At 33.7% G+C, this 144,179-nt stretch overlaps 1 protein-coding gene and 1 long non-coding RNA gene across 3 annotated transcripts; both read right to left on the reverse strand.

Annotated features, from left to right (window-relative positions):
* Nucleotides 1-25,562: 25,562 nt before the first annotated feature.
* On the reverse strand, nucleotides 25,563-100,754 carry LOC111415189 (GATA-binding factor C-like). Of its 2 annotated transcripts, XM_023046743.2 has the most exons (7): nucleotides 100,335-100,754; nucleotides 94,516-94,923; nucleotides 77,120-77,716; nucleotides 65,138-65,283; nucleotides 37,485-37,619; nucleotides 30,338-30,715; nucleotides 25,563-26,873 (listed from the first exon to the last, which is right to left on the reverse strand). In XM_023046743.2, the coding sequence occupies exons 2-7, from the start codon at nucleotides 94,742-94,744 to the stop codon at nucleotides 26,847-26,849; spliced, it is 1,512 nt and encodes a 503-aa protein (XP_022902511.1). In that variant the 5' UTR covers nucleotides 94,745-94,923; nucleotides 100,335-100,754; the 3' UTR covers nucleotides 25,563-26,846. The 2 variants fall into 2 exon arrangements, with proteins under 2 accessions (XP_022902511.1, XP_022902512.1); XM_023046744.2 differs by lacking the exons at nucleotides 94,516-94,923; nucleotides 100,335-100,754 and adding an exon at nucleotides 77,791-77,894.
* On the reverse strand, nucleotides 32,512-33,963 carry LOC139429047 (uncharacterized). Its single transcript, XR_011639751.1, has 2 exons — nucleotides 32,960-33,963; nucleotides 32,512-32,859 (listed from the first exon to the last, which is right to left on the reverse strand). It is a non-coding gene; the product is annotated as an uncharacterized lncRNA (long non-coding RNA).
* Nucleotides 100,755-144,179: the final 43,425 nt, after the last annotated feature.

Raw genomic sequence — 144,179 nt, forward strand, 5'->3', positions numbered from 1 at the left:
CAAGTTTTTCAACAAAAGCGTACTGGAATACAGAACAAAGCACCAGAATAAACTAGTTTGCTGCTCAAAATGACTTCATAAGTTTATGCTACCATATATCACTACTCATAGTACCTACCTTGACACAGAATAAAAATATGGGAGCAATTGAACTAATATTTGCACTTTGCAGATAATTTTCAATTGTTTTTGGATACTCCAGACCATTTCATCCAGACTGTCTGGTTGTCTTCTTGCATCACAATATACTTCAAAATCGTGTTTGATATGACCTACTTGACAAAACTTCTCGTTGTAATGTAGTTATTCGCTTAGCTCAGCGCATTCTCAAAAGTCAACAATTTCAAAAAATTGGGTGGAAATGTTAAACTTTGACTAATAACATAAGACAGTGACTTTACTAAGTACGTTCTCCAGTACTCTTATCCAGAAAACAGTATCATCAGACTTAATCGCTAATGGAAAGAAAATATTATTGTTAAGTGTCGAAGAAAACACGCTTTTAATAACATTCGTACGTTACAGTAATCAGAGGCTGCCAACAAGTCAAGAATATTTATACATATTAAAATAAATGTGTATAAAATAAATAGATATCACGATATCGTGTATCTCACATACATAAAAAACGCATAGTTTTTGTATGTTCTAATTACAATTCAGTTATCAAGGAAATAACCTTTAAATCAGCACATATTTGCATACATTTCACCTGTATCTATACCAATCGCAACGGGAACACCTTTCTTTGAGTTGTCCACCTATAATAATACTGCTTTTAATGCTGTTTTATAGGAGTCAATTAATAAACGTCACCGTTGTGTGAATATATTGTATGTCCATAATAGCCATTAGCTGAGTAATATCGTTACCCTACGTAAATGTGTTATAATATATTCATTTCACTTAGTTTGTTCGTTATGGGATGATAACTTTAATAAATGAACTATGTTCCCATTACTTGGATTGAGTAGTTGGAATGTTCCTGTTTCACAGTACACTAAATTTTAAAGGATCATGTGGAAACGACAGAAACTGTAGTTATAAATGGGTCAATACAGTTTCAAATTGATTCTTATTGGCGATTAGCTAATGTTTAATCTAAGACTCTAATGTGTTAAACGTAAAGCTTTACATTTAATATAAAACAAAGTTTTAATACTTGTAACATATGAACAGGAACAAATCGGTTGGATAAAATATAAATATAAAAAAATACTTTAAGAAATCAAGTTCTTGAAAAACTGTGGATTTTAAAGAAAGCAAGGTCGTTATTTCACCATTCAAAAAATTTTAAATATGCACGAGTGTGCCAAAAGACATGTCGGAACTGGATGGCTCAAAGAACCGAGTGTTACGAGCAGTAAGTTTTAAATCTGTACTGGAAGAGATGCGAGACAGACACTTTCAGATAGACATTTTCACTACGAGACAGGTGGAAGACAACAAAAGGAAAGCGCATTTAAACAATGATATTTTGTAAACCTTATGATTTCGGTCTTCATGGAAAAGATTTTCAGTTAGAAATTCTGTGGATTTATTAAAATTTGTGAACATTGAATACCGACCCGGAAGTGTAAAGTACATTTCAGTTCATGTCCAACAGGAACTTACTGACATCTGTAGTCAGGTTCCAAGAAAATAAATCGTTGATGAGGTATTGAAAAGTCATAACATGTGATAAACATGTGCTCTTGTAATGATTTCAACCATTACAAGAGCTTAGCGCCGAAACAATAAGCACCATGATCCTAAAGGTAGTATCAAATTTTTGATTGGTCATGAACAAACTTGTAGGTCTTGAGTTTGATGGATATACAACAATGGTTTGTAACCAGAATCGGGTGAGCAACCAACAAATAAAATGAAGCAACCCAAAGCAAATCTCTGCCATTGTTCATTGTACAAACTGAATTTTTGTAACTTCTGACCAGTTTGGAAAAGTCATTAAAAAAGAAAAAATTCTTTAACAGGCAAGGAAATCGTTACATTTTACCGGGAAAAAATTTAGGTAAAAGATTAGTAGCAAATTTGCTTCTTTTATGCGAAATAACATGTTCCTCTTTCTCTTCCCAGCATGCCTTATGATTTGTGATGATAGCCATAGTAAAACAAGAATAAAAGCAGACAGAATCAACCAAAGAAATCAAGGTTAGCCCATGTTTACTTAAGCTTATAATGGACCAAAAAATTGAAAGCGTAAACGTGTTCATCGCCGGATACAAAATGTGTAACCGTCTTCTACAAATCGTTTGTTATGTAGACGATGTCATACTAACAGCAGAAACGAGGACACATTTTGTACAGGTTTAGAAGGATAGCCAATATATTTAATATGGAAATAGCATGCGAAAAAACCAAATTGACGGTAATTACTAAAGACCCCCTCAAATGCAAATTAGTTGTGAATCAACGTATCATGGAAATGAGGTGGAAACATCGAGTAAGAGACAGCTGATATACAAAGCAAGGAATCAGGTAATTAAGGCAGCGAGAATATCAGGTTGTCTAAAAGCAATAACATGGTAGAACAAATCTATAGATGTACAAAGCAAAATCCAAATATATAAGACCGGCGTCTGACAGAAAATCCATAATGTCATAAAGCCTTAACAAGTATAAAAGGCATTATAATCCAAGACAGAGTATGAAATGTGGACATAATGAGTGGTCTGGGAATGCAGGACATGGTGAAATGGACGTTAACGCGATATCAATGGAGGTATAACGTAAATTGGATGAGCCTTTTACTAATCGCTAAATGGGCAAAAACACAAAAACCAGGAACCAAACCCTAGCGGGAAAACCGGACTTTCTTATCACAAGAGGGAATGAGACAGAACAGACAAGACTAGGTCCTATGGTAACAAAATTAAAATTTTATGCTACATTTACGAACAATATATATTTACCAGAAACTAGCAATACATATTGCTATCGTACCCAAATTATTTTTGATTTTTCACGTAAAGATTTATTGTCGTGTATATGTTACCGGCAATCTGTATAATCCGGTATTCTATACAATACCTAGACAATTTATAGAATACCTAAAACGTTTAGGTAATATTATATGAAATATTATTAATTTTATACTTTGCCTGGTGATCTATAAAATACCGAATGCAAAGCCGGGAAAAGGCGAGAACAGGGAAGGAGAAAGATATGACAGAAGGCTATGTTCTAAAGTTGTTTGCCCATTATGCCTAAAAAACGCTTTAGCTGTAGAGAACCGCATCAGTTCCAAAGATAATTTAACAGAGTAAGCTCAGAAAATGGTTAACACTTCTGAAATCAAATTTCACCATGTGCCATTGTGTACCACTGTAAGAATCCCTGTTCCGAAAGTCGACAGGGGTAGTGGTGATGTTTGAATCCTAGCTGTAGTCTTACAAAAAACGGATGACGAACTTTATAAAATAGGAACAAAGGCGTTGTAAAGAATTTGTATTTAAGACAGCAGTTTACAGTTTGTCGTCAAGAACTACTTAAAAAAGAACATGTCCCTAATCAAGAAAAGACGCTCCATACAGTTGCGAATCTGCAACCTACGGTGACATGTCAGGGATTTATTAAATGTACTTGCAAAAAAACACTGTGATACTAAAAAGTGTTCATGTCTTAAAAGTAAGATTTTATGCACTTCACAATGTCACAATACTCCCTCATGTAAGAATAAATAAATATATTTTTTTGCTTACTCAATTCTGAGAGGCCAGTAGATCTACGCCTTGTTTTTACAGAATTATTTTGTTTCCTAAGTTTTTATTACTTGATGACTTTATTACTTTGTATAATAACTTATAGATTATAAAAAAGTTTATTATGAGTAAAAATTAATAAATACAGACCAAAATCTATTTATTTTACACATTGCCGGTCGACCAAGAATTGTATACATTACCTAGGTAAAGTATCTAAGGGACAATAATCTTCATAATATTTCATACATTGCCTGGACACACCAGGTATTTTATACATTGCCTAGGCATTGTGTAGAGTACCTGAATTATACAGATTGGCGGTAATATATACATACATTCTTCTATGGAAGGTACATCTTTTGAGAAATGTTAATCAAAATATTATTAATTCTGAAGAGTTGTTCCTTGTAGTTCTAGCGTGATGATGATGTAGGTCGAAACAACATAACATAGATTTTGAATAAAATAAAAATACAAATCTCTTTATTTTTTTATTATTTTAGCATCTTTAGGTTGCATTGTTTTTTCACAGGATTATTCAAAAGTAATTTAACTCTAGTTATACATGAACTGAAATTTAATCAAAACCATTCCCATAAAGACTTTCTCATTCCATTTTAAAATATCTATATCAAATCCATTAGAACCAATATCACCCACTCAAAAAGACATCCAAACTAAACCCACAATGAAACGAATCTTTAATAAGCCTAATATATACAACTCACTTTATCTGACGTCAAATTGATATTTGTAAAAAGGAAACACGTCACTTTAGAAAGACACCATCATCTCAAAAATATCCTAATCCCTTTCCATTACAGCCTTACTTTTATTTTTATTTATTAATTTTTTCCTCTTTCATTTTCATTTTCGGTGCGGCGACGCTACTAATAACATTGTAACGACGATCGACGAGAAGAAAAGTTTTGGGCCGGGGGGGCTTCGTCGTCGGTCCTTCGGATCGTCCCTGTGACGGCATTGTGTCGAACCGGTCGGTCGGTCGCATTCCGTGACAGCCGTGAAATTACAATGTTCGGACTCGGAATCGATTGAACGGGCGTTACACGCCGCGTTAGGGGCACACGACGTTGGGCCCCAAAGCGATGGAACCACAACATGAAGAAAGCTTTTCTCTCACTCTATACCCACTATAGATACGGCACGGCAACTGAATGCGCTTGTGTTTTGGGGGGCGCTAATCAAACGATCAAGAGAGAAGCTTGCGCGTTACCTCACCACTGACAAAGCGAAAATTGAACCGAACGCCATAGTAAATTAATATACAATGATGCGGGAGAAAAAAAGGGATTGTTTCTTATTAGGATTTGATTGGACTGGTGTCAAGGTGTCGTTATCATATGATTTATAAGGTGTATTATTTGATTTTTAATTTTAAATTATTAAAATTAATTAGTTTTTAATGTATTTTCACCCTCTAATTCCTAAAACAAAAAATTAAACTTTTTACACAATCTTATAACACTGGTCTACAGTGGTTTTGATTTTGGATATATTTATGCTCACAATTCATGAATCTATCAATAATTTTATAAGATTTGCTCGATTTTTTTCCAGACCGAACGATGTTTCCAGATCGATGGTAGTCACAAAACTTGAGAAACATGTGATGAAAATGAAAAAGTTGGGAACTATGTGACTTAATGAATTTTCTTTATGATTTCTTATGTTACCTTAGCAAAATCGACTTTGTGCGCTAATGGTCAAGTGGCACTCAATGTGTTAAAAGGCATAAAAGTAACATAACACAGACCCTAAACGATACTTGTTTAGTCCGAAATGTGAAGCAGGCCATATTTGTTTATACTAGGTTGAAGAAGTTATACTCAATATGCATAGGAGAAATAGGTGTGATCTAAGAAAAACTAGATCAGTTTGAAATCGTTTTTGGGCGTTAATACATATACAGATAACTCCTTCTGATTTTATTGTTTATTATTATGGACTGAAAAAGTTGGACATAAACCTAATCATGACTGGGAAAATAAATTTTATTACTAACAAGTCGATAATTGTTCAAAATATAAGATATGTCAAAATCATAAAAAACAAGAGAACATTCAGTACTTTCATGAATATATTCCTAATCTGGGCACTAAAAACCTAAAAATTTGCAAACATATGTGTAATTATGAGCTGTGTAATTAAAGCAAAAATAATTAAAATGTATTACTTTTAAAATGTGTTAATAAAAAGATGAAGTGTAAGAAAAATAAAAAACTAAATATTTTTTTTAACCAGTTAAGTTATGTTTAATTATTATTATCTTTTTTATTTACTACAAAAACACCGCTCTCCATTAATTATCATAAAACCGAAGCGAATTTGAATTGCACATAAAGAATGTACTTTTTTTTCACGTTTTATTCACCGACATAATTCGTGCAAAGCGGCTGGGCGACCGACGATTTAAATTTCAATAAATTACACATTAATCGCCTACGCGAACTATATCTACGCGTTTTACTCCACTCGGCGAATGTTAGACAAAGAGTTTATGTAAATTATAATCGTGTGTTCCTATGTTGTTATTACTAAATTAAAAAAAATATGTATAAAAAAGTAAAGAAAAATAATTTATACGCAATTTCAAAGTTGTTTATAAGATTAGCATGAGAAATCAATAAATTGATTTTGTGTTCAAATTAACTCGCTGGGAGAGCTAAATCACTTCGAGTTGATTTAATAAGAAAAAATCGCCGGGGACATCGTTACCAATAAAATTTTAACGATTTCCCGCACAATCAATGTGCTAAATTAGCACGATTAGCTACTATAACCAGTAAGAGCCCACGCAGAGATAACCATCTCTCGTTGAAACTGAATAAATAAATTCTTAATTTCACTTGATCGATTGTAATTTATAATTCGCTATGTCCACAAACTTGCCGATCGTTTGATAGAGCTTCAACAAATTTCCATTAAAAAGATGTTTATTGGTTCAACGGACTTCGGGTATAACGGACAAATATATCTATTTGATATATCAGTATATTTATATTTATTTTACCGGCAATCTCCGTTACAATGTGCGAATTGACTAGGCAATTCGCACATTGCCCGAGCATTTTTACCCAAGTCCGAAATAACTTTTAATTTCGGGGTTTGGCTGGTATGCAAGTAGGTAAACTTAGGTGTGCCAAATAAGGCTCAGGCAAAGTCCGAAAAGTGTAAATTAACATCGGACTTTGCCTAAGTGGGTTAGGCAAATTAAGGGTGCGCACATTTAAAACACTGTTTACTGCTATCAGCGTTATCAACAAGCTGTCTATGTATGCGCACTCTTTGGCTTCTTAACTAACAATAAAAATAACGGAATTGGAATTTTCCCTATACAACTCTATTTTTGTAAATAAAAAAAACGAACAACATACATACAAAAAATAACAATACATAAGATTATATGGGAAACTGTGTAAACCATTACTTGTTTGAACACGAGTTTGAATGGTGACATTTCGAGTTGCAAAACACTTTAACCCTCTTACATTTCCATAAATTTGTTTGACATTTTTTATTGCAGTTACACTTCAAAAAACCTAAGCCTCCGAAGGAAGAGTTTTGGCTACTAATCCGACGCAGAGACAATTGAATCTCTGGGACGTCTTGAATTTTCAAAAGTGTGTCTTTACACGCTTGAATTTCATTTCTCGAATACAGCGAGGCAATAATTGGTTCCAATTTTATAGAGTCCATCATTTGTTGTCTCCAAAACTACGCCAATTAAGTTTCGCGCATCTCCTTTGCTCCTATCAAGGCTTAGAACAGGCACAGTAACTAATGTTCCAACCTCAATTGGGGGAAATTTTTTATTAGATGTAAACTTCATTTTCTCTGCCTGCTCTTTCAATCCTTCGACAGCTTTCTCTTGATTTGAAGTCATGGTTTTTCTTGTTGCACACCGAAGACATAAAACTGATGCTCCGTAACCCTCGTTGGTATTACTTGTACTCTGGCACAAATGACATGAACATTTTGCGCACAGCTATAACACTTGTGGACTTCTGAAGTTTCTTTTTGGCATATGCAACAAACAGGTTCCAATTTTGCCATATCAACATCAAGGGCAGGAGTTGTTCCTTTAGTATTTTCTGCATCAGGAAATGGAGTTGATCCTTTACTATTTTCTGCATCAGGAAACGGAGTTGATCCTCCAAGACTTTCTGCATTAGGACCACAAGTGGAATTCTCCTGCTCCACAGTCGTTGCAAGTGCCTTTTCAAGATCTTCTTCAGTTATAAGAACTTTTTTGATAGAATCAGGAAATATGAGCGTTTCTTCCTTTAATGAAATAGAAACTGTTATTTTTTTGTACTGAACTGAAATTATTGCTTACCAAACATCGCTTCTAAAGGTGTTTGTCGTATTCCAAAAACATCCAATATTGTGTGAGCCACTGCTGTCTTCATCTTCAATGGACATAAAATTATAAACTTAGTTAGATGATCCTGGTAGTTAAAAATATATCGGAAATCACCATCACGACAAGTCAACATATCTATGAGATCGACCTGACCTCGGGAATTCACTTCTTTAATTAACAGGGGTTTAACTGTTAATCCTTTTTTAGGTTGGTTCCTTTTTACGTGGCATACTTGACAGAGCTCTAAATAGCAAATTATTGTTCGCATATTCATTGCCAGCGCTTTTATCATTCTATCTCTTCCACCGTGCCCACATTCACGATGAGTGTTTTGAATTACGTCAAAAAGATCGTCATTTGTAACAAAATATTTTACGGCAGTAATTTGATCAGAAACCGGAAGTATTAACTTTTTTTATCACCTAAACGTAGCACATCGTAACGTTTAAGGCGACAATATTGTAACGTAGATTTCTTACTTGCTTTCTTTGCAGCTTCTACTTTTTCAATCATTTCCTAGTAGCGTTGCTTGCTTTCAATTAGAAATGAATTTGTTGACTTGTTCATGTTCATCAATTTTTCCATAAATTTAGATCTCAATTCTGTTTCGGAGTTTTGGTTTTTAAAAGGTACACAATCGGTTGCATTTGTTGCACTTCTCATTTTGAAACTTTTAGCTCGAAGTACACTCAACCGCAATAACAGAATGACTGATCGTCGACAAGTTGAAACTTGCAGAGTGCGTCGTGTGCATCACTGACAAAGAAAGCACGTGAAACCCAAGTTTGCCTGACCCACTTTAGGCAATGTCCGAAATTCATTTACACTTTTTGGACTTTGCCTGAGCCTCATTTGGCACACCTACGTTTGCCTAGTTGCATACTAGGCAAACCCCGAAATTAAAAGTTATATCGGACTTGGTCAAAAATGCTCGGGCAATGTGCGAATTGCCTAGTCAATCTTAGGTGTGCCGGCGTAACGGAGATTGCCGGCAACATTTATACTAAGTACATAGTTCTAAATATCTGTACTGTTCCTCTGTTCCTAGTGATTATAGCATAAATCCCCAAAATGTCAAAATAGGATGGTTTTTCTTATGTATGTATGTACTAGGCAATTCATGTGAGGGTGAATTCAGGGGTCAGAAAACCAGCCCAAGGTTTGAATTAATATAGAACAAAAGGGTATGCTCTTTATGTCCGAAATTTGGGGTCATGGTATGCCAAAAATGGATTCTCTTAATCCTAGAAAGCTAAACTGTTCAAAAGTGACGTTAAAGCTAAACCATCGTTACGACTGGAAAAAAAATTTAATAGAAAACACCTTTACATACAAACTTTGACATTAATGAATACAATTAGTCAAAATATATCATTGAAAACATGTTAACATTCAAGATATCCTCAATACATAACCGCTTGAAGCCATGGCTCGATAAGGTTGTTGCGTATTTGCATGGAAAATTTCCTTCTTGAAACCGGTTTCTGACCCCTTTTCTCAACATTAGTGACGTAAATGACATATGCATTCACAAGCACAATGTTCAGAATGCCATAAAATACGCACAAAGGTCACCGTTTAGTCTTGCGACTGCACGACATTTGATGACACATTTGGTCCAAAGTATCAACTGCCCCTTTTTTGGCATTGTAGGATTATCTAAGGTTACTTGGATACTTGATCGATGACAGAATTTTCGTGGCAAGTGGATAGCAGCAAAACCACTGTTGACCTTTTTTCCTTATAAGAAACCATAGTTTTTGGCCCATCAAAACAAAACATGCTTGTTCCTATGGCTCTTTTCTTGGGATTTATCATATCGGGAGGGATTTCTCGTTTTTCAGAGAATCTACAATGTTATATTGCAATTGGATCCATGACAAGTTATGAAAAAACTCAGCTTGAAGCAAACCTGTGTCTAACGTTTTACCTGTGTAAGGAATAGCATCAACCATTTATTTAGTGGCACTGTCACACATTAAAACTAACTTTAGCCAGTATTCATCCGGCTTGTTAGGGATATAGAGTTTGTAACAACTTTGGCACGCAGCAATAAATAAATACCAAATTTTCCTTATAGGTGCAAAGTTGTCTATTACCACTAATTTCTGGGTTAAACAGCTCGTTTGATGGTAAAAGATTTTACTTTTGGACAGCTGAAACAATTAATAACCCTAATAGAGCATCAAATTCGGTTTCACCCATCAAACTAACAGTTTTAGTTTGTGCCTTATAGTTAGTACACTCTTCTTGAATTTTCAAGTTTGTGTTACCAAAAATTTTATTTTTGATTTCGCATTATTTCGTTTTTTGCAATATCAGTACATCCTGTAGTTATATGAATAATATTTCTGGCTATCGATGATCTATTTCTAGCACCCGTTAGCCTGTTTCTCCAACGATACCTGAGACTCATTTTATCACAAACCACTACGTGTGGATGAGAAACAACAGGATTACCGTTACCAGTTTTCTTCTTCTTCCTAACTGGTGGTAAAGTTCTTCTTCATCCATACTTGAAACGTCTGACAGATCTAAGTCTGCATCAGGGACGTAGTGTGGGTCTTCATCGGTGCCATCACTGTTTATAATACCATCATATCGTAGACCACATGATCTACTTCATCATCCTATCCAGAATCGTTGTCAGATTTATCATTTTCACTTTGTAGTAAGTATTTTTCAATTTTACTTTCAGTACACTTCCGAGAAGTACTTTATACTTCTAGTGATATAGCATAAATCATAAAATGTCAAAATTGGACGATTTTTTTAAGTAGAACTAACACTAGAACTAGAAACATTCGGGATTAGCCGTCTTAAGAGACGTAGGGCTAAACCCGAATGTTTCTTGTTCTAGGTCTAGCGTTAGTTCTAGTGCTAGTGTTAGCTCTAGTTTTAGTAGTTATTCAGCGCTAGATTTTTGTATTAATCCTTCCCTGTATTAATTCGTTATATCGAGGTTTAACTATTACGATTTTTAGTAATAATTGCATATTAGTTTAACGAATTCTTTTAATCAACAAGTAAAAAAAGAAATTGATGGCGTAATTTTTTCTTTCACGACAGTTCATACAGCTACCGTAGAGTTTTATCGTCGACTTGGTACACATGTTAGAGATAAAAAACAACCACTCCAACGTAATAATCCATAATAAAACTTACGCAGTCGAGGCAACGCACAAGAAAACCCGGAGGAGATCCGTCCTCTTGATAAGAAACGAGACGTATTCATAGCCGCGCTTCTTTGCATATAATTAAGGATTTTAATAGTGCGCTTACGCGAAACGTTAATTTATTAAAATTAAATATTATTAAGTAGGGGCCGGATATGGAAAGAACGCCCGATTTAACATTAAATAATCCTTCTTGTTGATAAAGCGTAATATAAAAGAAAATGCATTTTTTCAGAATTACCAATAAAGATTGCATAAATAATATTTTAACACAAAAAACAATTAAAATTCATAAAGAGTTTTAGATTATAACGAGAATACATTGCATTTTACAGTTTACACCATAACATGTAATTAAAACTAGCGAAGTGAGTTGAGATAGCAGCTTACGCAGACGGAAGAACCGATGAGATATGTACCCTTACTGATTACAGACTGGGAAATGGGTTGTTATTAGTAATATCTTAACTCGGTTTTGTGTAGCTTATTTGTATGCTAATAAAGTGGTAGTAATTGTTTTGTTACACGAGAGGGTGTGGAAATTACTTAGTCATCACTTTACAAATCTTGACATTTCTAAAATATGCATAAGACTTGTACCTGTGTATCAAGAGATTTACAAAGCTTTTTTAAATTAATTACTAAATTGATTTATTTGTGTTTCTAGAAACGTTTAATATTAACAAATACAATAAAGTAAAACTAAAATATTTTAAATTTACGTTTGAATAACATTAAATGTTAAATTTGACAACAAATTTGGTGAACGACGTAATAGGAAACACGATATGTCTAACAGTTTAAATTATATTCACACCGTTGTGTCTGAGCTTGAAGTACACCAGAATTTATAACACACAGAAGTATCAGCAGTAGAGTCCATTAACACAAATCCATAACCTTCTGGCTTTATTAATTCAGCAGAACCACTAGAGATATGTCGAGAAGATCACATTCCTATTATTCCTGAATCATTAATTAGTATAGAAACTACCAGCACACTACCAATTCCTTCATTGCTATCAACTAAAAACCTTAAAGAGATTTATCAAGTGCATCCATGCCATCTACTAAGGTTCAAGTTGAATTTTTACCAGAAAATATGAGAAGAATACTCGCATGAGTAAAGCAACAATAAATATACTGAATAAACCCGAGAGAGAAGCAAAAAGTCATGAATATAAAAATAAATTGAAAAGAAAAGAAATATATAGATGTTTCTAGACAAGAAGAATTCTTCCCAACATGGCGTCTGTTGGATATTAATAAGGGGCTGTGTATGGTACATGGAGTATACACAGTGCCTGGAGGATATCTACTAGAAGACCTGCTAGAAGTAATAATATCCCTATATATAGCTAGCTACAGCCTTACCTATATACCCACACTATGGAGGAAAGTAAAGTAAAAAACGCTGACCCTAAGGCATACAGACCAATTAGCCTAACTTCATTTCTCCTCAAAGGGATGGAAAAGGTAATCGATCAATACCTTAAGAATGGAGTGCGTGTCACTAATTCACTCCACCCTAACCAACATGCTTACCAGAAAGCAAAATCTACAATTACTGCTTTTGATGCTTTGACTAGCAGTTTAGAGGGGGCAATTGCAACCAAAGAGATAGCCCTATATGCTTTAATAGACATAGAGGGTGCGTAAAAGATATACATCCGTCGATAATCAAATGGTGTATAGCCATGTTGAAAAATCGGCAGATCACAGCCAGTCTGGGAGGCGAGTCGCTGACTATAAAGGCGCTAAGAGAATGTCCCCAAAGGGGAGTGCTATCACCTCTATTATGGTGCTTGGAAGTTGATGACTTGATGAACACCCTAACAAAAAACGGACATAACAATTTTCCAAGCAGAAGTTCTTGCTATAAACTTCTGCACTGCTCTGAACCTACAGAAGGGACAGAAAGGTGCATCCATAAACATTTTCACAGACAGTCGATCCGCCTTAAAAGCAATTCAGACCTACACGTGTGAATCCGCACTAATCAGAGAGTGTACCAGCAACCTGAGAGAACTCGCTAGGGACAATGATGTTACCCTATGGTGGGTTCTAGGTCACAGCAACATTGAGAGCAATGAGTAGGCGGACAAGCTTGCCAAAGAGGCAGCGAACACGCCCTTCATTGAACCCCAACCTGGCTGTGGACTACAAAAAAAGCCACCTAAAACAAATAATCAACAATTAGGAGGTCTCAAAGGCTAAGGCTAACGCTGGAAAGAACTTCCAGGTCACAGACAAGCTAAGAGTATGATAACTCCGCCGCAAAACAAAACCAAAGAGGTTTTATGCCTCAGCATAGGGGATCTAAGGACGCTCTCAGGTTACCTGACTGGCCATGCGCCCTTAAAATACCACCTCTTCCACATTGGACAAGCTGAGGATCAAACTTGTCGACTTTGCACGAAGAGTCAGAAACAGCTGAATATATAGTGTGCAATTGCGTCGCCAGATGCCGTCTAAACACAAAATCTTCGGTAAAACTCTCTTGACATCTACCGACATAAAGGTTCAATATCTTAGGACAGTACTAAGGTTCATCAAGGACCCACATTTACCCTAAACCTTTGGAAGGCTAAAGTTACAATACATCTTATAGTTTGTGGTAACGAGACGGGCCGCTCTCCTCAGCCCGGCAGCAATAATAATAATAATAGTACAAGTGCAAATAAAAATAATACATTATTGAAGACTAAACAGATTTGATATTCTTACCATTGGTGGTGAGGACAAACTTATTGCTTCATTTCCTGAAGATTACCTACTACATGTGTTATGGGGAATTGTTAAAATCATACATGAAGCTCATCTTGCAACTGGTCGTGAATACTGAAAGTGATTATTCTAAATTTTTCAAAAAAATCACAACTTGCCCAAAAAAGGACTTTTAGTTAAACCAATTTTACATAGTGAAATTGTGTTTATTACGGTATATTAAGACCATCTTACCAAATTTGTAACTCTACGTCGTTTTTATATCAAATGAACTATGGTTATCAATTTGTATTTGGAGCACCTAGTATACTACATTCTCATAATGGAAAGAAATTTACAATTTAGTTATGGTACAACTTTGTTCATATGGGGTGATAACAAAATTGCCCATGGCAATCGTGGTTTTCCATAGCCACTCACAAGGGTCAGTGGAACAACTTGGATAGAAACCAATAAATACAGTTACTGGTGCGAATCCGTAAAATGTATCCAAGTACTCGAAAATAGAGCTTACCATGAAGGCATTAAACGTTTACCATACTAGGCAATATTTGGACGTCCAATGAAAATACGCCTACCTATCCGAATCTTCTGTATATTCCCAGATTTATCCAGAACTATAAACTTCTACATTTAATTCTAATATAAAAGTTATTTCTGTTTTTCAGCTCTCAAAAACTTGATCTGAAAAACTAACTAAACTTAATATAGCAAACGATTGGAACATATTTTGCTGTAACAATGCTGCAAGGATTTCGTCTTCTCTAGGAAATTTCAACGATTTTAATGTTGCAATCGCTAGATTAATATCAGAATGGTTGAAACCTATTTGGTTATACTTTAATCTTTTTGGTGATTTGTCTTGTAAGAATTTCTGACCATTCAACTGCGTCTTCATCAATACTTTTGACACCTCTGTCTAAATTAAGTCATTACAGCAAAGCTGATTTTTTGAAAATAAAAATTAAATCAGGAAATTTTTTTTAATTTAGATTTCAGATTTTTTGAAACCCACAAAGAAGACATTCAAGCAAACATAAAACCTTTTCCTGCTTGATTTCTTTTTTTTACATCCTATTAGAAAACACCTGAAGGGGTGGTTGGCCAGCACGCGCCCTCCGACAGATTACGTAATTGTCTTTATAAGAAAAAGCGGAAGGACGTGCGAACGGACTATAGTGTTGGCCAGAGAGGCCGATGTCATACGAGACAGGTGACCGTGGATCACTAATTGGGCTCAGGTGTAGTAGTAGAGAGGCACGTGCGAGCAGCTGTACCAATTCACCTGCCAACCGAAGAAGACGCGCGTCCGCGATATTAACGTGTATGTGTGCCGTTGTTGTTGATGCCCTACCTTAATTTTTTTTATTTCTTCGTCTTCTAGAGAGGGTTACTGTTTCAAACTTCAAATTACTATGTACGTTGTGTAGAACCGGCCATCGAATCATTTTCTTTTACCGCATATTTTTTTCATTAAAACGAAACAAGTTGGTTCGTTTTTGGTCGTTTTTGATTGTAGATATTAAGCACTATAAGAGGTTTATTAAAAGGACGGAAGGAAAAAAAAAGATGAATCAATCGAAGGTTGGTTATTAAGAATGTAATTAATGGATAAATGGATGTTTTTTTGAAAAAGTATACGAATACGAATCAAAATCGAATTGAGAATGGGTATCGGAAGAGATCCAATTATTTTCGGAATGTAGAAACCGAATTTAACGTGAGGTTAATTAAGTTAATAACGGCGCCGGGAACATCGTTTCTTTCCCGTTCGACAATGCAATGGTTGAAAATGTGCGGGGCGCGTTCTTCATCTTTTATGGATTAAAAAAGAGCGCGACGTCCGAAGGAGAACGGGATAAAGGCCGTTTTCCCTTCGTATTTCCTTAATTGCCTTAATAAGACTTCGAGGCGGCAGGTGCCGTGTGTGCGAATTCGCAGGGGGTTATAATTAATGTACATGTTATTTTTGTTTCTCTCAAACATTCAACAAAACTTTTATAAAAAAAAATATTAAAAAAATTATTTATGATCAAAAATAATAAATGGTAATTTTTATGTTTAAAAAATCATTTATAAATACAGTATAACAAAGGATTAATACGAGGAATGAGTGTCCGTTATAGCCAAAGTCCGTTATATGAATAATTTTAATGCACACCAATTATGGCAGCTATCCATAACGTTGCGTTTAGTTGATATGGCTTTATATTTATACCAAGGACCGTAGAATCTAAGAAGACTGCTACATTCCGGGAACAGGTCCATAGCTTGAAGGCCCATTCGTGACATCAGTGCTAAATAACAATTAAAACTAGAATTAACACAAACATTCGGATTTAGCCATGAGTCCTTAACCCATTAACGAACAAATAACTTTTTTTTTAAACAAGTATGCTGGGTACATTTTTTTATTTAACAACTGATATAGTAGAAACCACGAGAGCTGGCAGTGAGTCATCGCTTAAAAATGGTATGAATCAAGATATGGACGTACGACTTAGATTATTTCACCACATACATTTAAATGTATTTTATGTTAGTAATGGAGGTTATGTGTCAAACATTATACGCACATTATTCGCCATAAGATGGAACATTTATTTATATAATGAAACAAACAAGAAAGATATAATTATGTTTGGTTGTTTAAAGATGGTTATTTAAAAAGACAATTATGGACAAAGAAAACATTTTCGGCTTTTGAAAACACGACAACACAGATTCACAACAACGCTCACAAGACGTTTCGATTTGAGATTAGGATTACGGTAGGTACATCCGTTAGAAGAACAGACGTACTTTTTCAACGTGGCTATTTGAATTGTACAGCAGACGTATTAAGCTAATGCTATCTCATTCTAACACACATTACTTTCTAGCGGTTTGTGAATTTTAATTTACTACGTATGGCATTTGTAAGAGCGGAAAGCGATGATTCACTGCCACCTCTCGTGGTTTCTACTATACCTAAAAATATTGTTCGATGAAATATCAACAAGTGTTTTAACATTTAGATCGACCACTAAACTAGTTTGAATGAAAATTAGTTAAAATTTGTCTTTTTGGATTTGCATCTGTCTTAAAAAATCAGAAATCTTTTTTGTGCATTTATTTTGTGGTGTATTTTTGAACCAAAAAAATTGAAATAAATTGAATATCCTTCCTTATCGAACCTTACACTGTGCAAAACTGTGGATTTTCAGGGAGATGAAACACTTGTTCCGTGACCAATTTTTAAATATGTCACTGCGATTTGTCTCCTAATATCTTTGTTGGAAATTGACTTCTTTTCATGAATTCTTCTATATGGCAGAAGGAATTTACAACACCCATATCAACACCAGTACCATTTCTTTCCTTTTATCGCTACAGAATGTTTTTCTAGGAACCAATCATGATGGTCAATTCCATCATGTATCGATTATAATGGGGAATCAGTCTTGGCTGATCAACTTGCACTTTTGAGTTTTGTTCTGTACTCTATCTTGCAACTGCTGCTACTGGTTCTATGAATTTGACTGGATCATTCAATTTAGCAACACTGTTTTGTTTTCGCTATCAAATCTATGATCATGGGATCCTTGAGGTAACTTTTCTAGGGCTTTGGTTGGTCACAATGAACATTTTGTAGTAGTCCTGTTTTCTCTGATAGTACCTGTTGCACATACTTACATTTCTTTTAATTGACGAAACAAGGCATGATTGCTAAAGAAATTATCAAAATATAAGCAACAACTTTTTGGACATTTTACAGCAGTTAGCAATTTCTCAATTTCTTTCAAAATAACTCTAGTGCCAAGAGGTTCTGATTGTGATCCGATTTCCTTGCCAGTATTAAAAAAAAAGAAATGGCAATATACCATATTCGCCACAAAGTACCCAGAGTTTGTAGCCAAATCATATTGGCTTACCCTTTAAGAACTGTTTTAGTGAGTGGTGACCGTAATACCTTACAACCATTTCATCTATGGACAGATTTTTTTGAAAAATATATGAAAAATATAAAAATTTTGAAAATTTGCATTTACCATATCTAACAACGTTCTAATTTTAAAAGATTTATTGCCTTTACTTTCAATATTATTCTGAAAATGTATCAAAGACATTATTTCAAGATAGACTTCTGCTCATAGCATTTTTCACAATAGGCTGTCCCAAATCGTCGTCATCTGACCAACAATCGAGCTCAGATGGTAATGTGTGGATTAGGAAACTCAGTATTTTCTTCATCAAGGATTTCCTCGTCTGTCAGCTCATATACTTCTCGTGGAAAAGTTAATATATCCGCTTCTATATGCTCAGAATACAAGTCCATCGCATCTCAGAGATTTTAAAAAATTTCTCCTCCACTCATACTAAAAAGTAAAAAAAAAATGTTAATAATAGAGATAGAAATAATTAGATCACTGGGCATAATAATGGTACACATGGAATAAATCTCAAAAAAACTTATTGACCAAAATAACATTACATTTTAAAGTTTTTGTTATGAAACATGCTAAAACAAGCATTTTTTGCAAAAAGTAAGGCGTCGACTTTTGTACATTGGAAATTGATATCGAAGTTGATTTGTTCTCCTTTCGATGAAAGGTGCTTTCTTATCGAGTCTTACACTGTTCAAAACTTTTGATTTTGAGAAAGATGGAACACTTGTTCCGTGGCCAATTTTTAAATATGTCACTGCGATCTGTCTCCTAAAATCTTTGATGGGAATTGACTTCTTTCCATGAATTCTTCTATATGGCAAGAAGAAGTTTACAACAGTCACATAAATTATCCTTGTGAATAGACACCAGTACCATTTCTTTCCACTAGTCTACTGCACCCATGTATCGATTATAATGGTGAATCAGTCTTGGCTGAGCAACTTGCACTTTAGATTTTTGTTCTCTGCTCCAAGTTGCAACTGATGCTACAGGTTCTATGTATCAATGACTTTATTTAAAGATAGACATTTCTGCTCATAGTTGTCGTCTAACCAATAATCACAGTCAGATGGTAATGTGTGGTGCCACTAAATACAAGAAAGCCAATAAAAATTTTAACCTCATCCCTTTTTTGTGATTACAAATCCATGTTTATTTTTCTGACCAGCATATTTCATAGTTTCTTCTACAAGCTTGTCTTCCAGTTCAAATAGCTTTAGGTTTCTCCAATTTCCGTCTTTAGAATTGCTAATTGTACATTATCTTCTTCATCACTGTCGTTCAAATCACTTTCACATCACTTTCTTCCAAATCGTGGGATTCAATCTTAACAAATCCGGCAATATCTCGTACATTAGGAAACTCAGTATTTTCCTCATCAAGGATTTCCTCGTCTGCCAGCATCTGGTGGCAAAGCTAATTTGCTCAAAATACAAGTCCATCGCAATTTGGAGATTTTTAAAAACTTTTTTTCTACTCATATTAAAAAGTAGAAAAGAAATTACTGTAAGTGTTCAGTGATCTATTTAGTAACATTCTAGTACTGAATAACATCTGAAGACGCACAGCTAAACCCGAAACTTTCTACTTCTAGGTCTAGTGCTAGTTGTAGTTTTAGTTTAATAAAAATATACAACATAGCGATATCAGTAGAACCAACATTAGACGTAGAACTAGAAACATTCAGGTTCTCGTTTCTTAACGAAGTGTGTTATATCGAAGTTTTATTGTACATTTATTTTTAAGATTTAATAAGCTGAAATGATTTTTTTATTAGATTTAAAATAGATTTTTATAGCTCAATATAAGAAAATAATTTCCAATTTCTTTTCACCAGCACGATCCCCTCATAACATTTTTACCCCCAAAAAAAAATTAAAGATCCCTTAAACTTTATCCCCTTTTCAAAGTTTTCTTACAGTTTTACCTGGCGTACTTCTCCCCTTCCAATTTTAAACCAATCTAAATTCATAAGCACACATCCTCAAAATTGTTTGCTTTTTCTTTACCAACTCTTACCTTTATATTACACCCTATCAGAAAAGAGTCACCGCTATTAATCCCTTTTCCTTTTTAATTTCGTCTTTCTTGGATTTTCTTTAAAATCGTAAAATTTATTACCCTTGTTTTAAAATTTCCGAATTTAAACGCCCTTTCATCTTGTTTTAAATCATTTTTTTCTGTGATTTTTTTTATTTTGAGATGTTATTTTTCGTTTCGTTCTCTTTACGTAATATTAACCGGACCGGTATAAATCAAAATCTCATTTCGGATCTTGTACGCCCATCGATATATCTCGGGCATGGGCAACAACACCGAGTGGCGAGCAACACCCTCCAGAGCGGCCCCCGAAGGTGGGTCGATTGCGCCGCGCCAGCCAATTTTTTCCACTAGATAAAGTTGGAATTAAGCCGGCGAGCAAAACCGAGTCAACGGTCACTTCTGCGAAACTCGATACGGGGTCCTATCGACCCGATAAATCGGATCCGATTTATTACGCTGACCCGGTACGTTATTCACACGATTGCTCGCAAAAATAAGATCGGGAAAATGCTCCCTTTAACGATTTAAACAGAAATCTTTTAAGTTTAAGATAATCCCTCTGAAAATTCTCAAAAGAAAGAAACATTACAATTCTAGTAATTTTCAACAGGTCATGATACTTTTATAAAAAGATTAAAAAAATAATGATACCGAAGAACCTTTTTGCCACCTACTGTTCGGTTTAAATTAATAAAACACACCATTCTCGTTCCCACACTGCAAGGATTGTTTATATTAAGAGAAGAAAATGGAAGAGTCATCGTTTAAATTAGTAACCGTGCCGTATTGGGATTGACCCAAAGATGATTGAACTATTATTTTCGTTTATTTTTATCGTCGTCGACGATTCTTGTTAAGTAGAGACGATTTCGTTCGTCTCGGATAAGAACGTTCTTCGTAGCGGAAACAAGTCCAGCCAATTTCTCGCTGCTTAAAGATATGTTTCGGGGGGGTTGTTCCCGGAAAACGAAGTGACCGGAGGGGGTTGCCGAAATCCGGGAATCAATCTCGAGGTGCGATTTCGCTTGTCCAAGAAAGAGTCAATGTACTGGACTTAATACGTTTCTAAGTCTTGAACAAGAAATTTACGCTTCAATAATTTTTTTTTGTTTCTTTTTAATTATTACACTGTGATAAGTAAGTAATTTTATATTGAGCTGAATATTTTATAACTATCTTAGAGTACTTAATCCAATAAGCTTCATAAATATGCCAGCCGGGGCCAGCAACATTATATCTCTATGATATGCAGCAAGAAGTACAATGACAAAAAAACAATTTACCAAGTAACTGTGTACTGTGCTTCTATGGAGATGATTATTTCTTATTTAAAAGCCTAACATCAACAAAAGCTTAGAAAAGCAGAAGGAAAGAAATGAAAATATAAGAAATCAAAAAGCAACTTTGCCAGGTTTGGTAGTTATCGAAATCAGTCAGACAGCTGAAAAATAAATTAGCTTTGAGGCCAGATATCAACTGATTCTTATCAGTCAAGAAGCTACTTAGAGTATCGAAAAAAACATTTTGGCCAAGCTATTTCCTAGTTTCCTGTTAGGTAAATACATACAAGAAGACTCGACTTACACCAAACGCATACAATGCATAAGATTAATAAATCTCAAAATACTAGTCACTATAAGTGATAAAGGGTCATACATTTTGTCAGTAAGGTACATGATAATAAAAGTCAATTTAAGCAGAAAGTCCGCCATAATGTGATAAAAGATAAGAACAACCCAACCCAAATCTTATAATTATTGTATTATTTTGTCAAAAGCTTTCGAGTAGTTGATCAATCTGTAGTACTGAATGTACTCTTGTTTTTTATGATTTTTACATATCTTATATTTTGAACAATTATCGGCTTGTTAGTAATAAAATTTATTTTCCCAGTCATGATTAGGCTTCTGCGCAACTTTTTCGCGCATACAAACATCATGTGATTCCCACTCTCAGACCCCTTGCTCCACAGAACAGCTGAGATCTCAGTTATTTGACATATTGAAGTATTTACACGTGAATCTGGATAAGTTGTCATTTAAAAGTACGAAGGCTTTCACGGCCGGTGTGAATTAAACTAAAATTAGAACTAAAACTAGAACTAACACTAGAAAATTTCGGGTTTTGCCGTGCGTCTTTTAATAAAAGGTTTGACGTTTCGGATGCCATGTTGCAACCTTCTTCAGAAACTGGTTTGAAGTGACTGGTCCACCTGCATAAATTGGTTAGCAGTATTATTTTAAGAATAAAGGTACAATAACATTTCAACCAAAGCTAGAACAGCAGTAAGATGCGACACAACAACGTTAGCGGAAATCCACTGTGGAATGTCCAAGATGAGCTATCAATTATGCCATCTAACAAAACGTATGGGAAGTACTCTGCGAAAGCCCAAGAGATAGTAGGAGGTAATGAAGATTTTTATGTCTGACGAGGACCCTTTAAATTATTGACAGAGTACCAAATCTCCAGTAGCTATTAACTTCTTAGTTACTTCTTAGTTGTTATTAATTTACAAATTATGGTTATACTTCAACCTAGAATAAACAAATATGGCTTGATGATAAATTTACATTTCAGACTAAACTAATATAGTTTAGAGTCTATGCTACGTCGTCTTTATGCCTTTTAACACATTGAGCGCCTCTTGACCATTAGCGCACAAAGTCGATTTTGCTCAGGTAACATAAGAAATCATATCTTTTTCATTTTCATCACATGCTTTTCAATTTTTGTAACTACCAACGATCTGGAAACATCATTTACTTAACTTCTCTCTGGTAAGGTCACATATACATCGAGTCATTCTGAATACATCATTCTGAATTGTGGCTACTTCGCGCACGTGAACATAAACACATTGGAGTATACAAATATTGGACACACGAGAACGGAGGGGATCCGGAGTTACTATAATTATATGTCTGAAACAACCACATGTGCAAAAAAACATAGCGATGGCTCATCCAAAGAGAAGTGGAGCAAGCGACGTTGCTAAATCATTGGTAGCTGCTGTTTTTCTAACAATGATGCCCATTATTACTTCCGAAGTTGCTATTATCATCTTCAATAAGTGTGCAAAGATTATCCTCATTGTGATCATTAATTATTACTTCATATAGTAAAGATGTCGTTGAAAGACTTACTCTAGATTCTATTTCAAACGTAGAATTGTAACCTAGTGGCTTCATGCATGCATAATAAGCTCTGTTTTTCATAAATTGGATATATCTCAAGCCTCCGTCCCAATTTGTTGATTGATATCTTGGTTGGCACATTCTACGGAGTACTAACTTTAACTATGCCTGAATTTTTCGTGCTTTTTCGAGCTTAAGATCAAAGCCTGCCTAAAGATTTGCGCTTTCATCTATAACACAATTAATAGATTTGCTTCCATTATCTGATTATAGAATACATGCTGCCCTTATGGTTTAAAATATGTCATTTAAATGGTAGGCTGATTTTCCTGCTGTTTTAGATTCTTACTTGCTGCACTAGTCTAAAGTGCGTATTTATTATTAGACCAAATTAATAATAATGTTATACATTCACAAAGAGTCCAAACAGAACAAATAACTTAATTGGAAATCTTATAATTTGTTCAAAACAGACACAGATTTAACTACTATAACTTTAGCTCCATCATCGTTTTTTTATACATCATTGTCCAGATGTACTTATAATTTTTATCTCAAATTTCCCGCACTCTATTCAAAGAATACATTTTCTTAGCCGCAAGAATTTCCTTTAGATTTAAGCTGTCTGTGATATCAGGTGCAGATAAAGAATGGATCAGATCATTAATATCTTAATAATATTCGTAGCTAGCTATTCTAGATAGTGTAGCTATTGTAGATCATTGCGTTTATTTGCTTGACCTTACAAATCACCTAACATATCAAGATTTCTGCTGCTTTAATTTGATGAGGTATATCAGAATCAGTAATCAATTTCACTTATTATTGTAACGGTCAGGTTTATTTAGAAAAAAAAAGTTTCAGTGTGTCAAATTCAGAAATGTCTGAAATTTAGTATAAATAGAGATGGTATCCCGTTAAATATGGCAGCTTGTACAATGTATATATTGAATATCTTCAACATGATGGATGATATACAAATCACTGACAAAAATTATTCTCCAACTATAGGCATCGCAGCATAGCTTGTCAGTAAATGAAATAAATATATATAGAGGTGTCAAAAAAAGTGTATGTAACCATAAGGCAAAAATCTCTTGGGCACGTTTCCATGTTAGGCGAAAAATAGAGTGATAAAGTAGCCAAGTATTAATCAAAATGTAGGAATGACTTCATTATTATCTATAAAAAGTAGTTTCAGACACAATTTGTAGCTGTTGGCTATTTACATTTCGTCAAAAGTAATATTGTAAGTAGTTTTCTGCCCTTAAGTGAGTTCATTTATGCTTAATTCTTTGACTTTGATGATCTAACACCATAATAATCAAACGTACTGTTGGCAAAAGAATATCTCGAAACAATCTTTTAGCTCGTTAACTGATACTCCTGTTTATGAAAGTGGTGATTTAAAGTTCAAAATTGTAAAGAAACATCACCAAAGACATAAAAAAATTTTACATTTTCCGGAATGCAAAAAAAAGAAAAGCAAAAGATGCATCGTGTTCGGTTAAGATAAGTATTGCGATGCATAAATTGCAAAGTAAGAAACACAGTCATAACAAAATTGGCTTCAATCACAAAAGACTACAAATTAAATATTATGTCACCACTCCATACCAACACCATAAATCGCTGTGGTTATTATGACTCAAATTAAAAGGGTTGATAAAGTTTTGATAAAACATTTGAATATTCATAATTTCTAAAATAATATTCAAAATTTCTATAAATCTTTAAAAATCGTTTCGGTTTGTTGAGTTGTATATAAAAACCAGCCAAGTCAGACTAGTCCAATTATAATCCTATTACCGCGTGAGGAGGTAGGTTTATTGAACAATACGTAATCATCCTAATAACATGCTTCCTTAATTAACATATTTATTAGTTATTAAAGGTATTTGGAGGTGAGGTAAGATGGTCGTCTCCCAAAGGTAGCCAGCGTGTGGCCAAATCCGTCACTTCTGGGTTCTTAACTTAAAAAAAAATGTACTGAGTCATCGTTTCTTTTCTACCAACACAATTTTTCCATTAACTCTACCACTCTTTAAAAATAAATTTTTAAATCAAGTTTAATGTTGTAGTTGTAAAAATTTTAAATAAATATATACTTACCGTTTTCCTTCCAATTAAATTATTCATTAAATAGTTTTTTAAAACTGAATAGAAGAATAATAAATGTGTTTTTAATGTATTCCACGTTCGAAAAACGAAGAGGACACCTGCCCACATCTGTACAGGTATCACGAATTTTCCCCACCTTCTTCTTTTTGTATAAGCTACATTGAATTCAGTCGGTTTCTTCTCCATTATTAACCCATATCCGAGTTTGACACGGTCCACATGCAACCGTTTATAGCTGTTATGTTAATTTTATTAACGCGTTTCGCTTTTCGTAAAAGGCAAGGGATTCTGAGGAAAAAAGGGTAGGACGATGATGACTTTAAAAAAATAAGACGACTTCGTTCTGGATTTAAATATTTTTATGTATCACACAAAGGGGATATACATACATCGAGTTTTCTTTTTATTTTTATTTACACGTCTGGATCGATTCATTTTTTTTTGCTTTGTAATTATTTCTATTTTTAATATTTAAAATACAATTTTCCACATTTTAATTAGAAAACCGACAGTGTTGGGTTTTCTGTCATCCGAATTTATTTTTAGACGAATTTAAAAGACAAAAATGTAAATGGGGGGAACAATAGAAACTGAAATTGAACATGATAAAAAAATAAACAAAAATAAAAAAAAATCGTACGACAAGAGAGATAACGAATGTTTGATGATTCGATTTCTATTGTTCTGATGGCATGCAAAGGTTGAGTGTCTAGTATTTTACGCATCAACGAACGAGTGGGGAAAAAATAAATAGATTAAAATTAACTACACAATCTCTTTAATAATTATAATAATTAAAAAATAATAATGTTTAATATTTGTACTTTACAATAAATTACATTTAATTAAACTGAAAATAGGAAACAACACAAGAAGATTTTTCTCTTTTTTTTTCTAATTACTACATTCTAAACGGATTTCATCGCGTAATATACAAGACACAAATAGTTTTAAATTTAATTCCACAATAATTAAAAAATTGGTCAATCGGTGTCATTAATAAACGTACAAAGAAATGCAGTCTATAAAAAGTAAAAGTCTGATCATCCCCGCCCAATATTATTATTTTTTTAAAGTTTTTCTTTATTAAAATTTGACTTGGGACTTGACGCAAGCATAAGTGATCAGAATTAATGTTTTTTTTTAATGTCCACAAACGCACGGGTTCAAGATTGCACTTTTCTTTACGATATTACAATAATAAATTCATTCGCTATGTACATTTACACTTGTAATAAAAAGGTCGAACCCCGCAACGTCGACGTTTCTTTTTTTCGACGCCACTTCCGCCGGCTACACGCTATTTACAATACATTACAAACGACTGAACTTTGTACTTAAAATTTACACATTACAATCGAAACGATTATCAATCAAAAAATGCTTTAATAATTTATCAAGAACTTTTTGATTGACACGTTTTAGAATTATTATTTTTTACTCTTCACACTTTCTTTTAATTTTTAATCGGCTTTAATCCCTTTCATTTCACTTAAAATTTTTTTATTTATATTTTTTATAGAGTTTGTAGAATATTTACAAAAATTTCTTTTTTTTTATTTTAAAATCTTACATACTAAAACTTAAGACTTGAAGTGGTTTTCTTCGGGATGCCGATTAACTCATCACGTATATTCTGATCTCCAACCAGTCTGAAATTAATAGAAAACAAATTGTTTAGAGAATTTTGAATAATGTTTGAAGAATTGATGTTTATTATAATAATAATAAAATGGTACGCACAGATGGTCTTTATCGAATATTATATAATTAATTAAAAATCAACGTCTAACATCATAAAGTCTTTAAAGTTTTCAGAACTACATTTCTTTCTGAAATATATTATATTGTACTCATATGCTTATAAATGTTGTAAAAACTAGTTTGTTCTGGTTTTACTAGGTAGAGTTAGGATGGTTCAAAGTTTTCTAGGTAAAGGAGGAATTTAGTTAGTGGGGAATTTATGTTTGGAGTTTTGTGTAAGATTTTTGGTGGTGTTTTATATTGAATGAGTATGTTGTGGTGGATTTTGGTTGCGTTGTGGAGGTGTCGGATGTTTATGTATCCATTAGAGTTGAAAATAATTGTAATGGTTTTATTTTGACATTGTTTTATTAATGGTTTTACACCGATGAAGACCTTCGATCTAATCTATGTAGACGATATAATACTGATAAAACCAAGATTATGCACATACCGAAACAGCAAGCAGAAGAAAACATAAATATACAAGTAAACGAGGTGATACTGGAAACAGTAGAATTCAAATATTTGGGTACCATTATTACTAAGAATGGAACAACACAATTGCAGGAAAAAAAGGAAGTAAAAACCAATATAAAAACATAAATCCATAAAACCATACACCAACCCCTACATATCAAGCCAATGACGATGACAGATAACATAACATAAAACTAACAGCTGCTGAAATGAAATTCTTAAGAAAGATCGTGGCAAAAACTAGAAAATATCGAATTAGAAACAAAAGTATAAGAGAATAAACAGCTGAGCTAATATAGCTAACCCAGAAAAGAGAATCCTTAAAGAATGATGGACATAGCTAAAGAACGGAAGAGTGACAGGCCAGAGATAAAATAAGAAGGTAATGTAGAAGAGATATAGTACGATAAGGACCTGAAACAATTCTAGAAGATGGATAGAGAATCCCATCAACCTCCTAACGCTATGATGGCACCTAAGAGAAATGATAAAGAAGAAGAATACGACTGCATATAGGAGGAGCTTTTTCTTATTTGGCATTTGCTATAGATTTTTGTTAGTCAAAAAAACATGGATTCTGATAGGGTTTATGTGATTTATTTATGTAAATGAGGATTTAGACACTTTGGGAAATACAGATATTTTCTATAGATAGTAATATATTTCGTGGCATCTATTATATGTTAAATGAGTGCGAGTATAGGCAGTTTTTGGAATCTTTGGAGTGGGCGTAGATGACTGTCATGTTGGCGAGCTTTATTTGGGAGATTTGACAAATCGGCGGTGTTAACGCTGAATAGATGTGGGACGATAATAACTGCTCCTGGTGATACTCCAGATTCGATGTTCTTAGGTTTTGATAAGATGTAGTTGATTTTAACTTTTATCTTGCAGGAAAAGAGATTTGGTGAGGTTTGATAAGGCAGGGAGGCTATCTGAACTGGTTTTATTTGCGGATAATCCATCGGCCCATACGGTATTGAAGGCTTTTTCAGTGTAGGACCTTGTATTAGGGTGAGAGTAGGAAATAAGTCTGGTGAGGATGATTTTTTTCTGCTACTTTGCAGATGAAAGGTGGGAGTGATACTGAGTGACATAGCTTGATGGTACTGTTAAGTCGTTATTTGGTTTGAGAATAAGGATGATGGTATCCGTTTCTGCATTATTGTTTTATTGCAATCAATTTGGGATTTGTAGGGGGTTCGTGTTGTTATTTAAAGAATTATTTAGTTTATTTGGAGATTTCGATTTCTTGGGAATTGATATAGGTTATTTATTTTTGTGGATGTTAGAGGTTGGCCTTTGCAAAATACGTGAATTTGTAGAAGTTTTAAGATGGGTTTAAATCTGTTTTGTTACGCTTCAGAATTGTATTTTTTCCATTTGACTATTTAAAAGATAATATTAGATTATAGCATTTGTGTTGTGGGTACGTTGAAATTGACGGCAGAAATTGTTGCGAGTTTGGATTAGGATTGCTATGTGTGACTTAGTTGAGGTGTGAGTTTGGAATGTGCTAAGGATTAGAGCGGTGTGTTTTGCGGTTGAGGACTTGCAATTCAAGATAGGGCACGAAGCTATCTACCAGATTAACCTATTACAGCTGACTTAAAACACAACATGTCTTCAAATAATTACTATATCCCTCAGGTTTTCTATTTATTTTATTAAATATCTCAACCTCAATTTTACAAACGCTGTCTCAAAAATGTTCTGATATCTCGCACATATTTTGCTACTATCAAAAACAATTAGTTTTTATTAGTCTTTTAACAAAAAAATACAACAATTTAGGAATATGTTTTTTTCAATGTTGTTCCACCTTATTTTAGTAACTAATTAGTATTCCCTACATTCCACGTTCGGAGGAGAGTGGGAATATCCTTCATCCAATAATATTTTCCATATTCAACTGAGCTCCCAACCTTCCTCTCTGTTAACATTGTTCTTATTGCGATAACTTTCTGGAGCCTTTTTGGCCATCCTGTGTTAATAGTGTAACTATATATCTTATCTTGTCCAAATCAATGAAAGCGTTCTGTATAGCAATGCTCTGAATAACCGAATTAGTTGGCCTATCTCAATCTCAATCATAATATCTCTTTCATATTGCTTTATATGACATTTGAAGTTCCATCCCTTGTACTATACGGTACTTCCCACATTTACGTAATAATTTGTAGTCTCCAGAAGAAGTTTGTCCTTTGCTATTGGTTATGTATGAGGTGCCCACAAAAAATACACTAAGTTGGTGGAGATATATCAGAACTAAATGAAAGCTACTCGATAGAATTCTTTGAATTAGAACTGAGAAGAACAATAATAAATTACGAGTCAGCTAAATCCACTAACAACCATTAAAATGAATTGATATTCGAAGTAAATGAAAGACATTAGGGATAATTTTGAAACATTTGCAGTAAATTTAAGCACTAAAAGAAGGAAAGGCAACCATTAGGGATAAGTAGAATCTATTAAGAATCAAACATGGTAATTTAGAGGCATTGGGTGTAATTAAGAGACAGAAATTGGTAGTCGTTGACATGAATTAGAAACAATTTGGAGTCATGTCTATGTATTTTGCATTAGAAATTGGGAAATATAGGAACCAACCAAAAGAGCTATGGAAAGGCATTAGGAAGCATTGAGATGTATTAGGAACAATTTGAATAATCATTCGGTGTAACCAACAGCCATTGGGAGTAATTTTGAAACATTCGCAGTAATTTGGTGACATTAAAAAGTAATAAGGCACTACATTTAGATATAAATTAATTTAAATGAAAATAATTTCGTAGTTTATATTTAAAGTTTTATTATCAATTTCGTACTTTTGTGTCACATTTTATTATACTATTTTGTTGTCGTCTTTTTATATTAGTTAAAAACTTACCATTCCATTTGATGCTGCTAGTCCTAAACCTGCTGCACTAAGACTACTCATATGATGATGATAGGATGCTGTTGGTGGTGGCGCAGGTGGTGGAGGTCCAGAAACGAATCCTTGAGGATGTCCACCGTGTTGATACCAATGACTCATGGCGTGATGTGGGTGAAGTGCCGGGTTGAGATGAGGATGTCCGCCGCCACCCATCGAACCAAATCCACCACCTCCAAAAGCTCCTTTACCGCTATCCAAAGGTTTCATCATGTCCGTCATCATTCCTCCGAGTGATAAACAGCCGCCGCTTTTCTTCTTCTTGCTTTTCGAGGAGAGTTTCCTGTTCCTCGTCTGGATGCCCTCCTTTTTCATCGTTAGCGGTCTATTCACCTGAAACAATTGGAACGGAATAAGCCGCGGAAACTTGATACGGCTATAAGAACTACAAGAAGTTATACAAGGACAAATCGCAACGTTTCGGTGGATACAAAGACGGCGCCCGTCGGTGCGTGGGTCGGAAGAGTTATGGCGTCTAATTCGGACGCTACAGGTGCTCGGCTACCGCATTAATAAGGACTGAGAGTATCGCGCCATACCCAGGAGACGTCAAGTGACAAATGGATTCGTTTCGGTTTTTCAAATTCCGACCGAGTTATTAGCCGCTCTACTCTCTCTGCTCCTGTGTATAACGTTTAAACAGAAGCTCACTGTCGTCTTATCTCGTGCAGAGCACGTCAGATCATCTCGGAGAGATGAGCGCGGTTTTTCGCCCGACGGATCCTCCGCTTGGCATCGACTTTGTGCCGACTCCCATAATCTGGACGCACAATCTCGACTAAATTAGAGTTATGCTTTATGGCTGTCAAGTCGAAGTGAAGGCGGCAAAGACGGTATATAGTTACGATTCACTCAAATTTAACTTGTGAATAGTATTTTAATGAGGTAAAAAAAAATTTACTTTACTATACTCTATTTTTTTAATTCGGAGGAGTAAAATGTACGGCTAAACCTGATTGTTTTTAGTTCTCGGTCTAGTGTTAGATCTAGTTTTACACTAACACTATCACTAGAACTAACACAAGACCTAGAACTAGAAACATTCGGGTTTAGTCGCACGTCTTTCAAGACGGCTAAACCCGAATGATTCTAGTTCTAGATCTTGTGTTAGTTCTAGTTGTATACTAGCATTATCACTAGAACTAACACAAGACCTAGAACTAGAAACATTCGGGTTTAGCCGCACGTCTCTCAAGACGGCTAAACCCGAATGATTCTAGTTCTAGATCTTGTGTTAGTTCTAGTTGTACACTAGCACTATCAGTAGAACTAACGCAAGACCTAGAACTAGAAACATTCGGTTTAGCGGCACGTCTCTCGAGACGACTAAACCCGAATGATTCTAGTTCTAGTTCTTGTATTAGTTCTAGTTGTACACTAGCACTATCAGTAGAACTAACACAAGACCTAGAACTAGAAACATTCGGGTTTAGCCGCACGTCTCTCAAGACGGCTAAACCCGAATGATTCTAGTTCTAGATCTTGTGTTAGTTCTAGTTGTATACTAGCATTATCACTAGAACTAACACAAGACCTAGAACTAGAAACATTCGAGTTTAGCCGCACGTCTCTCAAGACGGCTAAACCCGAATGATTCTAGTTCTAGATCTTGTGTTAGTTCTAGTTGTACACTAGCACTATCAGTAGAACTAACACAAGACCAAGAACTAGAAACATTCGGGTTTAGCCGCACGTCTTTCAAGACGGCTAAACCCGAATGATTCTAGTTATAGATCTTGTGTTAGTTCCAGTTTTACATTAACACTATCACTAGAACTAACACAAGACCTAGAACTAGAAACATTCGGGTTTAGCCGCACGTCTCTCAAGACGGCTAAACCCGAATGATTCTAGTTCTAGGTCTTGTGTTTGTTCTAGTGGCAGTGCTAGGTAGCGCTAGTTAGCATAAGATATTACTATGTTGTATATTTTTATTGAACTAAAACTAGAACTAATACAAGACCTAGAACTAGAATCATTCGGGTTTAGCCGTCTTGAGAGGTGCGGCTAAACTCGAATGATTCTAGTTCTAGGTCTTGTCTTAGTTCTAGTGGCAGTGGTAGGTAGTGCTAGTTAGCATTTTGAAGACACTCCTCCAAATTAAAAAATAAAGTATAGTTTGAAAAATGGAAGTGTAAATTAGTTTTATTTCATTTTATACATATTTTAAAGTCTGGTCTTTCATATAAATTCTTTTTCGACTACGTTTAACACTTCTGATTTATACTAATTGGAACTGGTTCCTCTCTCTTATTTTAGTTATACACAGCCCGCGGCCGCCATTGTAGCCGAACGTGGAGTACAAACTCGAACTTATTTACAGTTATTAACAACGTTTTCGTTCCTTCGGCGGCCGTAAATCCCAGGATTTCGGCGCGCACGGTAGCGTTTATTATCTGTCTGGATGGCAATTACTTTTCTTTCGACCTAATTTGTAACTGCGGTAATTGCCGTGGAAACTGTTTCGAGAACGTTAACTAAAAAGAAATTAAATTAATAAAAAAATAACATTTTTAAGAATAAAGAAAGAAAAAGTTTCGAATAAAAAAATGAACGGAATAAACGATGAAACTTAACCGTTCTACTACGTCTTTTGAAGCGACCAACGATCGATCAACTGGACGCCAGGGAAACACCTGCAGGATCTTTTTGGTTCCTCCAGATCCAAGTGTTAGTATACAGTGACAATGGATATTAATTTCGACGCAGAACGTCATCGTAACCTTCTCAATCATAATGACATTTTTTGGGATAAACAAGTTGGGCTTTCTCATTTCATTTGAATTTGTAATTCAAAAATACCATACAAAACGAGATTATTAGATGGGATAGTTCAAATTATAGATGAATCTTATTTACAAAAAGAGAAGGCAACTTATAATGTTAAACAACTATAATCACGACGGTGCGTATATTTACTTTACGCAGACCACGAGGAAGAAAAGAGGGAGAAAAGAAGAAGTGGAGAGTCTGAGCTGCAATTTTAATCGTGCACGTTTATTTAAACCGTCGCGACTGACGTGCAATTTTCCCCTTGTCATGCGACTAAACGCCGGCCTGATTCACGTGCCGTCGCGGACAATAAATTTAACCTAATTTAGCGTTATTACAACCTTCGGGCGCATTCCTGACCGTGCAAATTGCCCTCACACTGAAATTACCGTCGCGGCGCAGTATATTTGAAAAAATGTGTAGTCAAGACTGTAAGATTTCAGGAACCAAATTGTTAAATATGGTTTTTTGATAGCAGAGTGAAAGAAGTTGATTAACAAAGTGATGGAGTCACATTAATAAACATCAACCAAAATTAAACTGTAAGGTAGAGGGCAAGTAGCTTTTCCACAATGACATTAAAAACCATATTCGTGGTGGGTGCCAAATCAAACATGCTATTATATGATTCTTGCATGACATCTGCATAATTTATGCCACGGAAAGTAATCAAAATATTCTACGAGAGAAAAACATAGCTAGGCTATAAACGCTTTAGGATGAAATGAGATGACTCCGACTTCTCGTCATATCTATCTGAATATGAGCTTTCTTCATTATCTTCTTGTGTTTCTAAAAGTGAGAAAAGAAAGCAAGGAAGCAACATGATGTAAATGAATTAGATTGAACAAGATGCGAAACTACAATTGATAACGAATTTTTATCAGAAATTGATCGAATAATAGAAGGTATTGTTACTCAAAGTTCACATATTTCTTCCGATTCTGGTCACGAGAATGCAGAACTTCGACATATAACAATTGTATGGAGCCTTATTGGTGACAATACAAAAGAGCAAAGCAGATTTTTTCAGAATGTTTAGAACCGATAAAATTTTTGGGTTGTAATTCATGGATACACATCGATATGACGCTCAAGACAAAGAGGTCAATGTGATGCAAAGAAACATGGAAATGGTAATATTTTTAGTGTGGATACAGATGTGAAACTTGTTTTCCATTTCCTCTTATTGATCGAAAAATCCTATGCTATAATTATCTCCACGATATTCTTGTTAGGAAGTGGTGTTAAATGCTTCTAGTACATAAAATAACTCCATTTCTGGATATTCTAAAAATTTTTTCCATAATAAATTATTCTGGAAGAATACTTAAAGGCGACGTCAAGATGTTAAACCAAATTTGTTCTTAGAATCATCACTATTGAACCTAAATTGGTTGTGAATGTATGAAGATTTCTTTGATCACGTAATAGCTAAACAACTATATTAGCAATTGTAAGAAGAAATCGCCAATTATTTCAAAATCCTGTCCAACCTATTTTTGTTTTATATCTTAGTTTGATAACATTGACAATTTAACATTCACATCATATACGAGACCGCTTGCAAACAAAGTGTTGCTATTGAGACTTTCTACACTCATTACATCCAAAAGACATAAAGCAACATATTTTCAGTATCGATTTCATATGGATCAAGATCGAGGTTTGTTTTTGATGGTAACGGTTGTATCGCCTCGCCCGTAAACGATCTCGGCTATATTTAATCTTAATCGTGAAAGATAAAATTACGCAAGTTTGGTATACAAATAAGTATTGTATACAAATTTATCTTAAACTGTATGTTTTACTGTTTACTTGTTTATTGTTTTGCAGTATCTAGCAATGGTCTCAGCTGCAACTGGGTTCGCCCCGGATTTCTTTCGTTCTTCAAAGATAAGTTCGGTTTGTTATACAATAGTCATTAGCATACCAACGTTTCGAAGTTGTATCTCCATCGGTGGAGAGTTTAGCTGTAATTATCTCATTGCATTTAAAAGGTATTAAGTAGCTGTTATTGAATTACTGTTTTAACCAATTTTCCAAAATGCATATGTTGGCAGCGATTTATGTTTAATTGTATCGGTTAAATCGGCCACTAGCAACCTTGGTTATAAAGCCTTGAACAAAATATTTACAAAAGGTCATACAACATCTTATAACCTAACAGTATACGTCGAGTAGTATAGTCCATCGAGCAGGTTATGATCACATCATTAAGATGCGTACTTGCTAAATTTCAACATGGATAGCTACTTCAGTCTGGATGTAGACTTTGATGACAGAGCAGCAACGGCATTAGTTTTAGAAGACTCTTGTAATATACGCTTGACCAAAGTAGTTTGTAATGATGAGATCTTTCCAAACAAGTGTCATGTTATTTGTATCATGAGGTTCTATATTTTACTTTTCAGCTGTGGAATCTGAATGAACTTGAACAACCGATTTGGGTTTTGAGACATTATAATATACTATGAATTTTGATCATATTTAGCTAAACTATACGTTTTCACCTTCTAACCTAGTTGTAGCCCAGTACACTATTTATGCTGACTCATATGGTTAAAATGGTTTAACATTAATCAAATGAAATGATCAATAAAACTTGTATTCGTTGTAAATAACCGTTAATTATATCAATATTATCCCACCAGTCATAACATTTAAACTTAATCCATCAACATAATCTTCTTCTTAGCAAACAGTAGATACGATAAAACATTTTTTCATTCCTCGTAGTCATTAGCATATCAACGTTTCGAAGTTGTATCTGGGTTTTAAAAGATTAAAACGTTGGATTATTGGAATATGCGCTTGATCAAAGTAGCTTGTAATGATGAGTCATCTTTCCAAAGAAGTATCATATTATTTGTATCACAAGGTCCTATATTTTACTTTTCAGCTATTTAAGCTGTGGAATCTGAAAGAACTTGAACAACCGATTTGGGTTCTGAGATATTATGCTATACTATGAATTTTGATCATATTCATCTAAACTATACATTTTCATCTTCTAACCTGGTTGTAGCCCAATAAACTTAAAATTGTTTAACATTAATCAAATGAAATGACCAATAAAACTTGTATTCTTTGTAAATAACCGTTAATTATATCAATATTACCCCACCAGTCATAATACCAAAACTTAATCCATCAACGTAATCTTCTTCTTGGCAAACAGTGGATATGATATAAATTTTTTTCATACCTCGAGATCTGATAAACGGTTTCGATTACTTTAAGTTTGTCGGATTTTTTTTAAGATCAAAGGGAATTGAAAGGACAATACAGGAAAAAAAAGGAAAAGGTAAAGGGAGCGTAAACGAATAACATCCCGAAGTGTAATTTAAGATGTCACAATGACGTAGAGAACTAAGTGTCGTCGAGTGGGGCGGCGATGTTTGAGCAAAGAATGCTGCAAGAGTAGTGACAACAAACGACGGGAGTTCCGATGCTATTGTAGGGGATAAAGTATCATTTTGGGGTGTATTGTACCGAGGAAAAGTATCTTAAGGAAGGACTAATGATAGGGCAAGGGGATGTTAGTAAGAGATTTAATGTTTAGATTAGACGCAAAATTTATGTATCCTTCTTTTTTCTGGTACAATAGTCCTTTTCGCAACCGTTATTGTTACACTGTTGTGTTTAAAATTATTATGTATCATAGTTTCTTTATATATGTTATATTTGTGTGTGTTTGTCTTCATTATTTTTCTTTGTTTTGGTTTGTAAGACAAATAAAGACGAAACCGCGGCTCCTTTGTGCAGTACGACGTTGTCGACGTCGTCTCTCATATTAATAACATAATCAGTATTGCGAGTGCGAGTCCCGGTCAGTGCACGGGGGCGCCTTATCCTCTTCGTTGTGCCGAACGGAGATGGACACATCGCGATGACGAGGAGAGACCGAACACGGTCGGTTGCGGCTCCCCTTGATATTGTATTCGCAATTTTCATCTTCTGGCCGGACGACGCGTGACGTCTTCACGAGGAATGCCAGAAATTGTCGGTCATATAATTATTATGTGCAACAATATACGGGTGCGATTGAATGGGAATTGTTCGGCGAACGGTTTCGTTCACACAAAGGGGTTGTCGGGTTCGGTTGTTGGTTGTATGCAAATTTTGGGAATAGCCGCGATATATTTATTTATATTTATTTATTGATGGTGTCGGCCTTCGAACGATTCTCGGAATGCGTTCGATGTATGAACGTGTCTTGAGTTCCAAAATTTTATCTCACCGTGGAAAAAAGTTTGTTATCATTATCATTATCATATGAGTAGGTATCGTTGCGATTTGGGATAATTTTTAATTAATAAATACTTACATTATGTAATTTGTAGTAGAGTCCACAGGCATTACAGACTGGTTCGCCGTTTTGGTTACGCCGCCAGAGTGTTGTTGTGGTGGTCTTGCAGTTCGCACAGCTGGTTCCTGCCCGTCTCGCGGCGCTCTGCAGGCTCTGCAACGTCAAGAACAGAAAAGACGCCGTCAGTCACGGACTAGAAGCAACCGAACGGAAAATCCCTCTCAACCCAACCGAACAAAATCCCAACAAAAAAATTAAAAAGTACTACTACTAATAAAAAAAGAACAGAAAAAATCTCGTTGCCGATGAGAACCGCGTCCCGACGCTCTCATCGTCGGTTTTCAGTTTTCACCGTCGTCGGGAACTCGACGGGACGAGAATCCATTGTCGGACTTAATTGGACAGTCGATCCCGGAGATAAGAAGGGATTCCTGCTGCTTCAGCGGGAACTTAACGACCCTTCGACGACAGAGGACAGGAGAGGAAACGGTGAGAGGGACGCAAATCGAACTTTGCCACCACCACCACTTTGATTGATTGAAAGATACTAGGGGCGTATATATAGGCGGGTTGTAAACAACCGATAAATTGAATTAATGTCGCGGGGCGAATTAGTCGCTCGGAATCGCGTAATTGTATTGCTTTTCGTGGATAATAAAGTTTCGTGGCGTCGATTGGGGTTAATGGGGTGTTTGCAGGGCGCGAATATGCCGAGAACCCAATCGAATTTACTCTATAACCATGTTTAATTGGATGAGAGATTCAAATATGTAACTAATTTTAAACCAATTCATCAAATACTAAGAGAAAATATATTTTTATGTTTGTTAACCTTCGAGCCCTCGATTTTATAACACGAGAAGGCACGCGTCGTAAACTTTATGGCATCAGATCCGTATTAACCGTAAATAACATAAAATAAAATCAATGAAATCGAGTAATTTTTGAAATCTAACAACATTTACAAACTACATACCGAGATTAACTTGCAATATATAAATGCAGTAACAGTATGAATGCACTTGCACTGTCCAGAATAAAATGCAACATAGCTTAATAGTACAGGAATTGAGTAGTTTTGCTTCGAAAAAGATGACGTCAAAAGTATAAAAAAAAGTGTACCTTTTCTAAGCAGTGGATAGTGTTAGTTCTAGTTTTAGTTTAATTAGAATATGCAGCATAGTGATATCTTATGCTAACTAGCGCTACCTACCATTGTCATTAGAATTAACATTAGACCTAGAACTATACTCTATTGTTTAATTCGGAGGAGTGTTTTCAAATTCAAAAAAGAAGGGTTGCTAGTGGTCAGTTTTAAGCAAAAATTACACTAGGAAAATGCGAGATGTTGCCAGCTGCCTAGGAATATTCCGATTTAGCCGCAGGTCTCTCAATATGGCTAAACCCGAATGATTCTAGATATAGGTCTAGTGTTAGTTCTAGTTTTATTTTAATAAATATATACAACATAGTAATATCTTATGCTAACTAGCGCTACCTACCACTGCCACCAGAACTAACACAAGACCTAGAACTAGAATCATTCGGGTTTAGCCGTCTTGAGAGACTTGCGGCTAAACCCGAATGTTTCTAGTTCTAGGTCTTGTGTTAGTTCTAGTGATAGTGCTAGTGTAAAACTAGGTCTTGTGTTAGTTCTAGTTTTAGTTCAATAAAAATATACAATATAGTAATATCTTATGCTAACTAGCGCTACCTACCATTGTCATTAGAATTAACATTAGACCTAGAACTATACTCTATTGTTGTACTCGGAGGAGTGTTTTCAAATTGAAAAAAGAAGGGTCTTGTTTTAGTTCTAGTGATAGTGCTAGTGTAAAATTAGAACTAATACTACACCGAGAACTAGAAACATTCGGGTTTAGCTGCACGTCTTTCAAAACGGCTAAACCCGAATGATGCTAGTTCTGGGTCTTGTGTTAGTTCTAGTTATAGTGCTAGTGTAAAATTAGAACTAACACTAAACCTAGAACTAGAAACATTCGATACTTTCAAGGTCTAGGCCTAATGTTAGTTCCAATTTTAGTTCAATAAAAATTTATTTTTTATTTGTAGGTTTTAGGGTTTATTTGTAGCTACATTAATTTTTTCGTCATTATGCATCGTGGAAAGGAGAAGAACGGCTTTAGTTTTGTGTGGTACATAAGAAATCAACATTTTGTTTGTTTGAAATCCAAATAATGTCGAATTAACGGCTTAACTTTTATTTGATAAAAATTCGGATGGGATTTCTCGCTTGTTCTTTTTTACTGTTCCAGTCAGTGTTATTTTCTTCTGTAGTAGATAATCTGCTAGAGCAACGCTAGTAATGTTTATTTGTCGCAAAGAAATGTGCGTACAATAGTCAACAATACAAGAAAATAATAATAATATTCAATAAAAAATGCAATTTAAGTATTCCTCTATTGAATAGAAAGAGTATTGTGGTAACAATCGCTTCACTTTCCCTCTGAACATGGGCAACGGCAACTCAGAATAGGCTGATGGCAATTTATTATATAATTTTATGCACATATAATTAGTGCTTTGTTGATGCGGTGTTGTGGAATGACGATCCTGTGCTTCTGCCTAGTGTCATGTTGGTGGATATCACTATGAGATGAATATCTATTATGTTTTTATGCAGAAGGGTAACTGCCGCCAATATGTAGACACAAGGGACAGTTAATATTTGCATCACTTTAACTATGCTTCTGCAGCTATCTCGAATTAAAGTGGCTGAAGTAGGCGGTTGTTGCAGCTTCAGGGGTTGAGATCATCCTTATTCTTCTGATGAGATATGTTGCTGTGGCAAACTTTTTTGTATCATATTCTACATGTAAATTTCATTTCAGGTGGGAATCTATGTTAAGACCAAGGAATTTAATCGTATGTCCCGTATCTGGCTCTCTATTGGTAAGTATGAGTGATTGCGTCTTTTTTCCATTCGGTTTTGGCTTATTGCTGGCGAACCACTCTTTCGCTTCCAGCTCGACTTCTTCGGACCTTCCGAGGAGTTCCTGTCTGTCTCGAGATGTCACCAACAGCGAAGTATCATCAGCGAAAAGGCACGTCAAATAAGCCGTTAAGGTTTGTGGTAAGTTATTATTATTACTCCCTGTCCTGTCTTCTTGCCGAGAATCTTTTTTTCTAGTAAACCATTTGTGTTCTATCCTGGAGATATGTCCTGAAGAGTGAAAGTGAAGTTCTTCTTTCTTAGATCGCAGAATTTGAGTAGTGCTTCTTCCTTTTTGTTGAAAGCATTTGCTATCAGCTCCAAAGGACAAGTAACAGCTGATGATGCTTTCGGTAACCGTGTTGTTCGGTGCTAAATATGTTGTGACTTTCAAGAAAATCAATCAGTCGCTTCTTTATTACTCGTTCAAAGACCTCGGATAGTGTTGCTTGTATTGCGATGGGGCTGTAATTAGCGCAATTCGCTTTGTCACCTCTCTTGAAAAGTGGCACTACCTTTGAAACTTTAAATTCTTCTGGGTAAATTTCATTTAGCATGCATTGATTGACAGCATCTGTTAATGGTTTTGCTATTTCGTGTCGTATACTCTTTAATAAAACTGATGAAATTTCATACAAGTCTAATGTATTTTGTGATTTTAGGTGACACTTCCGACCTTTATCAAATCTACTGGTGTGAGGAAAATAGAACTCGCGTATAATAGTATCACCGTCATTTCTGTTAAAATTTTCAATTGGTTTAACTAATCTCTTTCCAACATTCATCAGTTTGTTAGATACAACATACGGACCATCTGATTACTTACCACAATAAATTTCTAAGTTGAATGAAAAAACTGAAGAAGAATAAAATTTCGATTTCGACAAAATTGTGCATTTTTGTGCAACAATGTTTCAAAAACGTGCAAACGAGCCAAAACCTTCATGTATGAGTCAAAATCTGTTTATGATACATTTATATCCATAAATACATTCCATAATATAAATATGGCCTTATAAATCAGCAATTAATGTGTAAGTTTTTTGGCATAAAGACAATATATTTTTTTCTCATAATGTTTAAAAAACATAGTTACATGAATACTTTAGAGTTAAATGCATAATATAAGGAGATATATTATAAAAGCAAAAATTGTCATAAATTTTATGATAACGCGCCTGTTCGAAGTTTAAACAAAAATGTCGTAATGGTCTCTGTGACTCTTAGGGATCAGAGAGTCTGAGTGGCTGGGATTTGAATGCGTTGTGGATTTACGACAGTCCGTAGCCGTTTAGGTCAACCTTTCGCGACATTTCTCCCTGGCTCGCGGATTGTTAGCGGCGACCAAATGCGTTTTAACGCATTGTCCTGCTACTTTGAATAAACGGCACAGAGCGAGCGTTCGCCTCATATTTATTAATGAGATTCTCGGGGGCCCCGAGCTTCGCCACCACCACCATCAACAGCAGCAGCAGCAAGCAGCAAAACCAGCAACAGCAGCAGCAAACAGCAGCCAACCGAACTCGAATATCGGCGATCCCGTCGAGATATGTGTCAATGTTTAACCGGGACCGGGCCATAAAACAGCCGTGTACGACAAGGCATAACAAGTGTCCGGGTTGATTGACACGTGAAGCCGTGATTGACGTCTCAGATGGATGCGATCGATCGCAATCTGTGTAGATCACCGGGCGGGATACTATCTTGTGGTCCCGCTTTTTGTCTCTTCTCCATTCTGCTGTTACCTTCTTGCTACCCGATTCTGATGCTGCTGCTGCAGGTTGCTAGTGGTCCGGTTAAGTCCTGTAAAAGGACGCGCGTGTTTCGACAAGAAAAACCCGTACCAAACGAAGACAACCACGTTGTTGATCGACGTTTTCTTTGTAAACCTTTCAACGTACTACGAAACCGTCTCCGTGGTTATTACCGAATTTGGATGTGAACAATGTGAACCTAACGAGCACATTCGATCTTTATCACAAAAAGAAAAAAAAAAAGAAAACATCCAAATTTGGAGCATCAATAAATAATTTACGTAACATTAATTTGAACTAATATCGATAAAGGTATAATAATAAGAAGTTGTAAATTCATAGGTATTCGATGACTAATAGTTAACCGGCGCCGAACAAAGAAGTAGGAAGTCGCGAAACCGTCGGAATATTTAAATAGCAGTCGGTCCGTAGCCCTAATGGCGTAATTAAAAGGCATAAATCTAGCGCCGGATACGCGTCGACGGGTCCACCTACGCGCTCCCCGTTTGTCTTAAGACGTCCGTTCCCACACGTCCAACCAAAAGCAGAAGAGAGACCCTCGTCCCAAAGCAACAACAAAAGATGTATAAAAAAAGTAACGAAGAAAGAAAATAAAAACGTAAAATTAAAAAATTACAAAATTAACGCCGCCCCGTTAGCGGGGGCCCCCAACATAAATCGCGACCCAAATTAAAAGCACCATTTTCCCACATGACCGCTTCCTCTTGGTCGTTTTGGGCAAACAAGCGGCATCGGTATCGGGAAAAAATCTCTCACTCACTTTCTTCTTTAGTATAAGGGGCCCCGGTAATTATAGGTTGGAATTATCGATCGGGGTGCAGGGTGAGGGCCCCGTGCGTGAAGATTCGGTTACGATCTTCTTCTCTCGGCCCCGGCGCGCATATATCCTGGTCGTGAGCTTAATCAAGTAACGCCTACCTATTTGAAATTTGATTTACGGTTTTCGCGAGGGGCGCAGGTGCGGCGGGGAACCCCTCAAGTTCGGGTCGTCGTACGTTAAGAAAATCCTGCTGGATGCTCGCACCGTCACCTGTTCCGACGAATTATCACTTTTTTTTTCACGATTTTTCTTTCTTATATCGCTTCCGTCGCAGATGGATCATAGAAGATTTTATATACGCACAATTTATGTGAGAAAACTTTTTTTACACAAAAAATGATTTGATGTCTTCACAATTTCTTTTTTTTTTTTTGTTTTAATATAAAGATATCAATCGATTTGGATAAAAACAAAAAGTGTTGAAGAACAATAAGAATAAAAATGGGAAAGTTGGTATTCTTGGGTCATGTGATTGTGAGTGAAACAAAACCGAAAGGAACAAGTGACAAACGGTTCGCAAACGCCATGTTTCTTCGACGTCCGCGACCGGCGACTCGATTCTAGGAACCGCGCAGCTCTCGCAGAAAAATAAAAACCGTAAAAACGCGATTGTACGCTATGGTGTTAACCGGCCGTCTACAAGTACATAAAATAGTAGTCCCGCACCCGCCGCCTACCGCGCCGCCTATCGGCCACTACCACATTCCGCGACCACCTTCGATTTTTTCCAGCAGATGGCGATACGATTTTCGACGAAATTTTCAATCCACTTTATTCAACAAACATAAGTATCTATAGATACTCTCATAAGTTTTAGTTTTAGTTCATTAAACATATACAACATAGTAATATCTTATGCTAACTAGCGCTACTTACTACCTTGACTAGAACTAACACAAGATTTAGAACTAGAAACATTCGGATTTAGCCGCATGTCTCTCAAGACGGCTAAACACGAATGCTTCTAGTTCTAGGTCTTGTGTTACTTCTTGTTATAGTGCTAGTGTCAAATTAGAACTAATACTAGACCGAGAACTAGAAACATTCGGGTTTAGCCGCACGTCTCTCAAGACGGCTAAACCCGAATGATTCTAGTTCTAGGTCTTGTGTTAGTTCTAATGATAGTGCTAGTATAAAACTAGAACTAACAACTAGAACTACTTTGTAATATAGTGTTAGTTCTTGTTTTATACTAGCAATATCATCAGAACTAACACAAGACCTAGAACTAGAATCATTCGGGTTTAGCCGTCTTGAGAGACGTGCGGCTAAACCCGAATGTTTCTAGTTCTAGGTCTAGTTTTAGTTCTAGTGATAGTGTAAAACTAGAACTAACACAAGACGTAGAACTAGAATCATTCGGGTTTAGCCGTCTTGAGAGACGTGCGGCTAAACCAGAATGTTTCTAGTTCTCGGTCTAGTATTAGTTCTAATTTGGCACTAGCACTATAACAAGAACTAACACAATACCTAGAACTAGAAGCATTCGGGTTTAGCCGTCTTGTGAGACGTGCGGCTAAACCCGAATGATTCTAGTTCTAGGTCTTGTGTTAGTTCTGATGATATTGCTAGTATAAAACTAGAACTAACACTATATTACAAAGTAGCTACTCCACTCTTGTCACATCCAAAATATACAAACCCTTTACCATATGTTGCAAATTTTCGTAATCATCACTTTCATCTAGATCATAACTCTATGGAAGAATAATAACCAAACATTTCCAATTAGAGTTTAAAATCAATAGTTTTGAAAGCCAAAATCCCAAACAAGAATTGATAAAGGAGAACAGTTGCAATAGTGATGATAATTTTCAATCCGTATTGTTTCATTTTACTGGAAGGTTAATTCAAAATGTAATGTGACTTACATAAACAAAATTTTCGTGTAAATAAAGTAAAAAGAAGAAATGAAATGAGTTTTAAAACTAGTGCATGAAGGAGGCGCTCGCCAAAAATGCTAAAAGCGGGTCCGAGAGTTAGTAAATATGCGGTTCTGGGTCCCCGAGGTCCGCTGACAATATGTTAACTAGGGCCGCGCGTTTTACATTCCCTGGAACACAACTGGACACGAATAATTCAGACCGGGGCTCCGCGAAAAGGGCAAAAAACGACCGCGAGACGTCGGTGCCACCGGTGCAGTCTGCACCTCGTCCGTACACACCGGGCCCAAGCCACCCGAACGGCGACCGTTTCGCCAAATAAATTGGCTCTGTTTGTCATTTGGTTTTCAGCCGTAATTGCGCCCATTTCGCTGTGTGACCGCCATCCATCTTCTGATACCTTTAAAGAAAAGGATAAACTCGAAAAGAAAAATTTAGGAATTCGATAAATGTTTGTGTTAGTTAACAATTTTTTTTTCTTGGTTTAACTAAAAATTTATCTTTTGAGTAAATTTTTTTTCTAAGGGAATATAAATTCCAAACAGACAGGTCCCCGTCATATTGGACTAAAGTTCGGACCGCGCGTCAAAAAGCTTTTATAACGACAAAAGGTTCTGGTTTTTTTTTCTTCTTTGCTTTATTCGAAGAACGTCATTCCGGCACAGCGACAGCGTGTGCCCCGCGCGCATTCGCCGGCATCATCCTATCTAAGTGGTTTATTGTCATTGTGGATCTGGACCGTACCTGTCGTGTCTCTTTTCCCTCGATTATCCTTTCTCCCTCGTCGACCGATTGTGTCCTATCCGTGTAGAGCTACCAATGGAACACCGCTAATCCCTAGCGGATGGAAGAATCAAAGGTCAATCATACCGACGATCATTCTCTTCTCTCCGCGTTCTCCGTACCGTCCGGAACGGTTATGCACGATCGATGGACAAATAATGGAGAGTAGAAAGGTCCCGGACGCTTTCTGATAGATGTCGTACGCCTTTACAAAACCGTCTTCCTTCGCGTCTTCTGGCATCTTGAGTCGGAGGAATGCGCCGATTGATTCGGAAAGGAGACCTCCTCCTCTTCCTCCCGAAGAGATTCTTCGATAAGATTACCTGATCGAAACCGATCGGCTCTCATCTTGTTAACTTGTTAACAAGACGCCTAATGAGTTACTTAAAAAAGTTCAAATCAGTTGACCAACTAATCTCTATTTTTTAATTCGAAGGAGTAAAATGAAAAGTCACGTTTACACAGTGTAATTTTTTAAAGCTATATGTTAGTGTTAGTTCTAGTTTTACTTCTTATTCAATTCAGTGTTTTATTGTGGTATATTTTTCTTAAGCTAAAAATACAGTGTGTTTATTAATTATCGTACCCGACGTTATCATTGCAAGTATGCAACCAATATCACAGTACAAATCGCACAATAAGGGATTTGCGTATTCCAATACCAATACTGTGATATCGGTTGCATACTTACAATGATGACGTCGGGTACGATAATTAATTAACACATTGTAGAACCAACACTAAACCTAGAACTAGAAACATTCGGGTTTAGCCGTCTTAAGAGACATACGGCTAAACCCGAATGCTTCTAGTTCTATGTGTAATGTTAATTCAAGAGACAGTGTTAGGTAATGCTAGTTAATACTAGATATTATGTTGTATATTTTTATTGAACTAACACTAGACCTAGAACTAGAAAGTTTCGGGTTTTCGGGAAATGTTTGGTTATCATTTTTCCATAGAGTTATGATCTGGATGAAAGTGATGATTACAAAAATTTGCAACAATTGGTAAAGGGTTTGTATATTTTGGATGTGACAAGAGTGGAGTAGCTACTTTGTAATAATTAGTACACAAGTTAACAACATTAAAGATAGAAGGAAATGAATCAGTCAATGAATCAGAATGTAAGCAATTTCTATATATTGAGAAGATTGAGCCATTTATGATCAAACGTCTTGAAATCCTATATACCTACTAATACTAAATAATGAAACACCGAAAAAACTATGTCAGAAATTCGAATTGCCATTATTGTGGTAGAGTAACAAACAAAAGTATAAAAAAAGTGTTCCTTTCTAACCAGTGGATACGCCCAGCACTTTTTGCTACGTAGTTTTTAGGTTTTAAAGAAAAATATTGTTTTGTTGATATTAGAACTACATTTTAGTTGTTTCATACAGGAATAATAAAAAGACATGTAGTAATCCATGTATTTTTTTCATTTACACTGAAAGAATGGAATGATTACGCGTGCTGCAAGATAAAAAAGGAATTGACGCATCCTTTTCCTCCAACTTACAAATGACATATGGAAAATAGCATCAAATTGGTGAAGTCTTACTTAAATTAAATATAGTTTTAACACTATAAAAGTAATGGATTGAACGCTGAGATGTTGCATCAGCCATATTTCATGCTTCGCTGCGAAATCATGTGGCTACAAACCACATGATTTCGAGGTCATCATGCAGATCTTGACTAGCTACATAACGATAAGCATTGATTATCAGTCTAAGAAATGTGTTTTGACTACGTTGGATGATCCCGTAAGTCCAAATCGGCTTAATGATAGACTGATAACCTAGTCTCTTTGATCGCAGGTCAAGTTAGGAGCATCTACCAACTAATCTATGCATTTCTCTACTTTTGAGTCTTATCTGCTGAGATTTCTGTCTAACTTGATGCTTCTAGTTCCGTCTGCCATCAAGGAGGAGACCGTGATATTTTGTTGATTCTGCTTGAGGAATGAGTCATCCTCCAAGAGACATAGTTAAGTTGCTGTATTTTGCAATCCCTAATTTAGTTAACTGATACTTGAAGTTTTTCCATAGCTTTCATTTAAGTTGAGGTTTCTAGCATAATATCTATATCGGAACGAATATCCCAAGTATAGCATCATTGGAAATTAAACCATCTGCGATAAACAGTAAAAAGAAGTGGTCATAAGACACTGCCTTGTGGATCTGCAGCAGAGAATGCCCATTTATGTGACACTCTAAACTCTCTTTCAGAACGATATAATCGTGGCACATTTTATCCAACTTTTAGACAAGTCCCTGGTGTCGGACCCTGTTAAATGCCTAGGAAAACTGCAAGAGAGTATTTTTGTTCTTCAAACTTGCCCCACTCAGTATGTTTGTTAGTAAAACTTTGTTTGATTACTTATTTGATGGCTTATTGTTGTGCACTAGGATGTGGTTAGCTGTTAATTTCAATTTCAATATGATTTGATAAGATTTCCTTGGAAATGAAGAAGTCCAGCAGCAACAAACCCCACGATGTATGTTTAACATTAAAGTCTCCTCCAATGATGAACCTAGGCCTAATTTTACAAATTACTATTCCTTTTGATGGTAACAATGGTGGCTTGTATTTCATACTTTCGGATCTCCACTCCTTGGAAGTGTTGTATATTATGTTTTATGATTATGGATGTATCTCCTCGAGCATGTTGACTCGGTTTGGATTGGGTTGGCTTAGTAGTCCAGTAGACATCCGTATCTCCGTATTTGATGTTATTCTTATCGGAAGAAGTGCACCTCTGAACTGAGAATTCTCGGACTCTCGAACTTCACAGAAGATTTGTTATATAGTTCATTTATAATTGACAGATTCTATTAAATCGTTAAATAACAAATATCTTTCCATTTTTCAACCAGTAATGAACAGATTTATTTCATATATTTTAAGTTTCTTAAAGTTTGACAAAGAATTGTCTGGATATTATATATATCATGATTCATTTATCTCAATTAAAAATTAAAGTGCCAGTTTGAACAAGAAAAAAAGGCTAAGAATGTAATCAGATAAAGTACCACTTCCGACCGCGATGCTTCCCGTTGTTAACCTCAACTTTAACTTGAAGATGTTTTTAATCTTTGTAAAGAATCCTTCATAACAAGTGTTAACACGAGAATATCTTAAAAACAATCGAGATGCTAATATTATGTTACTACTATTATATCTACTTATTTTTTGCAATGAATTCGTTACTTTAAAGAATTTTTTCTGTCATTCAAGTCACATGATATTTTTTTCTATGTTTTTATGAGTTAGTAATAGGTAATTTATGAAATATGAAACCGGATCCTAGATATATGTATGCAAATAAAAGGATTTGTATGCATCGGGGGAGTTTAATTGGACCGTAACCTAATAAAAAAATTCAATAAAATCGTCACATGGGTCTCGTTGCTCGTGATAATTTATGCGGGTCCATCCGTTACGCCCTTTTGGTCGGGCGCGAAGAATACCCGTGCCCAGCAGGAGTGGCGGACCACCAAAAGTGACAATTTATAATTTTATAAACCCCACAACCAGCCGCGCTTCTTATAAAGTTATTAATGCGGACGCCGCCGTTATTTACACTTAACAAATGCATTCGCGCCTACCGAGACCGCGACAGACTTAATCTTGAACGAGAAGGACCTCTTCAGGTAACTCGAAACGCGTCACTTTCGCCTCCTAAACAAGAAGGAACCGTGCGCACCTTTATTTTATTTCTTATTTTTTTTATACACATTTTTTCTCTTTTTCGTCTCTTCTTTTCTTCGTGTACGTTTTCTTTTTTTTTCGACGTCTTCGCGCGCGGCCTCTAGAATACCTAAGCGGTTCACTTGACCCACCACGATCAATCAAAGTCAATATTATTAATAATCAAACGGGCCCCGAACCGTCCGCACGCATCGTCGAACGATTTTTCCGTCCATTCAATTCAATTAAACCGGCATTGTCGAACCGAAACTGAACCCGAAACATCCATAAGGACCTCTAATTGGCCGATAAATACCTTATTTAGTTAATGAGAGAAAGATAAATTGACAATTTGGGTAATTTTTTTTCGAGGTTTTTTGCACAACTTTTTTTTAATTTATTTAACTTCGAGGTGGTTTTAATGTTGGCACGTTCTACCATTAGAAACGAGCTTAATGCGTATTTCGACCATGTACATCTGACCTAAATGCATATTTTACTACTTAAAAATTATCAGATACGTTTCTAGTAATTTGGAAGGAAGGAAAGTGAAATAATAATACAGTAAAATATCGATATAACGGACTTCAAAATAGATAGTTATTTATTACCAGATTATTGTATTTTTTATTGAATTAAAAGTAGAACTAACACTAACAGTGTTATATTGTAATAATCTATTGGTGTATCACAATTTGTTTTACTTGAATTACCAAGATTTTTTATAATCAGCTACTATAAATACATCAAAATGATCAAAATCGAAAAATGTAGGTCTCTCCCTTCTGTAACTTCTAAGAAAATTAGGATATTTTAACGTTCTATATCTTAAAAAATAGCTTAAACGATGAGGATTTAAAAATGATATGGTATTTTACCCAAATTACTAAGATCTTTAATATCTACTTATTGCAAATAGGACAAAAATGGTTAAAACCGAAAAATATAGGTCTCTTCCTTCTGTAACTTCTAAAAAAATCGGGATATTTTAACGTTCTATATCATAAAAGATAGCTTAAATGATGAGGATTTAAAAATGATATGGTATTTTACCCAAATTACCAAGATCTTTAATATCTACTTATTCCAAATAGGACAAAAATGGTTAAAACCGAAAAATATAGGTCTCTTCCTTCTGTAACTTCTAAAAAAATCGGGATATTTTAACGTTCTATATCATAAAAGATAGCTTAAATGATGAAGATTTAAAAGTGATATGCTGTTTTATTTGAATTACTTAGTTTTTTTTATGATCAGCTACTATAAATACATCAAAATGGTCAAAATCGAAAAATGTAGGTCTCTTCCTTCTGTAACTTCTAAGAAAATCGGGATATTTTAACGTTCTATATCTTAAAAGATAGCTTAAATGATGAGGATTTAAAAATGATCAAGATCTTTAATATCTACTGTTCCAAATAGGAAAAAAATGGTCAAAACCGAAAAATATAAGTCTTAAGAGACGTAGTTCTGGGTCCAGTGTTAGTTCTAATGCTAGTGTTCGTTCTAGTTTTAGTTGTTATTCAGCGTTATATTGTAGAACCTAGACTAGAAAGTTTCGGGTTTAGGCGTTCATCTTCAGACTCTTTAAAGCGCAAATTAAACATTTTCGATATATTTGACCCCATATTAGTCCGTTATATTGAGGTTGTACTATAATATGTTTTTGAAGATAACAATATTATGATTCTTGATGGAGTTGATCGTATCTATAACAATTAAAATAGTGTAATTTGACATATTAAGAATTTCTTAACAAACCGGTTTGTTCATAAATCTATTGTGGTCAAGAACAATGTTCTGATTAAATGCCTAAGGCAAAGATTTTCTAATAAAAAAAAAGAATACGTTGAGAGACATGGTCAAACAATAGCTATTATATAATTACCGTTGAGAAATCACACAAGTATAGGTGAACATAACCACGAAACGTTAGGTTCGATCCGGATCTAGTTCTGTTCTAGATTATTTTTTTTTTAATTATTTGCTTTTATTGTGTAACCGAAATTCGTTTCACGAATTTTGTTTTCAGGTCATTCCGTTAATTGATATTGCATTTCCTAGTTCCTTTGACACACAAAACTAATTAAAAAGAAAAGAGAAAAAATATTAACCCGAATCCCGATCGGTCCAATTTTTGCACAGTCATGGATCAAATTATTTTCTGCCGCGAATAGATTAGTTCTCTCTCTGTTTATGCAACAGCATGGACCGAAAAAAAGGAGTCGATTATTCCATTTCAATGTACATTGTCGATCGGCAAACAGGCGAGCGATTGATTGCGTCGACTACGGACGTTGAGTCTTGCAGTAAAATAATTAGAAAAAGGACCCACGGCGCGGAATGAGTCAATTAAAAATCTTATAAATACAAACGCTCATGCAATGCGATGAGGATCTATACCCATTCCTCGATACCTCATCATCGATCCTCCTTCCCGTTCTAAACACACTTTATAGACAATCAAATAAACTAAAACCCCAGCATTCGGTATAATCGAATTACCATGTAAATTAATTTATAGAACAATCCGATCCGGAACGGAACGTTAATTCTAAACACACACACTCAAACATACATGAAACGTGGCGTAATTCTATTGCAGTTTGCATAACAAACAATAATCCCTAAGGTGTAACAGCCGTACTACATATATTGATTTATACACTGAAAGGAATTTTAAAAATGCATTGTTCGAGAATTGCTTGTTTTTTAATAAGACATATTATTATTCAATGTCAATGACAATGAGATAGTGATTTATTGTTTGTTAATAAATTTAATAAACAACTTTTTAATAAACCAATTTGTCTGGTATCGGTAGGAACCTCGAAGGATAGGGTATCATAACGATTTTATATTAGCTTAAAATAACGTTTAATTATAGAGATCGCGTATCGGTCGGGAGCAATTAACGTTGGCCTAAACGACCCCTATGACCTGTAATTTCGACCGGTCGGTCGAAAATCGCACGAGCACGTTTCTCCTCGTCGACGAACGATATCGACCCGGTATCGGAAAAGGCCCTAATATAGCCATTTATACGTCCGATTCACGCAGCCGCGAGACTTTAACGCTCTATGTGTGTGAAACGGGTTGATTTCTCCCTGGGGCCACTCTCGATTTCACAGTTCGACATGTTTATGAATAGAAAACCGAATCGAACGGCCCAGTTTCGTAATGTTCGCTCCCGGTTATTGTTGTACGATATTAAAATTTATGTTCAAATTTAAAGAAAATTAATATTTGTTGTTCAATATATCTAAATACTAACTAAAATTTTGTTACTATATGATGTGACATTTTATAAGTCTTTGATAGACTCACATCACTATGTCACTAAAGTGATATACAGTGTGTTAATTAATTATCGTACCCGACTTCATCATTGCAAGTATGCAACCAATATCGCGATTTACGTATTGCAATACCAATACCGTGATATTGGTTGCATACTTGCAATGATAATTACAACTTGCAACACATAGGCAGTTGAGGGTGTTAAGGTTGGGTCTTAAAATCAGTGTGTTGAGTTGGGTTCATTTAGGTTCGTTATATACGAAGATCCTAAGGGTAACGTGTTAGGGAGCAATAAGATCTTTCTTTATATACACAATGACTGCCTCCAACCATGTGTTAATAGAAAAACCTAAAAACATATCGATTGAGAACCGACCGTGAAGCAATGTTAAATATAGAGGACAAAGACCTGCCTACCGAAGATCTTCTGCGGTACTAAGGCGCCAAATCAATCATAGATACAATAAAGACTTCTGGATGGAAAATCAAAGTGTTATGATAACTTTCAGAAATCTGAAATTGTGAGGGATTTGAAAAAAGAATATTGCGAGTAATTGGTTCTGTCCTAGAACCAATCTTATACCGCCTTCTGATGATTTCAATTTAGTAATAATATGAAAAAATCGGAAGTGTAGGATGTATTGGAAATAAAAGTTGCAAGTCATAAAACAAAGGTTGTGGTTTGGTAAGGTAAAAGAAAAATTAATCAAATGACGATGAACTTGGATGAACAAGATAAGGTGAGCATACCCATACCGAGATATCTGGGTACGAACCTCGACGAGGACATAAAAATGACGGCACATGTCAAACGAATAACGAAGAGAATCATTGTAACGATTAAGAATCTTGGCAGAGCGATTCATAAATGTGGGAGGTCCATATGCTAGTAAAAGAAAATTTTTGGTTGAAACGGTTATTTCACCGTTTCTATAAGCTTCGTATAAACTTCATTAATGGAAAATTAGCTACAAAAGTGATATCTGCATAATGTACCGTGCTTGTGGAAGAAAGGAAAGATTACAGAAGCGAAGTCGGAAGAGATTACCAGATGGCAAAAGAGATGAGGTTATATGTTCACATTTTGACGAGCTACGATGAGGAAGGTGGGGTGAGGTGATTGATTTTACGACACAAAGTATTAGCGCCTTCAGCATTTATGGAAAATACTTTAAGAAGATCGCAAAGCGGAATAAAATTAATAATGGTTTTGCGAAACTGTGGAAAAATCGGGATATTTAACGTTCTATATCTTAAAAAAATAGCTTAAATGATGAAGATTTAAAAATGATATGGTATTTTACCCAAATTACTAAGATCTTTAATATCTACCTATTGCAAATAGGACAAAAATGGTTAAAACCGAAAAATATAGGTCTCTTCCTTCTGTAACTTTTAAAAAAATCGGGATATTTTAACGTTGTATATCTTCAAAGATAGCTTAAATGATGAAGATTCAAAGGTGATATGCTGTTTTACTTGAATTACCAAGATTTTTTATAATCAGCTACTATAAATAAATCAAAAGGGTCAAAATCGAAAAATGTAGGTCTCTCCCTTCTGTAACTTTTAAGAAAATCAGGATATTTTAACGTTCTATATCTTAAAAGATAGCTTAAATGATGAAGATTTAAAAATGATATGGTATTTTATCCAAATTACCAAGATCTTTAATATCTACTTATTGCCAATAGGACAAAAAAGATCAAAACCGAAAAATATAGGTCTCTCAAATTAATAATGGTTTTGCGAAACTGTGAACACTACATTATCACTATCATAACATAAGTTTAAAACCATAACAATGTCGAGTTACTGGTCACGTCGTTATAAAAATCAATGTTGGGTTCTTAATGATATAGAGTGATTTACATTGGAGGGGAATAATGGGTTTCGTAAGAAACGTTTTGAAGATGACACAGAGTAAAGAGATTTGGGGGAGTGAAACGGTAAGTACTGAAGAAGTTGAAGCTTTTAACTTGACATATTCGGCTGCATAAAATGTACAGGCTGGATGTCTGTTTAGCAGATTTCCTAGACCTCGAATATACCAGAAGTTGTAATTTTCCCGACTCATCCGAGAAAACTCGGCTTGATGTTAATCATCTTTAAGATGATCAACACAACCAATCAAACGAATACCTCATGGCTTAAACCAAGTATTACATCATTCATGGTTAGCATTTTATAACTTTATATAATATTGTTTTGCATATTTTTTTTTAATGATGAAGAAAGCGGAACGGCATTTTTTCGAACAAGATAAAACTTTAAGCATAAGAAAAACTTAGTTCCTTTCCAAACAGTACGTTGATAGTGGATTGTGATAGAAACACCAAATTCTGCCCATTTACCATTTTAGTTTTTTCGGTTGGAAATTTTCATAAATCATTTCCCACATTATCATAGAGTTTCAGATCCCTTGAAGGTTCTTGCTTCATAACTCCAGACGCGATTTGTTTCTTTCAACGTTTAGAAATCTTCTGTCATAGTTTTTTGGGAATGTTTCAAATTGCTACTGTTAAAGAATCCTTCAGTATATTTATTAATAATGAATGACTAAGTTTATTGAGTTAAGTTCGTAATTTGGTAGTTATACTGAATAACCAAAGAAGGACAATTTACATCACAAAAGGATGCATTTATGTGAAGCTCTTGCATTAATTATATCCACTTACCACTTTTGCATTGATGCTGCGGGTTGAGAAATCTCGCCTTCGTTTTATATTCGGGATCGAGAGTCGGGAAAAGGTATCTTATACGTTTGGATGGGTGAGTTGCAAAAACAGCAACCTAAACTGATTGGGCAAACCTTTTACTACTATGTGTAACATTCCAATTAATATGCAGCTGGAGAATGAGAATGAATAGGTGCAAAAACAAGCTTTAGAATGAGCTAAGAAAACGAGTTAACATTAGACGTAATTAAATTTTATCATTTCACTGCATTTCCTTTTAAATGTAAAAGGTTTACTAAATTAATAGCCATCTAACTTACTACAGCAAGACTAGATTCGGTGCTGGGGTGGGTTTTTCATTTAACATATTAAGGATATTATTACAGGAAATTTAGTCGTAGCCGTTACGATTTAAGTCAATATCTTAAACTAGCCAATAAAATTTGTCTTTGTTAAGTCGAGGTCGCTTACGGCCGATGCGCTACAATCGTGATGTTTAAGTTAAAACATTATTGACGACCTTTTCTAGATGAAGCAAAACCACACATTTTCGCCTCGACCAAGGCGCTGTGTTTTTGAGGTCGCTTGCGGCCGAGGTGCTACAATTGTGTTTCTTAAATTGAAAATGCAATAAAAGTAAAGTAAAAAATGTCAATTTCTTTCGAGATCCTTCGTACATATTTAATTTCTTTTCTACTCAATATGGTATGATATCAAAATGGAGAAGATCTTCTTCTTGAGAAGAATTTATAGAAAACTCACTATGAAAGTAGTGTTTTATTTCTTATGAAATAAAAAAAAATGATTTAATATGAATTTTTATTGCATCTAATTACTATTAGTCAAGTATTCTTAATTATTTTACATCAACCTACGCCCGTTTAAAAACAAGCTCAGTGATTTATCAATTGTTTTCTATTTCTGTCGAGACGCGTAAATGCTTATTAACCTTGATATTATACGCAGCCGCCTTAATGTCTCTATTACACCGCTAATTACCTCGTTACATAATGGCTTGAAATCACTCACAAACTCTCCACTCGCAAATTCAAAGAACTCGCCGACGATTTTTCTTCTTCGAGTTAAGCAAAATGCTTTCTTGATTCGGTTAAATATTTTTTAAATAACGCAACATTTCGAAAAATTTTAATTCTTTTTAAATATGTTTTAATGGACGTTAATGTTACGTTTTTGTCGGGACATTAAATACCCATTAGTTGGTTTCGTTTCTGCTGCGGAAGGAATTTGAACAAGCGCCGAGTCGAGGAAGAGGAGTAATCTTTGCAATTTTAAAATCGTGGGGTTGGGAATTTATCGTGATCGAAATCGAACTGAATGATGTAGGCCTCGTCGTAAATCGTAGGTGTTCTCAAAACAATCGCGACCGTTTTATTGTCCCTCGACAAAAGAAGTCTTCGCAAGGTCTTTGGAAAGTACTCACTCACTTATTCTCTTCGATCCATTGTAGTGAACTTATCCGTTTTATTATAAATAATTTTTTTTTCTAGCGTTGTCTTTGCAATAGTTCACCTTTGTTTGCGTTCCACTTAATATAATAATACTTCTTTTTTAATTAAAATATTTATAAACATTTAAAAAATCTTAGTAACCGTTAATATAGGAAGAGAGAAGTATAGTGTAGGATTTAAAACTAAATAGCGGTATACATGATAGTAGCCGACGGCTCAGTGCTTCATAATATATGCTAATGCACGTGCTCCACATATTATCTTTGTCGGCGAGTGTGGCAACCGTGACGACTCCTCCGCCAGTAAACCAGAGGAACGAAAGAATCCCACCTCATCAGGTGCTGTACCCACAATAACTTCCAAACATCCACTCATGTAGAAAATTGATCCCTCATTTTTATTGTTATCTTCACATCACCTTTGAAATCTTATTTTATTTTTCAAAATTTCAAATAAAGATACACAACAAAGAATTACTATTGTGTTGAGAGTTTCAGGGTGGTATTTTGGTGTTGAACATTGGCGTGCATGCGCGTTTGGAAATAGGGGGCAGTCCTTCAACCCTTATCCTAGCAACCAGCGCGTATTGACTTTTCCGCGGCGCCATTTTGAACAAGATGGCGGTCAATGAGGGGTGAGAACGGGGTTGTGTTACGCTTTCATTGTTACGCTTTACTAAACAACCCCCTCGGCCTTTAGGTCAACCCTTAACGCTTGTTTATTACAAATAGAAAAGCAACACGATTTCGAAACATATGTTGGGGAGATTCCGAGTTCTCACGAATGAGGGTTGCAAAAAGTGTCTAAAATTATCTTTGAAAATCGAAAAAATTTAAATATGATATGGAATTTTACTCAAATTACTAAGATCTTTAATATTTACTTATTCCAAATAGGAAAAAAAAGATTAAAACCGAAAAATATAGGTCTCTTCCTTCTGTAACTTTAAAAAAAATCGGGATATTTTAACGTTCTATATCTTAAAAGATAGCTTAAATGATGAAAATTTAAAAGTGATATGCTGTTTTACTTGAATTACCAAGATATTTTATGATCAGCTACTATAAATACATCAAAATGGTCAAAATCGAAAAATATAGGTCTCTTCCTTCTGTAACTTCTAAGAAAATCGAGATATTCTAACGTTCTATATCTTAAAAGATAGCTTAAATGATGAAGATTTAAAAATGATATGGAATTTTAGCCAAATTACTAAGATCTTTAATATCTACTTATTCCAAATAGGATAAAAATGGTTAAAACCGAAAAATATAGGTCTCTTCCTTCTGTAACTTCTAAAAAAATCGGGATATTTTAACGTTCTATATCTTAAAAGATAGCTTAAATGATGAAGATTTAAAAGTGATATGCTGTTTTACTTGAATTACCAAGATTTATTATGATCAACTACTATAAATACATCAAAACGGTCAAAATCGAAAAATGTAGATCTCTCCCTTCTGTAACTTCTAAGAAAATCGGAATATTTTAACGTTCTATATCTTAAAAGATAGCTTAAATGATGAAGATTTAAAAGTGACATGCTGTTTTACTTGAATTACTAAGATTTTTACGATCAGCTACTATAAATACATCAACAAATGTGATAATTAATAGAAAGTATTAACAATAACAATAAGAATAAAATTAATATTAATTAAAAAATTAATTACAACATCAATTTAAAACCAATAATCTATTGGTGTATCACAATTTAAAATTGAAATTATTTTATTGTCAATGAATTCATTAAAATGAAATGTTTTAAAGATTGTTATCGGGATATTTGTAGATTAATTGATTTCAGAAGCAATAAGTTCTCGGTATTGTTTGGTTGTTTCAATAAAAATCCCCATACGGTAGCCCTTCTTAATAAAGACGTCTCGCAAAGCCCATAAAAGTGCAACCAAACGGCCCATTAACGCCACGATTATTTCCCTTTTTTTTTCTATTGTTCACTAGCTTTGGTCGTTTCTTTTTATTGTTGCCGGTATGCGGTTAGTTTTTAATAAACACCCCCTAAAAACAAGCAACCCTTAAGCCGTTGTGGCGCCAGAGCTTTTTAGATAAGTGCCTGTTTTAGAAAAAATCTTAGAAAAAGAAAGATTAGAAAAATCCCGGGATTATAAGGGATGTTTTAGGGATTGAGAAGAAATATTGTAAAAACAAGTTTGGTATTTTTTCGAGTTAAAAAAAAATCTGCATGGTGTTAAGAGACAAATTATAGCCAAGTCACGAACATATATTCAAACAAAATTTTTGGGATATTTCTCACCGATTCCATTCGATCTTCACCACCATTCTTTGACTTTTCGTTTTTATCAAGATCCAGTGGTTTTACAAGAGAACGATATGCGAACGATAAATAAGGATGGAGAAAGGGATGGAACGAACTAACGAAACGAAACGGTTCGAAACGGTGGTTGTCGTTGTGTACCTTTTTTATTTTCTTCGTATACCAGCGTTCGGTTCTCGCTCTTATTTCGCCGGACACGGGTCGTACAATGTGTAACACCACGTACTTAAAGGTAAATTATTGGCCGTACATAAATCCAGCCCTACCGGACAGCCGCGGACCAAACGCAGATTTACTGCCGGGCCCTTCGGGCAACGGGGGCCAACAACGGAGCGCCGATTCACATCAATAACTCCGTGCAGGACTAACCGTTCGTTTCGAAGGTGCTACTTACTGGCTAAATATTTAACACGATAATAACGAGTACGAACGACTTTTTTTTTCATTTCATTTTTTTTTATTTACATAATTTACCCCACCGGCAACTGTTCACTCTGCAATCAATCTTTCTGTACAAATTGAAGGAAAATTATGGTGATAAATGTAATTTTATTAGCAATAAATTTAACGAGTCATTCTATATATCTTCAAAATTGATGAATTTGGTTTTCAATTTTGACAAGAATTTGAAGCGTTTGAAAAGTTATTAGTTACCTCGTTCCATATAAAATAAGAGATAAACTAAGTCCAAACTAGCAGCTGTTATATTTACACGACTTGTTCATTGTCTAAACGGCCTTCGTTCAAAAACCAGAGTAAACAACGTTACCTACAAAAAAAATATGTAACACTTACGCACACATAAACAACCAAACACTCACACACATTCACAAATACATAGAAAAATTCATGTACACGGAACAAGGCGTTAATTACCCGTATACGTATAAACGTTTGAACTTGAACCAGTTATTCAAAAGACTTTACGGGACTTTCTCTTTTTTTTCGGCCACCGTCAAAAAATTCTTAATCCAAAACGAAAAAAATAGATATAGAAATCCAGAAGTCGTCGTCGACCTTTTGTTTTAAAACATTTTTGATCGATTACTTTACGTTTCAAGGATCCAAATCGAAGCCTATTCGAGTGTCCCCTTTAATGATTAATAATTAGATATTGGAATGTTTTAAAAAAATACGGTAGGTTTGTTATTAATCGCGGTACGTTGAACACCTGGGCCCCCATTGTTTTTAAGGTGGCCGCGGGGCAAGCTTTCTTTCGGGAGGTTGAAAACTTTTTGCGGTTCTGTCTTCCGCGCGCCACAACCATCGTAAAATGATTTACGCGATTGCCATTACGTTACATAAATCGTGTTATAGCCGGCCCGGATGCAAATTGCACGTTTGCTCGTGTGCCTCCGCGAATTCCGCGATAGTTGCCGTTGCGGTTTAAGGGGGCCGGAGCTCCCGATCGTTTTTGCTCTTTGATCGCGTTCTGTTCTTAGCCACCGTCGCTCGCCGGTAGTGTAATTTCGAGCTATCTATCAGAACGGTAATTATACCGGGTCGAAAGATGTTGTGGAAGCAACCGGAAAATATCTCAATCAACTTGGGATAGATTTAAGAGGTACTAATTAGAAAAAAAAATAAACACTTTTATTTTCTTAGAAAATATATATACATCTCGCTAACCATTTATTAATGGACCGTTTCAAAAGTTAAATGGCCCGTCTTTCATTAAGAGAATGAACGAAATCCCTTGTGTTTGTTAAAAAGGGCGAGACGTCGCGACGCCGCGTTACGTTCGTTCCGTTTCGTAGCGATTAGAACGTCGCGATAAAACTTGGTCGTCGACTGCGGGCGTCGTTTTCTCATTCGAGAGGCCACTACCGCGTTTTGCTTATGCGTCGTTCGCATTGTACAGCTCCCAAAATATGAAACGACTCTGATAAAATCTCGGTCGCGATGGTCGTACGATAAGCGCCCTCCGGTGACCGGCTGCGTGTACAATGGGCGCGCGGCGAGAAAAACGGATTGAAAAATAACAATGGGCGCGTTCAATTTGCCTTGTCGCGATATGGGAAAGCGGCTCGGCCGAATAAATTACCGCAGAGACCCCCGGTCACAAAAGGCCCTACCACGGAACGCGTAATTGGCCCGTATAAATAATAATGAGCCCTCAAGAGGAATTGGTACTCAAAAGAAAAAAAAAGAGAAGAAAATAAAGAAAAGAGATGGTTTAGATATCATTCGGATTAAATCAAAATCAACTAATTCTTATTATAATAGATATGTCTCAAAACAAAGAGAATTATTTTGAAGATAAAATCAATTAAGTTATTATCAATTTGTTTAAGCTATACATTTTTGTGTTTTAATCCTTAAATAATAAGGATTCAAAAGAGATTGGGCTTTGCACTATGATTTTAGTAAGTAATATTTCGCATTTTATGTTTTAAAAGAAAGTTTAGGCAATAAACATTGAAAAGTGATATGGTGTTTAACTCGAATTACCAAGATGTTTAATATCTACTTATTCCAAATAGGACAAAAATGGTCAAAATCGAAAAATATAGGTCTCTTCCTTCTGTAACTTCTAAAAAAATTGGGATATTTTAAAGTTCTATATCTTAAAAGATAGCTTAAATGATGAAGATTTAAAAGTGATATGCTGTTTTACTTGAATTACTAAGATTTTTATAATCAGCTATTATAAATACATCAAAATGGTCAAAACCGAAAAATATAGGTCTCTTCCTTCTGTAACTTCTAAAAAAATCGGTATATTTTAACGTTCTATATCTTAAAAGATAGCTGAAATGATGAAGATTTAAAGATGATATGGAATTTTAGCCAAATTACTAAGATCTTTAATATCTACTAATTCCAAATAGGATAAAAATGGTCAAAATCGAAAAATGTAGATCTCTCCCTTCTGTAACATCTAAAAAAATCGGGATATTTTGACGTACTATATCTTAAAAGGTAGCTTAAATAATGAAGATTTAAAAATAATATGGTATTTTACCCAAATAACCAAGATCTTTTATGATTAGTTAATATAAATACGTAGAAACGATTTAAATCGAAATATATAGGTCTGTGCCTTCTATAACTACTAAAAAAATCGGGATATTTTAACGTTCTATATCTTAAAAGATAGCTTAAATGATGAAGATTTAAAAATGGTATGCTATTTTATCCAAATTATCAAGATCTTTAATATCTACTTAATCCAAATAGGACTAAAGTAGTCAAAACCGAAAAACATAGGTCTTTTCCTTCTGCAACTTCTAAGAAAATCGGGATATTTTAACGTTCTATATCTTAAAAGATAGCTAAAATGATGAAGATTTAAAAGTGATAAGCTGTTTTACTTGAATTACCAAGATTCTTTATGATCAGCTACTATAAGTACATCAAAATGGTCAAAATCGTAAAAATGTAGGTCTCTCCCTTCTGCAACTTCTAAGAAAATCGGGATATTTTAACGTTCTATATCTTAAAAGATAGCCTAAATGATGAAAATTTAAAAATGATATGGTATTTTATTCAAATTACCAAGATCTATAATATCTACTTATTCCAAATAGGACAAAAATGGTCAATACCGAAAAATATAGGTATCTTCCTTCTGTAACTTTAAAAAAAATCGGGATATGTTAACGTTCTATATCTTAAAAGATAGTTTAAATGGTTCAGATTTAAAAGTGATATGCTGTTTTACTTGAATTACCAAGATTTTTATGATCAGCTACTATAAATACATCAAAATGGTCAAAATCGAAAAATGTGTTTCTCCCTTCTGTAACTACTAAAAAAATCGGGATATTTTAACGTTCTATATCTTAAAAGATAGCTTAAATGATGAAGATTTAAAAATGATATGGTATTTTAGTTGATAACTTTCAAGATTAATTACTACAAATACATCAAAATGGTTAAAATCGGCATAAATAGGTTTTTCCCGTTCGTAACATTTGAGTAAATTAAGATATATTAATAATTAATATCTTAAAAGAAAGTTCATTTAATAGAGAATCGAATGTGTGATAGCGTTTCAAACGATTTTGTATAATCTTCAATGTCCAGTTATTCAAAACTGACGAAAGTGGTTAAAAATAAGACTTTAGTCTCTCACCTCCACATCTTTCAATAAAATATAAATATTTTAATGTTTTATAGCTTAAAAGAAAGCTTAAGTTATAAATATTTGAACGTGATACTATGTTTTAGTGAAATAAGCAAGATCTTTAATGACTAGTTACTCCAAATAAACGGAATGTGCAAAATCGAGATATACAGCGTGTCCCGTATCTTCCGCATCAGAGCATTATACGGTTGTAGAATACATTATTCTGAAGCGATCTTTCTAATAAAATTTTTTCGAAATGTTTATAATAACCGCACGGGAACTGTTTAAAGGAACTGTTTTTCGTCCAATCAGCAGATCGCAAATCAGACTCATTTAATCGGTGCCAACCGTATAATGCTCTGATGCGGAAGATACGGGACACGCTGTATAAGCCTCTTTCGTCTGAAACTTTTTAGTAAGTTGGAATATATTATAAGTTTATATCTCATAAGAAAGCTAATTTAACAGAAGAATTAGGTAAATTGTTTCAATAAATTTTATAAAATCTTCAATGTTTAGTTAACTAAAGCTAATGAAAGTCGGTCTCTCCCGTCCATACGTTTAGATAAAATATAAACATTTTTATGTTTCATGTATTAAAAGAAAGTTTAAATAATAAAGATTAACCCGATATGGTGTTTAATTTAAATTATTAAGATCTTTAATGCCTACTTATTTCAAATAATATAAAAATGTTCAAAATTGAGATATATTCGTCTCTTCCTTGTGTAACTTTTGAGCAAATTAAGATGTATCAATGGTTTATATCTTAAATGAAAGCTCATTAAACAGAGAATTAATTTGACAATTAATGTCCAGGTTATTCAAAGTAAAGGAAAAAATAAGGTATCGCTCTCTTTGTTCCACATCTTTGGGTAAAATGTTAATATCGTAAAAACTTTATATCTTATTTAGCAGGAAATCTAGCATGACATAACGTGTCAAAAGATTTTATATCTTGCATGTCGAGTTGTGCAAAGAAGATTAAAATTATTAAAATCAAGGATTTAAAAATAATATTATATTTCCAGTATCTTTAATGATTAGTTTAGATTTTAAAAACCTGTTTGAAAAATAAAAAATAAAGCATTTAAGATTATAATTGGGATATACGGATCGTTCAGAATTGTGGTAGTAATTCGTTGTTGTTTGGTCAGTTTACAAATGCTTCGGCTTCGGGTAGACATTGTTCCTATATCAGCTGAACGTCATATAGGCTAATAAGCTCATGTCCCTGTCATCCGCACATCAATTTATGATTCAATAGTTTTGTAATTCCATTTTCGATGATACCCTTATACGACAAAAAAGTTTTTTTTAGTACCAATTTGAAAGTGGAAGACCATTACGACATATTACGTTTATTATTATTATAAATAAAAAAGAGCTTTAAATGTATTGAAAAAAGTTGTTTGAGGAAACCGGCTTCGGTGTGCGCGCACGACCGATCGAATTAATTACGATATTAACAGGAAGTCGTAACTCAACGGATACGCGTGTTACGGGCGGTGTTCTCGATGGCGTAATCGATGCAATTTAGTTTTGCGGGTGGGAAGGCGAAATTGTACGAAACCAGAAACGTGGTGATGAAGAGGTGAAACGTGGAGTGTCGACATATACAAACCGCTGCCGCCGGGTTTCAAGTTTTCCAAGACTACTTTTTGGCACCGCTCTGATTTATACAAATCGAAATCCGATTAACACACGGCTTATGGTAATTAATGTAGGGCAATTAGTACCTATGCTATACAGGAAATAGTATCGGGGGAATAAAAAAATCTTTTTGCGATAGCCTTGATTACAAGTACTTGGTGTAGACGTAAAGTGATTTATAATTATTGGACGTAACGATTAATTAACTATTTAAGTATGGAGTTTGAGAAAATGTTAAATGTCATAACATAATGTTTGTTGTAATAAAATTGAATAATTTAAAAAAAACTTACCAGTCTTCTTTTTGGTTTGATGAGCGGCCTATTTTGTCCATTCATTTTATAATATAAACCGCACGCGTTGCAGAGGTAATGTCCGGTTCCGTCTCTCCTCCATAAAGGTGTACTCGTCGCACCGCAATTGACACATTCCCGACCCTCTTTTTGATGGAAAATTAGAATGAAATAGAGAAAAAAACGACATATGTTAGAGTAATTTTCGGACTCAAAAAAAAATGTTATTCAAGAGGGGAAACGCACGATTTACGAGCGAATGTAAGTGCTAGTTATTTACACCTTTGATTATCATGCGACACGTCATTCTGTCAGTTTTGATGAAGAAAAATTGGTGACTTGGTTTGCAATTAGTGAGATTAAAAAAAATTCTTTTATTATTTTCTTCTTTTCGATTTTTATCAACGTTTTTGATAAGGAATAAAAATCGTGTAATTTCTTGTCTTATCAAATAATTAATCGAAAAAAAAGTGTAATCTTAATCTAATCTTAATTTAAAAAAAACAATAAATTTTAACTCCTGGTCTTTTTTTTTTGTTGTTTATTTCACCATGATTCTTAAGATTGACAGAACGACGTAGATTCTTTTTTCTTCAACATAAGACTTAACTCGTTTCGCATGCACAGTAGTCGAGAAACTTTAAAGAAGAAGAACGAGAGAGGGGCACTTTGTCTCAGATACGTCTGCGTAATTAACTAAGGCGCAAGCGTTCCTCTTTCTGTGTGTGGTCGTTCTTCGGCCTCTTTAAAATAAATCGCGCAGAGCAAAAGTCAAGAACTTGGACTACTGCTAAGATTAAAACGAAGTTTAAACCTTAAGTTAAAATCAACTCCAAACTTATTCTAACTAAAACAAAAAAAAAACTTTACGTTATAAGAATACAAAAAAAGCCAAGCAAAAAAAAATTCTGGAGCACAAAAACGGTAAAAGAATCATGCTGAATACATGCAGAACAAGTTGGACTACTATTTTCTTTTTTTTTTAATTTTGTACAGCCAAACATGTGATCCCAACGTACTTAACCGCGGTATTCTTGAAGCAACCACGAATATGAATTAGTCTTTAATTAAAATAATAAATTTTATAAAAAAAAAGGTAAAATTGGTTTAAAATTTTCTGTCGTTAACCAAATGTTGAACTCACAGCAATTTTCGGGTACTTAATTTGGGGCTCGTGCGTCTTCGAAAGTTTTCTTTAGGGGTTGAATTCGTTGAACTGTTGTGCCCCCCAGGGTTCGTCTGACGCCTCTTACCTAAAAGCGTTCCAACCCTCGGCAAACCCCCTTTAAGGATTTTTGAAATATGTGGAGAAACCGATCAAGCGAGAAATCGATCAGTTCCTGTTATTATTTAGTTGAGTGCTCCTTAATAACGAAAAGTTAAACGAAAGTTAAATAAAAATTTACTATTATATTGTAATTAGTTAATATTTATTTAAATTTATAATACCCAGCAATTATTCTAAGTGAGTATAGAGAGAGAAAAAAATTACCCGCTTTGCCTAAGTGCGTGTCGAAAGAACTCGCGCGCTCACGAAACCCCAACAAACAACAATGGATGTGTGTTAATCATCGCTGTACAATTAATTTATAGTCGATGACCTCAACGGGATGTGTGCAAACATCACAGCAACAACGGAGAAAGCCTTGCGAAAAGACCGCGACCGAATTTTTGGTTAAAATCCGCCTATTTTTATTTTTTTTTCTTAAACAGTATTATTGGATTCAAACCGTTCATTCGGAAACCAAACAGTTTCATTCCTAAGAATTTAAAATCCCTCAAAGTTTATTTAATGAAAAATTCGCAATTTTACAACAATGAAAATCGTTCTTTAGACTTCATTCAATCGGAAACATGTCAAAGACACACACTTAAAATCCGAATTGGGAACCCACTTAAACCGCAATTTCGGATTATCGATCCACAAACTAACGTAAATTCTAAGAGGATTAAACGACAATGGATATGTGATATTGGCACCGTAGAAAAACATTTTTGAACACCTGGGGGCTAACTGTTTATACACGAAAAAGAATTTAAATTATGATTAAAAAAACAATGTTATTTAGTTGTTGAATCTAAAACCTTAAAATTCTATAAAAAAAAGGGTAAGTAGTAAGTAGATGCGGGTGTATGTATATAAAACAATACACCATGCTCCTTCCTAATTAGTGGCCCTTTTACAAGAGATACTTTCCCAGCAGGATAATCTAAAAGCTTGTTCTTGAAAAGAAAAGGGTAAAAACACACGACTCGGTTCAATGTAAAAAGAACAAAGGAGGAACATTTAAGAGTTGTTTCAATTTCAAACTTAATCAGGTTTTTAACAATTTGATACATTTTAAAAACGTTAATTTAAAAAAAGAGTTAAATTTAACAAGATAAGCCATTTTAGAGGTCTTTGAAGGGGAAATTACATACATTAAAACAGGGGACTTTCCGAATTAATGAAAGAGTGTTGATGCCACCGCTCGTAAAAACGAGTAATTGAGATTATCTGGTGAACCAAAACCAGTTATTTCTTTAATACCTCTCTGTAGTACTACCACAGTAGTCCTGAACATAATCACAATTTTATCAATTCTTTAAAAAACGATAAAAAGCTTTTTGAATAATCTATCTTATTTTGCGCACCTGTTCTTCGATTGATTTTTTTATAAATAACGTTTTGAAAAGGTTTACCACGCATTTCAGCCCGTTTAACTTTCATTTTACCAGTTGTTAGTAAATCATAAAGAGACATCGAATAATGATTAATCGCGGTTGTGAAAACATTCCAGAGTGTTCTTGTTATATTTGTGGCATGTTTGTGATTAAAAAATATGAACGGAATAGTATAAAGTTGGTTAAGAGTCAAAATATACGATTAATACATCAAACTGGTCAAAATCGAAAAATGTGGGTCTGTAACTTCTAAGAAAATCGAGATATTGTAACGTTCTATATCTAAAAAGATAGCTTAAATGATAAAGATTTAAAAATGATATGGTATTTTACCAAAATTACCAAGACCTTTAATATCTACTTATTCTAAATAGGACAAAAATGGTCAAAATCGAAAAATGCTGGTCTCTCCCTTCTGTAAGTTCTAAAATAATCGGGATATTTTAACGTTCTATATCTTAAAAGATAGCTTAAATGATGAAGATTTAAAAATGATATGGTATTTTACCCAAATTACCAAGATCTTTAATATGTACTTATTCCAAATAGTACAAAAATGGTAAAAATCGAAAAATGTAGGTCTCTCCCTTCTGTAACTTCTAAGAAAATCGGGATGATTTAACGTTCTATATCTTAAAAGATAGCTTAAATAATGAAGATTTAAAAGTGATATCGTAATTTACCCAAATTACCAATATCTTTAATTTAATAGTACAAAGTTTGTTAAGAGTCAAAATATACGATTGATACTTTGTGGAATTGAACTTTGTGATCAGGATAAGACTTGGAAACCGCATAAAGTATATTACGTATGTGTTGAAGATCTTAGAAAATGGTCAAAAAGATAAAAAGAAGCGTTTAGATTTGGTCTTGCCAATGATATGGAAAGAGCCGTTGATATTACTGGGTAAAATTCAAAAAATAAGAAAGCAATAAGATATCCAGATTATTTTGGCCGTAAACTGAAACAGATAGTGACATGTCTGCATCAGAAAAAGACAGTGAACTTGTTTATTCAAGCCGAGTTAAATGATTTGATAAGGAATTTCAGTTCAACAAAGGAGAAAGCTGAATTACTTGCAGATTTAGTATACTGCTCAGATATTATCGATTTGATTAATGAATGGGATGCAAAAACATGGAAATTTATAAGTGTCAGCAATGCTTTTTGACCATATGAATGAGACAGTAGCACAAAGAATCCACAATCACCCAGAAAAACATGGCATGCTGGAAATGCAACATCGTGGCCGAGAAAGACATTCTATTGCCGTCGTTGCACATAAAATTAGGACTAACAAAACAGTTTCTGAAAGTTTTAGCTTAATATAGACAATGTTTTAAGTATATCTGTGAGAAATTTTTTCATCTGTATCAGCACCAAATTAATGATTGGGTTCTTGGTACTGATTACCAACTTTGAATCAAAAATGGTGATAACTTCGCAGCATATTTCGATAAATCGAAAGTCTTAGTGACTTCAAGAGTATCTTAAAAATTGTAATTTTGGTGTTTTAATAGATATTGCAATAATATATAAGAAAGTGACACTGTAACTGTGGGCGATGAAAAAAAAACTAATACCATTAGTAGAAGATCAGTACAAAGAAAGACATAAGAATCAGTTATAAACTCTAAAACAGTTTCTTTTATTCCTGTGTTATTAATGATTAAAACTCCACTGCAAGTTAGACTACAAAAAATAATAAAATGCATGGAAATCCTAATTCGAGGCAAAAGAGTAAGTACCCAAGATGTTTCTCCTCTACCTAAAATCTATATACAATGATATCCGCTTATAATGAACCACCATGGACCATGTTAAAGGGTTCATTATAACCAAAGTTAACTAAAATCGGAGATATAAAATTTTCTCACCAACCTATGTGACACTTTTTAAAATTAACGAAGGACAGGTTGAATAGATTATTAAAGAGATGGAGAAGATTGGCCAAGGAATGGGAGTACAGCTCACAGATGACCAAAAAGGAGCTTTACTTCAAAAAGTTACCCATTAACACATAAATCCCAGAATGTTATTAAGAAGCACAACATCTACTTGATGTTTAGTATGACTGATACAATTCATAGAAACCTAATTCTTGGCTCCATACCACATCAATTGGATCTTCTCTAAACAACCTTAAGAATAAACAGTAGAAATAGTTTCATTCATAGGCAGAAGATGTTTTCTCTGCTATATGTTATTACTTTTATGAACAATATCCATCAAAAGCATTTACAGCTATATGGCGTTCATTTGGCAACCTTGATAGTTTTACTCTTATAAGCAATGGAAGTTTCAATCGCTGGTTACCATCTTGGTGACGTAATCTGTCAACACGTTCTTAGTTTTCAGCTAACAACCTAATAAAGAGTGACACAGAAGATCTATACAGTTGTCTAAAGACACATCAAAATCTACATATACAAGAGTGTTCTGGAAATATCACCACTATAAACGAAGAAAAACTAGAGATGGATTTCATTGGCATTTTGTACTTGTTCGATTTAAATAGTCATTGAAATATTCTAATAATTTCTAGTGGAAAATCCATTTCGTAACAATAAACCAAAACAGATTTTGTGACTTGGTTCGTTTTATGGCTTGGTCCTTGTTCTGTTTACAATTAGTAAAAGCTATGATACGATAAAAATAAATATTTTGGTTCATCAAATAAGTTACTAGGTTTCTGATCCTATTAGAAATATTGTTATAATTATTCGGGGTCTTTGAGATCTTGACGATATCGCTCATGCCTGCTTTGTGCAATGCAAACCACGAGGCCTAAAATAGATACCATGTAAGAGATAGTTAATACATTGCAGCGCATTAATAACTACCAACCTCAGCTGCTTATGTTGGAATTGTATGACTCTGTGTGATTAAGACGAGGTTGCTAATGGACGGGCCTAGAATAGACACCATGTCAATCTTAAGGTAGTTAATACATTGCAGCGCCTCTCCCGCAAGCGACCTCAGCTTAATAATTACCAACCTCGGCTGCTTATGTTGGAATTGTATGACTCTGTGTGATTAAGACGAGATTGCTTGCAGCCGAGGTTTTACAATGAATACCAAACATGGATGCTATTTTTGAGAAGTCTGGACTAAATTTAGCAAAGTTGAACTCAGAATTTGTTGTCTAAATAAGGTCTATGATCTTAAAAATATTGATCAAAACACAAAAGACAGCTGCTAGTATCGACGATGATTTGAAAATGCCAAATTTCATAATCTATATTACTTAGAACTCATCCCTTGAGCAAAATGAGCTTATCTCACTGCCAAAATGTAAGACCTAAACTTAAATTAGGAAACTAGACGGGACATGAATGATTTGGATATCTGATGGCCGAATTTAAAGTTACCATGTAAATAAAGGAAAATAATTATCGTTTTAATGAATAACAAAATATTAATTTTGAACCAATCCAACAAATTTAGCAAATATAAGAACTGGTTTATGAAATCCGTTTTTAATATAATAGCTACAAAAAGAAGACGCATTAAGGTTCTTAAGATCTTATCTTTAAATCCCTTACACTCCTAATTATAGAATAACATTGTACAAAAATGGGTTAAAAAATTTCAATAAAGTGTAACAAAGTTAGTCGAGTAGAAAGCTACAGGATTAAAAAAAAACTTATTTATCTTCGGATCCTTTTTTGTTCACTTTTAATTAGAGGCCAACTTCACGCTCAACGGGCGCCAGAATAGTGTGCAATCCGATTTTAGCATATTTAAAGATGCAAAAACGGAAATTGCGGAAACCCCCGAGACAGGATGCAACGCGAAATCGGAATCACACGAAATAACAAAATTTCGTGATTCAAAATCATCAAAATATCAATTTTCGTCATCATACACTGATTTTATTCGTTTAATAATAATTTCGTTTTGAAGTGGAAATAAAATGTGATGATGCGTGTTTGGTGCTTTACATCGATAAAACAAATTATAACAATAAAGTTTTTAATAAAACAAAGTTGAAGAAAGTTAAAAACTTCGCGTGTGATTTGAAAGAAAGAAGCTTGCTTTTAGAGGAAAAAATATTCGCAACAGTTAGTTAGTTTTAGTAAATAGATAAATCAGCGATTTTTTTTTAATAAAATTAATAAACCATAAAAAAATTATTAAAAGAAAATAACAAAAACGAAAACAATAACCTTTAAATAAAAACTTATCGTAAATACGAAGTACTCGATTGTCTGTGATCGTTATCGTTATAAAATACGATAAGAGGCGTGAAATCGAAATAAAGTAGAACGTGATTTTCTCGACACTTCGTTATCTTTTCGACAGGTAATTATCATGTTTTTAGAGATAGCAAAGTGGAGAATTGAAATAAAAATAAGTAAAAAAGAAATAAAAATAATCGTTTAAATGCTTTGATTTAAAAACGCCAAACGAATAACTTATTGTGCGTGTCATAGACAATAGAGCACTTTATTAAGACTTTTAGTACTATTTTAGTATTATCATTAACATGTATTAAAATAGCGATAATAGAGGATCACGAGTACATTTAAATCCATTAAACTTTTAATAAAAAAAATCATACCATAAATATTTAATTTTTTTTGTCTCCTTCAATTTAAAATGATTGTGTTATCTTTAATCTTTTACAATAACGGACTTTTAGGTATGTACTTAAACATCGAGAACTCACTTTTGATTGTATCTAAATTTCAATAACGAGTTGGAGTTTGATTATATTTAGCTTTTGAGCAATGTCTTAATTTAAATAATTTATTGCTAAATCATTCTTGTTTTTTAAATCATTTTGTGACGAAACGAAAAAGTAAAATTACTATAAAGATAATAATTCGGATTTTTATTATTTTATATTAACCGCGATTTTTTACTACTTACTCATTTTTGATTAATGTTTATGGTAACACTTTTTTATTAAATTATTGATTGATTGATTTTAAATTTGATTATCTGTTACAAAATACTGCCCAAGGAAACGATTATATCACATCAGATCATAAATTACGGCGCAAATTAGACTTTTTAATTGGTTAGTCACTTTGTTTTTATTTATTTAAGGATTATTACTTTATGATTTAATGCAATTTTCGATAACAAATTGAGTACACTTCCTTTTAAAACTTTTTTATTATCATTTAAAATTTTGTATTATATTAATTAAATTTATTAATTGATTTTATAACATTTTTAATGAAAGTTTTATGTAATTATTTAATTCATAAAATTATCTTAGACTTGTTTTAGTTGAGTTGTGAGATAATTCTAAATAGTTAGCACATTCCAGAATCAGATACTAAATCTAAGGATTACTATTATCATCAATTACTTTAAAACCTTTAATCCTCATTTAATTAAATGTAAACATTACTGAGTTAAACGATTTCAATCAAATATTTTAGAGATTTTGATTCGAACAGTAGACATTTATTAAATTATGAGATAATTTTATCTCATGGTATTTAAAATTATTGCATTTCCTAATCAAATATACTTTTAATAGTTTAAGTATTTTGGTGGTCTACCAAAAATCTGTGCTTTAAATCAAGCGATTTCATCGAATTTGGCAAAGAAATAGATAGGCGGCGCCAAAATTTACTAATTTCTTTAAAAATTCGTAAATTTTTTATGGTTCAATAACTAACAAATACAGAAAGCAAATGTAATTGTACCTTATCTGGCAAAATAAGAATAAAATTGTAGTTGTGGTGGCCGAAGGTGATATCCAATGAAGACAACTCAAGGAGAGGAAATGGCGTTGGATTGGCCACACGTTAAGGACGTTTCATGGAGCAATTGAGATGTTAGCTCTTAACTGAAACCCTCAAGAATCATGGAAAAGGGTGCCCGAGAAAGACATAGACGAGCATTGTTGAGGAAGCAGTAATGAAAGCTTGGAAAACGTGGAGAGAAGTGAAACGCCTTGTTGCTAACTGGACCAGTTGGAGAGCCTTTACTGCTGCCCTATCCAGCAGGAGCGAAATAATCTTAATTTAGCAAATTTTTGCGTTGATACATTTTAATTCGATAATGGTACACATTTTTGGGGAGAGAAATTAGTCATAAATAGAACGTAATGACCTTGAGGTCAAAAGAAAGTGTAATAAGTAAGCTAAATTGCCATCTAGTCGCAATTTCCAGCAAATTGTATTCAAGATTAAGCAATGATTACCTACTTGGCCTAACTCATCTTAACTTACACATAAGTAGAATTGATTGGATGACCATCTTATTTATAGATGTAGGCAAAATGTTCAAAACTTGACATCGAATAAGAGCAATTTGAATAGAAAGATCATCAATGTTTCTCAATCAACAATTTATTTACAAGATCATGTTGGTTAAGACACAATTTTTGGTCAAAAACGAAACTAACACATTACCGGCATATAGTTGTCTATTTACAGATGAACAAAAAATATTTATGGGAATTTCAAAGGCCAAAATACATGTTCGTGAGTGGACATTAAGGTCCTTCTTGAAAAAGGGGTGAAAAAAGTTAAACTAATCTTATGCCTAGAGCATAACTGGCAATAAAGTGGTAGATGAAGAAGTACCACTAAAACGTTTGTTATGAATAATGAATTGATGTGAGTGTATTTTGTCCACTGTGTACTAAACCTCACGATATTAGATATGTAATGGCGTTTTATGACATTTCCATAAATAAAACCAGATATACTACATATATTAGAACTAAACCGTCGGAGCATGAGGATTGTAATGGGAGTTGAATATGGTGGGTACAATAAGCACCATGTCATTTGTAGAGATAAACGTCAAATCGACCCACCTGCTATTGCTGTGTACATCAACAGCAAACCATTCGGAAGTTGCCATCAAATATATTGGTTTTGTAGAGGATTACCAGTAGGAAATCATGATTCCTTAGAAACAGCATAGAATCGAATACTAAACTTACATAGTACAGGTAAGTATGTTTTTATCTATTTATAGATGAATCAAAATGCATACAAAAATTAGGAATTATTGGTTAAGATTGTTAAGAACACGCAGCTGAGATGTATTAAAACCCTTTCAGAAAGCATGATAACAAGATCACCGCTGTAAGAGAACATCAAACATTTGATAATGTAAGCAGGGTCGTATCTTATACTGCTGGCATAACTGGTAAACGAATGGAACTAAAGCATTTGTTGGACCAAATCCACTGATTGGTGTGCGAAGACTTCGTCCACTGTGTACCAAATCTATTGGCATAAGATGTGCAAAGACATTTTTGACATCTTTACAGCAAATGTGTCGGTACTAAACTATCGCTAAAAGTGAATCATAATGGAACTTTTTATGGAAATCGTATTGGGGATTTCTGTTATCTCTGAGTATCCTACCATCTCTTTTTCATTTTTATTTTAATTTGATTATCAATATAAAATCATGATCCCTGAGAGGCAGTAGAATTCGACAATAGAATTTGCATAGTATCGGCAAATAGTTGTCTATTTACAAATAGATCAAAAATGCCTACGAGAACCGGAAATCATCAGTTAACGACGCACAACCTGGATATGGTGGCATCCTTCTACAAAAAGGGTTTCTCAGGAAATCAATTTGTTTTCCAAGCACTGAGTCGCTATAAGAGAACAATAATGATAAGATGATATAAGCTTGCAATGAGATAGAGCACAAACAAGCTGCATTTTTTGGCATCTTTATAATCAAAGCCAGGAATACATTAAAAACTTGATGGTTGTAATGGAAGTTTTGCATATAGAGCATGCAACTCCTTTTGATATCAACAAGCAGAACGCCTAAAATTTGGCATCAAGTATATCGGATTTGTTATTTCTTGATAAACAACTCTCAATCGAGAACAAAAGATAGTACCAGCAAAGAGTTGTCCAAAATGGATCAAATATGCTTACGAGAATCTCTATGTAGTGCAAGCTTTTAACAATACAGTTATATTTCATCGGTTACTCGTAGCTGGTTATGAAGCAACAGATTAGCTAGCATAAACAGAGCTGGCATAAACAATGTAATGTCTTTGTTCCACAACCAACAATTGTAGGTTATATCTTCTGACATGTGAGAAGCTAAAAAGTATATAGACATCTCTTGAAAGCCATGATTCTATCAGAATTAAACTGTGACAACCGTTTAAAGGCGCATGCAATCCAACCCAACGTTTTGGATTTAATCGATAATGTTCGGTGCCCTCCTTTTAACAGGAGTATAACCAAACTTGATGGTTGTAATGGAAATTTTTAAGTAAGTTGCATTACTTAACTCCTTTTGATATTAACAAGCAGAACGCCTAAAATTTGGCATTAAGTATGTCGGATTTGTTGCTACCTTATAAAAAAGCACTTAATCGAGAACAAAACATAGTACCAGCAAATAGTTGTCTAAAATGGATCAAATATGCTTACGAGAATCTCTATGCAGTGCAAGCTTTTAACAGTACGGTTATATTTCATCGGTTAGCATAAACAGAGCTGGCATAAATAATGTAAAGTTTGTTCCACAACGAATAATTGTAGGTAACATCTTCCGACATGTGACAAGTTAAAAAGTATATAGACATCTCATGAAAGCCATGATTCTATTAGAATTAAACCGTGATAGCATGACAGTTATAATGGGCTTCTTTACAAAGTACTTCCGTTTAAAGGCGCATCCAATCCAACCTCCTTGTAACAGGAGTATATCCAGCATAGTTTAATCAAAGTTAACGAAATTCTCAGGAAAGCCTAGATATTTATATTTAGAATTAAACCCATTTCTCAACTTTCACAAATCAATTTTAGATTTTCATTAAAATTAATAAATTTACTTTTCTATTCAAGTTCTTTACGAATTTATTTGAGTAATAAAAAATTATCCAAATTAATTATTTAATCGAACATTTTTATTATAAAATAATTGGCTCAATTAAGTTTAAACCACCTATTTTGATTAAAATATAAATTGGATATTCAAATGAACGTAATCCTCTCATCGCAATTTCTACCACAAATTTAGTCATCCCAGCACCATATTTCAATTACCACGAACACAAGTCGTTTTCAAAACATTTCAAAATCGACATAAAGATATTAATTTAAAATTTAAAATAATTGAATTAATTCTTAAGTTATTTTTTTTGAAAATGTTTTAAAAACGATATTTGCACGTAGCCAAATCAAAAATGGAAATTTAAGAATTAAATGATAAAAAAAAGGATAAATAAATAATTTGAAATAAAAATAAATTAAAATTAACCCAATATTGATTTAATTTTTTTTAATTATGTTTAATTAAAAAATTAATTCATATTGGGGTTAAATAAAAAAAATTTTTCGCTGTAATTTATCTCTTACCGGCACTAGTTCTCGACTTGTTTCTAGGTTTGTTCGGGGACTGCGCCCCTGGTCCAGCTAGGTGTTTTCCCGTTTGCGGCGAATACGCGGCCGCCGCATGAATACCGTGGCCGTACGCGGGCCCATACGAGCTTTCAAAGTTACCATTGAACATGCCGGACGAAGCGCCGTCATAGTCACTACCTTCGCGTTGCTTTGCCGCCCCCGCAGCGGCAGCAGCAGCCGCAGCCGCCGCCGCGGCCGCAGCCTGCGATGGCTTCACATCCAACGCACAGCTTTGATGGTTCTCGTGCATAAAGGCTCCCATTGCGGCTGCAACCGCGCTGTACTCTGCACCACCACCTCCGCCACCGCCGCCTCCAACACCTGGCGCCACCGAATCCGGCGTGCTGTCTTTTGGGGGCGTTGGTGGAAATGAGAAGAGATTGTGGGATTGAGCGGGTGGCGCCCCCGATGGACTTTGACTTTTATCCGGATCGCCACCCCCGAATGGTACCCAAGGACCTGAATGTGTTAGGGGTTTTGTTCCGTCGGATAACCAGGGTAATGGGGCGTGGAAATGTGGTCTGCATACTTGACTCGATGACATTCTTGATGCTAAAAAAAAAAGGAAAATTTAACTTAAATTATTTAAATTTTTAAAAATTAAAAAAAATTTATTAATAATGTACCATTATTGAGAAATTGATGTTGTTCATGTTGATTATCATCCTCCCAATAGGCGCCACAATGTTCGATGAAACTCATCGCGAGATTTTAGAGAGGATATTAAAAAAAAATAAGAATCGGTGAATTTTTTTTTATCGACCGCTTATCATAGGAGGATTGACGACAATACCAACGTTTCGATCCTTAGTTACGCTCTAAGTGTGCTCTTATCGGATGGTTGAGATAAGGAAAGTGATAGAAACCCATTTCCTATGCGAAGTCAGCAAAGTCCACAAATAGGCCATCGAAAAAGTTATCGAAACGAGGTATTACAAAAAAATACGAACGTAGGTATTAAAAAAATTGGTCGTATTTAGAAAGGATAAATAAAACGCAACACACACACATATACTTATATAAAGGTATTTCTCAAGTGGCTCTTTCTGATAAGACTACGTTTATTTATCAAAAGTTAGTACTATAATGTAACATTGATGAAGCTTAGAACGATTTTTTTTTAATTTTCAATCAATCACATCAAAAAATCCCTAAGTTATAACTTATAACACTCTTATTACTTATAACAATGGGGACGTTACACATTTTTTTATTGGCTTATTCGATAGTTTAGTAAAATTGAAGACTTCTATAATTTTTTATTTTTCAAATCGGACTTTAGTTTGTCCAAAATTCCAAAATTTGAAAAAACTTTGGTGACGTCACCGTCGTTTCGCACGCGATTGGTTGAAATAAAAATCAATAAAAGATGAGATGCCTTATGCGCTAGAAGAAGAGATCCGAACGATGCACGTTTGTGTCTTCTTGATCTTACGCGAAAACGTCACCAAAGCTTTCATAGAGAGGATTTTGAATTTGAATATTAATTATTGTAAAAATTAAACAATTTTAGGATCTGAAAATATTCTAATCCTTCTATTTTTACATAGATTATCGATGAGATTGTTTTGTTATTATTGTTTTCATTCTTACCGGCTTTTAAATTCTAATCGACATAGTATTGTTAAGTTTCGATTAAGTAATTGTAGAGGGATAATAGCCTCCGCATTGTTGGTTCTTGTTGGACATCGTCGCGAACGACACCTACCGTTAAAAGAAAACCAGGGCCGGCAAGTCTCGAAATACGATCCGTTTTGTTTTCGCCGTTCGCCATGCGTATAAAAGAGCGCCTGTAAACCGATAACGCTATATCTCAAGCGACGCGGCGTCATAAAAATGTCCGCACGTAGCGGTTTATACGTTTGCAATTCTTGTACAAAAATTACGACCGGTCACAAAATACCCCAAAAAGAAAAATTACGACGTAAACTTTTAAGTTTACAGAAAATTTATACTAAAAACAACTCAAACGGAATTTTAAAGAATGTAAAAAGTAAGATATTGCTGTGTTACATGTTATGATAAAATATAGCGCTGAAATTAATTGCAACTGATTGATTTAATGAATAGTTTATGCGAATTAGTTGTTATTCGGAATTATGAGTATGCATATTAATGGTGGTTTATTTTCTTCTTGGCACGCGTATCAACAAGAAAGACGAGGTGCTTTAAATGCCGTTTCATAACGGCCTATGTTAACTGTAAGTATTTATTATTAAACTTATCCTTTCTTTTTCAATGATAAAAGGATCATTTTTATAGAATAAAATTAGTACTTCCTGTTTGCTTGGTAATCGATTCTATAAACAAATCACGATTATTGGCCACAATGAAGAATTTGTGTAATCAAGTTGACATAAATTTTGAATGCTGGTTAGGTTTTCAATAAATGTTTTATGTGATGTTATTCATATGCAACAACAACATGGAATTGTCTTTCTCAGCATATGCAGCAGAAATACAGGTATATTGTATATGTTATAAAGAAGGTTAAAGAGAACCAAAGTTAAAATCATTAATCAACATATCATCAAAATTATTTGATAAACTTTGGTGACTTATTCATGAGATAAAAATTAATACCAAGTTCACTGGGGACCATTCTCTGTATAATATGGGACTCTATAATTGAAAATCTGGTTATGACCATCTAAGAAATAAAGGATGCATTATCTTATATAGATGAGATTTTTTGATGCTTATGGCAGCAAATAACCAAAAAGATTTAGATGACAAACTAAAGACATTAGATCCCAAATCTACTAAATTCATAGACTTTACTTTTGTCGTTCCAAACAACATTTTTACTTAAGATCATATATTGATGCGATAATGTATACTTGAGCATTTCTGTCTGAAGTCAAAAGTGTTGCATTAGGTCAGAAAACTAACTATGTCAGGAAGTTTCAAACCCAATTTTTAAAGTAACAAAGTCAAGTAACAACTCCAGCTAGACATTTCAAGAAATGTTTTTCTTATAACATTAGTTAACTGAAAAAAATAAGAGGAAACGCATGGATTTTTTCACTTGTATCATTACATTTATGTACTTCTTTGAACTTTGAACTAAGTATGAAAGAAATAAGGCTCTTTTTGGTAGCTTTATGACAATAACGAACTATATTACACGTTTTTTGGAATAAAGATAACATTTTGGCTAGTTTGGATTTTGCTAGACATGCTGAATAGATTTCGGAATTAGATAATTTTAAGTAAGAAGAAATAGAGGAGGATACAAATAACATTTTGACTAGTTTGGATACTATTACACGTTTTCTGATGGATCAGTTGATTGCATTAAATCTGAACTTCAAAGTATAGCTTTCTAAACGTAATAATCTGTACATTAATCAATTAAAGACTTATTCAAACTATATACCACCATAAAAAAATACAAGTATTATGTATAAGACTGCTAAAAAAGCTTAATACTATTAATTGATGCGGCACTTAACTTTAATGATCACATAATAGATGTACTTAACCTATCGCATTTTTAAAACTTGTTTTTAACAGTCAAATTTTTTAATAGAAAACTTAAAATTATGCTCCGTGAATCGGTTTGAATTGCATTTTAATTATACCGGTGTGATATATTCTGCTTTCACCTCACATCAGGCATAAAGGAATAATTCCATCTCTTGCATGAAGTTAAGCTGTTTTTACATTTAACTTTTGTTCTTTCGTTACTTTTCCTTGTTCTATTGACAAGTCTGTATTCTTAACATTCCAATATTTTTGTACCTCTCCTCAATCTCTCGCCTCCTTTGTGTGGTAAAAACGCAGCGTATGGTATATTTAGGAAGTTTAGACAAAGTATTTCCAGCTCAAATTCCATTGAGTGATAATTGATTACATTAACTCAAAACTGGTCAACAAATTGTAACGCTACAGCTACAAGTGACTTAGGTTAATCTTATAGTGGAGAATGTATGATTGCGCTTAATTAAGGGCGAGGTTGCTAGCTGTATAGTATGATAAAAATTCAAAACTCGTCAACACATTGCAACTCCTCGGCCGGAAGTGGTCTCGACTAATATTATAAAGGAGAATTTATGTCATAATTAATATTTCGGCTAAATTTAGTTTAAACTATGCCTGATTATGCCAAGGTCGGTTGTGGCCAAGAGTCTACAATTAATATCATATCAACCCAAAATTGGTCAAAAGAATGCAGTAAAACGATGAGGAATTCATGGCATGTTTTCTTTCTAAACTCTCATTTGCATTCTGAGATTTCTTGTTCATAAACAAATTTGGACCATGGTTTCTTATACAAAGTCAATTTTTTCGATTTTTTGCAGGGTTCTTCTTCTCTTCTCCATTATGCCCCGTATTCATCTTCCTTGCGTTCTTTCTTAATAGAGTTGTCTCAGCTGTCTCGTATCCTGCATCCTGCACAAACGTCTCCACTAACTAATTTGTAGCTTTTCGATTAACTCGTTTAATGAATCGATATTTAATTCCTTTCATATATTGACGTTTCTGATCTGTAGTTTGTTTAGCAATCCCTTCTGTGCATCTCATACAATCATTACATCGTCTCTAAAAGCTACTTCTATAATTTCCGCAGGTTACATGTTCTTATATTTAACCTGGAATTTCTTTGATCCAATTTTGTATTTTTTTATTGTCTCATCAATTTTCATGTAATGTTTTTTTCTATTGTTGATTTAATTTTTTGCCAATGATTTGTTCTAACATCTTCATGGACATGCTTAGAAGTGTTATATATCTATAGTTGTATCTACAGTGCCGTTTATCAATTTTTTGATATTTTTTCTTCTTACCAAACTTTATTCAATTTATGCAATAATACCTCCTTCCTCAACTATCCCATACATTTAATCAATTGGTTTGTTCCTCAATCTCTCTCAGCTGCTTTTCCATTATTATTTGCTTTTCTGTTTCTATTTTGATCCTTACCTGTTGATCTACCTTGTATTTTTCTTGTTTGGTTCTCAATAAACATTCCTTCTTCATCGTTTTACGTAGATATCTCCATTTTTGTTCTTTATTGTTCTCAGAAACAGTTTTAATCTTTATCGTTGTTTTGAATTGCAATCACATTAAACCAAAAAGTAAAAATTGCCAAAATTGTCGTTGATCATTTCTAATTTCTGTTCTGTGCTCTGTTATTATTGATAAATTTGTAATGAATCAATAATGCCAATAGCTATACCTATCAAGTAAAATCTAACCCAATTAGCATATTATTTTGATGTGGTAAAATTTTTTAAAATGCATCATAGTTCCTGACTTAATGTAAATAAATATTACCATAACATTATTAATTTTATATCAACATATAATGACACAACGATTAAATTGAGCCAAAAATAAACATTTTCCCTTAAAAAATTAAGTATTTAAAATGGAAACAACTAAAACTTTGCAATAATAAATCATGCTTAACTGTATCAATAATCGGTTTGAATAAATTATTATATACGTCGATTCATTCATTCACTTCGAGAAAGGATATACTAAATTGTACAAAGTGTAGAAAGCAACTTGCAACTTTCATTAAAAATTAAGAGTATAACACGGCTACCTGACGATTTATACATGATTGTGAGACAAAGTATAATGCATACTTATAAATATTAAAATTCGATTATTAAATATGTATCTATTCAATCTTACACTGACATTACCAGTTTCTAGCTTGGATACTAAATTTGAAACGAGTCACTGCTTATCAATATATATTTAATATGCAATAATAAATACAATTTTTGTCCACAATTTCATTGCGCACATATTTTCTATTTATATACATTTCAACACCGATATTATTAATACACCGAATGGAATTTGAGAAAATGGCAACATAAATTTTTGCTCTATTAAATTTAGTTTGAAAGAAATTGTAAACAAAGAACGAAAGGTACCAATTGATCGAGTGATATTATCCACTTTTGGTGCAATTATCTGTAGACGTGCTGTAGGAATCGGCCTACAATAATCATATTAGTTAGGAGCGGTTTAGCAAAGTTAAAAACCGGTAAGTGGCCGGTAATGAAAGGCTGTTAGACCGACAGATGACTATAATTTTGGTATCTCGCGTCTCAAACTTCCCTCACTTCTATATCATTTTCCTTAATCAACGACCGTCAGGTTATGATCACCTTGTATTTGATCTCTTTTAGAAACAAGCATGCAAATTTTAAATTTCAATCTAATATTCGCACGTAATAAAATTTAAGTCGTCGTTTAAAAAAAAAGGATGAAAATAGTTATTTACGTAACCGGTTATGAAAAGACTAATTTTTGCAAATTACGTGAGTTAAAATTAGCCGTTTCAAAATAACTTGACTTATTTTGTTAGTGACAGATGTCAATTTGTAGTTAAGTAATGGAATTCATTACATCACTAGTGATGTAATGAAATCATTACATCACTAGTCATAAAAAAAGTCATGTAAAATTTATTTTTTATGATGGAATTAAGTAAAAAAGATTTTTTTTGATTTAATTTTTGTTTTTTTGGGGTGGTTTTATAATAAAGACCATCTGCGGAAGTCCGTTACGCAGTAATCTGCTTCCCATATCGTGTTGATGCGATCGGTAGATAACACGACGACGCGGTGTCGGCCATTGTGGACGCCCTGACGAACATGGCCGCGGCGCCAGGTGATCGTAGAGGCCCCCACGGGCGCCGCCCCACTCAACCCTTGAGCCTCCGGGTTTTACAAAAATAGGGGCAACACCACCGGTCTTCATGATTCTTATCGGCGACGCGACCCGAAAAACGATTTTTGCAGCACCTAACTAACTGAACGAGCAGATGATCCCATAATGGAGTTTTTGATTCTCCCTTTTAACTTTATATCCGAATCAAATAAAAAAAAATAAAAAATGATGTCTAAAAAAACAAAAATTTAAAGTTTTGCTTAACAAGGAGATAACCAGAAATTATTTAAATCACCCCGAACCGATGATAATACACATTAATAAATTAAAATAATCCGTTAACAACGTCGTTTAGAAGTTGAAGCCTTCGTTTCTGTTCTGGCCAAAGGCAATTTCTCCTATTATTATACTCTATTATGTAAATTTCGTATATCGACCGACTCAATTTTTAAATTATATTCTAAAATACGATATTCCCTTGAAGAAATAATACGTTTAAACGTTTTTCATATTACTTAGTACGGAAAGCGTTTTCCATATTATAAAGTTTTACTGTTATAAGTTGCTTCTTACATTCTGTAAGCACACTAACGACGGTTTTATACGTTATACGTACGTATTGCGAATGTGGACGCGATTCCATAAATACTTTAAGATATAATGAGGAGAAGTATATAAAGCGTAGCGTCGGACTCAGAAGAAGAAATTTATACGAGCTTGTATAGAGCTCATATACAACAAATAACAACGTTGCGTCTTTCTTCTCGACTTTGAGCGAAATACAAGCACCGATCAAGTTACATCTTGAAATCGTTGGTCAACTATATCAAACTCTACTCCGAGAACAGAGTAATAATGTAATTTTATTTATATCTAAATAAAGTTTTATTATTTCAAAGAATTTTTGAATTTTCGAAAGAAATGTTGGAGTAAATTGAAATGGATTTTAATGGAGTATTAAGAAATGTTTTTGGGTGTATTTACTGTTTTAATTAAAACAAGTTGTTTTTGTCGTGATCGAGTAAACCTAGACGTAAATCATGGTGCGTCGGTTTAATGGTTATATTATGCTGTATCGATCGAGCGTCGCGACGCTATACTCGACACTGTCTACAACCTAAACTAAATTCATTGAACTCGGTGTGTTCAAAAAAATAAATAAATATAGCATACAATTTAACCATAACATTTTCATGCTAAAGATTTTTCTTGTTTTAATGATAATCTTATTATATTAATTCTGCCACAATCTTCACCTTCTGCAAAAATGAGATTTTGCTATTTTGTCATCATGCAATAGTATGACAAGCCGCATAAAACCTGATTATAATACTGCAGCGTTAAAATCTGCAAGTTAGAACTTGACATAAAATGGAAGGCGCGCTTGCAACATGTGACAAAAAGAAATGTGGGACTTTCCTAGAAGGATGTCATAACAAAATATTTAAGGAATCCTAGGACTTGCAGAAAAGTTACCTCTTTGGATGTATTTAGTTATCACCTAAAAAACGTTCCTATCATAAAAAACAAACTAAACAAGAATCGAGCAGACACTTTAACGATAAATATTTCGTGACTGTTGATGGGAAACACATAAGGCTTTGCAAAATCGCATTTATGAGTGTTCATGGTCTTCAATCCTCTTCGCAGGATTAATAGACTCGTCAGCAAAAAAAAATCAGGGAGCTCAAACTGCAGGTAAGGACAAGAGAGGGATGATACCAAAGTATCAAAGTCATTATATCATTATGTCAGTAGGACTGCCAAGAGCAAATATTTTAAAAGAAAATATTTTGTACGGAATGTAATATTGGATTTACATTACCTATATCTGATCCTTGCGACAATTTTTTGTCAAAAGCTTGTGAAAATAATGAGAAGGAATTATAGGAACTAAAAACACAGTGAAACTTGCACAAAAGTAGAGCATCTGCAATACAAAGCTTATTAAAAAGCGAAGTAGAATCCAAGACAAAAGCAGATAAAAAAGTGTGTTATTTCATTCGACCTGCAACAGGCGATGCCTATCCCGAAACTAACCACAGAACCAGATTTTTACTGCCGAAAGATTTGGCTTTATAATCTGGGTGTTCATGACTGCACTAACGAACAGGGTTTTATGTATTTGTGGAAAGAAAAAAAGGCTAAAAGAGGAGCGGATGAGGTAGGGTCAAAACAAAAGTTGGGTCATTATGTCTCTTTAGCTACAGTTAATTAGAGAGAAGCGATTTAAGAGTATTGCCATCTGATCATGACTTTGCCTTAATAGAGAAAAGGCATAGAAAATACGCACCATAGGTCTATCTTTCATGAAACTAGAACCTTTGCTATCTAACATATCAAAAAATGCACGCACCGACAAAGGTGAAAAATTAAACTTTTTGGAGTCTATTGTTTTCATTTTAAAGTAGATCATTCTTTATAAAACACTCAGTTAATGGAACTTATGATGAAGTTACCATTAAAAAAAGAGGGAGGCCAGTAACAATCTTTTTTTAATGTAATAATAATATAATTTTCTGCAAAAATGAGATTTTGCTATTTTCTCATCATGCAATAGTATGACAAGCCGAATAAAACCAAGTTACAAAGTTATTCATACAGATGGTTCCACTTGTCTAAAAATTTCGTACTTACATTAACACTGCAGCGTTAAAATCTGCAGGTTAGAACTTGACAAGCTAATAAAATAGACTTGCAACATGTGATAAAAAGAAATGTGGGACTTTCCTATAAGGATGTCATAACACAATATTTAAGAAATCCTCCGATTTAGGATCCTATGACTTTCAGAAAAGTTACCTTCATGACTGCACTAACGAACAGGGTTTTATGTATTTATGATCAGAAGAAAAGGCAAAAAGACGAGCGTATGAGGTAGGGTCCATTTTGATAAAATTTTGAATAATATTAAATCTGGTGTACCCAGGTCAAAACAAATGTTGGGTCATCATGTCTCTTTAGCTACTGTTAATTAGAGAGAAGCGATTTAAGAGTATCTCACTTGCCATCTGATCATGATTTCGCCTTAATAGAGAAAAAAGTTATAGAAGAAAATAATAAAAAACATCCATTTGTCTACTCTTTTCATTTTAAAGTAGATGCTCCAAAATCATTCTTTATAAAACACTCAGTTAATGGAACTTATGATGAAGTTACTATTAAAAAAAGAGGAGGATCTTTTTTTAATGTAATAATGTGACAAGCCACATTTTTTCAATAATAAAAATCATTAAATCTACTGGTGTTCAAATGTTCCCTAGACTAGAGTAAAGTATAGTTTTAATATGAAGTCATTTTCAGGGTAAAATTTTGCAGCATAGAAATTTTAATCTTTTGAAGTTAATTTTCTTAAAATTTTAGTTTGGTGGCTTATCGTTCTAGCAGTAAGCTCTTCAATTCAAGACGATTATGATGATAATATAGCAAGTGTCCACTGTAGCCAAAAGTACGTTTTATGAAAAATTTTTAATTTAACCCTAAGTCTCTTCTAGGACTAGTGTTAGTTCTAGTTTTAGTTCAATAAACAATATACAACAATCTAATGCTGAATCACAACTACAACTAGAACTAACACTAGCATTAGAACTAACACTAGACCTAGAACTAGAAACATTCGGGATTAGCCGTACGTCCCTTAAGACGGCTAAGTCCGAATGTTTCTCGTTTTAGGTCTAGTGCTAGTTCTAGTTTTAGCACAATAAAAATATACAACAATCTAGCGTTATCTAGTGCTACTTAGTGTTACCTAACACTGTCATTAGAACTAACACTAGACCGAGAACTAGAAATATTCGGATTTAGCCGCACGTCTCTCAAGACGGCTAAACCCGAATAATTCTAGTTCTAGGTCTTGTGTTAGTTCTAGTGATAGTGTAAAACTAGAACTAACACTAGACCTAGAACTAGAAAGTTTCGGGTTTAGCCATGCGTCTGAAGACGCGAATGTTAGTTGTTATTCAGCGCTAGGTTGTTGTATATTTCTATTGAACTAACACTAAACAAAATAAATCCGACTAAATCCGAAACATTCTAGTTCTAAGTCTAGTGTTAGTTCTGGTTTTAGTTCAATAAAAATATACAACAATCCAACGCTGAATACCAGCGTTACAGACAACTTGGGGAATACCCCGAGTTTATCTATGAACATGGAATAAGCAACTTAGGGAATAACCCGACTTGCATTCTATCTATTAGCCCTAACTAATTTATATTTAAATATAGTGATGTATTAAATAGATAACATTAATAGTATGATATAAAAATATTTCGTTTTACAGTATTTTGAAAATTTTATCACATAAAACAATTAGATTTGATACAAATTTTAATACAAAATTTTGCAAAAGAGATACCCGTCTCTTCTCTAATTACAGTCTCGTCGGCGTTAAGTTACAAAATGACACCGACTCGACGCCAGAGTGCACAGGCCGATATACGGCGTCGGTACCACAACAACGATATTAAATACCCAGAGACGTGGCGATACGACCACGATTGCCGCTTTTTGCTCTCATTTTTTTTTTTACTCTTAACTAAACCCTTTTTACTTTTTATCTTGCATCGGTCGCCCTGTGTAGGATCGGTTTTAAAAATTAAACTCCAGCTACCATATGGTACATGGATCGGATCGTTTAACCCTCTTCTTCGTCGTGATTTAAAACGCATCGTCGTGTTAAACAAGAACAACAAACGACTTTGTTTTAAGTAAGTGTATGCAAGTGGATATAAATTTAATTGCTGAAAAAAATTAGAATGTAAAAGAAAGAAGGAGTTAATTACTAGGTACTTAAAAAAAACTTTTAAATTAAGGATTTAGTTAATTGCAGTTTAACGACTTGAATTTTTGCACATTTTCTTACAAATTACTATTTAAAACGAGATTTTCAAGTTTTACATTTTCTTTTCGAATTTTTTTCGACAACAAAACATACAAGGGAATATGTATGAAATGAAAGTAAACATTATAAACGTGTGTCTACTTGGTTAATCTTCTAGTAAACACATGCATTTTGTGGGTTCGTTACTCGCTTCTGGTTTTATTTGAAAAACGATTGTTGATGTTGAATCAGTTTAAATAGAAAAAAAAATGATGGACACTTTTTATCTTATCAACTAATTTTTTTTTTGTTGGGGGGGTTTCGTGTACTGATTTTTCGATCTTTCTACCTCGTACTCCTCACTCCTCGTACGTTATTATTATCAAATATTTATCGCGTCAATATTTGACACATTGTTGAGATTTGGCCTGGTGTTTGTTTAGCTGCCAGCCTGAGAATACCATCTTTTACTTTCTCTCTCACTCCTAATCGTGTTTACGAACAAAAATTAACAAGTCATTCTTGTTACATTTTTTTTTTGTAAGTATATTTTTTTTCTTTTAATAACGACGATTGATAACGTTTAAAGATAAACAAATCTTTTGAAACAGAGTACTTAAAATGATACAAAAATCCAATTCCGATCCACTTTATGTTATGGAAAGTTTTTAAAATTAACAAATAAATTTTAAAATCAAAATTTCTCCTACAATGTTATGTGTCATAAATTGAGATTATTGAAATTTATATCATTTTATTGTATAAGTAAGGAGATGATTTGTTGATAAAATTTTATCAATTAGCCTTAGATATAGCTAGACATCGCTTCAACGAGTTTGTATGACACTGACTAACACCATAAAACAATACACCAACATAAACGCAAAGTCACAAGCGTATCAAATTTTTAAACAAGTTAATTCTCATATGTTATAGATTATAAATTACTAGATATTGCTGACAAATGACTAATGGAAGTTTAGATTCCTTATAAAAGACTTGATACTACTCATAGAAGAATAAATATTGCTTGCAGAAAAATAAATACTGCTTGCAGAGGAATACATACTTTTATCTGAAGAGAAATTGAGAATGAAAAATAGATACTGGTTATATTTCTTGCAGGAGGCGAAATTTTGTTGACAGACGGTTGGATATTACCAAAGTGAGACTAGATTCTTGTTATATAAGACGAGATATTGTTCTAGACTGCTGGCAAAAAGAAACAGATAATACTTGCCAAAGGTTAAATACTGCAGAAGATTAGATACTGTTAACAGAAGACTAAATATTACTACTGGGGACACAATTAATAGAAGATTATGATCTTCATAAAATACCAGAAACAGCTAATAGAAGACTAGATACTACTTGCAGAAGGATAAATATTGGTTGCAAAAGAATAAATATTGCTTACAGACAGATAAATGTTGCTTGAAGAAAAATACATACTGCTAATGAAAGAATACATGTTGCTAATAGAAAAAGAAAAATAGATACTCGTTACAGAAGACTACTTACTGCTTACAAAACATAAACGGCTAGATATTACCAAAATAAGACTAAATCCTTCTTATAGAAGACCAGAAATTGCGTATAAAAAGTTAGATAGAGCTAATAGAACACTAGACAGCTGGTAAATGTTTGCCAAAGGCTAATCACTGCTGACAGAGGTCAGGATATTGCTAATGAAAGAATAGATAATGCTAACGGCATACTGACAATAGAAGACTGACTGATAAAAGAAAAGATACTTCAGACAGAACGTTAGATACTGCTTGTACAATATGGAATATGAAAAATACGTTCTATTCACCTCGATATAATACTGTTTCATGTAAATATTTTGCTGATCTGGAGGTGTTTTATTTTATTGTTATTCGCTACTTGTGCCAACGCAGAAGTAGACCACAAATTTAAATTGCATTTCGTTGGTACAACTAAGAATCCAAAACTATTAAAAACAAAGAACTACGATATATCTACAGATAGACTTAACATGCCTAGATGTCGTCACTGCCTTTTAAGGAGTATGCCATAAAAATCCTTAGAAATGCTTTTTCAGTTCTTATTACTAACCCATCCCAATTTGATAATGACGATGGAGTAACAACAATTATGGTTTTACCTTTTAACTGCACCATCATTTTCTAAACCAGGGATAAAACGTATTCTTTCAAGCAAAGTTTATCAATAAAAAGCAGAAAAACATGGAAAGCAATGAACTGGTAACTGGAATCTAATGCCATTAATCTAATAGGGCAAATTCTAATTTTCTACTTCAAATTAGCTGCTAAAAACTTTAATTCTATAAAACATTAGTATAAACATGTTATGAAATTTGGTTACGATTTTTAAATTAGCCAACAATCAAAACAACTCATTTTCTTTATAATAAAAACACTTTGTTTTGCAGTTGTTACTTTGTTTCATCATTATTTGTTGTTATTATAATTATAGTTCCATAATTATTATATTTAGATATTCCATATGAATATTGTATAACCAAAATATAACCTTTTGATCTGACTATTAAGTCTTTACTGTGCATTGATTAATATAAAATTTTTTATTGTGTTTCTAAAATCTTTTCCATAACTTTTAAGACGGTATTTATTTTGTTCAGATAAGTTAAGAATCAGGTAAAAAAGGTTGAGCTGTCAGGCGACCAATTTACTCATTCCAAAGTCATGTAAACACGTCAGTCGACTTTGGCAAACTCTTTTACTGGTTTTGGCATCTACTTTAAGGACCATACTTTTTAATTCCAACTCAAAGAGTTACCGAATATTTCAGTTCTTTTTACTTTATTGCGGGATTTAGATGGTGAATTTTATGCAAGTTTGCGAAGGACGTCAATTTTCTTCATAGTATTCCAAAAAATATCTAAATATGCAAAATTTTGTAATCAACGAATCAACACCATACCAAAAAAATCTGCTCGAAACCAACATATTCCTCCATCGTATTTTATATATTTTTATGAATTTGGGGTTAAGATCTAAATTGTAATTCGAGTTACAAGACTAACAATCTGAGAACCGGTTTGGCTGTTATTCAGGTAATCAAGATCAGTTGATTTTTATGTGCAACAATAAATTTGTCAAAATAAACCAAAATATCATAAATCCAAAATTTTGCTAGAAACGAAGGTGATAAAGATATCTCAAAACGTCGAAGATAGTGAAATCTTTTATATAGAGAATGACCGGAAAAGAAGTTGTTATTTTATGTGCGATGTATTCTCCGTCGCATATAAAACGCGGAAAATTTGTAAACTCAGTTGGTTTGTAAACTCAAATCAGCCACTCTTTTTTTATTCCTTATAGATTGCTTTCCCAAACAGAAAAGAAAGTTAAATAACGTACCAGCATAATCGCTTCAGCATCACACATACATCAATGTGATTAAGGAACAGGAACCTCTACAGTGATAAAGATTCTAAACGAGCATACTTTTTAAAAGGTTAAACACTACCTTTTATTGAGAGTTTGGGAATAGTAAACATTTTCTGCCTTGGCAAAAGATATATAAGAGATTCTCAAAATTATATTATATAATTGAAAAAATTAATGATATAATTTTAAGATGAGCATTTTGTGCATGACCAAATCCCAAAGTTTCATATGCCATTAAAACTTGATATAGAAAGTATGAACAATGAAAAACTTTCATGGCTTAAATTGAAACTTTAACCCAACCCATTCAAATTCCAGTTCTTAATTCTTGACAGCTTTTTGGAACACAATTTGTTTTGTTGTTTTTTTTAATTCCTTTATCTCAACACACTTAAATACGCGAAAAATATTACTTTTACTTCTAAAATATCTAAGCGCAAAAGATTTCATAAAATATTTTATGATCATCGTATTTTTCATAAGATAATTCAAATAGTGATTAAATCGTTCTCTTTATAAGTATCATAAATTTAATTATAAAACTGTCACCAAAGTTTTAATATTTTTATATAAACTTATTTGCAAATCCATACAAACTCCGTTTCATTATTGCCATATCAATGGCAACAATTGTCAATAAAGGCTAAATACCGGTGAATTTCTGAATCTTGTAATTCCATCGGTGAATTAATTTAAAATTTGCATAGTTGGAGTATTAACATAGTTATTTTAGAATAAGTAAATATGATGCTGGGTTGGCCTAGGTTACTTCAGAAGCAGCTCTTAAAGTTCCAAGAGTTATGTAGTTAACATTTTATTTGCCGAAGATGCGATCATTTCAAGACATCATCATCTTTTTGTGAACATTTGGTTTTGTGTTTACCAAAGCGTTTAACTAGTATAAATTATCTCAACAGTTTAGACAATACTTTAGCCTCAATATAATGAACCAGGAGATGTAGTGCAATGTAATCCAGATTCTTTGATTAACTCCTCGACTTTTGCATCGTTATTATATTAAATGGTTATTAAGACGTGTTCATGCAGTTGTGATTTTTGTTTCTGCGACGGTATAAGATTTGCGAATGGCTCTTCATTAAAAATTTCATAAATGATGGTGTAATATTATACTTCAGCTATCAACTACCAGTTAAGATTAAAGAGATTCCAACAAATTCCACAGAATAATTCGCTACTTGGTTCCTTGTTCAAATCATTGCTTATAAACTAAATATTATTCCATACATTTTTGTATAAAGATTTAGGAATGTGCACAATTATTGCTATATTAATCACATTAATCTTTCCGAGTTAAGTAAAGCATTTCAGCAAATTATGTTTATATGATGCATATCTTCTTTAATAAGAAAAAGTACTATGTTTTTAAATGAGTAGTTATCATGAATTTGATAAGCACCTACTCAAAATTTAGACAACTTTTTGTCTCATTTCGTGCATCTTATGAATAAATGAACTTCAAATTTTCAAAGCTTATGAAACACTTCTAGCACAAAGAATTATCAAGACCAATAATGTCTCAGTGATTTTTCAACATTATATGTAATAAAAATATGTAGTTGTGGAGTTCTTTCCTTAAATTTTTAGCATCCAAAAATCAAAGATCTTGTTTGTGCTAATCTAATATTTATGACATTCGAGGTTCGCATCAATCAACCACTAGTTTTTGGTAATTTAATTGGTCCAATTATTATCAATTATGTAGTTATGTAATCAAAAAAGTTTAATTCCAAAATTCGGACTTAGTTAAGAATTAAGAAAAAGTTTGATAACATACTTGTGTTGAATAAATTGCAGAATTTTAAATCTGTCTGAAATCGTTTGGGATGTTGTCTACACAGAAATATATTAAAGTATAAATGAGCCATATATCATAGATTGAACATGCAGACTATGTTTGCAATAAATTTAAATAATGCGGGCTTCTCAGTAACAGAGCAAAATTAACCGGTGAAGATTTATTTGCGTTGATTTTTAAATTTTCTATTAAATCTATAAAATAAATCATGTAAATTTTTAATAAAATATTAAAAATTAATTAAAGTAGTCGTTGAAAATAGTCCAGATTTTATCAAATCATCAAGTAAAGGTCAGGTTTAATCAATTTCGTTTTGAAAATAATAAAGTAAATCTATGTATTAGTCGATATCTGGACGATCGTTCAATGAAATGAATTGTGATTAAGTTTGTTGTAACTTGATTTTTAAGTATAATAATTCTTTTATCTCAAACACACTTAAATAGAGTCTAAAGAAGATTTAATTTAAGTTTTATTTGATAACTTTTTATTCGTTTAGTCATCTCTAATAATAATTTCAGTTCACGTCAGGATGCAAATTATTTTCGGTAAGAAGAAAAAAAGAATTTCTTTTACGACTGATATAAAAAAACCCATACGTTTTTACGAGTCAACCAAAAATAATAAAAGTTTAAAGAAACCGAATTTCCAAGAAAGGCGATTAAAATTTTATTTACTTACCATGACTAGCAACACTTCCATAAGGTGAATGCATACTTTGGTGATAATACCGAGCTGCTCTTTGGCTTCCGGATGGATCCAAAAAGAAACCCATGTGTTCGGCGACGCTACCGGCGACGTCGGCGCCGCCGTCGAGGCCCCCTTGACCAGGACTGGCGCTAGTGCCGGTCCTTGGGGACTCGTACCATCGCCCTACAGAGGCGGAATCGTTCGGCATCTCCATAATCATAGGGGCCAGTTAATGGTTTTAACACATCACACGCGAAAAAATAAAGAAACGTACGTTTCAAAAAATTAAAATTAATAAAAAAAATTTTTTAATATTATCAAATTTATTATCCCGACTTTTATTCGTTAACCGCGAGTCTATAATAAGTCTGTTGTTGTCCGTCGGCAAACGCTTTTTAACTGAAACAGAAAAGAAAATCGTATCAGATAAATTAAATAATTTAAATAGATTTGTTTTGCTTATCAAATAACGAATAACGTCATCACAAAAATTAATTAAAAAAGTGGTTTGGATTTTGATAAGACCTGTCTAATTTGAATCAACCAATATTACTGCTGTGGTTAACAAAACAAATAATATATACCAATCTCAAAGATATAATTTGATTTCGGAGATAGCACTGCTAAATCAAGCGAGTAACTCTTTCTCTTTATTTACTTAGGTAAAAAATAAATCAAAATATATATATTTATTTTAAAAAAACTTGTAAAACTCAGTTTATAACACGATGTTTTAATCAGATACGTCAACGTTGACTAATGACCACGTAAGCGCCTAATGACTAATAAAGCGAAATTTCCATAAGCAAGTAGTAGATTAGAAGTTAACGATCGGATAATACAGTTTTAGCCCGAAGCTAAGAACTTTCTAACTGTTATTTTAACCCGTGGAGTTTTGTCCATGTTCTTTCCTCAATAAATGTCGAATTTTAAATGACTTTAAATAATTAATATTTGTTAGACTTTTACTTTTTCTTTGTTTTTAATACTTCTTTTATATTTATTTGTACAAAAAGACGTCTTCTTGATCTTAATCGATTTGCTTCATTGAGATAAATAAACATAACAATTAAATTAATCTTATATTTCTTAAATCAAAAACAAATATGATGAATTAATAAATATTTTATATCTATAAACTGTTTTGTGATCTTTTCCGACTAAACAACACTTGAAACATATATTTGGAAATGGAAAGAGTTAAATCTTATCGTTGGATGATTTACTGCAACAATTTTATTGCCTTTTAAATTAGTGAATTATATCACAAAGAATGTTCATAAATACTGAATTATATCTCAATTTATTGAAAGTTGTAAAACTAAAAACTTACTAATTTTTGTATACAATATTTTATATTAGTCTAAAAAAGTTAAACTCAATTATTTGAGTGTTTAGTAACAACGTTTTATTATAAAAATTAAGTTTGACTAGTTTCGGTGAATGCATCATCATCAGGAGTATGTTAATTTAAAAAGTATAAATAAGATTACTGTTTTTGAATCAGTTTTACATCTTCCAATAAGCTCCTAAAGATGGTTTATCACCAAAATTTGCCGAACCTAACTTTAAAATAAAACAATACTTCAAAAAACTTTTTTTTAATCTATTACAAAAATTTATTTCACATTTTTGTTCAGCTAAATCAATTTGCAAATGAATCAAAATACGAATCAGGTTAATAAGATAACATTAATAACTCGTTATTATGTATTAGTAATGATTATGATAAAATCGTTACTTCATGGTATCTTCTTTACAAGTCGGTTATATTTTCTTTTATTACCTTGCGAGGTTCTATTATTGTGTTTAATGTTATTTTACTAACTTGGATTGTAATTTGACTTATAAATTGAGGTACTCCTGATGATGGTTTTGCTATAATCGGTGTAATAAGAAGTACGTTATTATTTGTTTTTTTTTTAAAAAAAAAGGATAATCATAGGTTACTCGTTTATAGAAGAAATAGTAAGATAAAAATTATATATATATATATATATATATACGTTTTTTCATCTTCTTCTTCTAAACCATTTTTGAGATGGTCTTCTTTCTAATTTCTTTGGCCAATCTTTCCTTCGACATCCTGTACTCCGTATTGATCTCTTACTGTAGTAGTCTCCACATGATCACATAGACTGATTGTTCTGAATGCCTTCATTTCGGCTAATCCTATTATTTGTTTTTGCCCTATTTGCCCGAATAAGGTCTTACACAGATTTTATATTTTCGGACTTGACATATACTGGTTTCTCCATAAGTCTTTTATATATCCAGATCTTTGTTTGCCTGTTTTTTTGCTTCATTTATGAGATTTCTATCACTAGAAGTTTCTACTCCTTCATAGTTTGATGAATTATTTTATTGTTTACCACAAGCTTGCATCTAATTCGTTCCTTAGAAATGTGTTTTTTCGATCGATATCAAAATATTGAAATGTTTGAGAGATAATAGTAAAGCTGTATAAAAACCGTTCAAAATCGTCTTTGCTTTCTGATAATAAAATAGTTGTGTATGATACAATGAAGGTCTTTAAACATGCATATCTAAACCATTCAAGTCTTGAGTGGTAATAAAAAAATTCAAAAAGTGGAAATGAAATATTCTGTATTGAGCAGATTATCAGAGAGAGAATTCCCGCACGCATTTGTTGTAGATTTTAAGGTATTAGAAAATTAGTAACCCATTAAATAACAAAATTTGCTCGTTTTATTAGTAAGGAATACAATAAGATAATTCGCCAACTTTTTGCAAAATTATGTACTAAAGTACTAAAAATTTAAAAATTCATTTTTATACAAGTAAGGACAAATTGTTGGTATCACTTAGACTATATCTAAGGAGTGCCTACTTGTACCAATTTGTATCTATCTAGCATAATTGATGACTAAGAATTGCAGATTCAAAGACCAAAGGGATAATTATTAAAAAATCTTTTAAATCAAAATATCTCAAAAATTAAAAGTACGAATCAAAATATATTCTAAAAACTATACCATTCCATTTAAAATAACATCCTAAAAATATTTTAGTCCTATGTTAGAATGACTCTATAATAGGCTGCGATGCAATTCATTTTTTTTACTTTTTAAAATGCTTGAAAGGGTTAAAATATATTTGAGAAGGCAAATCAATATGCTCTTATTGTGAAGTCAATAAGATTTTATAGTGTCAAAAATAAAATATTTACCAGCATATTCTTCCTCGAAATACATTATTATCAAACAAACAAGAATTGGAACAAACAAGATAGAATTACAGAAATATCTGTCAATATAGATAACTTTGGGGTGACTTAGACAAGTAGGTGCACAAATGGGGAAGCGATAACGAATTCGGATAAAGACAAACATGAATAAATACGCTTATACCAGGGGTTTATAACCAAAAATTTTCTCCCCACTCCCTGTCTTATAAGTCTAATAAGCACGTTTTTCAATTAACTTGATTTTAGAATGATCCAGTTGATACCCACTAAGAAATTAAGCAAAGCTCAAACTTGTGTCGACCTGTACTCAAAAACCTCAGTCGACCTCCTTATTGAATTAGTATCATTATGTTAAAATGTTTGTTAAATGATTTTAAGCAGCAACTCCAATAGGCGAAAATATTACTTTTATTTCTAAAATATCTAAATTTTTGTGTAAGTTGTAAGATAATGTGTAACCGTAAATTTTATCTTTTAGTCCAGTTTCATACCTAATCTGTTTCATTATTGCCATATCAATGGCAACATTTGTCAATAAAGGCTAAATACCGAAGAATTTCTGAATCGTGTAATTCCATCGGTGAATTAACTTAAAATTTGCATAGTTTGAGTATTAACATACTTATTTTGGAGTAAGTAAATATGATGCTGAGTTGGCCTAGGTTACTTCAGAAGCAGCTCTTAAAGTTCCAAGAGTTATGTAGTTAACATTTTATTTGCCGAAGATGCGATCATTTCAAGACATCATCATCTTTTTGTGAACATTTGGTTTTGTGTTTATCAAAGCGTTTAGCTAGTATAACTTATCTCAACAGTTTAGACAATACTTTAGCCTCAATATAATGAACCAGGAGATGTAGTGCAATGGTAATCCAGATTCTCTGATTAACTCCTTGACTTTTGCATCGTTTTAATATTGAATGGTTATTAAGACGTGTTAAAGCAGTTGTGATTTTTATTTTTGCGACGCAATAAGATTTGCGAATCGCTTCTTTGAAAATTACATAAATGATGGTGTAATATTATACTTCAGCTATCAACTACCAGTTAAGATTAAAGAGATTCCAACAAATTCCACAGAATAATTCGCTACTTGGCTCCTTGTTCAAATCATTGCTTATAAAGTAAATGTTGTTCCATACATTTTTGTATCAACATTTAGGAATGTGCACAATTATTGCTATATTAATCACATTAATCTTTCTAAGTTAAGTAAAGCATTTCAGCAAATTATGTTTATAGGATGCATATCTTCGCTAATAAGAAAAAGTACTGTTTTTAAATCAGTAGTTATCATTAATTCGTTTTTGGGTAAATTTGATAAGCACCTACTCAAAATTTAGACAACTTTTTGTCTCATTTCGTGCATCGTATGTATAAATGAACTTCAAATTTTCAAAGTTTATGAAACACTTCTAGCACAAAGAATTATCAAGACCAATCATGTTTCAGCGATTTTTCAACATATATAATAGAAATATGTAGTTGTGGAGTTCTTTCCTTAAATTTTTAGCATCCAAAAATCAAAGATCTTGTTTATGCTAATCTAAAATTTATGACATTCGAGGTTCGCATCAAACAACCACTAGTTTTTGGTAATTTAATTGGTCCTATTATTATCAATTATGTAGTTATGTAATCAAAAAAGTTTAATTCCAAAATTCGGACTTAGTTAAGAATTAAGAAAAAGTTTGATAACATTTAAATCTGTCTGAAATCGTTTGGATGTTGTCTACACAGAAATATATTAAAGTATAAATGAGCCATATATCATAGATTGAACATGCAGACTATGTTTGCAATAAATTTAAATAATGCGGGCTTCTCGGTAACAGAGTAAAATTAACCGATGAAGATTTATTAGATTTTTCAATTAATTCAAAAACGTAATATATTGAACTTTTCTGATAATCATATAAAGAAGATAAATTATACAATTTTAGTCAAAACATTCCTCAATACATTCCAAAAAAGAAAGAATTTTATTTTATATATATAATATATATATTTTATCTCCCAATTTGTTTAATTATATTTTTTTAATGTTACAATCGGTTAACCATGATCATGGCAATAAAAATAATTATTATTACTTTCATCGCTTACTACAAATTACAAAATAAAATCGTGTCGTGTACAATTTGATGATGTACTTATTGATTGATGATCGAATTGCTTTATTATAACCGAAAAAAAAATGATTAAAGAGATACGATCAAAGAAATCTGTTGGTTTTTGTGATCATAATCTCTTTCCTGGTAAATATAAGTTAAAACTTACAGGTAGCCATTAATTTACTTAATTGTTGTTAATTTAATTGATTGGGAGGAAGCAATAAATAAATGTAACTTAACGAATAACGATAATAAATTGTTTTTGTTGTGTAAGTTAATTTAATAAGTGCCTTTTTTATTATTATCTTAATCGGGTAAAAGTATTGGGACATTATCGAAATATTATAACAAACTTATTTATTTCAATTTTTCATTAAAATCCATATCTATGCAAATTTCTCTAACAAATTTACATATTCTATTAAACTGTCGTTATTATTAATAATCCTACACTAACCAATACAACTTGATAAATAAAATAAACTCACCGTTTTAAATTTTTCTTATTTCCAAAAAAAAGATAAACTTTTTTCAACTTTCCACAAAAAAGCACCACCTTTTCGGTTTAAACTTAAAAAAACACTTTTACGTCAAGGTATCTTTTCAGAAAACAAAAAAGGAAAGAAACCGTCGTTTGTTTGTTTTTATACTTCGATTTTAGTGTTAAATCGGATTACGCTGTTTTTGTTTTTTTTTAAATTAAATTATCGAAAATCCAAGTCACTATCACAGTCGATATTTATAAACAGTCACAATTTATAAGAGAAAGTTGTGTGTGTGTGGCACGGGCGATTACAGTCACGGTTTTCAGTCCATTTTCTATCAATATGCCTTCATGTTGCAACACAACAACAAAAAAATCTCCAACACGACACTACCGCTATGAACCTTGCACCCGCACTAAATGTTACTGGAATCCGTTTGGGACGTTACCCTTGGCAACGACGATCGTGCACGTTCGTGTTACTTCGACTCACGACGAGCTCCAATTGGAGGTTATGTTACCAAGGGGCGTCGATTTATATATGAGGTGGAGTCTAAACTCCGGAATTCACTATTCTTTTTGATTTTTTTCTTTCACTTTTTTTTAATGTTAACCGGACTTTAAGATTTTATATATATATATATTATAACTTCAAAAATTATATATATATATAAATATATATCATATATATAATAATTTGAATTAAACACAATTACAAAAACCAAAATAATTTTAATTAGATATAAAATATTTCAAAATATTAATATAAAATAAATGTAGAGAAACAAATGAATAATATGATATAAATTAGTTTAATATTTTTGTATTAAATAAGATAATTCGTTTTAAGTAAATTTATTTTTTTTGATTTTTTGGTTATAGTAAAATAAAAGGTGGGAGATTGTCCAATCAGATAAGCCGTCTGGCAAAACACTACTATTTGACAAAATGGCGACCACAAATCACTAGGCTCCGCCCGGAGCCGATTGTCAGGCCCCTTTTTCAAGTGGACGCGAGGCAGCATTGGCTCTCAGTCGTCGACTTTCCTTTGTCGTTTTGCCTCCTGCCTTCTTCTTCTTCTTCGCTTGTTTCGAAACGTTTTTCCTGCTTTTGTTTTGCCTCCGGGATTCCGGAGCCGAAAGAAAACCGATAAAAGAGGGACTTTTTTGGCGTATTTGCTATACATGCATCGGATTATTTTTTTGCCGTGCGGTTGGCATCGCGTATCGATTGATTACGGCGTGACGATAGCTTTTGTTACCTACTCCCACCACTGTTGAAAAACGCCTGCTGCGTTTGAAATGTTGGGTGGTGGGGAAGAGATTTGTATTTGGAGGGAATGTGTATTTTGTTAATTTTATTTTGTATTAAGTATGTGGGTACCTAATTTTTGGAAAGTAATATTTATCCGAAGGGTGTAAAGCGGGAAGGTTTGTGGAGATGGCGCAGTAGGAAAAAGAGATGGGGCACTTTTATCAGGGCGATATTATTTTCGGTGCTGTTTAGATAACGCCCGTGCTGGGGTAGAAAAATAAATTGCCCCCGGGTGGAAAATATAGCCGCGCTCCTTTCGAAAGGAGCGGATTCGGAGCATCCTCTCTTCCATTGTGTCCCCCCAACTTTACCCTCTACCGATCCTCGTATTTTCTACAACCCTCCATGTTTATTTTGGATATACCTTTAAAATTGTATACGCACACCGTTTATAGTATACAAACTTCTTTTACAATATTTTACTAGGAATCAAAAATTTTCCTTTTTATGGGAAATTCAATTTCAGGAATTTTCTTTCTTATTTATTACCACAATAATTTTTATTACAGAAATTCAGTAACTTTTTCATAATGATAATCATTATCATTAGTCTGTTCTCTTGTAGACAGCATTAGTATTTTTCTTTTGGTAGTTTTTTGATAAGTTCTGTTCTCTCTAAAAGTTTCTGAACATGTCAAGAACCTTTCAGTTACTTGGTACCTGTAGAAGACAAGCAAAGAAATTATCTCATACAATATAATTATGTTTAGCCGTTCTAATCATAACTTCTATAGTAAGGAACCATAGATTCATGGACATTATGACACTCTTCTAAAGGTGCAAACGAATGAGGATGTCAAAACATGAACAGAATTTAGAAAATTTAGATAGTTTTAGATATATTTAGATATAGTTGAATAAACCTCTTATCTCATCTGCTTCTTCAGGTTACTTAATATCTTCTGACAACTTCTGATTTGTATTATCTATTTTCCTCTGTTCGTCCAAAGGTGCTCTCTGGTGTTATCTGGTGCTCTCGGTAACAAATATTAATACTTGCTGGTATATTTTATGAACTTCTCATCGTTTAGCTTTTAATTAGCTTCTTCAGGATGTCTCAGCGACACCGGTCGTTAGACGTTTCTGAGGTTCCGGCCAAAATAAAAATTTGAAAATTTAGATTTAAATATTATCAATTGCGTTCCCTTTGACTAAAATATTTTCAGATTTCTAACACTTCCGATCATACCGGAAGTCGCCACCTACTTTATTTTTTTAAATGGAACAACGTATATATTTGTACAAGTTTGGATTTGTCTGTTTTCAAGGCTTATGAATAACTTGACTCTCTGCAATTTGATTCAGCCGTTCTCGAGTTATTCGAATTTTTCTAGAAAAATTTGCTCCAGCAGATATTTGTTCAAAAAATTCAGATAACACTTGATTTTTGAGATATCAATTTAGGATTTAGAACATGTTTAAGTAAAATGATGGAGTATATTTTGGTGCAAAGAACGGCTGTCTAGATCGTTTGGTCACATCACGTTAACTTTTCGAAATTTGGAAATACCATAAATTAATTTTTTAAATGGCAACCCCCATATTTTATTACTTAGTCGTCTTCGGCGTCTCATTTTACATCTTTTGTACTCCATATGTCCTATACCTAACATTAATAGTTTGGGAAATAATTAGGGTTTTTTGAAAAATTCTCACATATCATATCGATATTAACCTAGTGTGTCATGGAAAATACGCCTTTTCAATGAGTTCTTGATATATGATATTACTTAACTCTGAATTCTCAAATTTTTATTTTGGCAAAAACCCCAGAAACGTCTAATGACCGGTCTCGCTCAGACACCCTGTATAAATATGTTTGTCGACGAAACATAGTGTGTATATGATGTTATCGTTTAGCGTAATTATCACACATTTGCATTTTCTTTTCCACTGTGTTAGTACTTGCTCTAGATATATTTTGAACAAGGTAAACAGCTCGGCAACATCTCTGCTTGAGTTTTTTAGTGATCTGGCAGCCATTAGACATTCTCTGCCCCATCTTGATTTTAGCTGTTCTTCCAATTCCTTCTCATAACTTGCTTTGTGGGATGCTATCACACGCTTTTTAGGTCTATAAACACTAGATGTGTCAGCTCTCTCTTATTGATAAGAATTTTTCCCTATGCTTTATATAGTTTTATATATATTTTGCCATATTTGTCGCAATTATATCTGTCTCCCTTTATATGTAGGATGGATAGGTACCAATCATGAATGAATTACGGCTATGTTCCATTTTTCTGGAATTGGTTTATCTACCGTTTGGAGCAGTGTCTCAAGTTCTTGGTATAGTTTTGTTGCTACACATTTTATAAGCTCTACTGGGATGTTACCGAACCTCAGTGCTTTTAGATCTGCTTGTTCCTGATGATTAGCTCCTGCTACAGCTCTCAATTAACTACGTACAATAACCTTTGTCATTGATAGGTGGAAACATAACACTGTATGATGGTATATAATAAGATGGTATATAAACTACACAAAAAGTCTATCAGACGTCTATGTACGACTGCCGGAGATAAATGAGTAATTCTATATCAAGTCTATGTGAAGCCAGATTCTATGAAAACTGTTAGAGCTTTTTTACTTTGGCAGATGAAATACCTGACATATTAGGAAAAGTGTAATGTCCATCGGCATTCGGTACCTTGACAAACAAAAAGCGATCAAAGAAACATTCATAGCGTTTCAGTAATTAGAAAAGTTTGACGCCAAAACGATTAGTGTCGCGATCCTAAACACACTTGATTGAACATGGACAATTCTGTGAATGTTGCGTTTGATGAATGTACAGAAGTGGCTAGAGAAGAATCGAGTGTGTTACAAACAATTAGAATGAAGAGAACTTATTGCACATTACATAGACTGAATTTAGTTGTTAATGCTAACAACAAGCAATGATATACTGATGCTCAGTGTTTTGTGCTCAATGTTTTTGAAAAATTAGTAGCAAATTTATTTCTCTTATGCGAAACAAGATAGCAAAAGTGTTAAGTTTTTTGATTGTTGATTACGAAAACTTTACCAAAATATTTAAGATAAGCCATAATAGTACGTCATTCCTTTTTGGTGTTAAGAAACACCTAGAAACCATTGAAGCAGTCCATAAATAACACATAAACGAGCAATAAACTAATTTTCATTTTCAGAACTATTTTAACAATTAGTTCATAAAATCTGCTTGTGCTTCAAATTTTAACAAGCCAAAAAATTTTCTTCGCTGGGATTACTTCCCACAAAAAGCGAGATTGGCAATTATCTATTTAAAACTTTCTGATATAACTCTCGATTCTTTTTGCCAAGCCAGATCTCCTGTATATTCTTGAGTTTTTAGAAGGGTGATCCAAGTATTGCACAAAGCATTTGGGAAATTTTGCTATCCACAAGTATTTATCTCTCTCTCGTTTATGAATTCCTAATTTCTGGACCTAAGCTTATCCCTGGTGTCCCGGGGTCCATCTCGTCTCCCTATCTTGTTCCTAGCCATCCCGTAGGTCTTGCTAACATTTTTTTTGTTAAGCAATTGCTTTGGTATCCTTCATCCTTCTTCCTTCATCCTATTGGAATCTATGGATATTTCATCCAGCAAGGACTGCTGTGACAAACTAGTTTGTTTAGTGTTGTTACATTCTATGTACCTATCTCAAAAGCCATTTCTGACACCAATGGAGTCGTCGACTCCGATGCTTTAATTCAAGTTGTCATGTCAATGTGTTCAAGAAGTCTTGCGTCTTCCACTGAGTTTATTGACATAGTCTCCTATAGGGTTACTTAGGCTTCTGGACTTCTCTCGCTTAGAGGTAAGAGTCGAAATTCAGTAGAATTATCCCCATTTCAACCTCAAGCATTTATCTAATCATTTCAGTTTCAAAACTCTCTTACTGTTCATATAGTTAACGTATACCTTAAAATTATAAATCTCAAATCAAACTCATTATTTTTTGTAATTGATTGCAATGAGGAAGTTTGCTGTAGCACTAAATAAGGAAGAAGCCTTGTTTTGTAATACTGGTTGTTTCTTTAAGAGTACCTTTGACAATTTCTTTTTTATGCAGTGAAAAATTTGTTTTTTATCAATCATCTCAACTCTGGTAATCAAATAATTTCGTATATCCATTGTGTTAATAAAAATAACACACCTCAGGTTCAGATAAAATTTGAAGTTATCGAATTTGGGTTAACCAAAAAGTTAACTAATAATTCGTTTATCTCCGACTCTGTTATATAGGGGCAAGCAAAATTCGCGATCGATAGACGAACGCCCTGTATAAATTCGCTGGCACCGGTGAAACGGCGACCCACAACTGTTACAACTTTATTTTTATAGATTAAACTTTTGGCTAATCAGCCATATGAATCGATTTTAAACCTTTAAGAAAATGGAACTTTGAAGTCGATTTATCACTTTATTAGTTATTATATAAAAAAATCAGAAGATGATGACAACTAAGCTTCTTCATCCGATGATGAGACCTATGAAGAGAAGAACAAAACATAGATGTTGATTAAGTCATTCAAGATAATTTGTAACATCATCATAGTCTGTGTATTTTTTGTAGAACTCTATTAATTATTACTGGAAATTGAGTATTCAAGCTTCTATTAAACATCAATTCAGCAAGAGAAATGCTCATGAATTTTGTTGCAAAATTATGGTGATTAAACAAAATTAATTAAAACTTGACACCACTTGTATTACTTTTTAGATAACTTTCTTCTGTTAAACTATTCGTTTGAGACTGATATAAAGATTTATGAGTTTGGTGCAAATGCCAAAAAATTCAATCTTTACCATCAATCGTTGTAAGTAGAAAAGCGCCTTTGTTAGAGTACCTAATATGACTTTTCTGTCTACTAATTGTTCTGTTTGGCAATATCGTGGCCATATAGTATGGTGTTCTGCCATATGATGCGCTTGTGATTTAGACTACAAGCGTCTAAATCAGTGTCTAAATCACAATAACTTCCTAAATTTTGTTTGAATTGTGCCTATTGTGATCCATCATATCCCCATTTGTAAACCATTGTTAAGGTATTGCACTCTGCTTAAGATAATGTTTGTGGAACTTCTTCTAGATAGAGTAACAATCATGTAAAGGTATTATTAAGAGGAGGAAATATTTTCTTCCAAATCGTTTTCTGACCAACTGGTTTGTTCAGCAGATATGATTAGGTTCACGATACTGAGATAAATTATCATTTATCTGCCAACTTTTCTGCAGAGATAACGATCATGGTCCTTCTTGGATTCACCACAATCTTTCTAGTCTTTAACATTGTTGAGAACAACAGATTCGAGTTAAACGAGTTTTTTTTTTGCAGAGCAACTATTGACACTGCAAATATTTTATTTTATTAATATTTGATTTCAAATTGAAATAGTGAAGATTTTTTCATACCAAGAATTTCTTTAAATTTAGTAGTAATCTATTAGGAATTCTATCTTATTACATATTTCTATTGAAACCCAGGTCAACATCATAACATTTTAAAACCTAAATTACACGTTACGAACCAGAGAAAACGAAGAAGACGCAAGTCTCGTGCGCGCGCCATCTGCCGACTGCGCCCCTTTTTCGTGTTTTAAAGACGCGAGACGCCAAAGTGGCGATGACGAAGCTCTTCTTGTTAATGCGTTATCGGCGAAACCATTGTGATCCGAGCTTTCTTCGAACGAAGTAAGTATGCACTAAAGCTAATAATAGCAGAGAGGGAGAGGCGATTCTTTCAACATGTTTCAATGATTATACTTATATCCGAAAACTTAAAAAAAAATTAAAAATTTTATGAGATAATTTGATGAGATGATAATTATGAAAATCGTTGAGTAATAAATTGTGAATATAAACGATATAGAATCGATAAGCAAAAATGGGCCGTCGATGCTGTGGTAAACAAAAATCATGTCTCAATTTACTTCTTGGATGATGCGGATCTTCGATAAGAGTCACAAGAATCGAAGTGGGCCCCTGTATTTTGGCAGATTTCGGTTTCGACACGACGACCTACCTGCCACACCTCTATCGTTGCTGAGGCCGCTATCTTCAAATCGCGGTTTTTCTTATCTATCAAGGAATATCACAGACGGGCGCGCGCGCCAGATGTAACAGAACGGACCCTCCATGTGCTTATTGCAGCAGTGTGTCGATTCGCAAAGAGCTTTTCTTTTCTTCTCAACAAAATCTCGAGATATATCAAGATCTACCTTTCTTCAATCCCTCAAATCTTATCGTTGTGTTGTTATCTTTTTATTGTACTTGTAACAAAACGATCTTTATTCATTGAGAAAATAAGAAAACGTTTTTAAGAAAAGAAAAAGGTTTATAAGTTCTTAGTCTAAGTAATACATGTGTATACAAGGTTGATTGGGTACGTTGGTGTAGTTGGTGGTATATGCAAATTACGCTCAATTATATCGAGATCCGGACGACAACAACGGGCTACATACAACCGAGGGGCGAGTTCAAACCGGCAAACGACGACAAACGCCCGGACAATTAGCGGAATGTGCAGTTCAGATCGCCACCCGGATACGAAAAACGATTGCGTTTCAACTTTTATTCGGATAAAAAGAATATCACACAAAAAAAAACTAAACTAATATATCTTTTAAGAAAAAAATAATCTTTTTGACGTTATATAACATCACTTTTTTTATAACTAGTGATGTAATGAAATCATTACATCACTAGTTATAATCATTATAATAATCATTATATCACTAGTGATGTAATGAATTCCATTACCTAACTACAAATTCATAAATTGACATCTGTCACTAATAGAAAAAGTCAAGTTTCGAACAAAAATTGCTTTTTCAATTAAATTAGATAAAATTTTGTACTTAACACGATATGAAACGGCTCTTAGTCTTTTCATAACTAGTTACGTAAATAACTATTTTTGGTAACTTTATTATTTTTAACATTGCGAAAAAAAAGTCTTTTACTTTTTGCCGATGTTTTAGAGTTCGTTTTGGTGTTCAGGTAAGGGCGCAATTCTAAAACTTGAAGAGCTCCTCTCTCCTGTCCTCTTCTGCGTTTGACATCTCTATCCAGCGAGGTCCCTATCTGCGGGATAAAGAGATGAATCTAAACGATAACCGGAGACCCCGATAAGAACGATAAGAAACAGTTCGTAGGGCGGAAAAGGACCGACAACCAAGAGTGGGCTCTCCTCTCGTTTACCCCCTTTTCTCTGTCCGGCAATCGACTCCTTTTCTCTCTCTCGCTCTTCTCTTTATGTAAACTCTCTGCCCCGGCACAATGGCTGAAATTTGTTCAGCACAAAGGGCCCTCTGTGCGCAACGTATTGTACAGACCTAAAGAGGCATGTAGCTTTTAATGCATTCAGAATTACGGCGGACTAAAGCGACTATCTGAGTGTATTGTTTTTTTTTCTATCTTCGTTTTCAGCATTTCTTCTTTTTTTATAGTTTCAAATTATAATATCTTTCTCTGTTATGCTGATTTCTCACCTTAAGAATTGTGGTCGTTTTGTCACGCCACGAAAGTGTTATTAAAAATTCTAACGAATCACTAAAAATCACGTACAAGTTCTAACCAAATCTCACGCAATCTTTTTACATGTTATCCAATACGTTATAATCACGCAAAAGAACCTTAAAACAACACATTTTTATCAAATCAAAATCATTATATTATTGATTTTTATATTATCTAATTTTAAAATGGAAAACTAGATACTCTTTGGAAGAGGACTAAACACTGAAGATGAAAGATTGGATACTTTTGGTAGAAGGTTAAAACATACGACTAAATACTTAAAATGCAATATTAGATATTCTTGAAAGAGAATTAAATATTGAAAATGGAAGGCTAGATACACTTGACAGAGGTCTAAACACTGAGATGAAAGTCTATACATGTTTGCAAAGAAATAAACGTTGAAAATAGAGCCTGAGGCAGAGCACTAAATACTGAAATGAAAGGATAGATATTCTTGGCAAAGGATTAAATTCTGAAAATAGAAAAATATGCGTTCTTGACAGAGGACTAAAAATATAGAACATGGAAGACTAGGTACTCTTGGCATAGGATTAAATACTGAAACTGATAATGGACGACTACATAACCTTGGCAGAAGATTAAATACTGCAAATGGAAAACTATGTACTGTTTGCTAAAGACTAAATATTGTTGAGTTGGGTTGGGTTGGTACGGAAAAACGTACCAAGTAACTTGCGGGGTACCGCAGGCGCAGGGGTCATTACCGGGGCCACTTTTAAGGACCTATATTACGACAAAATACTAAGATTAAACTTGGAAGCTGGAGTAGAACTCATAGCGTATGCTGACGACTTAGCACTCGTGGTTAAAGGAAGAGATGAGAGGTAACTGCACGATAAGGCGACCTACGCAGTCCAACAAATAATTGCTAAGCCCTTAAGCTTAATTCAAATCGGTCCATCTCCTTAGATGGGACCGAATTGGTGCTATTGCAAGGAAGGAGGAAAGTGAAAACCCTTAGCCTGGACGTTGATGGAATGATGCAATGACGTTGAATTCAGAGTGTAGAGAGGGTAAAGTGTCCCGGAGTGATTATCAACAAAGATATGACCATGACCAGACATGTTGAGGAAGTAACAAGCAAGGCGACGTATATGTGCAACCTGATACTAAGATTAACGCCGAACTTAGGGAGGGGGGGGGGGGGGGCAAAATCAAGAAGACGAAGACTTCTGTCAACGACGGTGACGTCAGTAATTCTATATGCGGCACCAACATGGCAAAAAGCCCTTAGGTATAAACACTACTGCGATCTGCTAACACAAGTAAATCGAAAACTGGTAATTGGAATAACATCAGCATATCGGATAGTGCCAGTGGAATTCAGGTCATTACTGGATTGCCCTCGATGGACTTACTGGTGCAGAAAAGAACGGAGCTGTACAGTAAAGGAAGAGAATTGAAAAGTGAAGGCAGGGAGAAGATGATGAATGCTTGACAGGCAAGATGGCTACAGTACGAGGGGTAAACAAAAGTTCTAATACCAGAGATAGAACCATGGATTGGCAGAAAGTGGGGAGGGGTAGACTTTTACCTAACTCAGGTGTTGACTGGTCATAGGGTATTTAATTTTCTAGACAAACATCAATTTGTGAACGAAAATGTGGTCAGGCGTTAAACAAGGAAAATGTCACCAGAGTAATGTTGGAAACTGAAGACAATTGGAACGCTGTGAGAGACATGGTGATGAATAACAACGAGAGATCACGAACCAGACTCAATATGAAGAAGAGGACAGAGGGGGATTTTCCCCCTCATCCAAGTATGTAATGTGACAATAACGTCTCAAAAAGTAATAGGCGCATTTATTTCATAATGCTGCTGTAACCGCCGGACTAAATTCCGTGAGTCTGAACAAATGGAAGGTGCAACCAGGAGGCAGAAGGAGGGAAGGAAGATGGAGTATGAGGGGGTTCGCCCCCTCATACTCCATCCAGGTATGTTACAAAATAAGATCTTTTCAAAAAGTAATGGGTTTAATTTTAATTTTACAAACAATATGCGGATGCAACACCACCATGCTACGCGAGCTAGTGAAAGAATAAGAATAGGAGAAGAGAAAGACAACATAAGAGATTTCCGGGTCGATAAGTTCTGGTGTGTGGTACCAATGATGATAAGGCTTTTGTGTTCTTTCCCCGAAGTAATGCCCTGATGGGCGGTTTCGGGAAGAGATGGGGAAGGGTTTTAAACGGTCGGAATTTCCTCCAACCCGTCACTATCCGGCCGTATGATAACTTAGGCCGGGTGTCTAGTAGCAAATTTCCTAATCCCCTCTATAAAATTTCAAAAAAAGGGTTGGGTTGGGCTAAATACTGTTGGTAATGGGATTCTATACCCTCGTTATAGATTACCGAAATACCAGCTACTGATAGAACCATATACTGTAAAGAGAAGTTTATGTAACTATAATAATAGAAGATACCGTTTGAAAAGGCTACCTATTACTTGCATAACATGAGGCACTGTTAGTAAAAACACAAACAAATTAACTTATCTTTACTTAAAAACCTAAATTCTATGAAAAAACATAAGCAGTTTAGCAATTTCGCTAAAACTTTGCATCTAGTTTTTACAGTCTACTTTACAATGCAGTATCTATTGTTCTGCCGCAACTATTTAATCATCCAGCAAATCTAGTCCTTCATCTTCAGTATATAGCCCTCTACTAAAAGTATCTAGTCTTCCATTATCAAGATCTTTTCTTCTGCAAGCAGTATCTAGGCTTCTCCGGCTGGGCTACTTTTCGTTCACTAAAAATATACAACAATTTTGTGCTGAAGAGTTTGTCTATGAACATAGAATAGAGCAACTTGGGATGTAAAATTTTTGCTCCCAGATGCATCAATATAGAGAATTTTTCAAAAATATTAAAATTAGAAGAGTTTAAAAAAAATCGGTATCCGGAGCATGATACAGAAAAACTTTTATAACAAAACTTGTAGCAAATTGTACCTTTAATACAATGCTTTGTAACATTTTTGCTGCCAGATGCATCAATGTAGAGAATTTTTAAAAAATATGAAAATTAGAAAAGTGTTAAAAAGAATTGGTATAGGGAGCCTGATACAGACAAACTTTTACAACAAAAGTCGTAGCAAATTATACAATTAACACAATGCTTTATAACATTTTTGCTCCCAGATACATCAATGTAGAGAATTTTTCAAAAATATGAAAATTAGAAGAGTGTTAAAAAAATCGATATCCAGAGCATGATGCAGAAAACCTTTTACAGCAAAAGTTGTAGCAAATTATACCCTTAATACAATGCTCTGTAACATTTTTGCTCCCAGATGCATCAATATAGAGAATTCTTCAAAAATATGAAAATTAGAAAAGTGTTAAAAAGAATTGGTATCCGGAGCCTGATACAGACAAACTTTTACAACAAAAGTTGTAGCAAATTATATAATTAACACAATGCTTTCTAACATTTTTGCTCCCAGATACATCAATGTAGAGAATTTTTCAAAAATATGAAAATTAGAAGAGTGTTAAAAAAATCGATATCCAGAGCATGATACAGAAAACCTTTTACAGCAAAAGTTGTAGCAAATTGTACCCTTAACACAATGCTCTGTAACATTTTTGCTCCCAGATGCATCAATATAGAGAATTCTTCAAAAATATGAAAATTAGAAAAGTGTTAAAAAAGTCGACATTCGGAGCCTGATACAGAAAAACTTTTACAACAAAAGTTGTAGGAAATTGTACCCTTAACACAATGCCCTGTAGAATTTTTGTTCTCAGATGCATGAATGTAGAGAATTTTTCAAAAATATGAAAATTAGAAGAGTTTTAAAAAAATCGGTATCCGGAGCATGATACAGAAAAACTTTTACAACAAAAGTTGTAGCAAATTGTACCCTTCACACAATGCCCTGTAACATTTTTGCTCCCAGATGCATCAATGTAGCTAATTTTTCAAAAATATGAAAATTAGAAAAGTGTTAAAAAGAATTGGTATCCGGAGCCTGATACAGACAAACTTTTACAACAAAAGTTGTAGCAAATTATATAATTAACACAATGCTTTAAAACATTTTTGCTCCCAGATACATCAATGTAGAGAATTTTTCAAAAATATGAAAATTAGAAGAGTGTTAAAAAAATCGATATCCAGAGCATGATACAGAAAACCTTTTACAGCAAAAGTTGTAGCAAATTGTACCCTTAACACAATGCTCTGTAACATTTTTGCTCCCAGATGCATCAATATAGAGAATTTTTAAAAAATATGAAAATTAGAAAAGTGTTAAAAAGAATTGGTATCCGGAGCTTGATACAGATAAACTTTTACAACAAAAGTTGTAGCAAATTATATAATTAACACAATGCTTTATAACATTTTTGCTCCCAAATACATCAATGTAGAGAATTTTTCAAAAATATGAAAATTAGAAGAGTGTTAAAAAAATCGATATCCAAAGCATGATGCAGAAAACCTTTTACAGCAAAAGTTGTAGCAAATTGTACCCTTAACACAATGCCCTGTAGAATTTTTGTTCTCAGATGCATGAATGTAGAGAATTTTTCAAAAATATGAAAATTAGAAGAGTTTTAAAAAAATCGGTATCCGGAGCATGATACAGAAAAACTTTTACAACAAAAGTTGTAGCAAATTGTACCTTTAACACAATGCGCTGTAACATTTTTGCTCCCAGATGCATCAATGTAGCTAATTTTTCAAAAATATGAAAATTAGAAAAGTGTTAAAAAGAATTGGAATCCGGAGCCTGATACAGACAAACTTTTACAACAAAAGTTGTAGCAAATTATATAATTAACACAATGCTTTATAACATTTTTGCTCCCAGATACATCAATGTAGAGAATTTTTCAAAAATATGAAAATTAGAAGAGTGTTAAAAAAATCGATATCCAGAGCATGATACAGAAAACCTTTTACAGCAAAAGTTGTAGCGAATTGTACCCTTAACACAATGCTCTGTAACATTTTTGCTCCCAGATGCATCAATATAGAGAATTCTTCAAAAATATGAAAATTAGAAAAGTGTTAAAAAAAATCGATATTCGGAGCCTGATACAGAAAAACTCTTACAACAAAAGTTGTAGCAAATTGTACCCTTAACACAATGCTCTGTAACATTTTTGCTCCCAGATGCATCAATATAGAGAATTCTTCAAAAATATGAAAATTAGAAAAGTGTTAAAAAAAATCGATATTCGGAGCCTGATACAGAAAAACTCTTACAACAAAAGTTGTAGCAAATTGTACCCTTAACACAATGCCCTGTAGAATTTTTGTTCTCAGATGCATGAATGTAGAGAATTTTTCAAAAATATGAAAATTAGAAGAGTTTTAAAAAAATCGGTATCCGGAGCATGATACAGAAAAACTTTTACAACAAAAGTTGTAGCAAATTGTACCTTTAACACAATGCGCTGTAACATTTTTGCTCCCAGATGCATCAATGTAGCTAATTTTTCAAAAATATGAAAATTAGAAAAGTGTTAAAAAGAATTGGTATCCGGAGCCTGATACAGACAAACTTTTACAACAAAAGTCGTAGCAAATTATACAATTAACACAATGCTTTATAACATTTTTGCTCCCAGATACATCAATGTAGAGAATTTTTCAAAAATATGAAAATTAGAAGAGTGTTAAAAAAATCGATATCCAGAGCATAATACAGAAAACCTTTTACAGCAAAAGTTGTAGCAAATTGTACCCTTAACACAATGCTCTGTAACATTTTTGCTCCCAGATGCATCAATATAGAGAATTCTTCAAAAATATGAAAATTAGAAAAGTGTTAAAAAGAATTGGTATCCGGAGCCTGATACAGACAAACTTTTACAACAAAAGTTGTAGCAAATTATATAATTAACACAATGCTTTATAACATTTTTGCTCCCAGATACATCAATGTAGAGAATTTTTCAAAAATATGAAAATTAGAAGAGTGTTAAAAAAATCGGTATCCGGAGCATGATACAGAAAAACTTTTACAATAAAAGTTATAGCAAATTGTACCCTTAACACAATGCCCTGTAACATTTTTGCTCCCAGATGCATCAATGTAGCTAATTTGTCAAAAATATGAAAATTAGAAGAGTGTTAAAACACTTTATAACTTTTTTTTTTCGTTAATAACTAATTAATACAATAATTAATAACTAATTTTTAGAAAGGGTTTTTTTCGATACAAAGAATTTAAAAGTGTATTGAATAAGGGAAGGAGAGAATTTTGTGGTGGTGTTATAATGTCACAATGAAACCGTACTTAGGGCCGGTGTGCACTGACAGTTAAATTACTACAATTTGCTCCCGCGCCTATACGGGGGCCTTTTACGGCTTAATAAAATGATTTTCGGTATAGAGAAACGCGGCGTCATTCTCGGCGCGGCCATAACGAGACACTAATTTCAACGTTTATTAGCAATAAACCCCGCTCGCCTCCCCGTGAAAGAAGAGACCGAATCATCCTTTGCTGTTGCTGGATGCTAACGGTTCGCGTGTAAATCAAATTAAGTACCAATTACCGCCCCGCTTGAGTGACACATAAAAGCTCCTTTTCGGCCACCGGTTTGTTGCCTCTTTGTATCGTTTTCTTTCTATATGTGTGTGTTGTTGCCACTCATAATCAGAACCGGATTAAGATGGTCTTTAAAAAAAACTTTAAAGTTATTAATAATGTTTCATTTTATCATTTTTTACATAACTCATATTTTTCTTTTTTTTTTCTTATTCAATGTGAAATATTTTTCACACCCTTTATGTTTTTCGATTATCCTTTTCCAGATAACAAGAAGGAACCGACGTTAGAAAGGGGGGGTTTTCTGAAAAAAGGATTTTCAAGGCATCTCGGAGATTCCCGAGCACTAATCTAATTGCGAGAAACCCGAAATTTCTCCGCTGTCTAGAACGCGGCATCTTATCCCCTCATACTCCGTTTCTAAACTCCACAGAAACACCCCACCCCTTTGGCTCCCCTCGGGACCCCAACTCCGAGAAGCGCGAGGAGATAAAACACCATCCTGACTGATAACCTTAATTTTATTTCGGTGGCCATAAATCTGCCCCCGAATCCGGAACTTTATGCAAGCCAAGCAAGAATTCTAAGGGGTCTCTTTTTTGGAATTATTTTCCGAATTTATTTTTTTTCTTTTACGAGATGGTAAAAAACATTGACACAAAAGGAATCTACTTCCATTATGGTATGCAACGCGTGAATAATGGACGGGATAGACGGGGTGACCCTTTTTCAAGAGGTACAAAGGGCACAATCGCTTTCTATCTGCTCGATCTCACTACACACATACACACAACACCCCTTCTCTTCACTCTTTTTCATTCCTTTCAATCTAATACGTTGTTCCACTTTACAATTACTTAGTACATCAAAACCATTTTATTTACATCGAATAAATTAAAACAAAAAGATTCCACATCATCATCAGATTGTTATCTTGAAGCAAAAAGAATAAATAAAGAAGCGGTCAAGGTGTAATAATGAACAATGGAAAAGTGAGACGCCACCGAAAATGTTAAAAGAATAAGCTTAAGAGAGTCTCCCCTTGGGTTGTTCTGTTCGTAAGAGTGGCGTACAATACAAAATCCCAAGTTGTGACAGTAGCACAATAGTCGCAATTATGTCTTTTGCACGGCCCAAGTTCGCAAATAAACGACAGGTTACCTGTTCGCCCCGGCTCACGCCCTTTATTTGAGTGTTCGAGTGGCGTCGCAGTCGTACCGTTTGAACAACGCTCAAACATTACCGAAACGTTCACGCCACTCGATGGGGATTTAATTTCAACAACAACAAACGGCACTTCGATGAATAGAACCGAAAAGGAAAAAGTAAATACTCAGAAGAGAATTAAAGCAGGTATTTAGGGTGCTTTGGAGGAGAATGTTTTTTTAAGCTACTGTTTGGTGTAATAACACTTGAGATTTGAGTCTTACTATTATGATTAAGTAAAAAATTAGCTCAAGTTAAAAGAGATCATCATAATGATGGTACTCTTGAAATATAAAAATTATCATGCTTAGCTTTCTGGTATTTTGTTATTAAATATTTTGCTTGCCCCTTGTATCATTTAAGCATTTGCAGATACATCTGTAGGAAAGGTTTAGGTTGGATATGGTTGAATTAGGCTGGATTGGATGGAGTTGGAAATAAGTAAAAATAAGCGAATTCAAGAAACTTAGAGTCAAGGAGCAAGAAAACAAGAAGACGAAGGAAGTGGCGAACAAAATTATGATACACACTTAGATGTTATCAGAAGTATGTACAATAAACCTTATGGAAAAAAACAATCAGAACACAAAAATTGGGAAAGTAGGAATGATATTGGAACCAAATAGAAAGATGATAGAAATGGATGGATAATTCATGAATAAGGACAAGAACGTGGGTTGGGTTGGGTTGGGTTGCAATAAGTAATGGGTGCAATAACTAATGAAATGATTAATGAGAGTTAATTTATTAATAATAATAATACACAACCTATGTGCCAAACAAATTGTAACTTTGAAACACAAAGAATTGCAAGTTTTATGGTTTTTGCTGTGAAATAGATAATCGGTAACAGGAAAGTTAAAAACTTTAACTTTGAAAAGTTAGAAACTCTTCAACAGTACTTCGAGCATGGCCTGCATGGTCTGAAGAACATAATCAATATCGTCGTCTGAGGCGCCCTTGATGAGAGATCTGAGGCTTCATAGGATAGATGTTTCAAACGGTGTAGATTAGATTTTGCCCTTCGACGTCACGGCGGCCAAACACCTGGTATTATGGTATAGGGTGCCATATTGTTGGGGTATAAGTCACCTCTAGTTATCATCTCTGGCAGTTTAAATGCAGACCGATACATTCACGAGGTTTTACAGCCCTTTGTAATACACAGGCTAAACGAATGTCCTCACATCATGTTCCAACAGGACGTCATATCGTCCACATCTGTCAGAACTTCCTGTAAGAAGAAGGAGTAGAAATTCTTCCTTGGCTTGCTCGCTCTCGAGATTTAAACCCGATCAAGCATGTGTGGGGCTTTTACCACAAGTAGCAAACACCTTGCAGGAACTTCGTCGTCATCTACAGCAAGCCTGGAATGAAATTCCACAAGATACAATTGATCATCTCATTCAGAGCATGCCTCGCAGAGTTAGACAGTGTATAAACAATCGTGGGGATGCAACATTTTGTTGACATAAATTGTTGGTATTTTTTTTTAATTACTTGTAAAAATTTCAGCTTTGTGACTCAGCTCTTTCGAGGTATTGTAATTTTTTGGCACGTAGTTTATTTATCTTTAACTGATTGAATTTTTGTAGGGTATATGAACTTGACAGATTTGAAATCACTGCAATACACGAAAATGTTTATCTTTTCCTATGGAATAGTGTTTAGTTTAAACTGTCCTATAATTCTTCACGTTCTTAAGTTTCATTTAACTAAAACGCTCTATATATTGTAAAGTTTTAATATTATGCTTGACAAAAAAGGCAAGTGTAACCATTATTGCGGCCTTCTTATTAAAAATGATATTTCTAGAAAATGATGGAGAAATCAAGGACGTACTTTAAAGAACCATGCATCTCATTATAAAACAAAAAGCAGGTTGCTTGCAAGTATCCTGGAAGTTTTGGTTGCTATAGATAGAATTAGAAGATTACAAAATTACTTAGTAATGTTTGAAAAATTTACTAGAGAAGATCCCATAAGCATAATAGGTTTTGGTTCAAGAGTTCTGTAATTCCGAACAGTTCTGAACTTTTCCGCGTATTTATATTAGACCTGTTTTGGTTCAAGAGTTTCGCACAGTTTTGAATCCTTCTGTGCATACATTTAATATGCAATATGTATGCGCAGAAAGATTCAGAACTATTCGGAACTACAACCTCTTGAAACAAAATAGGCTTAATGTAGTCGTGGCTTCTGGCTGCTTGTCACCAAACGTGCGGTTTTTCAAATTATAAAAATAGTTCCATTTGGGTGGTATCTACAACTAAAGTGTGCGCGATTATGTACATGAATTGTACGGGAATGTATCGAGTAGATGCAGGAGATTAGGATATCCGTTACAAAACAAACAACGAGTTAATATTTGTAACGCAGTGTGCATTACAAAATTGGTACGATACTACCCTTGACAAACTACCTGACCAAAGATACCTGACCGAACGTCGATTCTGTTATTAATAAAGGAGGTGAGCGCCCAGTTTCCAGAAACTTTAGCCATTCGCTGTTAAACATGCGGTTTGGCTCTCATTCCTCATCAAGACCTTCGTTGTTCATGAATTGAGAAAATGTGATTAGCATAGTTATTGAAACTCTGATATCTGATATACTGCTTTATTCAGTGATTTTGGAGTGAAATCAACAAAAGGGAGATTCCCAACGCAGGTATCGCTCTATACAGCAGTTGCGTGATAGTTTGATATGTGAACATGATCAAGAATTTTATTGCTGAAGTCCTCAAACCATTGTATCACCGTCATTATAATTTAGAGAACCTAAAAGACGCAATCCACAATGAAATTCTGTGTATAACATGGAATACTGGAAAAAGTTATTCAAAACTTGCCTTGAATAATGTTGTATTCAATATATCTATGTACTTTGTTACAATTACAGTACATTTTATTCCACGATTCCACTTACAGAGATTTCAGAATCTTCACGTTAGTTATTTTATTCAGTTGGATTTAAATCCAGTCTCTGAACAGCTGCGTAGTGTTTGATGGGTACGCAATATTGCAAATGCTTATTTGAAGATGTATGTGGCCAATACTACAGCGGATGTTGGCAGAGGCAGTTAGTATAAGTGCTTTTCGATTGGGGTCAAGTTTTCCAGCTTTATGGCTGCATTTCGTTTGTTCCAAATTTTTGTCACACTAAATTCAACATTCCAAAGATTTATGTTTTAATTAGTCAGTAAATGATTTGAACTTTAATTGTAGATAACGAGTACAACACTTATTGGACACAATTAGTTTTGGTGCATAACTCTTTTAGAAAGTTTAATTGGCAAGCATGTTCGAATTATACAGAAGGAAACATTTTCTTTTTAATTACTTTATTATATACTTTTGCCAGTTCTTATTTTATTATGATATCTCAATTCGTTCTTGAGATACAATTTATTAAAATAGCTGTTCTAAAAAATAATTACAATTAAATGCACAGAGTTGGGTTCTAAGAATTGTAACAACGATGTTTTTGGGATATAACAAATTATTTATGGCACACTAAATCTTTATTGAATCTCCCGTAGCCGGAAATTGGTCAGCTTATATAGCTCTGTGAACCTGGAACCCGGGTTTACAATATTTTGGTTTTATTAGTATCATTCAATAGAGAATCGTTTGTACCTCAGGACGTAAAGAGATAAAAAAATTTGAAAAATTGCCAGAACCCCACCGCTGAATACAAATATCGCAAAACGGTCGATGTGGTTCGAGAGTGAATATTTGTTCTCAAAACTTGTGGTCGTCTCAATTTCCTCAATCCTTGACGTATTCGATGTAGGACAATCATCCTAAATTTACCCTAAGACTTGGAATCGTCACATCATCGACTTCAGCTGGCATATTTAATTTTAATATTTCATCCGGCATTGGCATATCGACCTTGGAACTGTTGTTCGCTGTACTGTTGATTTAAGATTTTGATACAAATTCATAAGCAGAGTTTAAGAGTTTTTCAGTGTCGCAAATTGATCGTATGTGTTTGACCAAAAACTTATCAACACGAAAATTTTTGTCGTTATTTAAAATTAGATGTTTTAACTCTCTAAAATAAGTAGACTAGGGTATGTGTTTAGCTGACATTTTGTTATACATTTTTATAACTGCCTCATTCCAAACATTATATGCTAACGATTTTAATTTTCCGGCCTCATCAAAAAACATTAGCTCTTTTATCGAATTAAAAATTATTTCAACAGAAAATTTAGCTACACGCATTTTTAAACTTCTTCCGACACCCGAAACTCAAAATTAATCAACAAAACGTTTAATCAAACAGTATAATAAAAAATACGAGAGTAGAATAAAAAAGAATCCAGATAAACAGACTTGTTTGCAAAGAAGTATTAAAAATACGACCTATCATAGCACATCTAAGAATTAACGAATTGACGAATGTGACAAAAAGTGAAAAACAAAGCGAAAATACCTGGTAGTATGTTGTCTTGTGCACAACACGTGTTTGTGTGGATAAGTCTAGTCGATATAAATCATCAAAACATTAAACGGTGCATACCAGACCACACCGGCTAGAGTTGAGTGTTATTATAGGCTATCTCAGAAACTATAAGAGATATGAAAAAAGTCTCTTTTTTCGAGACTAATCCAATCCCGCAAACACCAAACCTCTACCTTCTTTTGTTTTTAAGTTCTTGCCAAAAGGTAAAATTTTCGTGATTTCAAAAAATACTCATATTTAATTTATTTTTGAAATTAGAGAAATGGGGTTGATACGTTCATAAGATACTTTTTTAAGTAGAATATACTGCTGTTGAAAAATGAAAATTCCGCACTATGATGGACTTTATCAATATCATTTATACAAAGTCCAGCATTTACTTCCTGCGTTACGGATGAGGCCTAGTTTACAAGGAATGATATTAACAACACACGTAATTCTCACATCTGGACGGATCAAAACTCACACGAAGCAATCGTTGTTAACCATCAACATCGTTTTTCCGTCAACGTGTGGTGCGGCTTGCTAAATAATCAACTTGTTGGGCCTCATTTTTTTTGAAAGACGTCTTAGTGCAGAAACTTACCTTCATTTTTTAGAAGAAGAATTGCCGAATTACATAGAAGATAGTCCTCTAGAAGCTCGTCGTGGCATGTGGTTCCAACAAGATGAGGCATCATCACATTTTGGGAGACAAGTCACGGTATTTCTTAATCAAAATTTTCCGGAAAGGTGCATAGGACGAGGTGGTCCTGTACATTGACCAGCTCGGTCACCTGACTTGTCGCCTCTAGATTATTTTCTGTGGGGTTGCCTCAAATCTCATACGTATAGTAAACCAGATACACGCGAAGAGTTGATTGACAGAATAGTTGAAGCGCTAAAGAAATTAACTAGCAACATCCTATAACATGAAGATTTTTTTTTGTTCTTTTTCATTTTTATTTCGATATCTCTGAAACAAAGAGGAATTCACCTATAGGTGATATACCATTTTTTGATCGTAATGACCTCCGGAATATGTGGTATAAGTCGGTCGAGTGACGGAACACCTGTATATTAATTTATTATTAATAGTTTAATAGATAACGTTCCCAAAAAGTTGTCTAAATCAAATAAAAATCATTTAATTTGAATTTACGTTTTCATTATGATGTTGGCAATTGGATTTTTGAAAATTCTAGTTTTAGAGATGTCTACTATAACATTAGTTATAGAGGGTATACCTCTTCACAGCACCGGTTTCTGTTCACTCTACTAGGTTTGGCGTCGCAGCTGGCGCGCCTGCAGCAGCAGCAGCGCCGCTCGCGCGCCCGATAACATCGAGCCGGGCCGAGAGTCCGGGCCGCCCTTATGCATTCAGCAAGATTTGAAAGAGATCGCAGATAACATTCTGGACCCGTGTTTTGGCATGACAGTCGTCCGGAGCGATAACCGTTGGGGACGGAGGCTCGCGGGGCGGTGCACTACCAGAAAGGGACGCAACGAACGTTTCCACCAAAGAAGCGAGAGAGATAGCAGTTGGGTTAGTCGTGAACGGGATGAAGGGGTAAAGGGTAACGGGGTAAAGGGTAAGGCTGAAACAAGAGCTGTCGCTGGGAATTTGGTCGGAGAGTTGAACGATGATGACTGGATGGGGCGTGCCCATGACGACTGTCACCCTATACGACCTATGGGTCGGTTTTCTGTGTGGTGTCTTCGCTAATAAGACAAGCGAGGAAAATATTTGGGTGATGATGATAAGAATCTTAGGCATAGATTGTTTTCTATGTTGTGACAAAAATAAACACAGAAAAAAGAATTGTTTGCACTACGAAATATCTTATCTTTATAAGTACACTTGTTTAGACAACATACATGGTGATGCAGATAAGATTCGGGTATCGGGTGGTTTATTTAAAATACATATCCTATTTGTTGTGAGTAAAAATTGGTTTATACAAAAATCACGACCCCATTCATATAACGCTATAAATTATTCTGCGCAATCCGGGATTTCAACCCGACCGTAAATACAAAATCCCGCGTAGTTTTTCAGCACATTATCTCTCCGCATTTTTTTTTCATCGCGCTGAAACCGACCGCCTGAAAAAAGGAACCTAAAAACAGCCAAAAAAAAGCAACCACACGTGACATCGCGGGTGACATACGCGGCCGTACGCGTAAAAACCGACAGATAACAATAAACCGGCACGGGGGCTCTCTCCCCCATCGCAAAATAGACGAAAAAGTGATGTTGGGAAATCAAAGCCCATCTGATAGGTGGGTCCGCATATTTCAGGCGAGTTGAAAGCAGGCGCTGAAAAACGACGTCCCTTCGTCCCTCCAACACCGTTCGTTTAACCAAAAACATTCCCCCGGTCAATACCTGAAATTCACAACCGATCGTGGTTCATTGTTTTTGCGTCGCTCTAGGAAAATGGCATAAATCAATTATGATTTGCGAGCGGCGCGTTGTACTTTATGCGACGCGAGCGCCACTTATCAGCAGCTGGACGTAAAACAAATGCTATTCGTTTAGGAGGACGCTGTGTTATCGGTGGTTGTGCGACCCGTTTTTGCAGATACACGATTTTTGGTGGCGTGTCCCCCTCGCGACCTCGACGGGAGCTACCCGTGTATTTATAACCCATGGGGGGAAGGGAGGAATACGACGAGGGTGGTCCTGCTCAGCATCCGTTTTAAAAAACGCGCAACCAAGGGATGGCGGTATCCGGTGTAATTATCTTTTTCATCTTTTTCATATATCCTGCTTGTTTTCGTTTACTGCTTTTTTTTTTCGTTGGTTGATTTTGGGTGGGTAGATTTAATTAAAATTAACGTCAAGGGTTAAAGTTAAAGTTAACCCTAACAACCTAATCTGGTCAATAAATCATTCTCAGAATTACAATGTTAAAAAGTATATATAAGTTCAAGTCATCCATACCCGTCTCCAAAAACCAGTCTCCAAAGGGATCCAAAACCATTTATGTACTTCACGGTAGATTGATAGTTGACGTTAATCCTTCAAGTTCACGATAAACATCAAAAATAGTTTATTAATTTTTAGGTACGCAATAAAGCGAGAAAGGGATGCACCGCACGATTACCTTTTAAACATTCACAAAATAAAAAAGTTGCAAATCTATTCTAAAAATTTACTACAATTTTTTATTTTCATTCTTCGTATTAGGATCAAGCAAAAAATTTCAAAAGCTCAAATTGCAGGTAAAGACAATACAATCTCCAATAAATTTTACACAAAGTTATCTAACAATGCAATTCCAACTAACAGTAATGAGAAATTACAGAAATTGAAACTAAGTTGAGTTTATAGAAAAGTTGTATTAAGCTGCAATTCAAAGATTATTAAAAATTTAAGTAAATCAATCTAAGACAAAACTAAATTAAACAGGCGATGCTTATTTTAACATTGAGTAACTTTTTACTGCCGGAAAATTTGGCTTTATAATCTGATTGTGCATCTTTGCACTAATGAGGAAGTGTCAAAAGAGAATGTGATTGATAATAAGTGAGTAAAATAAAATCAACCAGAATCTTTCTTGCTTAAATAATGGATATAATTCCGTAATTCATTTTAAATATAAGTACATAAAGTTTTGATCTTGAGAATTATGACAAGCATGAAATTTTTAGGTTGGTACTAAATATGTAACAACAAAATGTAGACGATTTGTGTTATTTTTAATTGAACCAAAATATTTCTCAATGCTGAAATATTTTCTGAAAGACATAAGAGATTTCGATTTCACAAAAAAAGTATGATAATGAAATTTTTAAGTTTATACTGAATATTTAGGAACAAAATGAATTGGAAAGGCATTATTTTTGATTAAACCTGCACATATGCTGATGATGGAACATTCATTGAGTAATATGAAGCTATTTAATTTCAAAACTGTTGGGAAATTGAAATTTTCAAGTTGATACTAAGTATTCAGAAAGAAAATGAAGCATGCTGGAATTGTTTTTGATTGAACCAATACATATCTCGATGTTGCAACATTTTTGGGAAAACAAGAATTTTTGATTTCATAAATAATGGCGAAAATGAATTTTTTAAATTTATACTAAATATTTTTGGACAAAGTAAAGTGAACTTGGATTATTTTTGATTACACCAATACATCTTGCATTGATTGAGCTGATTGAGATGTAGTTCATTTTAATAAAAGCAGAAACAAATTTTGATTTTCCTTTCTAAGTTCATGTCAAAATCAGTTCCATGATGCAAGAAAATACAAAACCGAGAAAATCTCATTCCTTCATCTGATAAAGTACGAAACATATTTTTGGTGGAATGGAACATCACATTTTTGGCATCTAAAAACCGCTTGCTTGTGATAAATTACTTACATGGTTTGCTTGCCTTGGTAAATATGTAATTAAGTGGTACCCATTCACACTGCGGTGGTATTTACTTTTTTAGATAAGTTTCGTTGTTATTTTGTATGTTTCAATAATCCTGAAGCTATTCATCTTCTAAATTGTAAACCGTCCATTTTTTCTCTGTTGAGTTTGTGTCAGGCATTTAATTGCTAGGCATTTTGCTCGATACCCTGTACTTTGGAACTTTGATACGGCTAAATTCATTCAAAACAACCGTGTTTTGTCGTACTTGTCCATATTTTATACCACCATCAAATTCAGTTCCCTCGAAAAATTGTTTTCATTCATGACTTCCGTAGTGGGCCACCATTAACTCATGGACACAGTATGATACATTATTATTGTACTTAGTTACCACGTCAATATCAATGTTTTATTTCAGCCATCAAGTAAGTATCAGAAACATTTGTAATATCTTTTTCATACAACATTTTTTCCGAAGTTTTTGTCCTTATTATAATCGTTATAAAGGAAGAAGAAGCTTATTCGGAACTAAAACTCATTAAAGCTGGTGTACTTCAGGGAAGTGTCAAACAGAAAACTGCCACTTTTGCTGTTAACGTAGCTATATTATCAGTAGAAAATCTTAAACTGCAAACTGCTGTCAACAGAATAAATACCTGACTAAAAAAATGGAAAATCAGACTGAACGAAAGCAAACATTTTCATGATCAATAAGGCCCAAACAGATACCAATAAATATCAATAATACTATAGTTCCACTCTCAAACGCTGCGAAATACCTAGGTATAACCCTTTATGTAAAGTTTAAAAAGAAAAGATGGGAGCTGTAAAGATATAGAGACATGTATGGGGATCATCGTTAATGTAAAAATATACCAAGATGGGTATATTAAGAATAATCACCTCCATATGGACCCGGAAATAGAAACATTTAATCAAACTATCACAAAATTCAGGAAGACTAACGTCATTAGGAAAAACTACATCGTCATGTTAACATCGAGGCTGCTTGATAATGCTGACTTGGAAAGAAAACTCGAGAGCAAAAGAAAAACTTTTAAATTAGTGTGGGTGTTGTTAAAAAGTAAAGCTTATGAGTGTACATAATAAGAGTAATTTGTAAGCCGAAAATGACCTTTCTACGTCTACTGAAGTCATTGGACAAAATTTAAAATATGGCGTCATCTCTGGAGTTATCTCTTGCGGCAGGCTTTGACCCGTGCTGTTTATAAATGCATTAATTTTCTTGATTTCTTCGATGCCTAGGTTTTTATGTAGTATAGTATTTAATTTACCACGCACATTTTCCCATAGTGATATAGGAAGGGCATTTATCTGTTTGACAATTTTGTCTAATATTTCTATAGACTTGAACAGAGAAAGATTTCGAGTTTCCAATTTTTCTATGGCATCGGGTATATTGCTGAAATGAGTTGTAATTGGAGCTATATTTTGTTTGATGGAAGCGTCTTCAAATGCTAAGTGACTTGAATAAATTGCTGTGGACTCTGAACAAGCAAATTGACCAAATACCTGTTTTATAGCCTCAAAATTCTCTGCATAAAACAATACAACCTTCAACCAAGTACCCCATCGCGTTATTACAGGTTCGGGAGGTAGTGCTAGATTTGGTAGTTGCTCTTTGTAAGCTTGTATACGCAATGGTGCTTTTAAAAACACTTTCTTTGTCGATGAAATCAATTTATTAACATTCGGAAACTCTTTCCTAACTTCTTCTACAAATCGGTGGAGTCCATGTGCTAAACAGGTGACATGTATTAACTTTGGATAAAACACTTGTTGAGATTGTCCAGCTTTTACCATATATGGAGCAGCGTCAGAAACAAAAACACATATTTTAGGGACTATCTGATTTGTACAGTACTTCTTAAGGAATCTCTGGCATACAGGATTAATTCGTTGATGAAATGGAATATTGCAACCAATAAAAAAATCACACAAATCTTTATTAAATTCCCTTTTTTTGAGGAGTCCGAAGTAGAGAAGGCGTAATTAAAGTCAATAGTTGTTGTTGACTTGTTGAAACGTTATTTCTTGCTGCTGCATGGGAAGCAATGGAGAGATGTTGGTCAATCTGATATTTTTTCGAAGAAGGTATTCGCTTATTGCAAACTTTGCAGATAACCACAGCGCCATCACAATTAAATTGACCTGGGTAACCTTTGATCCAAGTTTCCATTAAAGTCTGGGAATTCTTTATCAACAATTGATTTGTTTCTTATTGGTGTAACAGTGATAACACGACTCTACAAAAAAATTTTTGTTCTTTGTCCTAAAGTTTATTTTATGATTTTCTGGTTAATTATGAACAAAAATGAAAAGAAAATACCTTTTTTTGGTATAAACTTTGCTTTTGTAATTGTTATAGTAATAATACTCATTTTTGAATATTTTATCAATTTTAATTATTTTTAATACATCAGAGCAATCAGCGCAATCAGAGTGGGGTTTTAACGTTCATACAGTGCTGATAGGTGGAGCTCGAGTGATAAACAACGATCAGGTGTTTTGTACAAGTCAGTCTAGAATAACTTAAAATGTCGTCGCGAATGTATAAATATGATGCATTTTGTTATACAGCGTGTCCCGTATCTTCCGCATCAGAGCATTATACGGTTGTAGAATACATTATTCTGAAGCGATCTTTCTAATAAAATTTTTTCGAAATGTTTATAATAACCGCACGGGAACTGTTTAAGGACGACCAATAACGGACAACTTTGATTCATCGAAAAAGTTTATTTCTCTTTCCATGACGAATTTATTGGTGAGTACACGTGGGAAACGAGTTATCATCGGCGTAGCGGACCGGCCGAGGGTGGCACCGATTACCTGAGTCTGATTTGCGATCTGCTGATTGGACGAAAAACAGTTCCTTTAAACAGTTCCCGTGCGGTTATTATAAACATTTCGAAAAAATTTTATTAGAAAGATCGCTTCAGAATAATGTATCCTACAACCGTATAATGCTCTGATGCGGAAGATACGGGACACGCTGTATATGTGGGCAATTTATTAAAGTTCGAGATGTAAAATATGAACTAAATACATCTCACGTTCTCTGTGAAGCCTACGAAGCATATTTTGAATGTCCTGTTCGGAATCAAGACAAGACATGGGCTCCACATGTTGCTTGTAGTTCTTGTAAAAGATGTTTGGAAGGTAAGCAAATTTTAATTAAATGATGAATTAAATACAATAGATATATTAATTTCTATTTCTATACCTTAGGCTGGTAACGAGGTGAGAAAATGTCTATGAAATTTGCAATACCAAGAATCTGGCGAGAACCAAAAAACCACGTAAATGACTGCTACTTTTGCATTGTGAATCCGAGTAAAAGACGTAGAGGTAAAAATGTAAAATGTAAAAATTTCTTAGTAGTTAGTTCTCTATTAGTTCTCATAGAAGTAATTTCGATAAGGAGTTTTTACCGACACCAGAACAACCAAAACATCATGTCATCACTACAGAAGATTTTAATGATTTGATTAGAGATTTAAATTTGCCAAAAAGTAAAGCAGAGCTTTTAGGCTCTCGCTTAAAGCAGTGGAATTTGCTTGATGATGTTAATATCACGGATCAGCGAACTAGGAATAAAACATTCTCAACATTTTTCACAAAAGAAGATGGACTTTGTTTTTACAATGACATAAAAGGTATGTTCGAAGAAATTGGCATAGCTTGTGTACCTAACGAATAGCGGTTATTCATTGACAGCTCTACACAAAGCTTAAAAACTGTTTTATTACACAACGGAAATAAATTCCCATCTCTTCCAATCGCTCACTCAGTACATCTTAAAGAAAATTATGGAAGTGTAAAAATTTTGCTTGAAACTGTAAGTTATCACGAGTATAAGTGGCAGCTGATTGGAGATTTTAAAATGGTGAGATTTTTGATGGGACTTCAAAGCGGATATACAAAGTATCCGTGTTATTTGTGCTAATGGGATAGCAGAGCGGATGCTAAGCATTATACTCAACGGTTGGTTTGAGCCAATGGTTGAAGCGAAAAAAGTGTTAATGCCGCCTCTGCGCATTAAGTTAGGGTTGATGAAACAATTTGTTAAAAACCTGGATCAAACCTCAGAAGCTTTTGAATACTTAAGAGAATTTTTTCCAAAGTTATCAGAAGCACAGGTTAAAGCTGGGGTTTTTGTTGGTCCGCAAATCAGGCAGATTTTCGCCGATGAAAAATGTTGTCCAACGTTGTTGAATCGTACTCAAAAAGCTAGTTGGAGCAGTTTTAAAGCAGTTGTTTCTGGATTTTTGGGAAATAACAAAGCTGAAACTACAAAAAGCTAATTGAAAATATGCTAAAAAATTTTGAGGCCATAGGCTGCAGGATGTCATTAAAAGCACATATGTTGCATGCTCATTTAGATAAATTCAAAAACAATATGGCAGCGTATTCAGAAGAGCAAAGAGAACGTTTTCACCAGGACATTATGAGCCTCGAACAACGTTATCAAGGCCAATACAATGAAAACATGATGGGAGACTATATTTCTATACAGGGTGTCTCAACGAGACCGGTCATTAGACGTTTCTGGGGTTCTGGCCAAACAAAAAATTTGAGAATGCAGACTTAAGTATTATCAATTACGTTCTCTTCATCTAAAATATTTTCAGATTTCTAGCACTTCCGGTTATACCGGAAGTCGCCACCTACTTTATTTTTTTAAATGGAACACCCTGTATATTTTTACATATTTGGATTTTTCTGTTTTGAAGGTTTATAAATAACTTTACTTTTTGCAATTTGATTCGGCCGTTCTCGAGTTATTCGATTTTTTCTAGAAAAATCTGCTCCAGCGGACATTTGTTAAAAAATCATAGAACACTCAATTTTTGAGATATCAATTTAGGATTCAGAACATGCTTAAACAACATGATGGAGTATGTTTTGGTGTCGAGAACGGCTGTCTAGATCGTTTGGTCACTTTACTATGACACGTTAACTTTTCGAAATTTGGAAGCACCATAACTTAATTTTTTTAAATGGCACCCCCCATATTTTATTACTTAGTCGTCTTCGGCGTCTCATTTTACATCTTTTATATTCCATATGTCCTATGCCTAACATTAATAGTTTGAAAAATAATTAGGGTTTTTTGAAAAATGCTCACATATCATATCGATATTAACCTAGTGTGCCATCGAAAACAAATGTTTAATGACTTATTGATAAACGTCAAAGTCTGATTTACGTTGTTTGATGCTTGTGAGTCTAAAACCAGTTAAAATGGATATTAATAACGTAAATAATGTTTATACAAATGAAGAAATCCATAATTTATTTTTTGTGCACGAAAAGTGCGACAAAGTTCTTAATTGAACTTGCAGAATGTTGAATGAAAATTATCCACATTTATCTCCGATGATAAAAGGTAAATTTATAAGAATAGAACCAAATTTTTTGCGTTTTGGACGAATTAATCACGTGTTAAACTGACCAAAAAATGTAGCAGATAATGCAACGGAAGAGGTGAATACCTTGGCTTATTTCGAGCCCAGTCCCAACACTTCAATTCGAACTGCCAAAGAAGATCTGGGAATCATACTACGAACTTTGTCGCGCTTTTGATGCACAAAAAATAAATTCAGAATTTCTTGATTTGTGTAAATATTACTTTCGTTATTGTTATCGATTTTAACTCGTTTCAGTACTAATATTAAGGGACATAACAGATAATTATTAGCTCACATACATCAAGTGACGTAAACAAGTGAGTCTTTGACAAGAACTCATTGAGGAGGGTTGTTTTTCATAGCACGCTAGGCTAAATATCCGTATGATATGTGTGCATTTTTCAAAAAACCCTAATTATCTCCCAAACTATTAATATTAGGTATGGGACATATGGGATATAAAAGATGTAGAATGAGACACCGAAAACGACTAAGAAATAAAATACGGGGGTTGCTATTTAAAAAAATGAAGTTATGGTAATTCCAAATTTTGAAAAGTTAACGTGCCATAGTAAAGTGATCAAACGTTCTAGACAGCAGTTCTCGGCACCAAAACATACTCCATCATGTTGCTTAAGCATGTTCTCAATCCTAAATTGATATCCCAAAAATCGAGTGTTCTCTGATTTTTGAGACACCTGTATAGTTATTTATGAACATAAAAGAAAAAGTAAAAGTGTGCACTTTTAAATTATTTTCTACTTTTTTGTAAGTCATTTTGATAGTAAAACTTAATAAAAATGATGCAAATGTTTATTTAATGGTTTCATTTTTAATTAAAAATTAGAACCACAGATTTTTTCTAACTACGAACTAAAGAATTGAAATTTAATGCTTTAAAGTCTAAGTCAAATTTTGTGTTGACCCGTGTTATCTTTGCAGAGCACAAAAAGGTCAACACCAATTACAATTCTCTTGTGTAGAACATAGTGTAAAACAAGGAAATGAAAGAAAGGATAGCATGGAGATGTAATTTTAGAGAAGATATACTAAGATTCTGTTAATGTTTCGGGTGTTTTTAACTTATTGTTAGGAAAGAAACATTTTTCCAAAGTAAAAATCATCTCTCCTGTTTTTATTTAAGTTATTCCTCTTGGTGTTGAGGTATACTTCTACACACAAATCCCATTCTTTTCTTGATGGTTTGTTAAATAAGTAGTACAACAGGTTTATCGGTAGGTATGTATCTTGACAGCTTACATCGTATCCGAATAACGATAAGAGTTTTGTAAATTGTAGGAATCTGTGCTTTCTCTTAAATTGTGCTTTTCTCTAGTTGGGTGTCTTCATTGTGTTTGTTTGTTTCTCTTTGTATCAAGCCAACATTTATCTCCATATCCGCTAAGTTTTCGGTCAACAATTTAATGTTAATAAGCTGTAATTTAATAAGCTGGTAATTGCTAAAACAAATAAACTTAGTCAAACCTGAAAGTAGTCATAAAGCTAAAGCGAAAAAGTACCAATTAAACATATAACTCAAAGTAGTTTTAAACTTTAATGATTAAGAATTGTTTTGAAAAATAGTTATAGATACATTTACATTATTTGACAAGTCAGTTAATAATGCTGTTCAGTAAGCGGAAAGAGGGCAGAGTAGCAGCAGTGAAGATGAAATCAAGCAAAGCGGACGGGTCCGCGAGTTGAATTGTCATACCGGATCATCGATTAATTGACATCTGAATAACGAGTTTTTAAAACGTCACTAAAGACGAGGGTTGAGCGCGCGGTGAAAATAAAAGGAACCGAACGCGGCTCTAAATTAGCTGTCACGGATCGGATCGGATCCGCGCGCTCCGAGCTCGAGCCGCAGGAAAAGAGCACTCTCCTCTTCGGTATTTTTAATTTGACCTTCGTCGATCGGTCAATTTCTCCGCGCGTCGAACAAATTTCAAGGAACCAACCGAGTACGAAACGCTCTTCTCCTTCGTCTCATCGCCCTTTAAAGGGCGCCCGATAATTCCGGACGACTCCGTCCGGACCGTGCTCCTATCTTGATACATATTTAATTAAGTTAATCCCTTATGATAATTGCTCCCGAATGGCTGTGTTTGCGCTAGATTCGGCCCGAAGATAAGTCGAAGGCCCCTGAATTTGAATAATTCCGAAGCACTTAGGTACAATACGGCCCACGGGGTGCTTCCGAACATAAGGAACCTATCTTGAAAAAAACTAGAACTTGCTGATATCTCATCCAGATAACATCCTGTATAAGTTAAAATTTGCTTTTATTATAAAAAAAATTAGGGGGGTAATTAATTGGTTTTCTTAGTTTTATTCGATATCCCATAAAATTTTAAAACTAAAGGCAAAAAAGAAAATCCTTTTGGTAAGAGAATAAACTTCTTCATCCATCTTTAACATAATTTAATCAACTCTTCTACAAAATACCCCAACAACAAAATATAATCTTGTTTATTAAATTGAATAGTCCAATTTAACTCAACCTCACGCCTTTTTACATTTCAAGCCCAATTAACCTTCCGAAACGAACGTCTCCGTGCCGAAGCCGTATCTTCTTACAGAGTGAAAAAACAACGAAACAGGATCTTAATAACTCTCTGCAGACTCATCCTCTTCTCAGTATAAAGCCGATGTATCCAGACGGTTGTATCGTGACGGTTCGTATTGCGTAATAAATCGCCGACGAATCACAATTACCAAGTGTAAACTGCTTCGAATTTTACTGGGACAGATGTCCGATTGTCCTCTGTATTCCTGCTGGGGTCCTTCGGGACTGAACCGGGACGAGATAGTAACCGGCGGGAGGCCCAACAAACGGCAATAATAAAATAATACGGTGCTGAGACTTAATTGCATGTTAAACTGTCGCAACATCTGGTCTTTATTGTGGTTTTACTTTGTGTGTGTGGTCAACGATCCGATGAAAAGTTTGATGAGGTGTGGATTGTTTATGATCAGAACAATTTTTATAATTTATAATGTTAAATTAAGTTTCAATTGATTTCTTTAAAACTCAACAATCATTATTCTTCATTGTCAAAGTTATTGTTGACATAATTTCCGAAAATATTTCCCTCAAATACCATAAATTAGGCCGAAAAGTGTCAAGGGTCCGGGAAGGTGATATATTCTTTCAATTTACTTTTGCCCACAACCGAAGCCAACACAAAAACCTTTTAAAGGTTGGTCAGCACAGTCGGGTAGCGTTTCTTCGGATATACAACAAGTCGAGAGTCTCTTGTGGAAATAAGCATACCTATACAGAACAAAATACAGATGTCCTCAAAGTTTTAAAGGCGTAGAGGGGGAGGCGTGGCGTCCGCAGGGAGATGATAATTTAATAAAGGCGAACGTATTAATCATGTGTCAAGCTTCGTCGTCGTCGGTAGCTTCGCCAGGACCGGGCCCGTAATTGCCTTATTGTCAAAACAGTGACCTACGCAGCGGGACCTTTAGATGCCCTTTTTTCAGACCACACACTTATATTTTGTGTCATGTCACCGGTACCATTGTTAAAAATTCTTTAACAATAAAACCTACCAGCAGATATCTCTACTTATAAATACACCTTATTTGTTCTTTTATTATAGGTAAATTTACATTGTAACGTTTTTCAGATAATCGATACACTAACTTGAAACAGCGCCAAAGAAAAGTTTTCCATGAAAAGAACAAATTTAGTAAACAGGTTGTTTTGTATGCAGATATATTTAAGTTAAAGTTGGTAGCCCTCTAAAGATCGCTAAAAACATTATTAACACGTTAACTGGTAACTACGAGATAGCTCGTAGGTTGTTTACTTGCCCAGAGCACCAACTACGAGTTATCTCATAGCTATTAAATCAAATTGGAATCCTGAAAAGTACGATGACAGTAAAAATGTAGTGTTGCTTCGATAACACTACATTTTAATGTCAGTCACAAAAACATTTTTGTGCTGTGCAAGAAAAATTAATGACATTTTGCACAGGTTATCTTTTTTAACGTGATAAGTTCTAGCAAAACGCAGAAAGCTTAAAAAAGAATGCTTTGTTGATAAGGAATTCCACGCAAAACGGTGAGTAACATTTAAATGACTCACATCCGCAGTCCAAAGGTTACAGGCGCTGATCCAATCCAGAGAGAGTTGGCTTCAAAAATGGAGAATCCAAGTTCACCCTTCTAAACCCCATTTTTTCATTCCATTTCTTCCCATCCATGCTCCTTCTCCCACCGTAACTGTCCAATCCACGTTCATAACTCCCGCAACAATCTGCAAATACTTGGGAATCTCGATAAACAGAAGATTAAAATTTTCCGACCATGCCATCAAGGTGAAGATGAAAGCAGAGGGAGAAGCACTTTAGATCCTTAACATATCAGGGACGCGGCATATCAACAAAATGCACCGCTCATATTTATAAGACCATCTGTAGGCCGATAGTGGTGCAGTAAATGTTTGAACTGCTTTGGACAAACACCCTCAGTTCTCAAATCGTTCATGCAGATGATGTTTTCGACCATCGACTTGGTAACAAGCAAAAACGACACTGTTCGATTAGTTTGAATTTTCTTATATGTCTTTTAGCCTGCATAATCAGTTAAAGAAATCATATAGAGAAAATATGCATTTACGATAGTAACAGTGACTCTTATACATAGTATGTCCATCTATAGGTGGCCTACTTCGCCAATTTAGACACTCTGAACAATTTTGGATTAAATTTATAAAAAAACATTAAATCATTTGAATTGGCAGCAGTTATGGGACGTTGATGAGTTCCGTTCTAGATACAGAACGTGCTAAAAACAGTTCAAAAAGCTGGATGGTTAGGATATACGTGGAGGTAATGGAGCCGTATTGATGTTACCACTAACTAATTATATCCCCAAAGTGATCACTGGAAGACGATACACGCTAAGAAAAAGGACGAAGAGAATGATATTGCAATTTGCAAGATGAAATGTAAGTAAATATGTAAATATGATATGGATCTAATAGCACTGCAGGAAAGAAGTGGCTTAATTAAAAGTTAAATAACAATTTTTTCTACAGTTGAGCAGAAAAGCAAGGAGATTATGTCGTAGATTTATGAGTCGTTATTAGGATTTTTGCCAATTAATGATCGAAACTGCAAATTATGTGTTACGGATAAATACCACAACATCAAGGACAGTAGAATCTAACAGGACTGCTACATTCATTGTTATGACTTTAAGAAGACTTTCGAAATGTTTATGACTTAAGACGTCATAAAGTGCCATGTGACGCCAAGTGTATTATTATTGTGGGGGATGCTAATGCTCAACTCGGAAAGAAGGGTATATACCAAGATATGATTGGAAAACGAAGTCTCCACGGTAAAATTAATGACAATGGTATGACACTAGCACAATTAGTTTTCTACATAAAAAAATCCACAAAGAAATATGGATAATCCCAGGTACGAACTGTGATTCCGATCACTTCCCAGTGAAAGTAAAAATTAACATCAGAAGAAGATAGTGAAGATGAACAAAATACGGAAGCCATAGTTAAAGCATTACAAAGCCCCTCACAAGGAGGTATGAGGAGAGAACACATAGAAACGCATTAATTAATATATAAAATATAGAGAAATTCCATGAGAAATTTCAGAAGATAGAAATCATGCAGCCCATCTAGAAGAAGAGAAACCATCTAAACTGTAACAACTAGAGAGGCATTACTCTGCTAATATAACATGGACCTGTACAGCATTTACATCGATTTCAAACAGATTTTTATAAAATATATATCACAGTATATCACAGAAGGTGAAAGCTTCATTAATATCAACCTCACTGGATCGAAGACAACTGTCAGAATAATAGTTCATCTGGACTTGGAAATTGTCAGCTATGTGCCTACGCAGATGACATAGTGATCCTAAGTCACACCATAGGAGAATTGAGGGAAAAATTTATTCAACTTATAAAAGAAGTTTTAAAAGTAGGACTAACGAATTCAAAACAAAATAAATGGGGAATAAGAAAGAATTATCAATTGGACTAGGTTATGGATGGTGCAGACATAGTATAGGTGAGACATCTGGAAATGATGCAGCGAAATAGAGGAGTGAAAATTGTAGAATGAAGACCACAAGGATAGAGAGTCAAAGGAAGCCCAAAAAACGTCGGAAGGATAATGTGATGGAGGATATTAGAATGCTTGTTATATAAAATTGGAAACATGCGGCGTCTGATAAATTGGAATGGCAACGTATTAAAAAGAAATCCTAAAAAGACTAGAGTACTGTAAGAAGAAGAAGGGATAGTGATTTCTTTTGTTTAATTAAAGAAGAAATTGAAAACTGCTATGATAATTTTTGAAATCGATTTGTGTGTAAAGGTAATGTTTTGACAATGATGTAAGTATTCCAACAAGTATTGGTGGCGTCTGCTTGGCAATTTTTGTGTTTTGCTAGATTTGTGTTTTAGTTTGACTAATATATTACCATGAAACATTAATATCAAATATGCTCTCCACTAGTGATGGAACGGATAATGATTTTACGAAAAGCCGGATACAGGATATTCGGCATCCCCTTCGGCCATTATGATTATAACTTCTGGTGCATTTCTGAAGTAATACTCTCCATTGCCACATTATTGCGATATTTGAATAAAAATGAAATTAATAAGAAAGTTGATAAGATATGTCAACTTATTTGGATCCAAGATACAAAATGAATTTTTTTGATGTTGATTTAACTAACGAAGCAACTCTAAAAAGGGGATACTTATAATTATCGATGAAAATTACAACATCGAAAATTTTAACAAAAATTCAAATATTGTTTTCTCAAAAACGAAAAGTTATTTTTCAAAACGGGTTTGCTCTTTGGAAAGAGGACACTTTTATTAATATTTTGGGAAATTTTCATACCCATATTCCAAGAACTGGATTATATACGAATTTTTAAAGCTTAATCGGCGAAAATTGCAAAATTCGAACAAATTGTCGATTATTTCAAAAATTTATTTGTCAAGAATAGAAAGTGATTTTTCAAAACGGCTTTTTGCATTAAAAAGAGGACACTTTAATTAATAATTGGTGATATTTCCACAAGGATCCTTCAAGAAATTAGTTTTATAGCGAATTTTGAAAATAATCGATGAAAATTGCAACATCGAAAATTTTTACAAAAATTCAAATATTGTTTTCTCAAAAACTAAAAGTTATTTTTCAAAACGGGTTGATTCATTGGAAAAAGGACACTTTTGTTTATACTTTGGGAAATTTTCATACTCATATTCCAAGAAATCGATTTTATACGAATTTTTAAAACTTAATCGGCGAAAATTGCAAAATTCGAAATAATTGTCGATCATTTCAAAAATTTATTACTCAAGAACTGAACGTGATTTTTTAAAACGGCTTGTTGCATTAAAAAGAGGATACTTTAATTAATAATTGGTGATATTTCCACAAGGATACTTCAAGAAATTAATTATCTCTTAATTATCTTAATTAGTTATCGATGAAAATTGCAACATCGAAAATTTTATCAAAACTTCAAATATTGTTTTCTCAAAAACGAAAAGTTATTTTTCAAAACGTGTTGGTTCATTGGAACCAACACGGCACTTTTAGAGGGCACTTTTATTACCATTTTGGGAAATTTTCATACTCATATTCCAAGAAATCGATTTTATACAAATTTTTAAAAGTTAAAGAGTTTAAAAGTTTAAAGAGGATACTTTAATTAATAATCGAAAGTGGTAACAGCGACAGTTCTGTTAGTAATGAATGTGATGATGAACAAGAGATTTTATATATCGTATTGGGATTGTTACAACCTCATTGTAACAACTAATGACAAATAAAGTTGTATTGAATGAAAAAAGTCCTATCGGAGTTGAACTTGATTATTATCTGCAGTGTCCAACACCTAAAAGAGATACTAATTCCTGTGAATGGTGGAGTACTAAGTAATAGGTTTTTAAAAAATGGCCGGATAGGCCGGATATCGGATAGTTGCTGGATATCCGTTCCACCACTACTCTCCACTAACAACTTACAATGTTGTGTTGAGTGCATCTAAATTGGCAAATCATGGATCAAACTAGTTTTTTTGAGGCACAAATAAAATATATATCTTTAAAACATTACACGTTTTCTTAGAATGACTATTAAATATCATAGATTTTAATAAATAATGACTTGAAAGGTTCATCATACATTTCTAGTTAAGAACAACACATATAATATTCCAGAGTTTCTACTTTGATGGAAATCTCTCGATGCATAATAAGATCACCAGATTTGAATTCAGTGGACTCTTTCATGTAGGGATTACTGAAAAATAAAGTTTAAAATGAAAATAATATTCTGACATAACTCCACATATCATAGAAATTTGTCACGAAGAATTAAGCTCTTTGGAAAAAATTATGATCAAATGTTAGTTATATTTTATGTTTATTTTCGGGGATATTATAAAAGAAGTTTTTCTTTAAGATGAATTAAGTTATGAGCATTTTGTTAATTACCAGGTGAAGATGGGTGTGTCTAGGAATGACTGGGCTAGTCGTGACCTGCTACTGCAACGTTGCGGTAGCGGCAACGTGGCTTAAGAAAAGACAAGAAGTGACATAAGCGCGTGTACGAGGCCGATATTGGGTCCGCCCCTGCATTAGTTGAGCACACAGCTTATAATTATTTCGGGCGCCGCAGTCACTAAACACACATCATCGGCTGATGAGTGATGAGTTAATTGTACTCTTCTTCTACCACACTATACCCTACTACTAGAACATTTTTTTTGAACCCACTTCACCAGCAACTTTAAGAAGCGGCTTTAACACTTTATATTAGGAGAAAAATGGGTTGTTTTAGAAGGAGTCATTTTTGCAGTTGTGTTTTGAATTTGGGTTTGAGTGTCGCGTGCGTTTTAATAATATAAAAAATAAAATTAACGATCACGTGTGAAAAAATCATAAATATATTTAGTGTAATTACGGTAAAATGCACGGGGAACATTAAGGCCGGTGACATGCACGTTTTTGCGAAAAAAGGAAAAATAACGTTATATACATGGCCACGTGCTAAAATATAATTACTCTTCTCTCGGGTGCAGTGCGGGTTATAAAAAATGTATTAGGGCAAAACGGGACTTGGCTTGATCTTTCAGATTACCATGGAAATATTATTGAAATTTTATGCTGATAATATAAAGCTTGAGGAAGTGTAATGCATAAAACTACACTGGATTAACTTAATTTATTTACCTTTTTCCTTTCTTACAAACTCTTATCAATCGTTTCTTAAACATTTTTTATGGAGTTTATTTAAATCTAGATCATAAAAACATAATCTTTTGAAACTTCTTAGAACATAAAATAATGTAAAGTAGCCGTGGTAGAGATTACTCGATAGGATTTTACTTTGAAATTATAATGGGTGAGTTAACTTAATAAATCTCAACAAATTAAACTTAAAATTAATTTTATTTATTAATAGTTTAATCTCTTATTAAGTTGAATTTTTTTGTAAAAATTACTTTATGCGATTAAATTTATTGTTCTGAATTGGGTTAGATAAAGAATTTAGTTGACCGGCGGCCAAAACCATTATCGAATCTCGCGCGCACGCCGTTGGCCATAAATATCACAGGGACGCGTAATGATATACTTGTCGTACCACAGGAGACAATTAAATTAGACCGTTTGCTACCAGATCATCCCAGCTCGATAAGTTTTTAATTTACAACGAGTCCCGACGACCGAACGGCGACCGTGCCGGTGCGGTAAATCAGCGCGAGACTATTAATAAGCAGATAATTCGCGGCTGAATAATTAGAGCAACAATCCGAACGCAACAATTAGCGTCGCGCGCTCGATAAAATCGCCCTGATTTACTAGGAATTAGCATACGTGCACTAATAACTATATTATCTAATCTACCAGGCGACATATCATTAATTAATTAATACCGATTAATTAATATAGTGGCCAATTTGAGATCAGAACATAACCGTTTGTGGTTAAACAATCAAATTTTTTTTTTAAGAAATTCCTTATACTTAAAAAGAGGGATAAAGAGAAAAGGTAATTTTTTTGGGCGACAGCTTGGGTTATTGGAATTAATTTTTTCGATGAATATTTTAAAAAAGTTTTAAAAGAACCATCTTAGGGTGGCGTTAAACAGGTTTTAATTTAAAAAGTTTTAATCTCAGGTCTTTGAGATGACACAGCATTCAAAATGTTATTCAAAATTGAATTAAAATTACAGTTACACCTCGATATAACTAATACGGGGAAGCAACTGTCCGTTATAGCCAAAAATCCGTTATATGAAAAATTATAATATTAATTTGCACTTTAAAGTCTGAAGACGCACGGCTAAACCCGAAACTTTCATGTTCTAGTGTTAGTTCTAGTTTTAGTTCAATAAAAATAAACAATCTACCGCTGAATTACAATTAAAACTAGAAGTAACACTACCATTAGAACTACCACTAGACCTAAAACTAGAATCTTTCGGGTTTAGTCATCTTAATTATGATTTATTGATCAGTTTTAGTACTTACGTTATAATTCAGTTGTGTCCATAAGGTCGATCGCGAAGCCGTTTTGAGTCGATCGCCAACAAAATCATGAATCTCAAATATCTATAGTCTTAGAGCTAAAAAAAAGGAAGGTTAGTTTTAAAAGGTAAAAAAAGATTTTAAACCCTTCGGTCGATCTTGGCAAGACATTTATATACAAAATCGATCTTGATCAAAAATTAGTGGGCAGCACTGTTACAGATGATTTTATTAAGAAAAATCATATCATTAGAAACTGCTGATAAACAAATATGAAATAAGTATAAATTATGATTTCTAGATGCATTAGCAATATTTTTTATTCATTACGTCTCTCTTCATCAGTTACTTACGTTATACTTTATATTATTAAGAAAATAGCTTAATTTTAACATCTTGTCACTTATGCTGTATCATTAGAAACTGGTGATAGATAAATATGAAATAAGTATGGATCATGATTTCTAGATGCATTAGCAATATTTTTTATTCATAAGGTCTCTCTTCATCAGTTTTAGTACTTATGTTACAGTTGATTTTATTAAGAAAAATCGTTAAATTTTGACATCTTGTCACTTATGCTATATCATTAGCAACTGGTGATAGATAAATATCAAATAAGTATGGATCATGATTTCTTGATGCATTAGCAATATTTTTTATTCATAATGTTTTGTCTCCATCAGTTTTAGTACTTACGTTATAGTTGATTTTGTTAATAAAAATCATCCAATTTTGACATTTTGTCATTTATGCTATATCATTAGAAACTGGTGATAGATAAATATGAAATAAATATAGATTATGATTTCTTGATGCATTAGGAATAATTTTTATTCATAACGTCTTTCTGCTTCAGTTTTAGTACTTACGTTATAGTTGATTTTGTTAAAAACATCTTCAAATTTTGACATTTTGTGATTTATACTTTATCACTACAAAACTGATGATATATAAATATTAAATAATAATGGATCCTGATTTCTTGATGCATTAGGAGTATGTTTTCTTCATAATGTCTTTCTCTATCAGTTTTAGAAGATATTTACGTTATAGTTAATTTTATTAAGCAAAATCGTCCAATTTTGACATTTTGTTGTTTATGCTATATAATTAGAAACTGGTGATAGATAAATATAAAATAAATATAGATTATGATTTTTTGATGCATTAGGAATATTTTTTAATCATAAATTCTGTCTTCATCAGTTTTAGTACTTATGTTATAGTTGATTTTGTAGAAAAGAGTCATCATTTTGTGATTTATGCTTTATCATCAGAAACTGGTGATAGATAAATATGGAATAAGTATGGATTATGATTCATTGATACATTAGGAATATTTTTTATTCATAATATCTTTCTTTATCAGGTTTAGTAATTACGTTATAATTGATTTTATTAAGAAAAATCTTCAAATTTTGACATTTTGTGATTTATACTTTATCACTACAAAACTGATGATATATAAATATTAAATAAGCATGGATCCTGATTTCTTGATACATTAGGAATACTTTTTATTCATAACGTCTTTCTCTATCAGTTTTAGAAGGTACTTACGTTATAGTTGATTTTATTAAGAAAAATCGTCCAATTTTGACATTTCGTCATTTATGCTATATCATTACAAACTGGTGATAGATAAATATGAAATAAATATAGATTATGATTTCTTGATGCCATAGGAATATTTTTTAATCATAACGTCTTTCTTCATTCGTTTTAGTACTTATGTTATAGTTGATTTAATAAAAAGAATCGTCCAATTTTGACATTTTGTGATTTATACTTTATCACTAGAAACTGCTGATAGATAAATATGCTATAAGTGTGGATTATGATTTCTTGATGCATTAGGAATATTTTTTATTCATAATGTCTTTCTCTATCAGTTTTAGTACTTACGTTACAGTTTTATTAAAAAAATCGTCCAATTTTGACATTTTGTCATTTATGCTATATCATTAGAAGCTGGTGATAGATAAATATGAAATAAGTATAGATTATTGTTTCTTGATGCATTAGGAATATTTTTTACTCATAACTTCTTTCTTCATCAATTTTAGTAGGTACTTATGTTACAGTTGATTTTATTGAAAAGATCGTCCAATTTTGACATTTTATGATATATACTTTATCACTAGAAACTGGTGATAGATAATTATGAAATCAGTATAGATTATGATTTCTTGGTGCATTAGTAATATTTTTATTCATAATGTCTTTTCCAACAGTTTTAATATTATGTTATATGTAGTTGATTTTATTTCGAAAAATCGTCCAATTTTGACATTTTGTGATTTACATACTTTATCACTAGAAACTGGTGATAGATAAATATGAAATATGTATGGATTATGATTTCTTGAAGCATTAGGAATATTTTTTATCCATAATGTCTTTCTCCATCAGTTTTAGTTTTGCCATTTTTGAAATTTATGCAATATCCCTAGGAACAAAGGAACAGTTGTAGCAGGTAT

Source organism: Onthophagus taurus, chromosome 2, assembly GCF_036711975.1.
Source record: "Onthophagus taurus isolate NC chromosome 2, IU_Otau_3.0, whole genome shotgun sequence".
Taxonomy (NCBI): Eukaryota; Metazoa; Arthropoda; class Insecta; order Coleoptera; family Scarabaeidae; genus Onthophagus; species Onthophagus taurus.

Coding starts and splice junctions, on each gene's coding strand:
- LOC111415189 (XM_023046743.2), bottom strand. CDS start 94,744: ATGATTATGGAGATGCCGAACGATTCCGCCTCTGTAGGGCGATGGTAC. Junction 37,620..65,137: donor TCAAACCAAAAAGAAGACTG/GTAAGTTTTTTT, acceptor TTGACGTTGCAG/AGCCTGCAGAGCGCCGCGAG. Junction 30,716..37,484: donor TCTACTACAAATTACATAAT/GTAAGTATTTAT, acceptor CAATTGTTTCAG/GTGAATAGACCGCTAACGAT.